This window comes from Emydura macquarii, unplaced genomic scaffold (genome assembly GCF_026122565.2).
Source record: "Emydura macquarii macquarii isolate MOO-44397 ecotype Brisbane River unplaced genomic scaffold, CSIRO-AGI_Emac_v2 contig_383, whole genome shotgun sequence".
Classification (NCBI taxonomy): Eukaryota; Metazoa; Chordata; order Testudines; family Chelidae; genus Emydura; species Emydura macquarii.
Genome location: NW_027130520.1, coordinates 8146919 through 8274530, shown reverse-complemented (window position 1 = coordinate 8274530; position 127612 = coordinate 8146919). Strand labels below are relative to the sequence as shown.

At 42.5% G+C, this 127612-nt stretch overlaps 1 protein-coding gene and 1 long non-coding RNA gene across 4 annotated transcripts; both read left to right on the top strand.

Moving 5' to 3' along the window:
* Positions 1-54941: 54941 nt before the first annotated feature.
* Positions 54942-115490, top strand: AZIN1 (antizyme inhibitor 1). Of its 3 annotated transcripts, none has more exons than XM_067537342.1 (12): positions 54942-55139; positions 62022-62159; positions 83230-83427; positions 86343-86516; positions 86815-86987; positions 93809-93943; positions 97799-97880; positions 99134-99208; positions 100881-101046; positions 102051-102169; positions 113315-113529; positions 114179-115490. In XM_067537342.1, exons 3-12 carry the CDS (start codon positions 83326-83328, stop codon positions 114288-114290), a joined length of 1353 nt encoding a protein of 450 aa, XP_067393443.1. In that variant the 5' UTR covers positions 54942-55139; positions 62022-62159; positions 83230-83325; the 3' UTR covers positions 114291-115490. The 3 variants fall into 3 exon arrangements, with proteins under 3 accessions (XP_067393443.1, XP_067393442.1, XP_067393444.1); XM_067537341.1 differs by having other exon boundaries at positions 54942-55219; XM_067537343.1 differs by lacking the exon at positions 114179-115490 and adding an exon at positions 113049-113227 and having other exon boundaries at positions 54942-55219; positions 113315-113448.
* On the top strand, positions 103709-105256 carry LOC137146177 (uncharacterized). Its single transcript, XR_010917841.1, has 2 exons — positions 103709-104116; positions 105061-105256. It is a non-coding gene; the product is annotated as an uncharacterized lncRNA (long non-coding RNA).
* Positions 115491-127612: the final 12122 nt, after the last annotated feature.

The following is a 127612-nucleotide window of genomic DNA, read 5'->3' as shown; positions in this document are numbered from 1 at the left end:
TTTCAGCGGATGCATCACAGTCTGGGTTGGATGCACTGATTTTATAGAAGCATGAGGATTGCTGGCAACTGGTGGCATATGCATCCAAAACACTGACTGATGCAGAATCTCAATATGCACAGATTGAGAAGGATCTTTTAGGACTCTTTTTTTGCCTGTGAGAGATTCAATCAGTGTATTTATGGACAGACAGTAGAAGTTGAAACAGACCACAAGCCCCTGATTGCATTATTTAGCAAACCACTAAATGACTGTACCTTAAGTATTCAAAGAATGATGATAAAGTTGCAAAAGTATAATTTCCTGGAGACCTACATGCCTGGTTCACAGCGGATGCACTTTTCAGAGCAGTGGTGTCCATGGCACCCGAGAAAACAGTAGAGATAGAGGTGCAAGTCTATGTAGATATGATTGTGAGGTTGATTCCCATTTCTAACAGGAGACTGCAACAAATAAGAGAGGAGACAGAGAAAGATGAATTGTTGAGAATCCTTAAAGAAGTGATAATTAAAGAGTGGCCTGAAGTAATAAGCAGTTGCTGTCTAAGGATAAGAGACTATTGGAACTGCAGGCGTGAACTGACTGTGATAGATTGGGGTGATCTTCAAGGGCGGTAAAGTCGTAATTTCACTGAGCCTCCGAAAAGAAATGCTACAGAAGATCTGCGAGGGCCATTTAGGAATTGAGAAGTGCAAAGAACAAGCTATATTGGCCGCAGATCAATCACAACATCACTAATGTGGTAAGAAACCATTTTTCATGCTTGAAATACAAGCCAGGCCAACAGGCAGAGCCAATGAGACCCCATCCTGTTCCACAAAGGCCTTATGAGAAGGTAGGCACTGATTTGTTTACCTGGCATTCAAAGGATTAGTCACTGATAATAGTCACCAATAATAATCACCGATTATTACTTTCTGTATCCAGAAATGTGCGCACTATGTGGTACTAATAGTAAGTCAGTGATCGCTGGCATAAAAAGAATTTTTTCTAGACGTGGAATTCCAGATGAGGTCTTTAGAGATAACGGGCCACAATTTTCCAGCACAGAGTTTAGGCAATTTGTCTCAGATTGGGATTTTCATCACGAAACCTCCAGTCCAAATTACCTCCAATCAAATGGACTGGTGGAAACATCTATACAGACGGTAAAGACTTTTGACAGTGGGGGAAGTATATATAAAGCATTGCTGGTCTATTGAAGTACACCCCTGGAGAATGGCTTTTCTCCAGCTCAGATGTTAATGGGAAGAAGAATCAGATCTGATTTACCTATTACTGATAACTTGCTGCCATCTCAGAACAATACCACCGACTGGAAGATGAAAGAAAATCAGAAGGAAGCAGAAATATTTTGACAGAAGGGCCCGTGATCTCCCATCTCTTAACCCAGATGATAACATGTGTCTGAGGACTCACACTTCTAATACTTGAGGCCAAAAGGGTACCATTAAAGAACAGCTGCATCCATTTTTTATGTGGTCCAGACAGACCAAGGGGACATATTGTGACGTAATCAATGGGATCTACGAGTTATCACATAGAGTTCCAACACCATGAAAGTTGAGGTAGATTCTAGCATATCTCCTTTGACTGATCTGGTATCATCAACACATGGTGAAGAAACGGGTGGGGAATGAGAGAACTCAGACTCGAATGAAGGGCTGGTACTGAGCAGATCTGATCGGGTGATCAAACATCTGGAAACACTCATAAAGACTTGCTAAGATATGTGAGGAAAGTGGGTAGTAAAGACTCACTTGAGAGTGATATACTAGTAACCTCTCTTCTCGAGGTAGTTGACACGTTGAGTTTATGGAATTGTATAATTCATGTGATATTAGATAATTGTCGTGTATTATTAGATGTTAGTGCATTGTTATGTGTTATTAGATGTTAGTGCCTGCATCATTAGATACTTTTTTATATGTATCTAAGGGTTAACCTGTTTTCCTTGAGCGGGAAGATGTAGAGATATGCTTGTAGGAGATTGTGATTTAGAGACACTTCCTAGCATGGGAGTGTTGTGTGAATTGGGAGATGTGCCCTACATCAGATCTAACATGACTGCTCCCAGCTGCACACCTGAGAGTTGCCTCCATCTGTGTTATTAAAGTTCTATTCCTTATTCATTCAATAGTTTATTCTTTAATGAACCCTCAAAATCATTACAATATATATACTATCTGTATAGCCCTGAGGATATCACATAGGCCACTGCTGTGTGTTGATTGGGCCAAGGGTTGAGAAACATTGCTATAGGTGGTCCTTGCAGAAAGGCTTGGAGTAGATGAGCAGGACACCTCTCCCTACCTTTGGCCTCACATCCCGTATCTGAGGAGGAAGGAGCTCAGGTGCTCAATCTCCAGGGCAGTCAAGTCTGCCCTTTCCTCAACACTAAATTGAGTAACAATCTTCTTAGAGATACAAAACAATAGATTAAAGAAAGAGGCCTGACAAAGGTAAGGTAAAGATCCATGAAAGGTGCTTCTCAAGTCAAATTGGCAGTTCAGGATGGTTCATAACTCCACTATAGCCTGTATCTAAGAAACTAAATAAAATATAGAGACAAAGAGGTCCAATAAAAAATTAGCTCCCCCACCTTGTCTGTCTAATATCCTGAGACCCACATAGCTACAATTGCACTGCATAAAAAAAATATAGCCAGTTGCTGACAAGCCACTGTTCTATGCCCAAGTGTTTGGCTTGAATTTAGATAGCATGGCTTTTAAACTTACAATAGTCTTTGTGTGCAGGATATTTTGTGTTTGGCATTTTAAGACTGTCCCAACCCTTATTTTTTAAGGGATGGAGGAAATTTTGCTTTATAAGAATTATTTTTCAGCCTGTTAAATTTGCCTTCTCAAAGTGTTCAGATACCATAGTGATGAGCATGGCATAGATGTTAGATAGATTTATTGTCCCTTTAATTGTCTGTTGTGCCTATTCCAGAGTCCTTTAAAAAGCTACTGTAGTAGCAAGAAGAGAAAATAGGTAGCCTGAGCTCATGGTTTCTTTATTTTGCTGGCTTAAAGGGGGAGTCTTTTATTCTTTGAGAGTAGTGATAGTTTTAAAAAAAAGAAAGGAAAAAAGTACTCTTCCAAGGTAATCTCCAGATGTGGACACATCCTAAATATGATCTTCTGACTGGAAGAGAACTTAAGGGATAGAGCTGATTGAATTTTGCTGTTGAAACTTCAACAGGAAATGCTTTAAAAGCATAAACATTTTGCGAAAAAAGTCAAACCCCCCCCAAAAAACCCCAAACCCACACCATTTTAGTTAAAGTTTTTCATCAAAATAACCCAACAGTTGTCATTTAAAAAATGTTCAAGTTTTAAAATTTTTGGTAAGGTGAGAAAGCCATTTTATCTCATTGTCCCTCTCCCCCTTTTTTGCCAGTGGAGGAAAACAAGGGAAAAAATGGATATTTTAAAAATTAAAAATATTTTAAAAATTTTTTTGTAGTTTATTGGGAAAAAAATCACAGAAATGTTGAAACAAAATGAATTATCTAAAATAATAGCTATTTTTTCAACCAACTGTAACGGGAAACATAAAAGTAATTCCTCTAACCTGGACAGATTATTACCTCCTTCAGTCAGATCAGCACTTGAGGCTCCAAGCTCAAAACCCCATTGTCTGCCCTTGTAAATTTATGGATTTATGGCTAAATTCTAAAGCATTCTTGAGGAAATGACGCCCAACCAGTGGGCCAAAGACGACTTTTCTACACTTGGAAAATAGATAGTGTTAAATGTCATATACTGTTTTGCTCTTAGTAGACAATGACATTAGTGTTTAAAAAATATGCTATTGTGGTTTTAACTACAGCTGAAACACAGTTTGTCTTTCTACATTAGGTGCTAAGTTATGATTAACATCCTTTTAGTATCATGTTAGAAAATATGTTTTAACATTTTCCTGGTGTAGATATATGGCTCATAACATTGGGAAATTTAATGATAATACACTGATCAAAGCCACTAATACACACTTGTGCCTAAATGAACCCTCCCCATGCTAGTTCTCTGATGACTTGCAATGAATTTCCTTCTCTCCCACTTCATTCAAGTGCTAGTGATGGGCGAAAGAAGATTGCATCTGCCACAGCTGTAGAATAGTAGACTTCAGAGACTAAGAGTTCATTTTTCTGCCCTACCATTGTAACTGCCAAGGCAGAACTAAATGAACTTTTCCAAACTGTGAATCATTCCATTGATCCAGATTGTCTCCACATTACCCCAAAAGCCAGTATTTCATAATGACAGTTCTTCCACAGTCTATTTCACAGAGAAGATGACCTGAATCCACTATGCCGTTTGCAGACAATTGGAACCACACACAGAACCAAAACCCACCCCTCCCCGCTTTTCATTTTTCATCTGGGCACAAGGTAGGGCAGCAACTACAGCTGAAACCTGTATAGTGGCCAAACCAGCTCCTTGCATCTGCAGGATAGGAGAAACATAAATGTGTTGTAAAGCCACCTTTGGTTCCTGCCACCTCAGTTCCAGTGCATGAATGACTGCAGCCCAATGATTCTCAGAGGAAGTCCAGCCCTTGATGTTCACACTCTTAAATACTTAAAAATCTATCATCCTGTGGTTTCTTTTAGGCAAGGTAAAAATATAAAAATCTGTTTTTGATACAGTAAGTTAATTCCTCCAACACCTTAATCATTTTTGTTGCTCTCTGAATCTCCTCCAGTTTATTAAGATATTTCTGGAATTGAGATGCCTAGACCTGTTTGTAATTAATACTCTAGGAATGGTCTCATTGATGCAATTTTACTATGCAGTGGCATCTTATTCCATAGGCAAGGATTTTATGTTTATATAATTATTTTCTATTATATAAAACGCAGTCATGAGTTATATCAAGCCCAAAACCATCCTAAAATTGAATACATTTCTATTTTTTAAAAGCTTGTTTAAGTTAAAAATGTGTGAGTCACTTTTTTATGTCTGAGTTATTAACCCTTGATCAGTTAGGTCTCCAGTAAAAACCCCTAATAAAACTTAGCAGCAGGTATCAGGTGCTGCTATAAACAATCTAAATGTCTAATTTAAAGACATGGCCCAATACATATATCAACACAAACTATCAAATGCAAGCCATTACATGTGTTATTTATGGAACAAGATTAGAGATGCTTGACATGACCCATAGCTCCAAGCTATCAGATGGAAACCCAGCATTCACCTCTATAAATATACCCAATAGTTAGCAAATGATACAATATGGGAAGCACTTAGGGAGGATAACAAGCTTGCCTAACCTGTATGAGACAAGGTATGGTATCCTTTTGAAAAAAAAAGAAAAGCAAGGGATTTTGAGGACTATGATATAAAATGCCTACTAATTAAAGTGCAGTGTCCACTCCTATTATAATAATTAACCTAATCAGACATTATAGGAGCAAAGAGTACAAAAGAGGCATATAGGCAATCAAACAAATAGGGTAGAAGAAAATATAGCACAAGCTAAGAATAATCCTGATACAAGCAACAGCAGAATATATACAGCTTGATGTACCATGCCTTGGGATACTATTCCTCCTCAATCTGTAGCTGTACTCTTGTCCACCTCCTGTCAGTGAAGAAACTCTATGCAAGCTACCAGCAATTATAGAAAGGCAAAGTAGGTGAGGTAATACAGTTTATTGGACCAACTTCTGTTGGTGAGAGATACCAGCTTACGCATACAACCTGTCATCATGAATAGGTCAGATTACGAACAGGAGGCTGCCAGACAACTCTACATCACTACATTCTACAAGACACTACTGTCCGATCCCACTGAGGAATACCAAAAGAAACTACAACATCTACTCCAGAAACTCCCTAAAGAAACACAGGAACAAATCTACACAGACACGCCCCCCCGAGTCCCAACCAGGGTTATTCTATCTGCTACCCAAGATCCACAAACCTGGGAATCCTGGACGCCCCATCATCTCAGGCATTGACACTCTCACAGCAGGACTGTCAGGCTATGTGGACTCTCTCCTCAGTCCCTTTGCCACCAGCACTCCTAGCTATCTTCGTGATACCACTGACTTCCTGAGAAAACTACAATCCATTGGTGATCTCCCAGAAAACACCATCCTAGCCGCTATGGATGTAGAAGCTCTCTACACCAACATTCCACACAAAGATGGACTATAAGCCATCAGGAACATTTTCCCTGATGATGATATGGAACACCGGGTAGCTGAACTTTGTGACTTTGTCCTGACCCACAACTACTTCAGATTTGGAGGCAATCTATACCTTCAAGTCAGTGGCACAGCTATGGGCACCCACATGGCCCCACAGTATGCCAACATTTTTATGGCTGACCTAAAACACCGCTTCCTCAAAACTTGTCCCCAAGCATCTCTTCTTTACCTACACTACGTTGATGACATTTTCATCATCTGGACCCAAGGGAAAGAGTCCCTCGAAGAATTCCACTGGGATTTCAATAATTTCCACCCCACCATCAACCGCAGCCTGGACCAGTCCACACAAGAAATCCACTTCCTGGACACTACAATACAAATAAAGGATGCTCACATTAATACCACCCTATACTGAAAACCAACTGACCACAATACATATCTTCATGCCTCCAGCTTCCACCCTGGACACATTACACGATCCATTGTCTACAGCCAAGCCTTAAGATACAACCGGATTTGCTCTGATCCCTCAGACAGAGAGAAACACCTACAGGATCTCTATAAAACATTCTTAAAACTACAATACCCACATGGAGAGGTGAAGAAACAATTTGACAGAGCCAGATGGGTACCCAGAAGTCACCTGCTACAGGACAGACCCAACAAAGAAAACAACAGAACACCACTGGCCATCACCTACAGCCCCCAACTAAAATCTCTCCAACACATTATTAAGGATCTACAACCTATCCTAGCAGATGATCCCTGACTCGCTCAAGCCGTAGGAGGCAGACCTATCCTTGCTTACAGACAGCCCCCCAACCTGAAGCAAATACTCACCAGCAACCGTACACCATACAACAAGAACACTAACCTCAGGAACCTATCCCTGCAACAAACCCCATTGCCAGCTCTGCCTGCACATCGACTCTAGTGACACCATCACAGGACCTAATCACATCAGCCACACCATAAGGAGCTCATTCACCTGCACATCTGCTAATGTAATATATGCCATCATGTGCCAGCAATGCCCCTCTGCCATGTACATTGGCCAAATCGTACTGTCACTACGCAAAAGAATAAATGGACACAAATCAGACATAAAAAATGGTAACATCCATAAACCAGTCGGAGAGCACTTCAATCTCCCAGGACACTCTGTAGCTGACTTGAAAATTGCCATACTTCTACAAAAAAACTTCAAAAACAGACTTCAGTGAGAAACTGCAGAGCTGGAACTCATATGCAAACTTGACACAATCAAACTGGGTCTGAATAGAGACTTGGAATGGTCATCTCATTACAAGAAGTAATTGTCACTGTTCACACATTCTCACCTTCTAATCAGTGGTTGTGAATAGGCCTCATCTACTCTAACTGAATGGACTTTGCTAACACCTACCCTCCCCATTGTTGTTCCTTACCCTTGGATGTATATATATATACCCCCCATCTGATTTCTGTTTCTTGCATCTGAGGAAGTGGGTTGCAGCCCACGAAAGCTTATGCCTGCAGAAATTAAATTTGTTAGTCTTTAAAGTGCTACAGGACTCTCGTTGTTTAAGCTTACACATAGCTGTTCTTCAAGTCTGGAAAACATACTCAGTGTAACAGCTAAATACAAGGTGGAACAGATTGTTAAGCATTTATATCTGACACTCTGAGTACATTTCCCAGACCTGAAGAAGAGCTCTGTGTAAGTTTGAAAGCTTCTCTCTCTCACCAACAGAGGTTGGTCCAATAAAAGGTATTATTACCTCACTTACCTTGTCTCTCTAATATCCTGGGACCAAGATGGCTACCACACTGCATACACCAATTATAGAAGACATAACATATAGAAAAGAAATTATACAAAGTAAACAATCATAATTATTAAATTCCAGGGCTGCCAAACTGTTTGGTAAATTAATATTATCAGTAAATATTTTTACCTAACATTGCATTGCACTGACCAATGTTGCCTTAGCACAGCCCCCACCTGGCATCACTCTTTTTGAGGACTCAGCTGCCTGAAGGCAACAATATAAATACATAATAAAATTAAATTAAAAAACCAGATTTCTTGTCCAAGGGTTTATAAGTGAATACATAGGAGCCTCATTCTACAACCCATATGTATGGTAAACAGGATTTCAAATTAGCACAGCACTTAAGCCTATAGTCAATTTTAAACATGTGCTTAAGTCCGTTCCTGTTCAGCAGAGCTCTTGAGTACATGCTGAATAGGGACTGACTTGAGCATGTGCTTAGGTATTTTGATGAATTGGGGCCTAGTACCATACTCTGCAGGGATAGAACTATTCATAGGAATTTAGGATTGGAGTGCTCATCAAGTCCAGTCCCCTGCTATTAAAGCCAACCCGATGATATAATCCCATTCATAATGGAATATCAGGCTTCATTTTAAAACTAGTGTGGTTGTTTGCCCCCACTATTCCTATTGGAAGGCTGTTTCAAAACCTCACTCCTCTGCTGGCTAGAAACCTTCTAATATCCAGCCTAAATTTATTTATGGCCAGCTTATACCCATTTGTTCTTGTGTCTACATTGTCCTTTAACTTAAAGAGCTTTTCTTCCTGTGTGGTGTATACCTTCCAGATGTATGTATAGAGTGCGATCATATCCCCTCTCAGCCTTCCTTTTGCCAGGCTAAACAAGTTAAACTCTCATAAAATAGGTTCTCTATTTCTCTGCTCACTTTAGGAGCCTCTCTCTATGCTTGTTCCCAGTTTGGATTCACGTTTTTTGAATGTGGATGACCAGAGTTGTATAAACTATTTCTGTATTTCCCATGCCTTGTACAATGGCATTAATACTTCCCTATCTCTACCGCAAATACCTCATCTGATACATTTGCCTTTTTCATGGCCATCTCACATTACCGGCTCATAGTCATTCTGTGATTGACTAACACACCCAGCTCTCTCCTTCTCCTCTGTGATTTCCAACTAATGAGCCTCCAGTTTGTAGCAGAGGTGGCAGTTTATCATGGAGACAATATTAAAGGCACAACGACCTATCCCAATGCAAAGGAAAGATAGGAAGAATAGTAAGAGATCAATATATTTCCATCAGGAACACTTTAGTTACCTGAAAATCAAAACAGAATCCTACAAAAAAAATGTGGAAGCATGCACAAATTGCTAAGGATATGTACAAGAGAATACCACAACGTCAGACAAAGTCAGAAACGCTAAAGCACAAAAAGTGTTACCCAAGCAAGGTGAATCCATGACCAGGACGTGGGCAGTCATGCCTAGTGGTTGGAGCTAGAGCCAGCATAGGACACCAAGAATCAGAGCCAAAGTCAGGGATCAGAGCTGAAGTCAGGGGCCAAGGGGTCATGGCCAAGCCTTAGAACTAAGATCTCTAGAGCAGAACAAGAACTCTCACAGTCATGAGCAAATGTTTTGAAAAGCACCTAGAGGCTAATTAGTAATAGCCAATGTGGATTTAACCAACCCAATTTCCTTCTTTGACAATTACAGATCAAGGACTCGAAGAAACCAATCATTCTGAATGTGCTAAAAATCCTTATCTTCTTGAATGTAACCAACTTTGATTTAGAACTTGTTAAAGTCTATAAGAGTTTTTTCATAGGAGTTGATATGCTATGGTAGGAATTCAATGTATTTTTGCTAATATTTGCAAAAGAAGCTGGGAATGGGTGACAGGGGATGGTTCACTTGATGATTACCTGCTCTTTTCACTTGGCATTGGCCACTGTCAGAAGACAAGATACTGGACTAGATGGACCATTGGTCTGACCCAGTATGGTCGTTCTTATATTCTTAAAAATCCATGTCTCTCTTTCTCCTGACAAGGTTATTTCCAGATTGCATAGTATGTCTAAACTGTGAATTTCCCAACAAAGTCAGTTTGCCTAATCAGGCCTGCTTTACTTCCCTCCTCAGATGGTATGCAGTGTAATTACCACTGTGTAAGAACCACACAGTTCTATCTAAGCAAGCACATTAATTCTTAAGGTAAAAGCATTATTTGGAAAACAGATTAAAAACAGTAAAATAACCTGCACATAGGCTAATAAGTAAGGATACAATTTGGTCATGGAGGTCATGGATTCCATGACTTTCCAAGACCTCCGTGACTTCTGGGGCAGGGCTGGAGTAGTTGTCAGCCCTGGGCCTGCCACCAAACAGCTGACCGGTGGCCAGCCTGGGGCTGTGGAAAGCTGCCTGGCACAGCAACTGCAAACCCCCACAGGTCTGTTTTCCAACCATCCCCCAAGGTATTTTTAGTAAAAGTCAAGGAGAGGTCACAGCTTCCATGAATTTTTGTTTATTGCCCATGACTGTCCTTGACTTTTACTAAAAATACCCATGACAGAACCTTAACCTTACTAATAAGCTTACCACTGAGGAAACTAGGCTTGTTCAGTCTGCAGAAGACAAGAATGAAGGGGTATTTGATAGCAGCCTTTAACTAACTGAAAGGGGGTTCCAGGGAGGATGGAGCTAGGCTGTTCTCAGTGGTAGCAGATGACAGAACAAGGAGCAAGAGTCTCAAGTTGCAGTGGGGGAGGTCTAGGTTGGATATTAGGAAAAAGTTTTTCATTAGGAGGGTGGTGAGACACTGGAATGGGTTACCTAGGGAGGTGGTGGAATCTCTATCCTTAGAGGTTTATAAGGTGTGGTTTGACAAAGCCCTGGCTGGGATGATTTAGTTGGGGTTGGTCCTGCTTTGAGCAGGGGGTTGGACTAGATGACCTCTTGAGGTCCCTTCCAACCTATATCTTCTATGATTCTGTGATACCCTCTGACTCCAACAAAGGGTCTGGCCTGTGAGCAGTCCTTCAAGCCCCACCCAGGGGTTTTCTGTCATCACATATTCATAACAGCTGTTAGCTCAGCACAAACACCCTCATAAATCTGAGAGTCATGCCTTTATCTAGTTTGGGTCTTTGAAGAGATTGTGCATAGGTAATCAGCCAGATAATGGGTTTCTGCTCAAAGTGGAACACCAAAAGGATGTATCTGGAGGTGGGTCATTTGAATTCCCCTCCTCCCAAGTATCTCCTAAGAAACCTACTCAACTAACAGTTCATTCTTGTATTAGCCCATTGTTTAAAAGAGTTTAAAAGAGCTCATAACACTTCCCAAGATTACATTAGTCATGTCTCCTGGACAAGTTGCATACAATCCTACAATAATATATATACATTTGTATTTTAATACAGTGAGCTCCTAAAATACTTTAACATAATTCAGTAAGGTTTGTCCAGGATATTGCAGGAAATTGCCATCTCAGTCATATATGGTACACTAACTTATTCTGCCAAAGTAAAATACTTTTATAAAGTATTCCACTTCTATATCTATACTTAGACTCTATCATAAAAGCTCTGATATTGTGCAATCTTTCAGCCTTCCCCTGCTTGCCTCTAAGGCAGAGTTCATTGGCAGCCTGATGCTCCCACCTCATTGCCTATTTAATTGTTCATTTTCCTGTCTGGCAAAGAACTCAGACACATTAAAAATTAATTCAGACACATAAAAAATATTCTCTGAGGGATCATGGAAAGTTGTTTCCCTCTTCTTAGGTGTGTGTGGTATGCAGGCAATGAAAGATAAGTTGAAAAAAAGTTATTACAAATCTAGGCAAGACCGTCATCCTTTCAATAGAGTAGGACCAGCAAACTAATACTTATCAAATTAAAACCAGCCCAAACCTTTGCCCAAAACCCAACCAAATCTATAATGAGGTTTAATGACATAGAGAGAGCTTTTTTCCTCATCTTTTTTTGTCTTTGTCTCAACTTCCTGGTTCTAGCCTCTAGACAAGCTATTCTTATGGTGATCTGATAGTGGAAAGTACCGAGCATCTTCAACTTCAAAGTCAATGGGAATTAGAGGGAGTCAGTACATCTCAAGATCAGGTCCGATATTTGTAGCTCTCCTAAAAGTGGAAGTATCAGAAATCTTGGGACTTTCACAGCTCAGTTTTCTAAATTCCAAAGATTCATATTAGTCTCCAAACTGTTTGGAGCTCTTCTACAGCATACTGTTGTTGGTTTATCCCTCACTAGTGGGGGTTAAATTCTGTTTGTTTGACTCACCAAAAGAGAAATGGAAAGCTGTATCTCTAGCTCTGGCTGAGGGAAAGCCCCAGGTGAAGGCAGCAAAAGTCATTGGATATATTTACTCTACAGCTGCTGCAGCTATGCTACTGTAATGTAGACACTTGCTACAATGATGGAAGGGTTTTTTTCATAGCTGTAGTAAATCCACCCCCTTGAGAGGTGGTAGCTAGATCAACAGAGGAATCCTGCCGACCTAGCTGTGACTACTCTTGGGGCTAGGTCGATTTAACTATGTCGCACAGGGCATGACATTTTTCTCAGCCCTGAGTGATGTAGCTAAGTCAACCTCCATTTTAGGTGTCTACCAGGCCATTGTATGACATATTAACGGGGTCTAGCGAGCATACAGGAGAAACTCTTGTTTACCCAACGCTCAAATGAACAATACAGTGGACTCTGATCTCTCTGTCTAGTTACTTTTATACTCATCAACATAGTATCTGAGCACTTAAATATAAAGGCTCTTCTGGCATTTGGTAGGGTAAATAAACCAATTCCTGGAACTTCACTGCAGTATAATGCTAGGATTCCCATGTGGATTTTAAAATGAGCTCTAGTTGGGTCCTCATCCTGCACTGAGCTGTGTTTGGACAGGGAATCAGGTTTTTATTTTGGAAGAGTAGATGAAATCACAAGAAGAAGAAGAAGAAGAAGTCACGAGTGCCTTTGATAAGTTCAAAGACATTTGAGGTAAAATCCTCGCCCCACTGAAATCAATGGCAATTCTCTGGGCCAGGATTTTACCCTTGGTTTATAGACTTCTAAGTTTTTGCTACTTGCAGTCTGTGTACGTGCAGTAGCTGATTTTCTACTATGCTTCTAATATAAAGGTGCACTACAGGTATACAAATAGTCATACCTTCAGCATGTATGTAGCTGGAGCTGCAAACAATAATGTAAACAATGGTGTAATCCTAGGGCCTGCCTCTCCACTGCCATGCACCTCATATAGCTGTATTCACTTGTGAAAAGTGGATCTAAAATACTACCAAATCAGAATTCTCCGCTCACCCACATCAGTAGTAACACATTCACTTTTTACATGTGCAAATGTACAAAGGGTGAGATACAAAGTGGTCCCAGCCCAAGGTCTTTTCTCTACCAGAAAGAGGTGAGGTCATATCGTCACAGCAGAGACCCCAAGTTTATTTTAGACATTTACTATTTGGATGAGGAAGTAAAGGATCAGCTGCCAGTAGCATCCTGAATTACAGTGGCAAAGCCACACCACTGTAATTAAGGCGGTGTTATCATAACATCCGTTTAAAGGTCAAGCTTTCTAAGTCCTCTAACATGGACATGCTTAATTAGATTCCTTTGAAATTTGGTGTGCCTCAGGAAGGTGCAAGGAGGGTTAGTGACCCACATTGGGAGTCCTTTGAGCTAGAGGTTCTGGAGATATAAGCCCTGGAGAAAAACAGCAATTGAAAAAAAATCTACTCATTTCTAGATGGTTTTACAGCTATCTAGGTGCTTCTTTGTAATGAAGAGACTAGATTCCTTGAGTGCAGGAAACTGGACTAGAAGACCTTTCAAGGTCCCTTCCAGTCCTACACTTCTATGATTCTATACCAGTAAACATGGCTGGTAAGAAAGTGAGTCAGAACTAACTGACTTTCAAGCTCTCCCTGCAAACCACCCGTTGTTCTCAGACCCACTGACCTAACAGATATGACAAGACAGTATTGTCTTGGCACTTAATGCCTTTCATCTGGGGATCTGAAAGGGCTTGACACACAACTAAGCCTTGACGCAACCCTGTTCAGCAGGAACAGTGAGTTTTATAACCATATTACAGATGGGTAAACGAAGGCCTTGTTTACACTGCAGAAATTGCATCCATTTAACTAAATCAGTTTGAAATTTACGGGCCTAATTTTTTAAAGTTATGGAGCACCCACTGATTTCAGTTGAGACTAAGAGTGTTTAGCTCTTCTGAAAAGCTAGCCTAAGGATTTTGCCCAAGGGTACATGGTATAGTGAGCTAGTGACGGAGGGAATAGAACCCAGGAGTTTTGGCTCTCTGTCCCTTGTTAGAACCACTAGTCATGCCCATCAAGCTGGGAATGAGCAATAATATATATTTACTTTTAACCTTTTGTGTGTGTGTGTGTATATGTATATATATATATATATATATATATCCCATTTTGGATGCTAATTATTCTAGATACTTTTAAATTACTATTGCTTGCTGAATACTCTGGGTGGTATAAATATAGGTATTGCTGTGGTTACAAGTACTGTCCTATACAAGCTACCGTGGAAATATGGTTACCTTTTTGGATTTTTCCATACCTTTTGCTGCTGCAGTCACAGGATACTGTGATCATTTACTAAGTCTGATACTTTGTAATTGCTGGCAGCCATGTAACACTCAGGATTTCTGGTGATGTCACAATGACTAGTCTGATGATGACATCTAATTCAGGGCCAGATAATGACTGCACTCTGTATGGGGTAGGAAAGGGGGGGAACGAATTGTCGTATACAAAAAGGGAACCCAGTGCATCATCCTAAGGGAAGACTTATGCACCCTAGAGGAATTATGAGGCTCAGTTTGAGGTAGAATGTCTCCTGGACCTTCTTCTGGAGCAATCCAGTCCTGTCTGGCCCCAGCTCTGGTCTGTCTATAATTTACACAGCATGGACCTCTATAAAAGCATAAATGGTGTCATGAGTGTACTGCATATATAGGTCTGCTTTCATGTGTGGGCTTGTTTTTTTCATAAATAAAATATTTGCTATTATTGCAGTGAAGTAATTCTAAAGACCCAGGTAAAGACTACATGACTTTGATGGGAAAGCAAAGACCAGGCTCTCATTATTCAGACCAGACCCTGAGAGATGGGCCTTTCTGCTGTTCAGTTTTTTAATTGTAATACTAACAGTTCTCACATGCAATTACAGCTGCAGCAGTGTCATCCCCAAGCAATCAAAAACAGTAAGTCAGCCCCTCCACAAAAAATCATATGATGATGTGATGGGGTGTATAAACACCTCACTAACCAGGAAGTGGCAGAGGAACAGTTATGGGCTAAGGAGACCCTGCCCCTTACCCCTTTCTGAGCATGCTCAGACTGGTGGGGTTTAAAAGGCAGCCAGGTAGCTCAGTCTAGACCTGATCAGTCTGAGAGGAGGATATATCCAGGGGGCTCTGGGGAGGAGCAGAGCGGAGCCTGCCTACCTGCACCTAGCAAGCAGGAGAGACCCAGCAGCATGGCTGAGGGCTGGGAACCCTGAAAGTGACATTTCCCAGAACCAGGTGGTGGCTAAATGGGACATGGACTGGAGCAGGAAGTGGCCCAGGGAAGCTAACCGGAAGCTGAACACCCAATAGAGCCAGGTGAGCAGCTGAGACAGCCAACAGAGCCTTGGGTTAGAACATGTGGAGTAGGGTGGGCCTGGGTTCCCCTACTCCCACTTGAGTGGTGACAGTTAGGCGGGCCTGCTGCTAATGGAACTGATGCCGCTAGGCGAAGCCGCTGCCATCTTGGACTATAATCATTAGGCAGGGGACCCCTGCACCACCACCCCAATCACAGATGGGTTTAAAAAACATGATTGGGTTTTTTTTGTTTGTTTGTTTGTTTGTTTATTTTTTAATATGCAGTTCTTTTCATTTACTTTCTACTTTTCTAGCTTTTTGGGTTCATGCTTTCAAGTTTTTCTCCACAGTCAGGAGGTCTAGAAACACTTTCATTTAAAGAAAGCAGAGATTCCCATTTTAAAAAAAAGAACGAACAAACAAAAACCAACGAGAGTTCTGTAGCACTTTAAAGACTAACAAATTTAATTTCTGCAGGCATAAGCTTTCGTGGGCTGTAACCCACTTCGTCAGATGTAAGGAATAGAAATCTGTGTGTGTGTGTGTGTGTGTACGTGTACGTACACACGTCTAATGTTAAGGAACAACAATGGGGAAGTTAGGTATAAGTTTCTATTCAGACCCAATTTGATTGTGTCAAGTTTGCAGATGAGTTCCAGCTCTGCAGTTTCTCGCTGAAGTCTATTTTTGACTTCTTTTTGTAGAAGTATGGCAATTTTCAAGTCAGCTACAGAGTGTCCTGGGAGATTGAAGTGCTCTCCAACTGGTTTATGGATGTCACCATTTTTTATGTCTGATTTGTGTCCATTTATTCTTTTGCGTAGTGACAGTCCAGTTTGGCCAATGTACATGGCAGAGGGGCATTGCTGGCATATGATGGCATATATTACATTAGTAGACGTGCAAGTGAATGAGCTCCTTATGGTGTGGCTGATGTGGTTAGGACCTGTGATGGTGTCACTAGAGCTGATGTGTGGGCAGAGCTGGCAATGGGGTTTGTTGCAGGGATAGGTTCTTGAGGTTAGTGTTCTTGTTGTATGGTTGCTGGTGAGTATTTGCTTCAGGTTGGGGGGCTGTCTGTAAGCAAGGATAGGTCTGCCTCCTACGGCTTGAGCGAGTCAGGGATCATCTGCTAGGATAGGTTGTAGATCCTTAATGGTGTGTTTGGAGAGCTTTTTGGCTGGGGGCTGTAGGTGATGGCCAGTGGTGTTCTGTTTTCTTTGTTGGGTCTGTCCTGTAGCAGGTGACTTCTGGGTACCCATCTGGCTCTGTCAATTTGTTTCTTCACCTCTCCAGGTGGGTATTGTAGTTTTAAGAATGTTTTATAGAGATCCTGTAGGTGTTTCTCTCTGTCTGAGGGATCAGAGCAAATCCGGTTGTATCTTAAGGCTTGGCTGTAGACAATGGATCGTGTAATGTGTCCAGGGTGGAAGCTGGAGGCATGAAGATATGTATTGCAGTCAGCTGATTTTCGGTGTAGAGTGGTATTAATGTGAGCATCCTTTATTTGTATTGTAGTGTCCAGGAAGTGGATTTCTTGTGTGGACTGGTCCAGGCTGCGGTTGATGGTGGGGTGGAAATTACTTAAATTCAGGTGGAATTCTTCAGGGGACTCTTTCCTTTGGGTCCAGATGATGAAAATGTCATCAACGTAGTATAAGTAAAGGAGAGATGCTTGGGGACAAGTTTTGAGGAAGCGGTGTTCTAGATCAGCCATAAAAATGTTGGCATACTGTGGGGCCATGTGGGTGCCCATAGCTGTGCCACTGACCTGAAGGTATAGATTCTCATGTAATCAGTTTAGTACAGGAACTACAACTTTAAGCATAATCTCAAATATCACAAGACTCACAATACAATTGTGAGAATTGGCAGTTATGGACACTCCAAATACTATTGGAGTGTCTTTTTTAAATAACAAAATATTCACTAATTGTCATTATTTTAGTGGTAACTGACCCTACAGATACTTTGATGGGAACTTTTTAAAGAGTTTAGGGTGTGATCCCACATACATACATTTAAGTCTCAGTGGATTATTGAATCAAGCTGTTAATGCTTCATTTAAAAGACAGAGAGTTACTAGCAGGATGTTCTATATTACCATGTAAGCAAGGTCTGAGTGGCAATTCCATGTAAGCAAGGTCTGAGTGGCAATTCTTCCTACTCAGTCAGCTGAAGGGGGGGGAGATGGGCTTTGTATTTGCATAAGTACAATTAAGTATTTAGCATAATGTCACTGTATATGGATAAGTACACTTAGGTGCTGAGCATAATGGGAAATGGTTAGCAGGGCTGGTTTTGGGCTACAAACCACTTTTGTATTAACTGCTGGGGTAATAAAATGTTGTCCTTCAATTTTATGAACAGATGTCAGCAGAACTGTGCTTAGCCTGTTATGATAAAATATTTCACCCTAAACTAAACAGAGCCCCACAAGGGTGGCGGACAGATGTTTCAGCATTGTAAAAGGGGGAGGGGGTGAGGACTCTCTTATTGGGATTGCAAAGGGCCACCTCCAGGCATGGAGTGACTATCTCCTCCCATTGTTAAAAGATAGAATTAATGACTCCTCTTGGGTTCACCTCAACCAGGTACACTGAGATGAAACTGCACTGTGCCCTGTTCCTACTAGTGGTGGGATTCACAAGGAGTACTTAGGTACATAACTGATATTTTATGCACCTAGAATCCAATATTTAGGTGCCACTGGCATTTACAAAATCTTTGCTCAGCTGCTTCTTAGCTGTGTAGGCCCTGTTGACTAATATACACTGGCTAACATACAGTTGTATTATGCTATTACTACCCACAGTATATATTTTAAGCATTATGTATACATATTATGCGTTCGTATAGCAGTTACATAACCCAGATTGGCCTATACCTTCCTTATAATACTGTATGCTTATGCTAAATATCTCATAACATCTTGCATTAGCTGAAGTAAACCTTGGTTTGAGTAGATAGGAAAACTGGCAGTATCAGGACATAGGATTATTTCTTCATGGTAACAGGAAAGAAGTTGCCCACACAAACATAGGAGGTGCCTTCATGCCACTTAGTACCTGGAATGCATGTGCTCAAAACAAAGATAATGGTGCATCATAACCTGGAATGCCTGGGCTCAGAACGGAAGATAAAGAACCATGGAACCAGAAACAAAGTAAAAAGCTGATTAATTAAATCTAGTTTCAAATGGTGTATATGGTACCTTTTTCTGTGAACAAGTAGGGTATAAAAGGATGACTTTAGAAGTGTAAGTTTGGGGAGCACACCTTCTGTATAAGGTGAAGGTACAGGACTGCTCTTTGAAGATTTGTATTGCATAGAACTTTTTTCCTGTACCATATTAACAAACCTGACTGACATTGGTTATTTGGTCTCAAGTATATTTTGTAACAACGTAAGGAACCAAAGTGTGCTCAAGCAATTGACTACATAGTTTATCAACAACCCGTAAAGTCCTTTGGCATCTAAGTTTCCACTGTTAAAACCCCCAACGCATGTAAATTTTGGTGACTGGGCCAGCAAAGGCCTGATACTGCCCAGCAGCTCAGACCCTAAGGCCATGTCTACACTAGAAAGCTTACAATGGCACAGCACTACTGATGCAGCTGCACCATTGTAAGGTCTCTCATGTAGCCATTCTATGCCAACAGGAGAGAGTTCTCCTGTTGACATAATTAAACCACCCCCAACAAGCGGCAGAACTATGTTGGAGGAAGAAGCTCTCCTGCCAACATAGCGCTGTCCACTCCAACGCTTCTGTCGGTGTAACTTGTCGCTAGGGGTGTGTTTTTTCACACACCTGAGTGACATAAATTATACCAACAAAAGTGCTAGTGTAGACATACCTTAACTCAAACGTAAGCCCCCGCAGGAATCACAACTAGGCATTCCCAATCTATCTTGACTTCAGGGCTCAACCCAAGAGGCCTGTTCAGAGCATGCTTAAACACACGCACAAAAAGAGCAATGGTGGTGTGGGTGCCCCTTAGATAACCTTTAGAGCACTCACCCAGAATGTGGGAGACCTAGATTCAAATCCCTCCTCTGCCTGATGTGAAGCAAGCATTTGAACATGGTTTCCCATTTCAAGGTGAATGCCCTCACCACTGGGACATGGACATTCTGAGACAGGTCTCTTTGTCTCTCCTTCTGGAGCTGTTCCACTATGTATACTTAAATATACTGGGCCAGAGAGAGAGAAATTTAGCATCACCTCCTAATCTCTATTAGTTAGATATTGGATTAAAGCCTGAACCATGATGTCTTAAACCTCTTTCAAAGATTGTTAGCATTAACTATTAGAGCTCTGGATATTTTTGTTAAATGTTCAATCCCTTTTTGAATCTTGCTAAATTTTTGGCCTCAGTAACATCCTGTGGCAATGAATTCCACAGCTCAATTATGCATTGTGAGAGAGGATATTTAATTTTATCAGTTTTGAATTTACCACATCTTAATTCCAGTGAGTGACCCCTTGTTCATGTGTTTTGAGTCAGGGAGAACAGAAGTTCTCCCTCTGCCTTCTCTATAGCAACATTTTATATCTTTTTATTTTGTCCCCTCTTCATCTCCTTTCTAAAGTAAACAATCCCAATCTTTTCAATCCCAGGTCATGTGAAAGTTTTTCTGTGCCCCTGGTCACTTTTATCACCCTTCTTTGAAGCCCCTCTAACTGTGCAGTTGCACAGGTATTAAACAGTGGAAGTGTTACAGTAAAAGATGTGGGAATGGCTGAGGATAGTGCCCAAAGAAAAGCAGAGGAGGATATGAAGGGTTGATAGTTGGCTGGAAAGCTTTAGACAGTATAGAAGAAGTAGGTTTTAAGTCCTTTTTTTAAAAGGAAAAGGGAACAGATGAGATGTGCTAGCTGTTTCAAATAGCTTAGGCAGCAGCAAAAAAGAGCAATTTAAAAAGAGGCCAGAATAAACTAATTAGGGGGAGTTAGTGGGGCTATTGAGAGAGAAGTGATATAGGCAGGAGGTGACCTGACCAGGAAGGGTTTTGAAGATGTGACTTATTCTGTAGGAGAGGGGTGATGTAATTGTATTTGTGTGGCAGTGTGCTGTAGCATTCTGAAGAAGTTGTAAACAGGGGAGTTTGAGTGGGGACTTGGGGGGAGAGTGTATGGTGTTCTGATTTTATTTTGGTGTTGGGTTTCTGGTTGATTTCTTTTTGTTTGGGTTTTTTTTTTTTGGTTTCTTTTCTTTTGACAGGAGTTTAGGTGGGAAGGCTATGACAGATACTGAGGCAGCAGTAGTAGAGATCTGATAAATGGAAGAGACAATGAAGGTGATTGGATATGGAAGCTGTGGGATTTACATGATCCTAGAACATGTACTAAAAAGAGCTTAGTCTGTATGAAGTGCCACCTGTTAGAGGTGATGGAAGAGAAGATCTGAGGCTTGGAGATGCAGGTGGAAATTATGGTTGAGTTTCAAAAGGGTTTCAATTAGATGATAGAGCAAAGGCAAGAGGAGGCTGAAGGGAAAAGTCAAGACTTGCGGATCCAAGCTGGACTGGAGAACTGTGAGGGGAGCCTGTGGGGTGAGGAAAGTGGCCAGTGGAAGCATGTGACTATGAGAACCAGGCAGAGGAAAAGATCAGCTAGCACAGGAGAAATAGAGCTCAGGAACAGGTTTGCGGAGTTGGAAAATGAAGAAGGGGCACAGCAGGCTGTAACTGAAGGAGGGAGAGCAAGGAAGAAGAGAAGAGCGGCTAGTGCTGTAAGAAGAGAAGAAGGGATACCCAGAGTTCAGAGCCCCAAGAGAATGACCTTGCAGAAGGTTGCAAGGGAGAATAAAAGATAAGTATTCTTTCAGCCAGAAAGAATAGGAGGAAGGCCGGAGAATCACATCATCACCAGGAAATGGAAGGTCTATGTGACTGGGGATTCCCTACTCAGAAGAACAGACAGGCCTGTCATCAGAGCTGATCTGGAGAACACAAGGGTGGGCTGTCTGCCAGGAACTAAGATGCAGGATGTGGACCTGACGCTGAAGAGGATCCTAATAGGAGCATGAAGGAATCCACTGATTATCCTTCATTTCAGAACAAATGACACAGCTAGATTCTCACTGGAACATATCAAGGTAGACCGTGTCAGGCAGTGACAGTTAAGATGTTTGTACACCAATGCAAGGAGCCTGGGTAACAAAATGGAGGAACTAGAACTACGAGTGCAGGAAGTGAAACCAGATTTACAGGGATAACAGAAACATGGTGGAATAGTAGTCATGACCGGAGTACAGGTATTGAAGGGTATGTGCTGTTCAGAGAAGACAGGAAAAAAAGTAAAGCTGGTGGAGTAGAATTGTATATTAATGATGAGGTAGACTGTAAAGAAATTAGAAATGATGGAATGGATATGATTGAGTCTGTTTGGGCCAAAGCCCAAAATCACTTTAGGGAAGAATACTACTAGATGATCCCATGATATAGTTCTTAAGGTGTGATACAGACCGCTAGGATCCAATCTGGATATGGATAGAGACCTCTTTAATGTGTTTAAAGAAATAAATACAAATGGGAATTGTGTGATTATGAGAGTCTTTAACTTCCCAAATATAGATTGGAGGCCAAGTGCTTCTAATAATAGTAACGCCCAGATTTTCCTGGGTGTGATAGCTGACAAATTTCTTCACCAAATAGTTGCTGAACCAACAAGAGATTATGTCATTTTAGATTTGATATTGGTCAGTAGAGAGGACCTCATAGAAAAACTGGTTGTAGAGGACAACCTTGGTTCAAGTGATCATCTGCTAATTCAGATTAAACTAAATGGAAGGATAAACAAAAATAGATATGCAGCAAGAGTCCTTGATTTCCAAAGAGATAATTTTTTTAAGTTAAGGGAATTAGTTAGGGAAGTGAACTGGACTGAAGAATTCAAGGATCTGAATGTGGAGGAGGCTTGGAATTACTTTAAGTCAAAGTTGCAGAAGTTATCTGTCGTCTGCATCCCAAGCAAAATGGAAAAATTCATAGGTAAGAGTTACAGACCAAGCTGGATGAGCAAGCATTTTAAACAGATGATTTTAGAGAAAGCAGAAGGCCTACAAGGAATGGGAAATGGGAGGGATCAGCAAGGAAAGCTACCTCTCAGTGACTACTAGGAATGAGGATATGGAGGTAGAAATCACCACATCTGAAGTGGACAAAACAGCTCAATGGGACTAAATTGGGGGCCCTGGATAATCTCCATCCAAAAATATTAAAGGAACTGGCACATGAAATTGCAAGTCCAATAGCAAGGTTTTTTAATGAATATGTAAACTCAGGGGTTGTACCCTATGACTGGAGAATTGCTAATATAGTTCCTATTTTTAAAAAAGGGGAAAAATGATGGAAGTTGGCTTTTGGTTTCTTTTTTTTAACTTGTAAGTTGAGCACAGATGATGTGGAAGTCATGAAGTGGCAGAAATGGAACCCCCATTGGCACTTTTTGCTGTATAATCACATGCTGAGACCGTTGAATAGGGTAGGTGTAGAATTTTAGACTGTTTCACTTTTTGTCTGACAAGCAGAAGTTCCTCTCATACAATAATACTTGTCTACATGGGGGAAATTGGGAAATTGACAAGAATAGCTATTACAGAAAGCCATTGCACCACAACAGCTATTCTGGAATAGCTCACTGTGTGTACCTATGTGGACACTTTATTCTAGAGTAAAAGTCACTTTATTACAGAATAACTACTGTGTTCACAAAGCACACTAATTATCCAGGAATAAAGTGACTTTTATTCCAGAGCAAACTGTCCAGGTAGGGAGTTATTCTCGAATAGCTAGAGCAGAATAGTTTATTCTACAATAGCTATTCTGATCAATTCCCCCATGTAGATAAGACCACAGAGCAAAAGGTCTCCACAGACTGTTTGCCACTGGGCTGGCTGCAGTGAGTTTCTGAGTGAGAGCCGAAAACATGTTCTTTCCAGGTTGGCGTTAAAGAAGCAGTTTGGCTAGCAATATGGTATACCTAACTGCATTTGGCCAGAATCCTGAAGTCAGCAAAGCTTACACACATGTAGCCTGACGTTTTTGTTGTTTTATCCATCTTTCCTTAAGGCAACAATAGGATCTATGTGCATATAGCAAATAAAAATAGTCAAAGTAAAAGTATTCTAGATCTGTTCCCTCTCGCTGCTTTCTTACTAAAGAATTATCCCTCTTGAAAGTCCAAATAATGCTTGACAGCTCAAAAGCTGGAACAGTCTGAAAAAAGTAGAAAAAACAATATAGTCTTAGTTGTTGGAAAGGCAATTAATCATTCAACATTAAAAAGATATTAGGGGGAGTGAGAGGGAGGAGAGAAAACCACTGAAAATTCCACTCTTACAGTCTTGCAAGTGGTTAGAGAAAGTTAATGCTGAAATCACAGCAGTGGATTTAGCTCCCTTTTCAACTGTAGCCAAAGGAGGTTTCAAATGACTTATGCAGACTAAGGTTTCAAAGTAGCACATGCCTAGAAGGACATTCTATTCTACCTAGCTAATTCTTAAAATACGATCTGCAGCCAGTGGATGATTAGAGGGAGTCTGACATATGTACTGTGCTTTACTCAGTGGGTTGACCTAATTGTTAACACACAAATGCACACACAACAAGATGGTTAAATAACTGAAGATTTTTCTAAACACAGATACTAAAAAGAAAACTGAGAAAGTTTTCGACACTTTGCAAAGCTTATAGGGATTCACTGGTTTGTTTGTTTTTTTTGGTTTGCTTTTTCATGTTCTCCCTTGCCCTGGTTAAAATGAGAAGTTGTAGTAAATTCCAATCCCTGCACTGGCAATTGAAAACTAACTGCTTTGTAAAGATCTCGTGTTATGCGATGCATAGGGTGATTGCCAAGAAGTGGCCCTGGGGGTTCCATGCTGCCTCTCAGCGACTTCCACATAGCATGTGCTCAGCTTACAAGAAAAAGATTGGCCAAGATTTCCAGAGTTGAGTAGTGATTTTGAGTGCCTCTAATTTTTGGGTGCCCAACTGGAGAAGAAAGCTGAGCTGTTTAATGCCTATTGAGAGTCAGTCTTCACTAAAAGGTTAGCAGTGATCAGATACTCAACACAATATTAACAACGAGGAGGAGGGAATACAAGCCAGAATAGGGAAAGAAGAGGTTAAGAAATATTTAGATAAGTTAGCTATATTCAAGTTGGCAGGGCCTGATGAAATTCACCCTAGGATACTTAAGGAACTAGCTGAAGGAATTTTGGAACCCTTAACGATCATCTTTGAGAACTTCTGGAGGACAGATGATGTCCCAGAGGACTGGAGAAAAGCAAACATAGTACCTATCTTTACAAAGGGGAACAAAGAGGACCTGAAAAATTATAGAACAGTCAACCTAATTTTGATACCTGGAAAAATACTAGAACAAATTATTGAACAATCAGTTTGTAAGCACCTATAGGTTAATATGGTTATAAGAAAAAGCCAGCTTGGATATGTTCAGAATAAATCATACCAAACCAACCTAACTGCCTTCTTTGATATGGTTACTGGCCTAGTGGATGGGGGAAGTAGTAGATGTGATTTATCTGGATTTTTATTAAGGCTTTTGACACAGTCCCACATGACAGTCTCATAACTAAACTAGGGAAGTGTGGGCTAGATTAAATTACCATAAAGTGGGTGCAAAAATGGTTGCAAGACCATATTCAGAGAGTTGTTGTCAATGATTTGCTGTCAAACTAGGAGGATGTATCTAGTGGCCCTGCAGCAGCGTGTCCTGGGTCTGGTACTCTTCAACACTTTCATTAATGACTTGGATAATGGAATGGAGAGGATGCTTATAAAATTTGCAGATGACACCAAGCTGGAAGGGGTTACAAGCATTTTGGAGGACAGGATTAAAATTCAAAATAACCTTGACAAATTGGAGAATTGATCTGAAATCAACAAAATGAAATTCAATAAAGACAAATGCAAAGTACTTCACTTAGGAAGGAAAAATCAAATGTATAAATCCAAACTGGGAAATAACTGGGAGTTATAGTGGATCACAAATTGAATATGAGCCAACAATATGATGCGGTTGTGAAGAAGGCTAATATTGGGATGTATTAACACGTGTGACATACATGAGACACGGGAGGTGATTGGCTTACTCTAGTAGCAATGTGTTTTAGAAGTACTTCATGAATGAAACACAAGTATATTGTGAAAACATTTGAGGTACATGTTAAAATATTTTTTAAAATTCGTAGCATACAGTATTTTGTATTTGCAATATTAATTCAAAGAGATTAATTCAGTTTTTTACACTACAATGCTATTTAGCACAAACTTTAAGTAGGAAGTATTTATGCTGTACCTGCAGAAATATATAGTCCACACAGGTGTAGACTGGGGCCTTTGGGGGGCACTTTAGCTCCTCCCAAAATGTATGGATTGTATTAATTGAGGAAACACAGAGTTCAGAATGAAGCTCAACTTTTTTAAAAGTGGGTCAATTTATTGGTACAAATGGTACAATGGTACAAAACTATTCATTGAAGGCATTACTTTTTTAAACACAAGGAAAAAAGAACAACTTACAGATCTGAAAACGTTCTAAACCATGATCTTCACTCTGGGTTTCCTACAACGAATTCTTCTGCATGAGCAGTAAGCTGAGAGTCATGTAAAATCATACACCAGCTGAGCCATGATTGTTCCATTGTGGACTGAAGCCATGTTTTAATACAATGTAGAGCACCAAAATTACTCTCATTTACAGCATTGGTTGCTGCACCAACAAGAATTTTATCTACTTCACCACTTTGGAAAACAGCTGATGTTCAGCCTGTCTGAATGAACTGAGATATTTCAGTACTGACTTCAGTGATCTTTCTGTAAACTGAGTTGGTTTGCAACAGATGAAGCTGAGTAATCAGTCAATCATAGCTGAATTTAGAACCATATACTTGAAGCACATCTTGAACTTGTGTTTGTTAGGTTTGGACTTATTATGAGTTTCGTGATTTTGAATAATTTTGTAGCCTGTAAAAATTTCATTGAATACTGGACATTCTAAAACCAATTTCATAGTAGAGGTATTTACAAAATTCTTGTGCTGAATATGAGTAGCTGGGTTTACCTGTCCCTATTAGCATTTTCTTGGGAATTTCTCACTTCCTTGGAAGCTCAGGCCTGTCAACTATTTCCAATTCTAAACTTTTCTGGTGAATTTGTTCTCAGTATAAGCTGTAGCTTTCAGCTGATTGGATGGACTGAAGTGAATTAAATGAGTTATGTTAGACTGAAGAATTTGGAACAGATTGTTCCATGCTTAGCATGCTTAGCACTTTTTGAACTAGTTCAGTACCAAAGAGGAAGTGAAACTTTTCCGTTTGAGCTGCTACACCACTAATTTGAGTTCTCATTTCAGAATCTTTCACTGCATCTTTCACAATCTCCCATACACAGTTCCAGGTAGTTCTTTAAAATTGAAGCCAATGCTTCTGTGTTGAGAATACATCTTGGACAGAGGAAACAGATGCCTGATGATGAATTTAACACTACATGTGTTATATCCTGAAATATAGCATCTGATTTGGATGATTTTTTAAAATTAATGTTGTGGGGTTTTCTGTAAACAGTTTCAAGAATATCTCTTAGGATAGTGTTGATTTGAATAGTGTCTTGGCATGTCAAGTTATGTCACTTATTGCCCTCAGCAATAAGTATATGTAGCTCATGTTTCCTCCTGTTGCAGTCTGGTTGCTATTCCAATACTGTGCCTGCCTTATTAATTAGTGGCGCCATCATTGTGATATGCTAGGTTTTTAGTACTTTCAGAAGAAAGACGAAAGCAGGAAGATCCTACTGAAAATACTAAGTTATATATGTTATCTTGCTAGAAAAGGACTTACACTGCAAGGCCAGTAGGCTGAAAATATGCCTGTCACAGGGTGCTCTACTCACCACTGGGGCGCCTCCTTTGTCCGCATTGAGGGATTAGCTCTGCCAGTGTGATGCCCATTCTTGTGGTTGCTCATTCCATCTCCTTCTCAGTCTCGCTCTCCCAGGACTTGACTGCTTCTGCATCATGGCTTGGCCCTCTGGCTAGGTCACTGTTGTTTTTCCCCTTCTGGGGTGGAGGATGTGTATCAAAGTCTGAGGACCCACTGACCTAGGCAGTCTTCCCATTCACTGCCCATTCCTCAGTGGCTGGCAGGGGAACCCAGCCCACCCACTACACTAGGTTCCAGTGGGACCCTACAAGAAGCAGTCAAGGTCTGCACATCCTAAACCTTACTGTTGTATCCCTGTGTTACTTCCTACCTTGTCTTCTCTCATCCTGAGTGACTTCAGCCTCACTCTCTGTACCTCCCTTCTATTCTCAACAAGTGGGCTTTATACAGGCCCCTCCTGTTCCTCTCCAGCTTAATCTCTACTTGTCCTCCTTGCTTCCTGGCTCCTCCTCTATATGCAGCCTAGGTGGTTCATTGGTCCACCTAGTCACCTTAAGCCATTCAGGTCTTGTGTGGGGTGGACACCATCACAAAGCCCTTAAGTGCAGAGGTTGACCGCAACTTTATTCAACTGGTTTTTCTGCAAGCACTCTATCACTTTGTTTTGAAATTTTAATTTGCAATGGATGGTATTTGCATCCTTTAGTTGGATTTATTCTGCGAGGCTTATAATGGAAGCTTTGGCAGGAGAGCATTTGGCAGCAGAAAAGGAGTACAGCTTAAAAAGTGGACTGAAGATGCAAGATAGTGTTCCAATTCAGCATGGTTGAATCATGAAGAAATAGCCTTTATTTCTGTTGTAATTATATTGTCCTGGTTTCTGAGATGTTAAAAGAGAATATGGGACTTTTGAACTAGGCTGGCTTCTCGCAGAGGGAGAAGTGGAGAATCAGGACATTCTCTCCTAGTCTAGTCTATTCACAAACTCTATAAAACTTCCTAGGCACCTTGAACAAAGATAAGAGCAAAATTTCAAAAAGCCATTTGTACAGTCACAACTTTATCAACAGCAGTACTTATGTCTCAGCATTACTTTCTAGTAAGTACTCTTCTGTTTCCCACACACATACCAGTGCTGATTCTCCACTACACTGCAGCTTGTGTGGCCATTTACAGTTGTGTAAAGTAAGTGTAAAATGCTGTCATTCTTCTGTGGTACTACTTTGTACACACACTTTGCACAAGTGTAAATGATTGAACAACACACCAGGCAGTGGAGAATCAGGTCCTAGATATTACTGTAAACATTCCACAGCAACAGCACCCACTGCAGACTTCCTGATCCAAAACTGGTGCCCAACTGACCAGTAACTATCCTAGGTAGCCAGCTTCCACAGGGCAATCATCACTCTCTTTCATGCTGATTGGAGCTCTATCATGGGCTGTTGCTGAAGTATTGGTCTTTGTTGACCATGGAAGTACAGAAAAACTTTCCGTCCTTATTGTGAAGTTATACAGCCAATGCTGCTCATCCCAGATCTTGAATACTTCAGTCCTGCTAATCTGTGGTCAAGTTCTGGACCCAAAAGTGGTGTGCCACACATCTTCCTGCTGCACTAAGCCAGCTGCTATGAGGCTGAGGGCCATGACCATTGTAGCAATAACTCTGTGAAATTCTGGTCTTGATCTCTGGATCCTCATAGGGACTGCCAGAATAGCCTACATCACCTCATGACTGTTTTTCAAAAAGTTCTAGCTAGTAGTTCTCATACCATAACTGTATGTTACAACAGAAACAAAGTTTAAATATCTTCCTTCTTATCTAGCTAGAAAGAAAAGGAGGCAAGTCACAGCCTCTCTGGCCTTATTCACAACCCCTAGGTTGAGAACCAATGTGTAAGCAGAAACTGTTCTTGATATACAAGACTTAAGAGTTCATCCTGGCCTTCACTTTGAGTTAATAACGAGGAAATGGTGCCAATACTTGGTGGCTTATATTGAGCTTTCCAGAGGATATGGGGGGAAGGGGTTGACCTCTTCTCCCACAATTCCCCTAGACTCCCAGAAGGCCTCAAAATCAGCTTCTGCTTCAGAGAGATGTGCTAGGAACTCTGGGAAAGCTACCCACAGGGCATTGCAGCTGCAATGGTATAGAAGAGCATTAGTGTGAAAGTGAGTGTGACACTTTGAGGTTCAACCCAGACCAGTAAGGGCTTGTGTCACTGCCTGCCCTGCAACTCTGGGTGCCTTAAATGCTATGCTGTGGTGGCTCACAGCCCTGACGCCAACAGCCAGCATCCAAGCATGCAAATCATACCCTGGCTTCCACCGGCCAGTTACATTTTGCAGGATGACCCCAACACTACCCGCATTCCTGAATTTCTGCAAAACCATCTGCCCTGTAGTGTCCAACACTCTCCCTGAACACTTACAGAAATTAAGTCCATTGGTTCTTTAAAGAGACAATACACTGCAGCTCATTAAATTAACTGGGGTTTGACAAACACCCTTATTTCAATTAGTGCACTGAATTGGTTTTAGTAAAAGTAAAACAAGTTTACTTAACAAAAGAATATAGGATTAAGTGATATCAAGTATAAGGAATAAAGATAGGAAGGGTTACAAGCAAACAAATGTAAAAATACACTTCTAAGACTAAAACTTCGTTTCAGCAAGTTACAATCTCTGCCTAAACAGGTTTCTCACCTAAACTCAGTTCCCAGATCCTTCAACTCCTTGGCTCCAATGTTCTGTGATTTCAAGAGCTCTGGCCTCTTTAATTCCCCAAAGGATGGATACTAAAATTGCTGTCTGTTTCTGCTTATAAGAGGCAGGAAGGCTTCCTGCTGTTCTTCCATTCTTGTTGACTTCCCTTCCTCCTGCTGATTCATATGTAACTGGGCTACAATTGTTTTGATTCCATAATACTTAATTTACATTGGAGACAGGTAGGTAGTTACCTTCCCTCCTGCCTGGGAGAAAACCTGTTTCTCCCTGTGTTTGGTCACAGACTTTAAAGTATAATATCAATGAGTATCCATAATTCCTCATATTGTGTTAATATATACATTTTATCATGATGTTAATCACCAGTGTGTCACAAGCATTCATTTAAAGCCCTTACTCGATACACTTTGCATACAATATTACTGTATTATAAATCAGTTGATTCAATTGCTTAACATTTCAGGTTCAGATCCCCTGTCTTTATAGCCCAGTAAGCCTTTGAAATGTATTCTCAGGTAGTTTCTTTTCTCCTACTGGGAAGAGATGACATGCGGCCTAGTGAAGACTTCATGCTGGTTCCTCCCCACTGGTGATAGTTGCGTGGTTACCTCCTCCCCTTCTTAGCTTAATGGCTTTGTTTATTTTTTATGTAATGCATTTCCAATGTCTCTTGATTTATCTTCAAGCAGGTGGAACCACATTCCTTTGTCAAGGGTTGGGTACCTTATGTGCTGCTAGGCACACATTTTAAGAACATCATTTCAGCACATATTTATAACTCTTTGTACACTACACACATACATCATACAAGAATATGAGTGATCAGTGAGATAAGTTTTCCAGTGATATATACCCAAAAGGTGGCACATAATATATTATGACAACAGTGCGTTAGGTGTAGTGAGTACTTGTCAGGCTTGACAAGAGTGGGTGACACAGATTGGTGAACCACTAAATGGGCTTCTGTGTCACAGTGGAATACAACTAAACTGAAACTGCATGGATAGTGCGGACATAATGAACACTAGGTACTTACACTGGTGCTATCACACTGGTTCAGTTACCTATGGTCTAGTTCTTGAGGGTGGACAAAAAAAGACAAGGTGAGCCAATGGTCATTGTGATGTTTTGGGGATCACCCAGACTGGTAAGGGGTTCTGTCACTGTCTGCCCTGTAACCTCGGGTGACTTAATTCTGTACTGCTATGGTTCAGAGCCTTGATACCAGTAGCCAGCCTACAGGCATAAAGGTCTCACGCTGGCTTCCCCAGCCTAGTTATGCCTTGCAGGGTGATACCAACAGCACTTCCAGGGCCGAGTCCCTCCAAATCCATCCTCCCTGAGTTCTTAACTATCTGACACTTGGACTTTTCCCTTCTAGTTCATCACCCCTGAAAGAGGGAAACCAGCCTCCCTGTTATCAGCTCACTTTGGTGTGCACACACTCCACATAGTTTGCACAACTGAGAGCTGCTGGGGTAAAAATAAAAAAAAGTTTATTTTAATAGAAAAATCCAGCACTTAATTTGTAATGAAGGAGGTGCCAGGGCTCAAGACTTTTTTTTTTTTTTTTTTTTTTTTTTTTTTAACATACAGAACTGATGCAGCAAGCCCAGAGGTGCCGGGGCTCAGCCCTGGCAAGCCCCAGCACAAATTAAGCACTGGAAAAATCAGATTCAAAGATGAAATAGTAAGGAAGCGCAAACACATACAAGTTACACAGCAAACAAACATAAAGATGCAACTTCAGGTTTTACACTTCTATATGACACAAATCCCCTTTTCTAATACAAGTTACTTATTGCCCCTTAACAGGTTTCCACTGTGCTCCCTACCCCTTGGTGGGACCCTGCATTCACAGACAGTCCCCTTGTCTTTGAAGCTGTCCCTCATTTCTGGATGTCTTTCATTTCAAGCCCCTTCCCTACTGGTGGTAGATATGCCAATGGCCTGTGAAGGGATGTTAGATGGGGTAGGTTCTGAGTTATTACAGAGAATTCTTTCTTGGTTGTCTGGCTGGTGAGTCTTGCCCACATGCTCAGGGTTTAACTAATCACCGTATTTGGGGTCAGGAAGGAATTTTCCCCCAGGGCAATTTGGCAAAGGCTTGGGGGCTTTTTTGCCTTCCTCTGTAGCATGGGGCATGGATCACTTGCTGGTGGATTCTCTGTACCTTGAAGTCTTTAAACCATGATTTGAGGATTTTAATAACTCAGTCATAGTTTAGAGCTTTATTACAGGACTGGGTGGGTGAGGTTCTGTGGGGGAAATTCCCTCTTGACTTGGTAGTCAGGATGTTTCAGTGTCTTCCCATTAACTGAATGGTCTACCATTTGTCCTTTCCTGGGTTGTACCATATATAGTTACTTGCATCTATTTTTTTTGTAAACATCTGGCTTGGGAGGAGCCTTCCTTGCTGTGAAGTGTATTTGAAATTGTAATACAGATCATGAGCATAGTACTCTATATAAATACATAGTCATAACCACAGTCTGTATACATATCTCATAATGATCATCAAGTTCAGAACATTAAAAGCTCTCATAAAAGATCTTACTCTATATTTTATACATAACACTGTATACAACCAGTTGGTTCAATTGCTTACTCTTTGGAGTTCAGAACCCCAATTGGGGTGTCTGCACCCTGACTGTCAGTCAGCTCCTCCATCCAAGTGTCTTAAATGGGTCATTAATCGCATCCATTCATGTATTATGGAGTTATTTAGCTAAGTCCCACATGTTTAACTCTTACCAAGAGTTTCATATCAAATGTTCATTTCAATAGTGCACTTCTTCATCACCTTAGTCATAACAGTATCAGCCCCTTTTTCTGAGAATCCTGAACATAAGTGCAGTTTCAAAGCATGCGCTGCTAGTATAAAGATGGAAAAATAATTTGATCATTTAAAAAACCTATATAAAATATAAATAAATAAATCATTCTAAAAAACAAAAATATAACAAAAATAAGGGGAGAATAGAAAAAAGAAACAACCAAAAAAGTAAAGAAATGGGAAGGGAGGGAAAGGAAAGGAGGGCAGGAAGGGGAAAGGAGAGTGATATCCCAGTTTCCATCCACTAGGAATTAATCAAAAGCTTCTAAAATGTCAGACCAAAATTTCTTAAATTTGTCTGAGGGCCCTCTTCTCTAAAACGTTACCCACTCTGTAGTTGCCAGGTCAACCAAGTTACTGTGCCAAGCTTCTATCCCTGGAGGCAGTCTGCTTCTCCACTTAAGCAATATTACTCATTTGGCTACAAGCATGGCTCTAGTGAATCGGTTTTTCTGTGAATTGAAGAGTTTCCAAGATGATGGGAAATATCCCAAAACGCAGTTCTGGGAAGTAATTTTTAAGGAGATAGCAATTATCATTTTAATCTTATGATCTTCTTCTAGCTAAAGGGATTGTATCCTGGGACCGTCCCAAACATGTGAGCCAATATGGCTCCAGGAGACCCACATCTCCAGCAACAGTTTGTTTTGGCAAGGCCCCTGTGCTGTAACCTATGAGAGGACCAATGTGAACAAAGTATAATTTTCTGCTGGATCAGTTTTAATTATAGATCAGTAGTAGAGTTTTTAAAGTTTTGCAAATCACTTCCCCCTTGGCTGGGGCTCAAGGATATACACACATCTTTGTTCCAGACCTGGCCCAGGCAAACTAATTTAGGGTGGGTCTTTTGGACCAAAAGTTTTTAACAGGCTGAAGCTGGTCAGGTGACCCTATGGAGTACTCTCCACATCAACAATTCTGGAGTCTCTGCTGATCCCAGCACATCAGGACCAAATATGTCCTTCAAGAGATGCTTACGCTGTAGCATGCAGTTGGATCAGGTAGGCTGTATTGTTGTTGGAGTGCTTGGAATAGCAGAAATTGATCCTCTGAGATCAACAGAGAGCAGTATGATCATTGTTGATCTTCCAAGGTAACATTTTCCAATATTTCTACATGAGTTTCAGAAATATTTTCATTGTGAGTGATGGCAAGGTGACATTTAATTTGGAGGAGAACCAAAACATAGTTCTTCTAGTGAGAAGTTAAACTGAGCATTGACTGCATTGTATCACTCTGAATCATCACATCACTGTTAGATGAGTTAGAACCCTTTGTCACCTCATCCCAGTGGTATCTCTGCACCTTTTCCCTTGTACCTAGAACACATCTCTGATCCAGGGCATCACACCTTCAGATCCCTCCTAAAAAATCAGGACCTGATTTTTGCTTACATTCAGGCACCTTTTTCACCACTCTGGCAGTATAAAGGGGCCTTAAAAGTGGGTCAAAATACCATCTCCATTTTAGGAGAGCTGGGTTTTCCTAGGACTATTGAACACTATTTACATCCACTTCTAGACTTCTTAACAATGCGAGAGTGGTGTAAAAGAATCCTTAGTTCCTTCAGCTCACCTCCCAACATTAGCCATCTCCACATACTCTCATAGCCCAAAATTATCATCAAATCATTGTCATTACATATTAAAACTATATCTATATACATAAATTCTGCCACCAACACAACACATAGTCAATCTAACCAGCATTAATAAAATTAGAGGAATTTATGCTACATCACTTTCTCCTATATCCTTCCTGATGTTCTTGCCTAATGTAGGGTATGTCCACACTGCAGAGTGAAGTCAACTTACTTAAAGTCGACTTTCACCTGCCAATTTTTAGAAGTTGCTAGAGCGTGTCCACACCACACTCTTTGCACCAGGTTCATGCATCCACACTTGCCATGCTTGTGTCGACATTCAAAGAAGTGTACTGTGAGTTGCTATCCCACAGTGCAACTAGCCATGGTGGCTGTTGGGATGAGTTTCATCATCCCATGATGCAATGCTCCTTTCCCCTCCCTTCTTCCCCCAAACAAACAGGAAACCGATTTTCACGCCATTTGTTTATGCCATGTGTTCGCCATTGCTGTGGAGACATGGAGCCAGCTCAACTCTGCACTATTATTGTGAGCGTCATAAATACCTCACGACTTATTGAGTATTTTCGAAGAAGAGCGAGAAGCCGAAGCACAGGCAACTACGATGCCACTGAGGCTGCCCTGCTACAAGCCATAGAGCAGAACAACGCCCAATTGCTGCAGGCCATAATGCATCATTTGCAGTCCTTGGAGCACCGGTTCTGGTCCTGGGAAACAAGCACAGACTGGTGGGACTGCATCATTATGCAGCTGTGGGATGATGACCAGTGGCTGCAAAACTTTCATATGCGAAAGGCCACTTTCCTTGAACTTTGCTTGGAGCTGGCTCCATCCCTGAAGCATGTGAATACTCGCTTGAGACAAGCTCTGACGGTGGATAAGAGAGTCGTCATCGCTCCGTGGAAGCTGGCAATCCCCAACTGTTACCGCTCGGTTGGGAATCAATTCGGAGTTGGTAAATCTACAGTGGACACTGCCATGATTCAAGTGTGCAGGGCCATCAATAGACTTCTGCTATGAAGGCTAGTGACTTTGGGAAATGTGCAGGACATAGTGGACGGTTTTGCAGCGATGGGGTTCCCAAACTGCGGGGGGGCCCTTGATGGGACACATCCCTATCTTACCGCCTGCCCACCTAGCAACCGAGTACATAAACCACAAGGGGTACTTTTCCATGGTCCTGCAGGGCCTTGTGGATCACAGGGGTCATTACATCTGTGTGGGGTGGTCTGGGAAGTTGCATGACACATGCCTATTTTGGAATCCGGGGCTGTTCTCTAACATGCAGGCGGGCACTTTCTTTCCTGACCAAAAAATTCATATCGGGGGTGTAGATCCTGTGGGATCCTGCTTACCCCTTGCTCCCTCGGCTAATGAAGCCGTACACTGGGCACCTTGACAGTGACAAGGAGTATTTTAATAACAGGTTAAGCACTTGCAGAATAGTTGTTGAATGTGCATTTGGGCGTTTAAAGGCCAGATGGAGTAGTCTGCTCACTAGGCTGGACATGAGTGAAAAGAACCTCCCATCAATGATATCTGCGTCCTGTATTCTTCATAATGTGTGTGTGAAGCGAAGGGGGAGAGGTTCCCCCAGGGTTGGGCTGTGGATGCAGAAAGACTGGCTGCCAATTATGAGCAGCCCAATGCCAGCAATATTCTGAGAGCTAACAGCGAGCGCTTTGCATTAAGAAAGCATTGAAAACCAGGTTCTGCAATGAGATGCAGGACTGATTTCTGTTCCTGTCTGTTATTTGCCTTTGCTCAACATCCCTCCCATCAATGATATCAGTACTTTCCAAATCCCTCCCAAACAAGATATGATTTAATAAAGAAACACATTGAAATGATGCAAACTTTTATTTATGAATATTCAAGTGTGTGTGGGGAGGGAGTGTTCATTCACAGTCTCAAGGGGTAGCGTGGTTTCTTGCAGGCCAGCTGTCAGCAGGGCCGTTGCTGCTTTCTGCTCGCCTCCACCGGGGTGGAGTGCATGACATACTGCAGCCTGGACAGTCTCCTCCGAGACCTCTTGGAGGTGGGGGAGGCGCAGGGCAGCACAGCCATAGGCAGAGGAGCATTATGGAGGGGCTGCAGTGGGACTCTGTCCGGCCACCGCTCCTCCTGAAGTTCCATAAGCCGCCGGAGCATGTCTGCCTGGTCACGCATGAGTCGCAGCATCTCCTGCATGGTACTGCGATCATGTTCCTGCATTTCTCTGAGACTCCCCCTGTCCATGTCCATATTCTGGGACAAGGTCAGCCACCATGCTCTGAGCTCTGTCTCTGCTGCCACAGAGTCGTTCATGAGCTCACCAAACATGTCGTCTTTTTTGTTTGTTTGTTTGGTTTTTGGTTTTTTTTCCTCTTTCTAATCTGCGATAGTCTTTCTGCAGCATTTCTAGAGGGTTGGGCCAAGGCCGAGGTGTCTACAGAACAAAAAGAAATGCACAAGGTTGTCACTGTTCGCTGATCCAAGAAAATGAAACAACTGCAACAATGTATAAAATACTCCCCTTGAGTGCACAAGGCAAACCCAGACCCTCATTCCATTCCTAACAACCCAGAAGGGTCGGCTCGCTGTGCTGTTACAGAGATGGTAAGCCAGGGCCACTTCTCTCTGCTGTAGAGAGAATTAATGATCTTTTAAAAAGCTCTTCAAATGCCCTGTATTAAAGGGGTACCTGGGCAACATGGTTTAATTTGGATGAACGTTTTGTCACGAGGTGGCCACAGGGGCTCTGAGGACAGCGCAGGGTGGTTAATAGTCTCTTCTGAAACCAAATCAAAATAATTTAAGTGACTTGGTAGGACACTAAAATGGTGAATACAGAGAGGTACAGGGTATCTGCTGCACAGCTCGGGTATTTTAAACATGCGCCGTCTTCCCTAGGTGACCATGAGCGATATCAGTCTCCTGAGGGTAACACATGAGGAAAGGGAAGATTTGCTGCACGCAGTGGGGTACCAGCCTGGCCCTTATGCTGCTATGCTGTGTTCTGCCATGAGGCCGGCTCCCTTGATTGCAGCGTGATGTGGCAAAGTATCCTACCAGGTAGGAAGGAACAAGGCTGCCCTCCCCTGAAACCTCATGCAAAGAATAACAGATTACCTACATGAAAGTTTCCTTGAGATATCAGCTGATGATTCTCAGAGCATATCTCTGCACATAAATAATCTGTTCCGGGGGTAACCCCCCCAGTAAAGTCCAATAAACGTTTGAAATCCCCTTCCTGACCCCCCCCCCCTTTTTAAAAGGCCAGAACTGCTAAGAAGAAAAAAACCTCACCAGATGTGCCTTCCCTGGGATCATTAGTGCTGTCCTGTGTGCTGCTGGACTGCTTTGGGGTCAGGAATAGGTCTTGACTGTCTGAGAGAATGGACACCCCACTCTCCTGCACCCTGCTCTCCCCAGCCTCCTCCTCCTTCTCGTCCACAAAGTACTCATCATTGTCCATGGACTGTGATCTAGCGGAGGTAGCGATGCTGTGGGGCGGCACCGTGGTGGGGTTGCCACCGAAAATTGCATGCAGCTCCTCGTAGAAGCGGCATGTTTCTGGTGAGGAGCCAGAATGGCTGTTAGCTTCCCTGGCTTTCTGATATGACTGCTGCAGCTCCTTGATCTTCACCTGGCACTGCTGCACGTCCCTGTTGTGTCCCTTCTCCAGCATGACCTGGGATATCTTCCTGTAAATGTCCAAATTCCTCTTGCTGGCTCTGAGCTGAGCCATAATGGACTCATTACCCCACAGACTGATGCAATTTAAGACCTCTGCTCGATTCCATGCTGGAGTGTGTTTGGGCCTTGTAGTAGCCATGAGGAGTTCAGCGACACAGCTCTCTCCACACTGGCTGCACGGGAAATGAAAATTCAAATTTTCCTGGGGCATGAAGGGAGGGACCATTTCCAGGTAGCGTGAGCACATAACAGCAGAGTGCGAATGTTCAGAGTGGCCACAGTGGGGCATTGTGGAATACCTCCTGGAGGCCATTAATGTCGAATTACGTTACGCTCTGTCTATACTGAAGCAAAATTGACCCAATAAAATCAATTTAGGCGCTATGCCACTTGTGGAGGTGGTTTTATTATGTTGACTTTTGCCACGGTTTAAGTCAATGGAACTGCCGTACCAGTGTAGACGCAGGCTTTCGGAGATTGACGTAAGTGATGTTACATCGACCTCTGTCGCCAGTGTAGACCAGGCCTTAGACTGTTTGTTCCTCATCACAAAAATGTTTTCCACATTATGTCTGGTAAGAGTAATGGTGTTATAGAAATAATAAAAATAACAGAGTAATTTGAAACATTAACACTGTGTATGACATCCCTGTGTATGTCAGGAACCCCTGTCAAAGCAAAAAATGTGCATGTGGGATGTGCATGTGCATGCAGCTCTAGAGCCCGGAGTAGTTGGATAAACTCCTCAGCCATAGCAATAGAGCCAGGTTGCACATTTAGAGCAACATCTCATGCAGAGGGCGGGGTCTTTTGGAGCTACAGGGACTGTACTCTCCAAGTGGTACCTCATTAATCTATACCAGTGTTTCTCAATTGGTGTTCCGCGGAACCCCAGGGTTCCGCAGGAACTCTGTTAGGGTTCCACGAGCAGCTGTTCTCCACACCGCCGAGAGCAGCTGTTCTCCACGCCGCCGAAAAAGGGAAGATGTCCCGGATTTTTCGGCGGGAAGGGTATGGAGTGTAAGTGTAATTTAATTGAGAACCACTGACCTAGTTGTTTGTATATAATTTGCTTATTTCAACATTTTTTTTGGCCCCATATGTAAAAATACTGTTAAGAGTTTGGGGGGTTCCGCAATTATTTATCGAGTTCAAAAGGGTTCCGTGGCCAAATTTAATTGAGAAACACTGATCTATACATTTACTGGATATTACAGACAGTACAGGGTTTCCCCATTAAACCTTTCAGTTATTTCTCTATACTGCTTGATGTTCTTGACTTCTACACATTTCATCATGGCTGCTATAACCTAAGTTAGTTTTTCATGAGATACTGTGGCTTTTTTCATTTTGTGCTCAGCTTTAGCAGGGTGGATTTGATTCATACAGTAGAGAACTCCCATATATGCTGTGTGAAAGATCATCACTATGATGCTCAGTGCTCTGCAAAAAATGCCATGACATCAGTGTTTCAATTCAAATACATTGTATTTAAAAGTGTAAGTACATAAATGAATTGAATGTAAATCGAGATCATTACTAAGAAACAGCTCAATAAAGATTTCTAACACATTTGTCATAAATAAATGTAAAAGTCAAACATTTTTAAACTTGTTTGTGTATGAGATTACTTGGGCATCTGATCAATTTGACAGGGATGTTTTAGGTTTTTTTAAACAAAATCTACCACAAAATACAGCTTTGTAATCCAACTTGAAACAATTATACAGTTATCTTAGTTTACAAGACATTAAATTTGTTAAAGACAGAAAAATAACTAGTATCTTTGTACAATGAATGGTCCTGTTGTGGGAAATAAATTAGCATGTCATACAAGTAAATAGAACTAATCATGTTTCATTTACCCTTGGCCATGTCTAACCCCAGGTGGCATTTAAAAAAAAAGTAACGAAAATTCAATAGAAGTCACTGAAGCTAATAAATAAAGGATTTTGTGCACACAGGGTGGCATCTCAGAAACTGATGCCATCTAGGAATGATTACATGCCATTTTAAGAGTATTGGGTTTTCCTAAAGATACTGAATGCTTTCCACAGCAAAATCTGTTACACTTTGAAGTCTTCACACAGGCCTGACACTGCTCCCACTTGAGCAAATGGCAAAACTCCCACTGACTCAGTGGAGCTTGACTGAGCCCAGAGCAATGTGTCTAATCAGTAGGATGGGGTGGGAGATCCAGGGTAAAGGAGAGGGAGAGTGTAGTGGGGCAAACTGCAGATTCATCCCACCTTGCACCTTCCGCTCCAGTGATGGATGGCTCCTTGACAGTAACTTGCCTTCCCTATCTGCTCCAGTGATGAAGCTGGACATGGTATCAGCTCCTGTACGGAGCAGCAGCTTCAGACTGCAGCTCATTCAATCTTCTCCTCCCCTCTGGCACTCAGCTCAGCTACAAGAAAATGTACCCATAGACCCAGCAATGGGTTCCCACCCTGAGTGGTATGTAACCTGCTGCAGAGTGTGGGAATGAAGAGGAGTAGGTAATAATTAAAAAGTACAAAGAAAAAATATACAGTGAGGAAGAAAAAAGAATGAAGAGAGAAAGTGGATATAAAAAAGGAGAAATGTTGGCAACTTTGCCAGGGCAGCATGAGGGGGATATAGGGAAACAGCAGGGGCTATCTACTAAACAAGATGGTGGGTGAAATTTCCAAAAACACCTAAGTGACCAGGTGGCGTGGGGATTTTATACAATTAAAACACTGCAGTGGCACAGCTTTGCCCATCAGTGTAGGTAATTCACCTCCTTGACAGATGGTAGCTAGGTTGATGGAAGAATTCTTCCACTGACCTAGCACTTTCTATACAGGGACTTAGGTTGGTTTAACTACACCGCTCAGGGATGTGGATGTTTCACACCCATGACCAACATAGTAAAACCAACCTAATTTTCTAGTGCAGAGCAGACCTCAGTCCCATTAATGTCAATGGGCTGTAAATGCCTCGGTCACTTAGGCACTGTTGAAAATTTTACCTGTGATCTTGACTTAAAAAGGCTGAGAACCACCATGCTATAATTTGTCTTGCACCCCTTCTTCCATATCAGAACTTCAAATGGAAGGTTACCTGGTGCCTTGGAATCTTTATTTAATTGCAAGAACAAGTATTCTGGACAAAAGCCACTGCCTTCCCAGTGTTGATAATGGGAAGAATGCATATGCCTCTGCCCCTTGTCTAGACTATCACTAGCCAAGAGCACAACCCTGTCCTACAGCCTATGTTATGCAGGAGGTCAGACTAGATGATCAGTTGTCCCACTTGACCTTAGAATTTATTAATAGAACCTGTTGTGAGAGATTACGGGATTCCCAGCAGTCTTCAGACCACAGTCACCATCTGGTAACCCAGCTCACTGTAGGCACAGTCCACAAAGCTCCCAGTTGGAGGAGACATCCAGCTTCTACGATTGACTCAGATTCACTGTTTGAGACAGAAGGAGGTACAGGAAGTTATTTGCGCAACTAAGTGAATCTGTGGCTGGCTGCTACATCAGACCCTGCCTTCTCACCTGAGCCCTGCCTTCTTGTCCTGTCCTGTTCCTGCCCTCCTGGCTTGTTCCAGATCCCTGCTTCTATCCCTGACCCTGGGCTACTAACTCCAACATTAACCCTTGATTTGCCTGCCAACTGTCTCAATCTCTGCTCAGCAGTTTCTGGCTGCTGCTTTGACCACTAGGCATTACCACCTTTCGGTCCACAACACATGCCCTTAACTTAGGTAGCTATGCAAGGCTGACAGTAGCTGAACAATGCTGGCTATGTGCACAGGCCATCTTGGAATTGCAGGGCAGACTGTATAGGGGGGATCTTTTGCAACACTCTTATTGGCACTCTTTACTGCTCCTCGAGCAAGAACATGCTGCACCTCAGCTAGTGCTTGCTGCTGACAGATACACTTTGGCTGTCAGCAAATTGTCAGCTCACTGGACTCAAAGAATAAAGTAAAATAGGAATTTCCTTAGACGCTCATCTCTGAGGACCACTGACACAATTCATCTATGAAAATAAAATGTGAACCACAGATCACAGAACTAAGGGCCTGATCCTGGCAAGTGCTGAGTGCATAGGATGGGAGGATGCACATCCCCCTGAATAGGCACTCTAGCCAAAATTTTCAAACTTAGGTGACTAAAGTTAGGCATCTAAGCCTATTTTTAGGCACCTAAAAATAAGTGGCCTGTGGTTTGATATTCAAAGGCGCTGAAACTAAGCAGCTTCCATTGGAAGCTGCAAGCACTCAGCACGTTTGAACATAAGTCCATTTACATGCCTAAATAAGGGCTTAGATGTCTGTCTTTAGGCACCCAGGTTTGAAAATTTTGGCATCAGACAAGGTCAGGCTCTGACTTGATATGCAATTCAGCTAGCTCTAATATCCTAGACAGTAATTGTACAGTTATCTCAGTAAAATGCAGACCTACAGAATTTCCACAATTATCTATGATGTTGTATATGACATAGGTCCCAGTCCTGTAAACCCTTATATATATGCTTAACATTACTCAAGTGAATATTACTTACTATCAGGTCCAACTGCTGGCCTGTCATTGTTTTTATAGACTCATAGACTATAAGGTCAGAAGGGACCATTATGATCATCTAGTCTGACCTCCTGCACAATGCAGGCCACAGAACATCACCCACCCACTCCTGTAACAGACCCCTAACCTAAGACTGAGTTACTGAAGTCCTCAAATAATGATTTAAAGACTTCAAGGTGGAGAGAATCCACCAGCAAATGACCCGTGCCCCATGCTACAGAGGAAGGCAAAAAAACCCCAGGGCCTATGCCAATCTGCCATGGGGAAAATTCCTTCCCACCCCAAATATGGCGATCAGTTAAACCTGAGCATGTGGGCAAGACTCACTAGCGAGACACTCAGAAAGAATTCTCTGTAGAACCCACCCCATCTAACATCCTTTCATAGGCCATTGGGCATATTTATCGCTAGTAATTAAAATCGGTCAACTGACAAAGTAGGCTGTCCCATCATACCAACCCCTCCATACATTTATCAAGCTCAGTCTTGAAGCCAACTAGGTTTTTTGCCCCCACTGCTCCCCTTGGAAGGCTGTTCCAGAATTTCACTCCCCTGATGATTAGAAAACTTCATCTAATTTCAAGTCTAAACCTCCTGATGGCCAGTTTATATCCATTTGTTCTTGTGTCCACATTGGTGCTGAACTTAAATAACTCCTCTCCCTCCCTGATATTTATCCTTCTGATGTATTTATAGAGAGCAATCATATTTCCCCTCAGCCTTCTTTTGGTTAGGCTAAACAAGCCAAGCTCTTTGAGTCTCCTCTCATAGGGCAGGTTTTCCATTCCTCAGATAATCTTAATAGCCCTTCTCTGCACCTGTTCCAGTTTGAATTAATCTTTCTTAAACATGGGAGACCAGAACTGCACACGGTATTCCAAATGAAGTCTGACCAACGCCTTGTATAATGGTACTAACATCTCCCTATCTTTACTGGAAATACCTCACCTGATGCATCCTAGGACTGCATTAGCTTTTTTCACGGACACATCATATTGGCGGCTCATAGTCATCCTGTGATCAACCAATACGCCTAGGTCCTTCTCTTCCTCTGTCACTTCCAACTGATGCCTCCCCAGCTTATAGCAAAAGTTCTTGTTATTAGTCCCTAAGTGTATGACCTTGCACTTTCCATTATTAAATTTCATCCTATTTCTATTACTCCAGTTTATAAAGTCATCCATATCTTGTGTGATATCCCAGTCTTTCTCTGTATTAGCAATACCTCCCAACTTTGTATCGTCCGTAAACTTTATTAGCACATTCCCACTTTTTGTGCCAAGATCAGTAATAAAAAAGTTAAATAAGATTGGTCCCAATACCAATCCCTGAGGAACTCCACTAGTAACCTTCCTCCAGCCTGACAGTTCACCTTTCAGTATGACCCGTTGTAGTCTCTCCTTTAACCAGTTCCTTATCCACTTTCCAATTTTCATATTAATCCCCATCTTTTCCAATTTAACTAATAATTCTCCATGTGGAACCATATAAAATGCCTTACTGAAATCTAGGTAAATTAGATCCACTGCATTCCCTTTGTCTAAAAAAATCTGTTATCTTCTCAAAAAAGGAGATCAGGTTGGTCTGGCATGACCTACCTTTTGTAAAGTCATGTTGTATTTTGTCCCAATTACTGTTAACCTTGATGTCCTTAACTACTTTCTCTTTCAATTTTTTTCCCAAGACTTTGCATACTACTGAGGTCAAAATAACAGGCCTGTAGTTACCCAGATCACTTTTTTCCCTTTCTTAAAAATAGGAACTATATTAGCAATTCTCCAGTCATACGGTACAACCCCTGAGTTTACAGATTCATTAAAAATCCTTGCTAATGGGCTTGCAATTTCACGTAGCAGTTCCTTTAATATTCTTGGATGGAGATTATTTGGGCCCTCCAATTTAGTCCCATTAAACAGTTCGAGTTTGGCTTCTACCTCGGTTGTGGTAGTTTCTACCTCCAATGTCCTCAAACCCATTAGCCCCCCTGCCAGTATCCCTAAGCTCTTCATTAGCATCATTAAAAACTGAGGCAAAGTATTTGTTTAGATATTGGACCATGCCTAGATTATCCTTAACCTCCACCCCATCCTCAGTGCTTAGAGGTTCCACTTCTTTCTTTGTTTTCTTCCTGTTTATATGGCTAAAGAACCTTTTACTATTGGTTTTAATTCTCTTTGCAAAGTCTGACTCAGCTTTTGGCATTTCTCACTTTGTCTCTACATGTTGTGACCTCCAAGAGATATCTTTCCTTGCTGATTCCTCCCATCTTCCACTCCTTGTAGGCTTTCTACTTTCTCTTAATCACCTGTCTGAGATGCTTGCTCATCCATCTGGTCTACAACACTTGCCTAATAATTTTATCCTCTTCCTTGGGATGCAGGCTTCAGATAGCTTCTGCAACTTTGACTTGAAGTAATTCCAAGGCTCCTCCGCCTTTAGATCCATGAGTTCTTCAGTCCAGTCCACTTCCCTAACAAATTCCCTTAATTTTTTTAAGTTAGCCCTTTTGAAATCAAAGACCCTAGTCACAGATCTATTTTTGTTTATCCTTACATTTAGTTTGAACTGAATTAGCTCATGGTCGCTTGACCAAAGGTTGTCCCCAACAACCAGTTCTTCTATGATGTCCTCGCTACCCATCAATAACAAATCTAAAATGGCATCCCCTCTTGTTGGTTCAGCAACTATTTGATGAAGGAATCTATCAGCTATCACATCCAGGAAAAATTGAGCCCTACTATTATTTGTAGGATTAATCTTCCAGTCTATATCTGGGAAATTAAAATCTCCCATAATCACACAGTTCCCACTAGTATTTACTTCATTAAAAACATTAAGGAGGTCTCTATCACTATCCAAATCAGATCCCAGTAGTCTGTAGCACACTCCAAGCACTATCCCAGGGGAAGCTCCAGCAGTTTTCTTCCCCAATGTGATTTTTGCCTAGACAGTATCTGTCTTATCCATTGCATCACTTCTAATTTCTTTACAGTCTACTTCATCATTGCACAATGCTACTCCACCGCCTTTGTCTTTATTTCTGTCTTTCCTAAACAGCACATACCTATGAATACCTGTACTCCAGTCATGACTACTATTCCACCATGTTTCTGTTATCCTATAATATCTGGTTTCACTTCCTGCACCAGTAGCTCTTTTTATATTTTATTTGTGAAAAATTGTTAGAAAATCCATAACGGTTATATAATGTTTCTTGGGTTTTTTTTTTTTTTTTTTCAGATGGTCTGTCATCAGTGGTTTCAGGAGAAAAATACATACAGTGAAGAAATTTCAAACAAAGAAAAAACATTTTAAAATATATTACATATATGTGAATCTAATTATTATGCATATGGTTTTTACTAGTGTTGTGCCAAGTCCCGCTCACCTAACATTAGTGAGTCCTCTCACGCAAGTAGGGCAAATAAGTCTTGTTGTCTTAAACAAGTTCAACTATTTTTACAAATGTTGTGCAATATATTTTTTAAAATGTAAACAGTTTGGTGTTTCTTGTCTATCTGAAGAGTCCTGCCGCTTTTATTCTTGTGGGAACAGACCTCAGCCTTGATTTATGGTTCTCTCATCCCAAGAATGCATGAGGCAATGCTGTCGATCAAACAAAATGCAGATGCATGTCTACTAGCATCTAAGAATGTATTGAAGTGGAATCACAAGACAGAGCACTTTCTTTATCCTCCTTTATCTCTCACTTTCCAGTAACAAGAGGGAGATCACTGCTACCTATCAGCGGTGGAAAGATAACATGAGAAAAATTGACAAGTGTAAGGTGCCCCTTCAAGATTCAGTTGGAAAACTTCCTCTTTTAAGATGGTGAACTAATTAACCTGATGCCATATTAAATGCCCTCTCTGCTGGAGGAAGCTCAACTGAAACCATCATGGACTCTGGAAGATTCTGTGAGTGTAGACAACACAGGAAGTACGTGTCTGTGTGTGCGTGGGAGGGGAGGAGAGTGAAGGTAACAGATGAGGATTACTAGGCAGCAAAGCAGCTTGAAAACACTTTTAATCAATGCCTGGAACTAGTCCCAAGTAGTCATAGGACCAAATTCCAGTTGGACTTTCTACAGAAAAACTACAGAACTATTAAAGAAAATCTGGGCTATGTAACAAAAATATAATAATTGTAACTGATTATTTATGAAAAGATTGTTGATATTACCAAGATACTTTGTAATAAAATACTACTGTTATTTTTCAGTAAACACTATACCAGTAAATAATTTGCATGTGCTGTCTTTTTAATTTTTAAAAACGTTTATAATTAGCCCTCATTTAGCTCTTAAAAATGAACCAATTTATCTAATTTTAGTGTTTTTTGAACAGTGAATTTAGGGCTTATTAGTGGTGCTCAGCTGACTGCTCTGGAAAATGATCTCTTCAGGGTAGCCATAAAAGGGCTCCACACATCACTATAACATTATTCCTAAAATCTGATCTGGGGGTACTATTTGTAGTGGGAAAGGATTAACTCCACAGCAGCTAATTCCTAGCCTCTTGGATGATGTTCCTGATTTTGGTGATTTGTGTTTCTTGCCCATCAGGAACTGGAATGAGACCATCAATTATTTCCCACAGGCCACTGAACATCCATCAGATGGTAATGGCTTTTGGTCATTTCTGACCTGGGTTGAATTTATGCCTGTGACTTAGCAGTAAGAAGCTTTGTGGTCTATTACAGAAACCGTAAGCCCCCCAGTTCTCTAGGGTTAATATCAGTGTTGTTTAGTGTGTAACTTGACTCTCTTCAAACAAAATATTGTATATTTGAATACACCCATCAAAATCCTTACTCTGCGGGCCAGAACCTCATTTCAGTCCATGTGTCTCTACTCCAGCTTCTATTATGATGTAACTGACAGATATTGCAACTGCATGCAGTATTTTTGGAGGAGCATATTGTATTAAGGATTAAGGTTAGGAATTGTTTAGGTATCACTGTGGGACAGAGAGCATATGGGAGAAAAGAAGAAGAGTTGCTTTTAACTCCTCCAGGGACTAAAAACAGTGCAGGATGAATAAGGTAAATCACTCAGGTGCCTCCTCTGGAGAAGCTTGCATATATTGATTCAAATTGGGTTTTCCAGACATCAACAACAACAACAAAAAAGGCTTTTGGCATAAAAAGGCTGCTTTTAAACTGACTTGGGGCCTTCTTTCTGATACAGCAAATGGATAAGATCTTCTGTGCAAGGGGGGCCCCCAATCCTTGCAGAAGGATTGAATATACTTTGGCCTACAAGGGCCCCAGAAAAGACATCCCTTAGGGAAGGATCTATTAATGAAGATTCTCTATATCCTAGTAAGGAGCAGTAAGGATGGAAGAGTATAAAATAAGGGTAGGATCTGATGAGAAACAATCAAATGAAAAAGAGTCCCATTCAATTACATCACATAATGGTAGACACCTAAAAAGTGACAATTTTTTTAAGTGCTTATCTATAAATGCTAAAAGTCTAAATACTAAAATGGGTGAACTTGAGTTCCTCGTATTAAATGGGGATATTGATATAACAGGCATCACAGAAACTTGGGGGAATGAGGACAACCAATGGAACACAGTAATAACAGGGTACAAAATATATTGGAAGGACAGAACAGGTCATACTGATGGGGGAGTGGCACTATATGTGAAAGAAAACATAAAGTCAAATGAAATAAAAATCTTAAATGAACCAAACTGTGCCATAGAATTGCTATAGATAGTAACTCCATGCTTGAATAATAAGAATATAGCAGTAGCAATATACTACCGATGACCTAACCAGGATAGTGATAGTGACTGTGAAATGCTCAGGGAGATTAGAGAGGCTATAAAAATAAAAAACTCAATAATAATGGAGGATTTCAACTATCCTCATATTGATTGAGTATATGTCACCTCAGAATGGAATGCAGAGATAAAGTTTCTTGACACCATAAATGACTACTTCTTGGAGCAGCTAGTCCTGGAACCCACAAGAGGAGAGGCAATTCTTGATTTAGTCCTAAGTGGAGCACAGGATCCAGTCCAAGAGGTGAATTTAGCTGAACCGCTTGGTAATAGTGACCATATCATAATAAAATTTAACATCCTTGTAGGGGAAGGGGGGACACCAAAGCAGCCCACCATGGTAACATTTAATTTCAAAAAGAGGAACAACACAAAATTGAAGAAGTTAGTTAAACAGAAATTAAAAGGTACAATGCCAAAAGTGAAATCCCTGCAAGCTGCATGGAAACTTTTTAAAGACGCCATAATAGAGGTTCAATTTAAATGTATACCCCAAATCAAAAAACATAGTAAAAGGACCAAAAAGGTATCATCGTGGCTAAGCAACAAAGTAAAAGAAGCAGTTAGAGGCAAAAAGGCATCCTTTAAAACATGGAAGTTAAATCCTATTGAGGAAAATAGAAAGGAGCATAAACTTTGGCAAGTGAAAAGTAAAAATATAATCAGGAAGACCAAAAATGAATTTGAAGAACAGCTAGCCAAAGACTCAAAAAGTAACAGCAACAAATTTTGTAAGTACATCAGAAGCAGGAAGCCTGATAAACAACCAGTGGGGCCACTGTATGATCGAGATGCTAAAGGAGCACTCAAGGAAGATAAGACTATGTGGAGAAACTAAATTAATTCTTTGCATCGATCTTTGTGGCTGAGGGTGCGAGGGAGATTCCCAAACCTGAGCCATTCTTTTTAGATGACAAATCTGAGGAACTCTCCCAGATTAAGGTGTCATTAGAGGAGGTTTTGGAACAAAATGATAAATTAAACAGTAATAAGTCACCAGGACCAAATGGCATCCACCCAAGTGTTCTGAAGGAACTCAAATGTGATATTGCTGAACTACTAACTGTGATATGTAATGTATCATTTAAACCAGCTTCTGTACCAGATGACTAGAGGATAGCTAATGTGATGCCAATTTTTAAAAAGGCTCCAGAGGCAATCCTGGCAATTACAGGCTGGTAAGCCTAACTTCAGAACCAGGTAAACTGGTTGAAACTATAGTAAAGAACATAATTATTGGACACATGGATGAATACGATTTGTTGGGGAAGAGTCAGCATGGTTTTTGTAAAGGAAAATCATGCCTCACCAATCTACTGGTGAGGGGTCAACAAGGGGTCAACAAGCATGTGGACAAGGGTGACCCAATGGATATACTGTACTTAGATTTTCAGAAAGTCTTTGACAAGACCCCTCACCAAAGGCTCTTAAGCAAAGTAAGCAGTCATGGGATAAAAGGGAAGGTCCTCTCATTGATCAGTTACTGGTTAAAAGATAGGAAACAAAGGATAGGAATAAATGGTCAGTTTTCAGAATGGAGAGAGGTAAATAGTGATGTCCCTCCAGGTTCTGTACTGGGACTAGTATTGTTCAACATATTCATAGATGATCTGGAAAAAGGGGTAAACAGAGAGGTGGCAAAATTTGCAGATGATATAAAACTACTCAAGACAGTTAAGTCCAAAGCAGAATGTGAAGAGTTACAAAGGGGTCTCACTCAACTGGGTGACTGGGCAACAAAATGGCAGATGAAATTCAATGTTGGTAAATGCAAAGTAATGCACATTGGAAAACATAATCCCAAATATACATAGAAAATGATGGGATCTAAATTAGCTGTTACCACTCAAGAAAGAGACCTTGGAGTCATTGTGTATAATTCTTTGAAAACATCCACTCAATGTGCAGCGGCAGTGAAAAAAGCTAACAGAATGTTAAGAAGCATTAGGAAAGGGAGAAATAATAAGACAGAAAATATCGTATTTTCTCTTTATAAATCCATGGTACTCCCACATCTTGATTACTGCATGCAGATCTGGTCGCCCCATTTCACAAAAGATATATTGGAATTGGAAAAGTTATAGAAAAGGGCAACAAAAATTATTAGGGGTATGGAAAAGCTTCCATATGAGGAGAGATTAATAAGACTTTAACTTTTTAGCTTGGAAAAGAGATGACTAACGGGGGATATCATAGAGGTATATAAAATCATGACTGGTGTGGAGAAAGTAAATAAAGAAGTGTTATTTACTCTTTCTGATAACACAAGAACTAGTGGTCAGTAAATGAAATTAATGTTTAAAATGAATAAAAGAAAGTATGTCTTCACACAACGCAGTGTCAACCTGTGTAACTCCTTGCCAGAGGATGTTGTGAAGGCCAAGACTATAATGGGGTTAAAAAAAGAACTAGATAAGTTCATGGAGGATAGGTCCATCAATGGCTATTAGCCAAGATAGGCAGGGATTGCTGTTTGCCAGAGGCTGGGAATGGCTGACAGGATTTAAGGATTACCTGTTCTACTCATTTCCTCTGAAGCACCAGGGATTGGCCACTGTCAGAATAGATGGATAGATGGGATAGATGGACTATTAGTCTGACCCAGTATGGCCGTTCTTATGTTCACAAGACTTATGGGTGATTCCTGATGTGTTTAGTGTGTGTTTAAATCTGTTTGTGGTTTTTATTATGTTTTATCTGTAATGCTTTTACCTTGAATAAATGGCTAGAAAAACCATCATACCCCTCCCCCCGTGTCAAGCATTCCCCCCATTTTGATCTTCATATTTCTTAATTTCCCAACATCAGATATGTAGTGGAGACCTCCAAAATGGTTAGCAAAAGGCCAACATTCATAGCAGCCATTTTTCACCATGAGTACATACCATGGAATGGTTATGCCATTGGAAATGATAGACATTTTGCTATTTTCTTTCACAAATAAATGTACAATATCTGAAAATTTCATAGAAATCATAGAAATGTAGGGACTGTAGAAGCCTCAGAAAGTCAGCAAGTCTAGCCCCCGGCACTGAGGCAGGACCGAGTAAACCTAGACCATCACTGGCAGATGTTTGTTCAATCTATTCTTAAAAACCTCCAATTATGGGGTTTCCACAACCACCCTTGGAAGCCTATTCCAGATCTTAACTACCCTTATAGTTAGAAAGTTCTTCCTAATATCTAACCTAAATCTCCCTTCCTGAAGATTAAGCCCATTATGTCTTATCCTACCTTCAGCAGACACAAGGAGAACAATTGATCACTGTCCTCTTTATAAAAGCCCTTAACGTATCTGAAGACTGTTATCAGATCCTCCCCTCAGTCTTTTTTCTCAAGATTATACATGACCAGTTTTCTTAACCTTTCCTCATAGGTCAAGTTTTCTAAATCTTTTATCATTTTTGTTGCTTTCCTCTGGACTGTCTCTAATTTGTCCACATCTTTCCTAAAGTGTGGCGCCTAGAATTGGACCCACTACTCCAGCTGAGGCCTCTCCAGTGCTGAGAAGACCAGGACAATTGCCTCCTGTGTCTAAACATACAACAGACCTTTTAATATTAGCCTTTTACACAACTGCATCACTTTGCTAACTCATATTCAATTTGTGATCCATTATAATCCCCAGATCCTTTTCAAGAGTACTACCACTTAGCCAGTTATTCCCCATTTTGCAGTTGTGCATTTGATTTTTCTTCCCTAAGTGAAGTACTTCGTATTTGTCTCTACTGAATTTCATTTTGTTGATTTCAGACCAATTGTCAAGGTCATTTTGAATTCTAATCCTGTCCTCCAAAGTGCTTGCCACCCATCCCACCCAGGTGTCCTCTGTAAATTCTATAAGCATCTTCTCCACTCCATTATCCAAGTCATTAATGAAAACATTGAATAGCCTGGATCCAGGACTAACCCCAGCAGTACTCCTCTAGGTACACCCTCCCAATCTGACAGCAAACCATTGATAGCTGCTCTTTGAGTACAGTATTTCAACCAGTTGTGCACCTACCTTATAGTAACTTCATCTAGACCACATTTTAGTAGTTTGCTTATGTGTCATTGTGGTTAAACTGCTGGATCAGGACAGTGGAGCTGGGTTCAATTCCCAGCACTGCCCCAGACATCTTTTGTAACTTTGGGCAGGTTAGCTAAGCTCTCTGTGTCTGAGGCTATGTGTATACTGCCGGTGGCACCGGCGGCAGTGCGGGATTGATTTTGCGGGTTTGATTGAGCGGCAGTGAAGATTCTCTCAATCGAACCTGGAAGTCGACCTGTTAACCCACCCTGGCAAGCTTAGCACTGCGTCAACGGGACGGCATTTCCCATCAGCACAGCGCAGTGGAGACGCCATGGTAAGGAGATGTTAGGAAGTTACTCTGTGTAGCTTGTGTATCACCAGTCAACTGCTGCCAATGTACACCAGGCCTCAGTTGTAAAACTAGGATAATACTTCCTTTCCTCACAGGGTTTTATGAGGACAAATTGTTTGTGACGTGCAAAGACACTAGTGTTGGGGACCATAAATGTCTAGATAAACTCTATGGAATATAGGGGACTATTTTTTAGTCCACGTATTTGCTTATGAAGAAGTCCTGAGGGCCTGAGAAATCTATAAAAAGCCTGAGGTTTGTCAGGTATGTGAACATGATTAAAGTCTCCTTCAGTAAGAGTTAACAACAGCTTATTAATGCTTAGTGAATCAGTCCGTTAATAGGCTGTTATTAACTCACTAAATGAGGCTCCTAATGGTCTTTAAAGGCATGGTTTTTCATATGACATCTGCTTTCAAATGGATAGGGCCAGACATTTTTGTGGGGGCCTCCAATCAAAAGCAGGGCTCCAAGCTGCCATAAGGCTGCCCACCTGTTCTGTATTTTGGGGGATGCCTTTTATTTGATGTCTAATGGCCCATGACCCATTTTTAACATGAAACTATCAAGAAGCATTGAACTGGATAAAATGTATGTTTTCAAGCAATAATTATGCTAGATCAGACCCTTTGACACAAATGAATTATTTTGTACCGTGTATTCTTTTGTTCCATGAATAAAAACATTGTGGCCTAATGTCCACTAACAATAACTTTTGCCTTACATTTTTCATAGAGCAGTCATTTATTTTCATAAAAAGCCCAGGTACCACCCTACTCTGTGTAAAGAATCAGCCTTCAAGCTTTCTCCCCCAGTGCTCCTATTGCAAAGTAGAGGTAAATAGGATGCTTTAGCAATATGTTGTTTCTCCCATTTTCAGTGCCTTTGCTGAAGTTGGGTTGGAGGTTGGGAAGATATCCTGATAAGTTGTTTCCTCACTCTAGGTCCCCCTTAGAGGGCTGGTGTGGGGTGAGTGGAAAGATCCAGTGCCCTGTTGTTTTCTTCTCCTTGATCCCCCGGCAGGCTGGGGGTTGGTGGGAAGATGTCCCAGTGAGTTGTTTCCACCTCTGCCCTCTCACAGGGTGGGTATGGGGTGGTAGGGGAAGCCAGCCTGTTCTTTTCTCCCTAGGGGACACGTTGCTGGTCCAGAGGGCCAGCCTGTGATTTGCCGAGCCGCTGTGACACCCCAAGCAGATACTGGCTTTGTTAGTGCCTCTAGGCAGCCCAAGCAGGAGACCCCAAATAACCACCCCGAGCCCGTGTCATGGCCAAGCTTTCAGGGTCGTCCCTAAAACGTGTTCTGCTACGGCCCCATCTTTTTCTTAACACGCCCCTCTCCCCTCACATGCGGTCCCCAGCCGCCTCCGCACCTCTGAGCCTGGGGCCGCCCCTGCTGCCCAAGGACCCGGCTCACGTTACTGCAGAGCCCTCAGGGAGGGCCGCGGCTGCAGGGACCCAGCCGAGCTGCGGCTCCAGCGCCTCCGGGGCTGGGCTACGTGTTTCCCACCCGTTGGCTGGGCGCGCTCGCTGCCTCGCCCAGCGGCACTGGGCAAAGGGGACAGGAGGCCGGCCAGCAGGCAAAGGGCAGGGGCAGGGGCAGGGGCAGGGGCCGGCTCCGCCAGCTCTCCCAGCGCATGCACCCCAGCCTGCCTCAGCGTGCCACCCGTGCGCGTCGCTTCTTCGCTCTGCTGCAATGCTGGGGAGGTCGGAGGGCAAGCGGACCGCGTTGGCGGGCGGGCGGGCGGGCGCGTCGCCGGCTGTAGGCGCCACCCTCTCCCCATGCTTGTGACGCGTGGCGCCGCCCCGCCCGCTCCCCCTATAAGTGCCGAGCGGCGGCGCCCCCTCCTCTTCTTTCCTGCCCGCTCGGTGTCGCTGTGTGTGTGTCCTTCTGGCCGCCGCCGCCGCCCCGCTCTGCCCGGCTCGCTCCCCTCTCGCTCCCGGCCTGCCCGTCTGTCTCTCCGCGCCCGTGCCCCGCCGTCCCAGCGCTGCCCTGCGCTCCCCCCACCGGCCGCCCCCGCAGCCTATGGCCCTGGAGGGCGCCGCTGCCGCCGCCTGTATTTCTGCTGTAGGTTCCCACATCCCTCTTTAAAAATTCCGCCTAAAAAGCGAAGACGATTTACCAAATCTTTCGGGCCGTTGTCCCACGTGAGTACCCGGGCTGGGGGCAGGGCGGAGGGAGACCCCACCACCCCCGGGACGGGACACTGCGCGTGGGGTGGGGGCACGGCCGTGGCGTGGGCAGGCCTCCCCCCGGCGCTGTGTGCGCATTGCCGTGCCGGGCAGGGTGAGGGCACCCGTAACGCTGGTACACCCCTTATCAGCGTGGCCACTGGGGGGAAGAGCCCCAAGCCCCTGGGGGCTGGGGCGAGGCAGAGACTCTGGGACCCCCTGCGCCTCTAACGCTGGCAGCTGCGATGCAGGCGCCTTCCCCCTCTCAAGGGCTGGGCTGGCGGGGGGGAGGCGCGGCGACAGCCGGGCTCGGCGCGGGGCTTTGGTCCCAGCTCTCCAGGCTGGGGAGGGGAAAGTTCCTAGGGTCTGGGCTGCGAGGGCTTCGCAGACTCCAGCCCCCTAGAAGCAGCGGAGGATGTTTGTCCCCTTCCCCACATGAGGGGGCAGGGGGATCCAAGCACCGCTTCCATCCTCAGGAAGGATCCGCAGACCTTCACCCTCCCCGAGTAGCGGCAGAGGGAGGCGTGAGCTGCAGGTCCTTGGCAGCAGTGCAGGGCTGGGGGGAGCAAGGGAGCCGCAGGCAGCAGCACCCCCTTCCCGGCAGTGATAGACGGGAAGAAGGGGATGAGTCACAGACAAGCCCCCTCTCCCCTCCGTATACACTGCTGCGGATCTCTGCCGCTGGATGCGGCGCTGGCGTGTCCTCACTGAGCGCGGGGGGGGGGGGGGCAGAAGTGAGGTGCTGTTGCACATTTAGCAAGGGAATGTGTGTGTGGCGGGGGCTCAGCAGCTGCTCCTTGAACATGGCGGACAGCCGGGTGTGTATATGTGAGAGAGAGAGACAGAGCGGGTCTGGGGTTTGCTGCTGACTGATGTATCAGTTCAGTGGGGCGAGGGGAGATTAGCCACAGACCCAAATGTGACTATGTAAGGCGGGTGGGGGGGCTCAGCAGCTGCTCTAACATGGCGGATTCCTGTGGAGGGGGTTGAGTGGTTGTGTCTCTCTGAAGTGGGTCAGTCAGTTAGCAGTGATAGCAGACTCCTCCTCCCGCTGCTTCTGCATTGCTCGATGCCCTTTTTATGGTGGGTGGGGGAGTCTCTTGAGCTGGCTGGTTAATAACAGTGAGAGGAGATTCCCCTCGACTCCAGGAACAGTCCTTGTAGCAGGAGCTGTTTTCACCATCACTTCCCCTTGTCACCGCTGCCCTGACTCAGGAGTGTTTCCTTTCCATGTGGGTCTTCACTGATTCTCTTTCTCTAGTAAACTGACTCCCAGAAGGCCATTTTGGGGGACCTGGGGAAATAGCTTTGTAACAGGGATTGTGGGTCAGTAAAGAAGGCAGGCCTAGCTAGACGGGAGAGAAGGGCCAGGGAGCAGAAGAGGGTGTTTGTAGTATGGCAGAGACGTCTCCTCTCTTGTTTCTCAGAGGCCATGTTGTGTGTCTGTGTAACTGACTCTCCATCCGGGTTCTGTTGTTGTGGTGTCACACATCTCTTTTCCTATCCCCATTACTTGAGCCATGTGGGTGCTGGCAGTTGGTAACCCCCAGTGAGATCTTTATGCTGTGTCTTTGTTGCTGGGGTTCATGATGGGGGCATGGGTGAAGATCAGGTGGCAGCAGCAGGAGTAGTATGGGGTTGATATTGCACAAGTGGCCTACTCTAGCCCTCTCCCTGGGGACCTTAATGTCTTGGGAAGGTATGGGCACAATGACTTAAGGCTGATGTACCAGCTGTTCCCCTACTCCCCTGTCCTGTTTAGTAGTCACCCTCATCCTCAGACACAATCTCTCCTTCCCTTGTTACATTAAGGACACACATTCTCCCCTCCCCTCTGCCAGTCTGTCAGGCTAACAGTAATGGGGTTGTTGTTGCCCACCAGTTCTTCGGGAAGTCTCTTGGTTAAGTCCCAGTTTCGCTGTTTTGGCTGCCTTGGGAGTCCTTTTGGTCTGATTGGTTATGTCCTCCTTAGTCATGGTGGTGGTCTGGAAAGTGTATGAAAGAGGATTGAGTCACTGTTCAGCTGTTGATAGAATGTGTACAAAGGGGGTCTGGCTGTCAGTGGTGTCAGCTGGAGTGTGTTTGTGTCATGGTCTCACCACCTGCTTCGTTAGAAAGGGATGCTGGCAGATAGAGGAGCCAGATGCATGGCTCTGAAGTTGGGGGTGAGCATGCAAAGGAGGTGGTGAGGCAGCTGTAGTGCTTTTTATACATGCAGAGGTGACCTGATGGGTACTCCAGTGTGTTTGCAAGTGTGCATGCACATGTGTATGAGGCAACAGGGTTGGGAAGACTGGTGTTCTCGCTAGCTGTCACTGTGCCATCCATACAAAACATAAGCTTGGTTGACTCAGGAGTTAGAACAAATAGGTAACTGCAGTAAGGGTGGATCCAAATTGCGGGTAATGAGAAAGGAAAACAAGACTTAAAAACCTCTTTCAAGCCTTTTTGATATGTATCTTCTGCTGTGCAACATCCTGCACAACCCAGAAGTGACAGCACATGGAAGCAAATGTACTGTTACAGCGATTCCAGGCTTGCTGCGTTTCAGACCCTGTGCGCAGCGGTGGCTGAGCACGACTTGGCTGGCTGGGTAGCCCCAGTGGAATACAGCTGCGTTGTGTCGGTAGCTGTGGGCAAGCGGCTGTATAACAATTGTGAAATGGATTAGCTCTGGCTTTCCTTTCTCGGGGCCCTTACTCGGAGCCGGGACTGATTTTCACACTGCATGCTCATATGTGAGTGAGCAGTGTTGCCCCAAATCGTCTCTCCCCCCCACCCCCCGTTTGTAAGGGTTGCCCGCTCTGGAGATCATGCCCTTGCTTGCTGTTCTTCCCTTGGTGAATGTGAAAGACAGCAACGTTTTTTCAGCAGGTTGGTTTTGTCGTGAATAATGGTGGTGGAAAGGAAGGAGGGGTTTGTTTGTTCCAGTCTGGACTGGTCCAGTCTAGTTCTTTCCTTCCTGTCACCATGTGAACAATGCTGCTGCCGTCGCCGCTGCTTGCGACACTGCATCCCCCCCCACCCCATGTGTCTCAGGCTGCAGCGAGTGGACGCCCCCTCCCTGCTCCCTTTGCCTCGTATACATTGAACAGCGATTCTCTCCGAAGCAGCGCTCCAGCAGGCGCAGACTTCTGCCCGCCTTCTCTCCCCATCCCCCAGCGGGAGGCAGGCAGCACTGAACTCAAGCCCGGAGGAGGGGATCGTGGCAAATTCTGACAGAATTTGGTAGTAACATAGTAATGTAAAATGTTTCTCCTTGGGGGCCTTCTATATTAGATAAACTGAGCTACAGTGTGAAGCTGCACCTCTGGCCGCCCCAGCCTGCGCTGTAAAATTAAAAGACTGGTATCTTGGCTAGTTTTCAGTCTCGAGCATTTTCCTTAGTGGGCTCGATGCTGTTGTGCATATTGCATTTAATAAACATATCATTCTTACCATGGAGAGGATTTAGATTGTCACCTTCTGGGGAAAAATTAGGGACAGTTAGTCATGTGAATATTGAATGAAAATAATGTAATGAGTTAATTTGCATAAACCATACACTTCAGTTTAAAAGTAATTGTAGATTTAGTACTGGTGAAGGGTCAGATGGATAGCTCTGGCAACAGAAGCCCTCATTTGCAGGGTAGCAAGGAGGGCAAGCTTCCCGCACATATTGTCCTACCAGCCTACTTCAAAACTAATCTTGAAGAGATCTAGGGACAACAGGGATAGTTCAGTGTCCATGGCCCATGCACTTCCTGATGCCTCTGCTAAGTGTGCTGAATCATGTAAACCCGTGAGAGTTATACCATTCTGTATTTTAGGGTTTGGGCCTCAATATGTTTGTTCAGTGTCTTGTGCTTTTCTTGTTTGGAAGTTGATATGGACAGTGGATGATATTATAAGTGTTATAAGGCAAAGTACAACTACTAGACTTTTTTTTTTTTTTTTTTAATTTCCTCGTCTGAAAACTTGCTCTTCTGGTAAAGAATAATTTTTATTTCCACCTTTGAGACTTTCAATCAAAACATGAGGCAGTTCCTTTAAAATCTGCACTGTCCAGATGAATTAGGGACATGTGGCAACCCTGTTTTACATTTTAGCATTGTCTTACTTCGATCTGGAAAACTGAACATTTTCATTTAGTTAAATTCTTTACATTTTAGAATAAAATTCTTTCAAAAGTCAGACTTCATTCATGCTGTTCTATCCTATATGAATATTTGATAGTTAAATACACACACGAGGCAAATGAAATTGTACTTTCTATAGATTAGACTAGATCACTGAAGAAGCAAAAAAAATCCTGATTGTGTAAGACTTAAAGTGTTAAGTGTTAATTAAAATTCCAGTGAATTCAGCTAAAACACAACACAGCATAATTAATTATCACGAGGGAGAATTGTCAGTCTTCATTCCTGCTCCAAGGAAACTGGCTCTCCTGCTCTCCTTGCTGCATGTAGGGAAATTTATTTTAACTGTACTGCAGATTGTTTGCTTGTAGCGTGGCCTTTTATGTACTGCAGGAAAGGTCATTTTTTCCGCTTGCAACACCTGTTTTTAAGAGACTTGGCTTGCTGTAAAAGTGTTCTCAGTTTGAAAGCAGCATACAGATGTGTTCACTTTTTTTGTACAGCATCAGAAAATAGTGTAGATATTTAAACATTTTGCTTTTGTGAAATTAGCACTTGATTTTAAAACAAATATGTCTTATGCCAATAGTCTAACTAATTTTTATTGGCTTAACTTTTTAAATTAAAGAATTGTAATGGAAAAATTGAAGTTAACTGAACACACTAACTTTCAGTCAGCTAGAAGTAATGAATCCCAATTTATTTTTAACAAGTGTAGTTCAGTTTTAATATTTATAACTATTAATACATGTTCTATAATGTGTACTGTAAAAGTAATGACATTTTATTAATGAGATTGCACTGCAGCATTTCTGTTATGTCTTTGCTGAGACGGAAGGAAAGATGATATGTTTGGAGTACAAATTATGGAGTGTGAACTAGCATAATTCTTCTGTATTTGTTCACTTATCCTTGCCAATGCATATATAAACAGTTTGCTTGACTACTATAATTTAAAAGACCATTAGGTGATAAAGGATCTGTAACAGGCTAGTTTAGATTGCTATTAGAGAGCCATTTTTGGTAGCCCCTATGTATTCAACTTTTTAAGCCAATGTAAATTTATTTTTATTAAATATTAATACTCTGTTTTATACCATGGATTACCACATTTTTCAGCCTCAGCATATCCATGTTTCCAGATGACCAGTGTGCTTACATTCGTTATTTCAGTTACTTTAAAGTGTGACAGTTCACTCTTACATTTGTACCTGTGAAGAATTCAGTTTGTGACAGCAGGGCTGGTTTAAATTCCACTGTGACTTATTACAACATTTTTTGAAATGACTGTTGTAATTAAACTCATGTATAGATCCCATATTTTAACATCTAAGGGATTGTCTACACAGGGACAGCCAAGAAAATTAATGCAAATTAATTAAAGGTGTACATTTGAACTGTATTAGTTAAGATGCATTAAATTCCTGTGTGGATGCTGTTACTCAGAATTAAAGTGGCCTTTCACTTCCAAAGTGAATTAAACTAAATCAAACTAGGGACATTTTAATTCAGAATGAATGTGTTCACGCAGAGTTTAATGCAGTTTAACTAAAACACTTTGAATTCACATCTTTAATTAATTTGGATTAATTTTCTTGGCTATCCCTGTGTAGACAAGACTTTATCTTGACTTTTGGATCTGTATTTTACATCCTTGTCCTTCAAGGGCCAATTAAAATGCCAGTTTATTGATGCACAGACTCTGCCCTCCCTATAGCTCAAGGCCCCTGTCTCTGCCCCCAGAATACATCCCCAACCATTCCCTGTTCGGTGGGGGGGAAGGAGGGAGGAAGTGGGAGCACTGTAGAAGGGCCTGGAAGATATGTATCCACTTCTGGGTGGGATCTGCTTGGAGCTACGTAGGAATTGGGGGAGTATGTATTCCACTCTGAGGGATCTTGTGGTACAGTCAGCATCTCTACTTGGATTAATTAAATGTGGTCCATGAACCTTGGGAAGTTCTTCAGAGGAACTTCAGGCCCATGGACTATGGGAAACTCTTCAAAGAAGATCTGTTGTTACAAACTTGTAGTTCACCATAGGTGGGCCATCATAACAGTGATGCTTTTTGCATCACTTTTGACTCTAATCTCCTCTGACTGTTAAATTCCACGTGTACCACTTTACGCCCATTACAGTCCCATACCCTCTTATGTTATTCCCACATCCCCATACACCATCTTAATTCTCTTCGTGTACTTTCCACCATCTCCCACATCCCCCGGACTGCTGCGTTTTGTCCTCGTAGCCACTGCTTATAGCCCAATTTTTCTCATCCCACATAATTCTGACCTCCTGTGCTCCTTTACAGCATCTCTGGAGGGAAGGGGCTCTTCTGAGGATTGTGGGAGATGCCTGTAGTGAAAACAGTAGGGGAGAGGAGATTCTAGGGAAGCATAAATGTCAAGAGTTCACAAGTGGATAACATACATCTATTGATAGTTAAACATGTCACTGACTATAACTTGACTTGCTTATGCTCATCTCTGTGTGCACTCACCTTTGAAAAACATGGTCTATAAATTATTGTAGATTATTATAATAAGAAAAATCAGTCTTATCTTAAAATTGCAGTTAAGAACACACAAGTTCCATATTTGAAAATAAAGTTTTGTGTTTGCTCCTAAATTATTAATTTTATCTATGTATTTTTCCTCCAGGGCAAACTCTCTGATCAGGTTTACAACTATCCAGAAGGTCTAGGAGAAGTGCTTTATAGAGAACAGTTCGACTTCAACGCCGAGCCACCTTGGGAACCTAGCTGATGATAGTAGGGTTCCATCTCCTAACTTGTCCATGTAAGTCTTTTTTACAGCTATGTAGAGGAGGGGTGTAAACAAGGAAACAAGTTGGAGAAATGTGTAGGACACATCTGTTCTCTTTTATAGCTCAGGATACCTTGATATATATTTAATTTACTTTGTTAAAAGAGTTTTAATAGGTGGGCACATGAATGGAATCTTGGGCTCTGAATCAGGAAAGCATTTAAACTTGTGCTGAAGTCTCTCCCTATTCAGGAAGGGCATGTAAGCATGGGTTTAAGTCCCATTGAAATCAGATGCTTAAATACTTCCCTGAATCACAGATACACATTACAAATTTTAAAATAAAACACTATGTTCACTTCCAGTCTGTTCACCAATTGTGATTCTACTGTGCTAAGTTGGAGATCATAGCTATTTAGAATAGAGAATCATAATGTTTGGCACAGTGCTGTATGTTTTCAATGTTTTATAAATCTGCTATTGTAAACAGTCAGTATGAATACTGCCCTTCAAGGGTGTGCCTCCCCAAGTGCCTGTCTGTATTATTTGCTAATGACCTTGCTAACTTCCACAAATAGTTATAATTCATTTAGAGTAGAATCTTGAATTCTATGCTGGGCAGACATTATGTACAAATTATAAACTGACTTAAAATTGGAGTGATAGGCTATGAAAGAAAGTAAACATTTTGCTATCTGATAATGAATGTCCATACCAGATCTTCCAATTCCATTAGACTTCAGATTAAATAATGAGAAGTACATTAGTGACTAAATGTTCAGGTTTTAATTACTGTAATTTTCTTAAAGGTTGAAAAACCTAATTTCTTGGAAATCCAAAACTCACACCAGTCACTTTTTAATCAATTTGGTTTTTTTCCCAATGAACTCCTTTAACTTACAAGATCTTGCTCTGTATTTTGCACTTGTATAGTCCCCTTTTGTGTAATACTGTAAAACAATTGCTTAAGATGACTTTCATGAGTCTTATTGTTTGCATGAGTGTAACCCTAAAAGTTAAACTGGTTTGATATTCTATACATGGTAGCTTTTATTTTTCCCCCCTCAGTTTGGCTCAAAGTAATATGCTATGTTGGTTCATCTGCTAATTGCTGTATAACTCTTGTATAAAACTTCAGGATGCGATTTCCAAAAGCACCCAAGTGATGTAGGAACACTCAAGTGCTTTTGAAATCTCTCCTCAGAGTTAAATAAGATACCTTAAAAATACCAGTCACTTTGGTATCTAATATAGATGGAGTCCTACATTTGAAAACACTTAGGTGAGAGAGGTTAGAGAAAAATCTTGACTGATCATGACTTGTAACTTCATTTTGTCAGGATTATTCTCCTTCAAGATTACAAGAAAATTATTTGAGTTAATCTAAATATTCCTACTTTTATGCTCACCTTCTGAGAGAAAGCTTCTCAAATTGAAAACTGCCTGAAAATCTCTTGCTTGCTCTTTTGCAGATAACACCTACGATTACTGTAACGAAAGATGTTTCTTTTCAGTTTTCAGTTCACTTTGTGAGTTTGACTGCATTTGTATATGATTACTTCCCCTTGTCACATAGGTCTTTCACAGCAACAGGGGGTAAAGGAAATACATTTAAAATTATAGGAAAAAGTCACTGCAGCATCAGAAGAATTGTACCCTGAGCTTCACCCCTCCTGACACGCTCTTAGCTACCTCCTGCCCTGCACCCTGAGTGGTTTTCAAACTTTTTTAACTGAGCTCCTTCCTTTGAGTTACAATTTTTGGTTGTGCTTAAATTAGCTGATTAATGTGCACCTTGGGAGTTTGTTCCACTTATAAAATGGTTAAGCATTGAAGCATAATTATTAATCTGTTTCATACAGACTCTCATAAAAATCTGCATATGTCTGAGGATGTGTTTATAGTCCCATTAAACTTACTTCCCTCCCATTTTTCTTCCTTCTCTTCCGGCTGATAGTGGCAAAGGAGGAACTGCTTGAGCTGTTTCCCTTTGAAACCTGTGATCCCATTCTCTTGTTTAGCTCTGTCTTGCTCTTTCAAGCCCTGCTCCTGCCGAACAGCATATCTAGGCTAGCAAATGTGGTTTGGGCTACTTTAGAAATTCTGCTTTGTTTGCTGCCAGATCCAGCTGAATGGAGAGATGAAGAAGGGAATTAGTGGGCAGTGGGGAAGCCATTTAACTTTTAGCCAGCCTCCCCTGTATCAGGTGGAAGAAATAATGGTTCAAAGCAGTCTGAATTTTAAAGCTCTTGCCTTCTCTGTCCCCATGGACCACAGTTTATAAGATCATTTAAAATTAAGGATTATTCAATTTAAATCTTAAATTTTCATATGAATAATTTTTAAAAGTGCTTGGCTTTTACAGTAATCTTGTTGGTGAAGAAGCTTTATAGTCCTGACGTGACTTCATGGGAGAAAATTACATGTGTTCAAAGTTTCTTCTGCCACTCAGACTGCAGCTTTCATCCAAACCATTTTATAATCTTTTAAAAATGCAACCTTAGAATCTGAGTCTGTGCACTATTTTACAACTCCTATTTCACTAAAGCCTTTCAATGGATATTTCTTAGATTAAATAGTGCATGTGAACAACTGAGTGCACTTGATTAAATTTATAAGGTCTATCTCATGTACTTATATGGCCCCCCATTACTATTATATATAAGCACCTCACAATAGACCTGCCACTTCCTGGTGTGGATGCAATTCTCAACCTTCCCCCTTCTGTTTTTTCTGGCTGTAAGTCTCGTCTTCTGTTCTCACTTGCAATCTTCTGTGAGTCATCATCTATCCGCCTGGGGACTCTGAACTCTGGGTATCTCTATTGCCTGTTCCCCTCTTGTAGGACTAGCTGCTCTGCTCTTCCTCTTTGCTCTCTAATTGCCTGTTGCTGCCTGCCTCTCCCCTTCATTTTCCAACTCAGCAAACCATTCTTGGCTCTATTTCTCCTGCGTTAGCCAGTCTTTTCCTCTGCCTTGTTCTTGTAGTCACATGCTTTCACTTGCCACTCTCCCCATCCAGCAGTCTATCCTCAGTTCTGTGGTTCAGTATGCATCTGCAAGTCTTGAGTTTTCCCTTCAGCCTTATCTCTCTCCACCATCACCATAGTTTCTAGCTGCAGCTCCAACCCTTGGATCTTCTCTTCCATCAGACGATTCAGGTGCTACTTCATACAAACAAAGCATCTTTCAGATACCCTCCCTCAGCTTCCACATCCAGTCATCTTCATTGTCTCTTCCATTCTTTGGGTTGCTACCTCTGCTGCTTCTGTAGCTGTCATAGCCTTCCCTCCTAAGCCCCTATCAAGAGGGAGAAGAAAAAATAACCCTCCCCCAAACTCCCACTCAAGCTCCCATATTTTCAGGTCCTTTTGCTGGCTCCTGTGGCATTGACTGGCCACAGCTGGCTATCTTTGTAGGCCTGCTGATTCGGGAAACTCCACCCCCTAATCAAGGTTCAGATGTGACCAAAGGTTCTGCTTCTCTCGCAATGCCCCCTACCAGACTTTGGAAACTGCTTGCTAGTTTGTTTTCTAACATACATGCTCCGGAACTCTCAGTGCTCCCTAAGGAACAGGGCTTGCCTCCCTTCTCCTCCAACAATATCCACTCAGACTCGTCTGTTCTCAGCTCCGTTTGCTGGTTCCTGTGCTACAACTCCTGTAGCATCTTTAGTGAACCCAGATGAGCTAGCAAACTTGAGGGAAGCTGAAAGGAAGTTTTTAAAAGGTTATTTAAAACTCAAATATCTTGTGCTTAAATTAAATCTTCCTTTGTAAGAGGAAATCTTCCCTAGCCCCACCAGCCTTCGTGTGGGAAAGGGTTATTTCTGAGTTTCTTCTCTTCTCCCTTTCCCTACTTTCTTCCTTCATGCTCAAAAATTACTCTGCTGGTGTTGTACCATAGAATCCCAAGAGTGAAAATGCACCCAAGCATGGCTAGTTTAACACTGTTTGTTTGTGGATTGCTTTTGTGAGAGTAATAGAGTGAAACTGATACAAGCCAGACGTTTTGCGGCTGCTGGGGAATTGGGTGTTTTCTGGAGCATGAGTACTACCACTGTGGTCCTCTGTGGGTTTATGCTATGGGGCAACTTGGAAAATGCAAGAATTCCACCTACAGTCTAAGCCTTGTCTACATGGGGATGTTAAATCAGAGTATCTGTAGTTTGCCTTAAATTGCTTTGTATCCACACAACCTGTTTTTAAACCAAATTTGGTTTATTAGGTTGCAGTAAGTTCTTCTCCTTGAAACAGGTGTAACTTCACCATAAGCTTGTTTGCTTGAAGGTCTTGTGGACGCAGTCCTAACTGTTTCACTTCTGTTACTCATCCAATTGCTATCCCAGAGTGCATTGCTTTACACGTGGATTGAGATGTCTTTTATTTGTATGTGTGTGCTTTCCACTGCTTTGTCATCTTGACTGGATATCACCTGTTTAAATGCTGGTGGACAGCCAGGAGTACCCTCCCCCCCTTTTTTTTTTTTTTAATACCAGCTAGTAGTGAGTTCACATACTCATTATAGTAGCTATGCTGCCACCAGGCTTCCATGTGGACCTATTCAGAGTTCCTGGATTTGACTGCCCTTGGAGAGCTTCATGTTCAGTTCCTGCTGGAGAAGAGTCACCAGAATGAAGTCATGTACACGATGCTGTTAGAGCAAATGAAGACTCCTGGTAGTGATCCAAGTGACAGGTCAAAGCAAAGGTGAAGTACTGGAAGACAAGGAACAAGACCAGAACCTTGGATAGTACTCCCAGTGCCTGCCTATACTATGAAGAACTGGACTGCATTTTTTTGCAAGTGATGTTACCACCAAACCAGAGAATATGGTGGGCTATTCCACAAATAGCCCAAGACAACAGAGCAAGCACCCAAACACCCCCCAGAAGTTTCTTTAACTCCACATATGCCATAGAGTCCGACCAGAAAGAGACTTAACAGGGCAGCCAAAAACTGCATGTGCTGGCAGAGTTGGATATTCACAAGAACCTCATGTGTATAGCAGCCTGAAGCTGCTGCAGAGGAGAGCTCTACCAGGAAGTATGGCCTGAATTACAATAAACATCATAGGGGTTGTTAACCAGTACTTGGAAAGAGTAGTTTATCTGTGGCCATGCTGGGCAGAGCTAGGAACCTCTCTCCACCTGCTCAGTATTTAACATCCTCCAATGTGCATTGGGACCAAACACTTTTTATTTCCTTAGTATATCAAATCCCGTGACCATTGGCCTACACTGGGTGTCCAGTAGCCCTTCCCAAGCTGCTTTCTCTCTCCCTCCCCATCCACCCACCACACCTTCCCCCCTCAAGATGTTAGCACCCTAGGGGTTAAAAAAAAATCAAACACTTTGCAGGGCAAGCATGTTTGTTGTAGTAGTAGACACAGAAAAAGAAAATGTAGATTGGTTCACAGCTTTATAATGCACTCAGCTGAGATTTCATGAAGTAAATGACCCAAATCAGGCTATAGAGGCATTTCAAAATGCATAGAGACTTTAAGGCATTTGGTTTTAGAATAATTACTGTAGAATTCTATTAATTTTGTATATTTGATGCTACTTTGTCGGTGCCATAAAAGAACTGAAGCCAAAGGTAGTGCTCTTTTGGCATGAACATGCCAAGCTAAAGCAGACTTCCTGGGCCTACACATATAGCTAATGTTTGTTTCCCTTCTTCTGTGGGAGCGGCTCTCCTGTCAGTTAGCCACACTATATTGATTCCCAGTTTGCCCTATGGTCATTTTGAAGATGACCCTTCAGTGGCTCCTGGGGACTTCTCAGGGTAACCTCCTCCAGCATGAGGACAGCTTGCAGAAGTGCATGTGCAGTCACTATCCTGTCCCCTACTCACCTCTGACACCACCTCATCTCCCAGACCCACCTTACAGCCCAGCAGCCATCCCAACACCAGCTTTTGAACAGAATGCCTTTCCTATGGGGAAATAACTTGCAAAACTCAAAGGGCAATTCAGAGAGGGGAGAGAAGGCCCTTCCCAAATTGTGGGAAAAGAAACATGGTGGGGAGTGGAGGTGGAGACTAGGTGTGGAATAAGTACTTGTGCTTTTTTCTTTAATATTGAATTCATTCCACCAGAGCACCCGGCAGACAGAGTTGTGTAGGGATGATTTCCTGGAGCATTCTCTGAAGATCAAAGTGGAGCATATGCCCCTGGAAAGGGACATGATACAGAGGCAAACAATTGCCAGAGTCCCTTTTCTTACAGAGGTGAAGTACTACACCCCAGTCTTCCACTGGTCCTGTAAAATGGAGAACACCTTACGGGGCTAACTTTTCACTTACAGGAGACTTGCACACTCTTTATACCTACTGGCAAATCCTAGTGAGTGCACTCCTTAGGTTGGCTGTGCCTCAGTTTCATTGGTCTTTCCACTGCATTCTTGGTTAATTATTTTGGGTTTTGTTAAAGAAGCAATCTATGAGTGATGGCTTTGTTAATTCAGCACATTCATTTTGGTACAGTTTGGCTGAAAAATTTCATTGAGGCATGGCTCAATCCATAAATGGCTCAGTATCTCTTCCCTATCAACACTTAATAAAATGAAACACACCTTGGTGTGTTTCTTGGTTACAGTGCACTTCTCCCCCCCTCCTCAATTTCTGACCGTGAAGTAGGAGCACACTGTGTACCTCACCCTGTTTCCTTGACCACTTGGGGCATGTTCAGCAGCACCCTTTCTGGCTGTTTAGAAAGTAGCTCCACATCCTGCTCCCACGCATCCTCCAGGCTCTCCTTTGCTCTCACAGATGCACAAAATACAGCAGGTGCTTATGATGTGAGGCACTTAATGATAAACATCCAGCCTTTTTCTAGGGCACAACCCACCTATCCTTCAGCCTGCCAGACATACATGCCACTGTCATTCTGTACCTACTCGTGTTGGAGTCAACTGCTCCTTTTTCTTGTCCAAGTGTCCAGTAAAAGGCTTTGAGCCACAGAAACCGAGGATAAGCTTGGTCTTCCAGAATGCCAGGAGGAACCATAACTCCACGAATGGCTGTAGTGGTCGTGGAGCAAACATTCCATCGTTTATTCCTGCAAGCAGGCCAGAATTTCTAAATTTCCTGGAATTGTGGAGCTCCAACCCACTCCTCATGAATACTGGTGAATCTTCCATGGCATCAACCGGGCCCTGCAGCAGCATGGAGAAAAGCCCCTTCTATTGATGATCTTTGTGCTGGCGTGAGATGGGCAAAGAATAGACAGATGAGTCCCATTGATAGACCCTATGCAGTTCAGGAACCCCATCTATGCAGAGTTATCAAACTCCTATGCCTAGCCACGATTCATTACATGGCAAAGATGCATCTTCACAACATTGGAAACCTCCATGAGAACAGCCCCAACAGTTGATCTGCCAACACCAAACTGGTTAGCTACTGACTGTTAGTAATCAGGGGTTGTTAGTTTCCAGAAAGTGATGGCCGCATGTTTCTCCATGGTAAGGGGAACTCCTACAGTGGTGTGCTGCTGCTGCAGCAGCTCGAGCGCAAGCAAGCTGTGTAGAGAGTTTTAGGAAAGTGATCTTTCTCACTGAGACGTTCTGCATCTACTGCTGGTCACCTCAGTCCTGCATCAGTATCCCATCTCCGTTCTGCCAGTATCCCATCCCACCAGTGGCTGTGAGTTGGCTGAAACCAGAAGCAGTACTCCGCTGAGTAAAGCTGCTCCAGACAAATGCTGTATATAAGTAAGTGCTTGATTTCATCCTCCTGCTTCTCCGTTAGCTGTATTGCCACACCATCAAAAGCCTTGTGAAACTGCAGAGCCGAATCCATCTGCCTGCACAGCTCCAAATGCACGTGTATCATCCTGCTTGTATTAATGAATGTCATGATCATGGCACAGGGGTTCCTCTGTTCTGCCTGACGGATTGGAAAATGGCAGTGGCAAAATTAATGGATGCTGGGGAGGACTCATGAGAATCTGTTAGTTTGAATCCCAGTTCCAGGATTCCTATAATTTTCAATAGGCATCCCACAATGCACTGCAAGAAGAATCAGAGCAGAGAGCTAAGAGGTAGAATGTTGCATTAGGAGATATCTGCCCAGAATACTTATGGGTTAATATGAACAATGCAGAGCTATGTGGATGCAATGATTAACAATGCAAATATCTTAAATCAGCATAATACAGTGGTGTAGATACACTTCAGTTCAGTAGTTAAATTGCTGCACTTTGCACAAATAAACTAGACTGATGTAACATCACATATAGATCTGGCCTAAGTGGAGTGTGCCCCCCTCACATGTTCCCATGGCCTGGTTAATGGGGACCTTTGGTAAACTGAACTAAGAGCCTTTTGTACAGGGCAGATGCACAGAGTGGTGGAGTAGTGGTGGTTTCTATACTTCTCAGTGTTTAGAGTTTCTTGTATAACCTTGTTGTGTGGGTGTTACTTCGTAAAACAAGGGTCCAAGGGCACTTCCTGAGTCAAGAGAGCAGCTCCTTCGATATATTCAGTCATAGCTGCTGGCTTTAGTGACACAATAGAGGAGAAAGGACCTGGGTGTATTGATTGATCATAGGATGACTACGAGCTGCCAATGTGATGTGGCCGTGAAAAAGCTAATGCGATGCCTGGATGCATCAGACAAGGTATTTCCAGTAGAGATAAGGAGGCGTTAGTACCTTTATACAAGGCACTGGTGAGACCTCATCTGGAATACTGTGTGCAGTTCTGGTCCCCTATGTTTATGAAAGATGAATTCAAACTGGAACAGGTGCAGAGAAGGGCTACTAGGATGATCTGTGGAATGGAAAACCTGTGTTATGAGAGGAAACTCAAAGAGCTTGGCTTGTTTAGCCTAACCAAAAGAAGGTTGAGGGGAGATATGACTGCTCTCTCTAACTACATCATAGGGATAAATACAAGGGAAGGAGAGGAATTATTTAAGTTCAGCGCTAATGTGGACACAAGAACTAATGGACATAAACTGGCCATCAGAAAGTTTAGACTTGAAATTGGATGCAGGTTTCGAACCATCAGAGGAGTGAAGTTCTGCAATAGCTTTCCAAGGGGAGCAGTGGGGGCAAGAAACCTAGCTGGCTTCAGAATTGAGCTTGATAAATTTATGGAGGGAATGGTATGATGGGACAGCCTAGTTTGGCAATTGTCTGACCTCTGACCATTGGTGGTAGATATGCCAATGGCCTGTGAAGGGATGTTCTGAGTTATTACAGAGAATTCTTTCTTGGATGTCTGGCTGGTGAGTCTTGCGCACATGCTCAGGGTTTAAATGATCACCATATATGAGGTTGGGAAGGAATTTTCCCCCAGGGCAGATTGGCAAAGGCTCTGGGGTTTTTTCGCCTTCCTCTCTAGCATGGGGCATGGCTCACTTGCTGATGGATTCTCTGTACCTTAAAGTCTTTAAACCATGATTTGGGGACTTTAATAACTCAGTCATAGGTCAGGGGTCTATTACAGGAGTGGATGGGTGAGGTTCTGTGGCCTGCATTGTGCAGGAGGTCAGAGTAGATGATCATATTGGTCCCTTCAGGCCTTAAATTCTGTGAGTCTATTGCTTTTTACTTGTTAGCTTTGCAGAACTAAAGCAGCTAAGGATGTGAGATGAATTCTCTTCTTCTTAGTGCATCAACAGAATTATTGTTCTGAAATTTAGCAACCTGCTACACCTCTGTAATTACACTGAAGACAATGGAGTTGAAAGGTGTTACTGAAAACCCAGCTTAGCCTGCAGAGTGCCTGTTACTGATTAGATCGTGTGAGAAAACTTTAATCAGAATGTTTTTCTGACAAAAATATGTCCTTTTTGCCAAACTGAAATTTTCTGTGGGAAGTTTCCAAAATTTTTTGTTTTTTCTGTCAATAAAATCAAAATGACAATTCTTTGGCTTTAAGTCTGGAAGGCTTTAGTCAATTTCACTCTCTCTTGCTTGTGGTGTAGAGTTCCACTCAAGCATTCATTCAGCAATTGTATGTGGCAGACCTCAGCCATTCCAGTGTGTTGTCGGTCAGGAGGTTGAGGGAGACCCATCCTTCTTTGAGGCAGTGGGTGGGGCTTTCCTCCACCAGATGGTCCGCTGTTTGTATTTCTCCACACTCTCAGGCTGCAGTAGCACAAAGGTTCCATGGTGCATGCAGAAGTTAAAGTGCCCGACACCAGTCCTTATGCGATTTAACCGGGTCCACTCATTTCTTTGCAGGCTGCAGCCTACGGGTGAGGTGGAGATGGGAGGCAGTTGTTGCTGTTTGCCAGGGCGTTGTTCATTCCTCCACTGGCTCATGACTCACTCACTCCAGCTTTGGCCATTATCAGCCTGTAGGGAGGCCTGAGCCGCTCTTATGAAAGGCCTGCGACTCCTGAGGCGTTGAGCTGGCAACGGCTGGAGGATCCTTTCATGAAAAGGGTGGAGTAGGCTGTTAGTAGCTTTGAATGCTGCCTGCCTGGTTGCGGCCAGCCGTCTCAGGTGGTGGGGTGGAACACCAGACAGAATGGGCAGTTCGTAAGATGGTATGAATCATAGGCATCTGATGATAATGTGAAGGGCAGCATTGAGATGTGTGTCCAGCTTAGGTGTATGTGTACTCCGGCCCCAAGCAGACACGCTGTATTCTGCTGGAGCGTAAACAAGCGCCTAAGCACATGAGTGAAATTGATAAAAGCTTTCCAGGTGAGCTGCCAAGGCTGAGCACTCTGACTTTGCCTCTCAACCTCTCCCATTGCCACCCAGCTATGTGGCCACAGTGGCAGAGACTGGCTTTTTGCTTCTCTGGCCCTGGAGCTAGAAAGGAGGCTCTGTGCCTTGGTGCTCTGCCGCTCAGGCAACCCAGCTATAAGCTCTTTTCAATTTCATTTGTAAGTAAGTTGAAGACAGGAAGCTGGAAAATTCCATTTTGGTTCTCCCAACATGGATTTTTTTTTTTTCTTGAAACATCTTCCTGTGAAAATTTTTTGCATTTTTGACCTCTGTTGTGGCTCAGGATGTCTTCTCCTCCCCACCCCCAACAAAATGTGCTGTTTGGTGTGTGTGGTGTGATGTGGTATTTTTGTTTGTTTTGGGGTTTGTTTGGGGTTTTTTCCCCCGGAAAGGGATTTCTGTTTTCCAGCTAGCTCTAAGGGTGATATGCATCAAGGAAAGAATTCACCTTAACTTTTAGAGCCTAGGCTGCATATCCAGTACTGGCAGTTTAAAAGAAATACATTTGTAAACTAAGGCATTCATTATGGACACTCAGATATAATAAACATAAATATTAGTTTTTAATTTTTTTAAAGTAAAACTGAATTGTAACGTTTTTGGCTTTCAGAGGTTTGTATTTTAACTGCAGTATTTAAGTATTTTATATTAATATAGTTGTTAGTATGTGTCAATAGCTGAAATTTTTTAGTCTGGGAATCTACTGTTAAACCATGAAGCGCCTAGGGATGTAAAATGTACATCAAAAGTAGCAATTACATGGCTATGTGGATGTCTTTCACACCACTCAGTTGATGGTAGTTGCCTTAAAAGATATTGCCTGGAGTGTGATGAAGAGTGACGCTTGTGGGGTGAGGAGGGTAGAGTTGCTGTGAATGCATTCCATTTGTGTGACTTACGGCAATTCACATTCCAAGTGAAATTTTCAATTCATATATCGGAGTGGTGGTTTCTGCCTAAGTTGTTTATAGACTGAGGCGCAGGAAAAGATTAAAAATTAAGTGCTAAACCTCTGTTTCCTTTTTGTTTGTCATTTTGGCCCTCTCCAGATGTCTTGTCATCTTTGATTCCCTTTCACTGTGTTTAGGGGCAGAAAGGAGAGGAGAAGGGGATTTGAGGAAGACTCTCCATTGAGCTTAGTTTGTAGTGTTTAAACATCGCCATCACCTTGATTAAATTTTAAAATCCCAGCCTGTATTGTCAAAGTATGAAGCAGTTGGCCTAGCTCTGCTCACTGAATTCAGTGGTTGACTTCAGTGGGAGCAGAATTAGACCAAGCCTGAGAGATTTAGAAAACTCATACGAACAATAACTTTTGACAAAATCCCAAATTTTCTAAAAGGTAATGAAGGGATAAATCATAAGCTGAATATTTGAGTGTTGAATGTGTGTGTACCACTGAGGCTGCTGAAACTCAAAAGCGGAAGCAACTCTATGTCCCCTCTAACCATCCTCCACATCAGGATCCATAGTGCAGAGAAGCCTCTTGACTACCTGCCTGCTGTGTGGGGAGCCGTTCCAAAGCAGAGTATGCGCCACATAAGGAGTGAGTAGCTCCCCTTTCCAAACAAAACTACATCTGTTCTGCTGTCTGAGGAGCCTCTGCATCTGTGAAGGGGCAGGAATGGATTTGTTTAATGATTTAATTTTTTCTTAAATGCACTTTAAAGATATAAATGCCAATTGTATATAAAAGATGTTAATTAACCACTCATTCTTAAAAATCCCTTTATTTTTGCCTCCAGATGTCACAGTAAATAGTGAGTTTTCATTTTCAGAATTCAGTTGTCTTACTCAAGCATAACTCAAAGCAGAGATGATACTCTATAATCTTCAGCAGATCAGACATGTTCTTAATTGATAGAAACAAATACATAGTGCATCTTATAAAACTTGGCTTCAGTTGTTTTGAAAGTAGCCCATTTTGTAATCCTAGAAAGATAATTTAGAAAAACTCTGGATAATTTGAGCAATTAAAAATGAATGTACTAAATTTGAAAATGAATGGAAGCCCTTTTACTCTTATTTGTGCTGACCTTCATTAGTTGTCTGAATATGCAGCTTTCCAGGGATTCTCATTTCTTTTGCAAGAAGGACTGCAAATGATTCAGTTACTGTAGAAAATCTTTTTGTAAATATTTTTTATTAAGCAAAAGGGCATAGTTCTGATCTGTAAAAACAACTGGCAAGTTATAGACATACAGTACGTCTAATATAGTGAGTTAATACTAATTTAAAGCAAAGCTAGTGTTTAAGTATGGAACGGAACCTATTTTCCATCATTTTAACTACTATCGTAGCTTTTCCTGCATTTTGTCCATCAGTCCCTGAATAGATTCCAGAACTATACCAAAGTTAATCAAATGAAGATTTCAGCTAGAGCCTTCCCAGTCTTGTTTGGTTGTTACTTCTGCCTATGGTCTGAAAATGGTCCACTGACACCTATTTTGGATTCCAGATAGCTGTCAAGTCAAGGATATTGCTGGAGTATTTAAAATGTTATTGCATTGTGCCTAGTAGCCATGTAAACAGCACTGGGGAATTCCATTTTGTTGTCGTCGATTCCAAATCAAATGTGCTCAGTTTACAAATAAATTTTTAATTGCCAAACATACAAACTCAACCTGGGATCTGATATTGGACATGTCTTTTTTCCTGGTTCACATCACCAGTAGTGAAGTTTCTATAGCTAGACCTTAGCTGTTAATTTTGTTGATGCTCACTTCCCTGTAGTTGTTTGAGCCCTGCAGGGCTCACAGAAGTAGAAGTCTCAAATAAGCTATACGTACAAAGGCAGGTATGCCAAATGAGAAAGTGAGTTCTTTCAAAGACACTTTTCTGACATAACTAAGCTTTAAAGTGGGTCCAAATAGAAAGCATGTAAATGAAGCCCCAGAAATTTGTTTCCACACACCAGATTAAAATGCTAAGGAGTAGAATTGCATCTTAATTGGCCTTTAAAATGGTCTGAGACACAAGCAGTGTTGTTTTCCGTAAACTTACTAAACAGGATTAACTAAGTCAGTTTTATGTGTCACTTACGAGTACCCTTTTTGGAGAAAGGGTGAAGGGACTAATACAGTGGTCCTCAAACCATCTGAAGGCAAAGTTATCTTACTAACTTTTGGTAACTCAGACCCAGACATGTTTTGGGTTTTTATTTAAACCCTTTGGAAGAAATAAAGCTTTTGGTGCTTTACTTAGGAACCCAAATGTAGGAAAATACTGACCTATACCTTTGAAACTATGGGTTATTTTCATTGGTTATTGCAGCTTCTGTACGCTTGTTCCCATGAGCTATTATTAAAATCTACAAAGCTTTTATTTCAAAGCAAAGTAGCATGTATTTCTATTAAGATCTCATCTTTTTCCTAATCAATGTGAAATCTTCATCCAGAGATCTTGGGAATATCTACAATGTTCACCTAAAAAGATTACGTAGCTAGCCAGTTTTTGTAAGCCTCCAGTCTAGAGTCACCAACCTAGCGGGTGGTAGAAAAATGGAAAGCTAATAGTTAATCTTTAAAATCTCAAAGGGTTCTAACAGAACTTGTTTTAAACAGGATTAAACTAGGATTAAACCTATTAAGAGTGATAGATAGAGCCTAGCAGATCCACAGATATCTGCAGACAATTTTTGCGGATAGTGGATCGGATGTAGATCTCAAAGGCAGGGAAGCTGTTTACTGCTCATAGCCTTTGAGGCTGCTTCCCTGCCTTCAAGATCAGGGGTGGGTGCGGGCCACCGATCAACAGGGCCCCAAGGACTGGCTGCTGATCAGCTGGGGGTGCTCTGGGGGAATGGAGAGCGAGTGCTGGGGCCCAGAAGTGGCCCCCCCTTAGCAGGGGTGGCAGTGAGCAAGAGTGTGGTCCCAGGACCACAGGAGGCTGAGAAGAGCGCCGGTTCCCCAGTGGAGAACATGCCTCACACTCCCCTCATCTGTCTCCTTCACTTCTCAACGCCCTGGCAGCCCAGACCCCCTTCCCCTCCACTCCCCCCAGGCATCCTGATCAGCTCTTCTGCAGGCTCCGGGGCTGGCTGCTGATCAGCTGTTGAGCTGCTCTATGGCGGAGGGGAGAGGGGAGAGTGGATTGCTAAACAGCTGATTTGTGGCCTGGCGTTCTGGATGTGGGTAGATGTAAAGCAGGGAGTGCGGATTGCAGGTCTCATAGAAGTTGATTCCCGCGTATGCGGATCCACGTTTTTGTATCTGCGCAGGGCTCTAGTGATCAAATGATCCAGTCAGCCATTGGTAGTTCTCAGCCATATGCACATTTTTACTTGAAATTACTTGGCTGTATCTCACATACCTCCATACCAATACGCTGCATATATTTAATAAAAAATGATTGAGGGTATGTCTACACTGCGGAGTGAAGTTGATTTATTTTAAATTGACTTTCATATGCTGAATTCTAGAATTGGCAAGAGCTTTGTGACCACACCACGCTCATTGCGTCGGGGAATTGCATCCCCACTAAGCGTGCTAGGGTCGACAATCAAAGCAGTGCACGGTGGGTAGCTATCCCACAGTGCAACTAGCCAAAGAGGCTTTTGGGAAGGTTGTCGTCCTCCCGTGATGCAATGTATTCCCTCCCACCCTTCTTGTCTCAGTCCAAACAAACAGACAATCGCCTTTTCGCACCATTTTTTTCAAACCCTTCACTCTCTGCTGCATACATGCCATTGCCTGAGAGGAATGGAGCCTCCTGAGCTCTGCACTATTATTGTGAGCATCACCAACACTTCATGACTTATTCTTTAGTATTTTCAGGGGTGAGACAGGAGCCTTAGTGCTGCAAATTGTGATTTTACAGAGGCCACCTTGCTACAAGCCATAGAATGAAAAAATTCCTGTTTGCGGCAGGCTATCACACACCATTTGCAGGTGGTGGAGCGCTGCTTCTGATCCCGGGAAACAAGCAGTGACTGGTGGGATCGCATCGTTATGAAGATGTGGGATGATGAGCAGTGGCTACAGAACTTTCGAATGCAAAAGGCCACTTTCTTTGAACTTTGAGGAGAGCTCTCCCCAGCCCTGAAACGCATGAACAGAGATGGTCTCAAGCGAGTAAAGAAGAGCGTGGCCAACGCTCTGTGAAAGCTAGCAACACCAGACAGCTAATGGTCAGTTGGAAATCAAGTGGGAGTCAGTAAATCCATGGTGGGAGCAGCTGTGATATAAGTGTGCCAGGCCATTAATAGACTTCTGCTCCACAATGGGGTTCCCAAACTCGGGGGAGGCCATAGATGGCACACACATCCATATCTTAGCCCCGGACCACCTTGTCACAGAGTACATAAATTGAAAGAGGTATTTCTCAATGGTGTTGCAGGCCTTTGTGGATCACAGGGGATGCCTCACCGACATCAATGTGGGGAGGTCTGGAAAGGTGCATGACACGTGCATCTATAGGAACTCAGATCTGTTAAAAAAGATGCAGATGGGCACTTTCTTCCCTGACCAAAAAGTAAATATTGGCGATGTTGAAATGCCAATAGTGATCCCCAGGGGGATCCCGTCTACCCCTTGCTCCTCTCGCTAATGAAGCCCTACACTGGGCACCTGGACAGCAAGAAGTAGAATTTTAATAATAGGCTCAGCAAATGCAGAATGGTGGTGGAATGTGCATTTGGATGTTTAAAGGCGCGCTGGTGCAGTCTGCTCACTAGGTTAGACCTCAATGAAAAAAAATCCCAATAGTTATCTCTGACTTCTGTGTGCTCCATAATGACTGTGAGACAAAGCGGGAGAAGTTCCCATTGGATTGGGTTATGAAGGCAGATAGGCTGGCTGCAAATTTTGAGAAGCCAGATGCCACTGCAACGCTGAGAACCAATCATTGTGCGCTGCGCTTCAGGGAAGCATTGAAAAACTGCTTTTTCAACAAGACACAACAGTAATGTGCATCGCTTATCTGTGCTGTGCTTTCCCTTCACATCCCCTACCCATCCCCCACCGATCCAGTCCCTCGCCTTCACCCTCACCCACCATTCCCAACAGTAATGAATTGTAAAGCAGTAATTGGTGATCCTTTACAGAGAGTGGGAAAAGGAAGATAATTGAACATTCCGCATGCATGGTGTGGGGCCTGAGGGGATACAGAGCCCACTTTGGCTGTGAACAGACAAAAGAATCACACATTTCCACTCCTTAACGGGGCCATCAATTCTTTCTGCTCCCCTCAACTGGCAAGGAGTGCAGCACGTACTGCACCCTGCTCAACCTCCTCCTAGGCTGCTTGGGGGTGGAGGCTAGGAAAGAGTGCTTTAGCTCAAAGTTTTGCAGGGGCTAGAGGGAGTCTGTCTTGCTGCTGAGCTTCCTGAAGCTCAACCAGATGCCTCAACATGTCTGACTGATTACACATTATACGCAGCATCTCATCTTGTGTTGAACGCTCATACTCCTGTGCTGCCTTTCTGTTGTCCATGTCCATGTTCAGCCTGTCAGATAATGAAATCCTCCATGCTCTTAGCTCTGTGTCAGCAGCTCCAGAGATATTCATTATCTTGTTAAACGTCATCCCGAGGTGTGGTTTTTTTTTTTTTTTTTTTTTTTTTCCACTACCTTATCTGCGACAGGCACTTTCCAGGACTATGAGATGGTGTGTGGAAGGCCACGTTCACTGTAAGGGAAGCAAAGCACAAGGTACCCATTGTTAACTCACCCCATGAATGAAAAGCAATGTTAAAATTTATAAATAACTCCCCTTAGCCTTCCCAGGGGAAGGCTAGAACTGCATACCATTGCCTAACTGTTGCAGGGGTCGGAGTGTGGTTCCAGCCATGGTAAGTAAAGGGCGAGTGTATCTATGTTAGGGAAATCCCTGGGTCCCATGCTGCACAAGTCCATGCACCCTAGAGCAGCATAGATGTTGGGCTCCCTTTGATCAGGCTTTTAAGAGGCAGTAGAAAGGGTGAGGGGTGGGTATGGGTTAATTGTCTCTGGAGAAAAAAATGGGAACCCGTTTGTGGATGTCCAAACCCCATAGCAACAACGTCCTGCTTAGGGACTTTCGGTGTGCTGAACGAAGAAACCAGCCCTGGCTGTGGAATAACACACACTTTAAAAAGCTTTCTTGGGCATGTACTGTAAATGTGTGCCATCTTCCCTAGGTAACTATGAATGATATCAGCCTGCTGAGGGTCACCTAGGTGGAAAGGGAGGATTTTCTGCAAGCATCTGGCTATATACCTGGCCCTCATACTGCTATGCTGTGTTCCGTGATGATGGCTGCACAATTAATAACAGAGTGGTGTGGGAAAGTGTCCTATTGTGGTGGAAGAAATAAGGCTGCCCTCCCAAGAAACCTTCTGCAAAAGATTGCAGAGTCGCTATATGAAAGCTTCCTGGAGAGATGCCTGGAGGATTCTCAGAGCATCCCTGTGCACATAAATAATCTTTTTCAGGGTGAACCCAATGTTTAAACACACCAAGTACGAGGAAGAACAGCCCCACCACCCCCACCCACACCCACCATTTTTTCCTGCTGGTACAAGATTCTGGACTGGGGATATAACCAAAGATGTGCAATTTTCAGTACATACTTACCAGATGTGCCTTCCCCGGCATTCTAGTCAGTCATGGTTTCCTGCATCTGGGTGGGCTGCTCCTGTGTTGCAAACAGCTCCTGGCTTTCAGGGAGAAGGGATACCCCACTCCCTTGTGTTGATACTGGACGCTTAGTGATCAGTGTGAACACAAGGTATGCCTGATTTGCAGATCAGTCAGGTTTAATGTGCAAGGTTTTCTACAGATATACTAGTTGAAAACAAAGTCTAAAATTAACTACAATATATCATACCCACTAAGCCTGGAGAGCTAAGCAGTTACTCAGAAGGCTGTATACAGGAACAGTTTTCTTCAGCAGCCTCTCCAGGAAGTTAGTGGATCCTCTGGTCCAACCAGCAGCACCTCCCACGGAGTCAGGTATTGATGGCGCACACCCCTTTGTCTAACGGGTAGCTTCTTATACCCTTCCATAAATAGCTTTCAGCTAATTACCTCTCTACTCATTATCATATATGCTAATTACCTACATTGGGTTTTCACCCTTGACTACATTCCATTCTCACCATGGTAATTGGGGTCATCAAAACAACATCTGGTGATAGGAGGAGCGGTGTAAAAATGTGCCCCATGGCAGTGAAAAGTGTACCCCCAGACGTTCAAGGATAACTTCTTGTTCCCATCTCCGTTATCTATGTGCAGCTGCAAGTATACAGTATCTGTATTTTGTCTTATATGCCATGCTATGCAGAAACTGAGACATCTGCAAGGTTACTCAGTAATCCTATTATCTCTGCCAACCGGAAGATGTTATGCTACAGGGTCAGAATAGCCAAGCAAACAACTGAAGCTGTCCTAGGCCTGTAGGACAGTGGTCAGGCAACTTAAATTGCACTGGGTCTCCAATAGCCTGCCCCCTGTTCTCATCTTCCTGGTCCACAGACTTGTCCTCAGTCATCCTGGCCTTGGATTCCCCCCGAGGTATCAACACTGTGTGGTGGCATAGTGGTGGGGTCTCCGCCAAGAATTGCATGCAGCTCCTCGTAAAAGTGGCATGTTTTTGGTGAGGAGCCAGAATGATTGTTAGCTTCCCTAGTTTTCTGATAAGCCTGCCTCAGCTTTTTTATCTTAATGCAGCACTGCTGCGTGTCCCTGTTATGCCCCTTCTCCAATATGCCATGAGATATCTTACCATAGATATCCATATTTCTTTTGCTTGCTCGGAGCTGAGCCAGAACAGACTCTTCGCCCCACAGATCGATGAGATCCAAGTCCTTAGGTCGACTCCAGGCTGGAGTGCATTTGGGGTGTGCAGTCACCACGGTCAGTTGTGCTGGCAGGCTCTCTCCACCATGACCAAACAGGAAAATGGAATTCAAAATTTCCCCGGGCTTCACGGGAGGAGCTATTTCCTGTTTATGTGGCCACAGTGCAGCAGACTGCAAATGTGCAGAGCGGTCAGGACAGAGCATTATGGGATACCTCCTGGAGGCCAATGATGTCGATTTACGTTGTGCTCTGCCTACACTGATGCTCATTTGACCCACAGAATTCGACTTCAGCGCTACGCCACTCTCACATGTGGTTTTATTAAGTCGAATTTTACTGCGATTAAGGTCGGCGGAACTGACATGCCAATGAAGACCATACTTTATGTGGTCGACAGAAGCTGCATTCCATCAACCTCCATTAACTAACGCCTGGTACACACTGATAATCAGGACCCTTTTTGTTAAATTGAATTGATGCACCATGTTCAGAAAAATCTGTTAACTGGCTGTACAGACTTTACTACAGAATTTGGTCCAATAAAAGTATTTACTCACCCAACTTGTCTGTAATATCCTGGGACCAGCACAGCTACAACACTGCAGACAAACTTCCACCCACATACATTTTGGGTTTAGGATTCATCTGAGTGTTTTTAATAATTTGTACAATCCAGAGGAGTGCATTGTGAATCCCTTTCATCAAACACAAATAAATGTGTGTCCAGTCTGTGACCCTTGCCAGAATAGGACTTTCATGTGAACTATTTCATCCATTTGAGTAGAGCAGTGATCTTCACTATTTTTCAAGCGGGGCCACTTTGGCAAAAAATCTTCAATGTAAGAGCCACATCAACTATTAAATTAACTCATTAACCTTATGGCCTTATCGTGGCCGCTACTTTCTCCAGCCGACTCATTTTCTGTAGTTGTAGATCTGCTTTTGTTCGTTTCATTAATATCCACAGTTACATTCTTATCTGCTTTTTCTCCTGTTTCCCTTTCCAATTTTCTCTTCAACGGAATTAAGAATCTATTCATTCTTTCCAGTAACTCACTGGGGCCAAAAAATAATATACGACACAAATGGTTGAATATTCAGGGTTCTACATTGGTTGCTATGGTAATATTATGGTTATTATATATATATACTTGGTGCACATCGTACCATGGAGTCAATATGACGTGTAAAGAAAGCGGAATTTGATAGGCTTGGTAAAAATTCTAATGTTAAATCGGAATATAAGCAATTAGTCAGGGAGCCTCACTCAGAGTCGATGGGAGCCACCACTGGCCTTGCAATGAAGAACACTGGAGTAGAGGAAATAGTGCCTTTCTAGTAGAAAATATAGATGCTGACTCATCTCAAAGTTTCGCATCAGTTTAAGGCAGTTTCTCTTAGAAGCAGTAAAAATTTTGTCTCTCTTTGTGCAGGACTCACGTACTCTTCATTCCTGGTAAGTGAAGGGAACAGAGGAGAAAGCTTCATTTAACAAATGTCTTTATCATTTGCAGCACACCAAAAATAGAAGGGCCTCTATAAATTTAAATAGAATCGTTGAGGGGTGATGTGTGCTGTTTATCAACTGGTTTATTTTACCCTTTTTTTTTTTTTTCCCCCCCTTCTGTTGTGCAGTTTGTTGCATAATTTAAGGACCCGGATCTAAGGCTTGGCGGCCTGTCCCTTGTGTTTCTTGGTTTATGACTGTCGGCTTTGCGGAATACGGCTGAGATGAAAGGATTTCTTGAGGATGCAAACTACTCCATTGGCCTGCTGGATGAAGGAGCAACTCTTGGAGATGTTATTAACAACTATGTTTATGAACATACACTTGTAAGTATTTGATTCCCAAGCCTTTCTAGTTTATTTTAGCTAAATTAGTTTTCATGTTTAAATTGTCAGTACTTAAATTCTTCAATCTCTAGTCTTACATTGTCAGACTATCAAGTGTATTGTAGGAAAGTTGGCAGTGTAGGATAACTAGATGTCCTGATTTCATAGGGACAGTCCCAATACTTGTGGCTTTGTCTTATATAGGTGCCTATTACCTCTTTCCACCCCTACCCCTCGCCCCCATGCTGATTTTTCACACTTGCAATCTGGTCACCCTATGGCGGTTATGCTTGCCTAACATTTTTAATTATAAACCCGTTTCCAATTGCTTATAACCTTGCTGAATTTTAACCATTTGGGCTGAAATTTTCCATGTTTGCTCTTTGCCTGAGGCTGAATTTTACTGGTGAAGTTTGAGCAAAAATTTATCAGCCACTTACAAGAATGAGGTTGTGGGGGAAATAGTTTTGCCAATGTTAAATAAATAAAATTATTCAGCTTTTGCTATGAAGAGCTTTAGGATCTATGGGATTTGGAGCAGGGACCTGAAGTTTGGCTGGTAGATAGTGCTGGGGTGAGAGAAATGACTTTTACTGTTCTCATCAAAATTTGCCCAAATTAGGCTGATTTTAATTATTTGAACATGCTCAGAGCTTGTTTGGGGTTTCCTGTTAAAATGTCAATATTCTGTCTGCACTGAGTATGCTCTAGCCTCACAGAGCTCTCCTCCCCATATACCAAGTGCATTGTGTATGTTCTCAATTTCCAATGAGCCTCCTACATGCTAGGAAGAGATCTAGAGCTCAGGATGGGGTGCAGTGAGGGAATGTGGACATAGCAGCTACTCTTTCAGCCTAGAGGAAGGTGTGCTGCACTGGGAGCCAGGAGGAGATGGTGAGTTCTACTGTTGTCTATTCTTCTGACTGGTTTTAATAATTCTTTGTTGTCATAGACTTTGTTATTGAGCAAGGTCACACACATCTGTGCTTAGGCAAACAGCATAAAGGGGTAATGGAAAGATTGCACAAGGCCATCTGTGGCAGAGCTCAGAATAAAACCCTGGTTGTAATATGCAATACCTAAGAGTTAACCAGGTTGTACAGGTGACCTGGCATTTTCCTAACTTTTAAATGCTTGACTTTGCAACATTAATATACTTTTAATATAGGTTTTTGTATAGAATTTTAATTACAATCTCAATACCTCAGAAAGATGGGGAAAGAACCTCAAAGTGTTGCATCACTGCAATTTCACATGAAACTGCTCTTATATTTTGAAATATAGCACCAAATATGACATTCCATATCTTTAAAATACAAAGTTGGGCTGAGATCATGGAAACTTTCATTCTTTAAGGAGATAAATAACAGTCAACATGGATTTGTCAAGAACAAATCATGTCAGACCAACCTAATATCATTCTCTGACAGGGTAACAAACCTTGTGGAGGGGCGGAGGGAAGCAGTAGATGTCATATATCTCAACTTTAATAAGGCTTTTGATACTGTCTCACATGATCTTCTCATAAGCAAACTAACGAAATATAGCCTAGATGAACCTACTATAAGGTGGATGCACAACTGGTTGGAAAACCATACTTGGAGAGTAATTCTCAATGGTTCATAGTCAAGCTAGAAGGGCATATCAAGTGAGATCCTACGGGGATCTGTCCTGGGTTCAGTTCTAGTCAATATCTTCATAAATGATTTGGATATTGGCATAGAAAGTACACTTATAAAGTTTGTGGACGATACCAAACTGGGAGGGGGGTTACAAGCACTTTGGAAGATAGAGTTAGAATTCAAAATAATCTTGACAAATTGAAGAAATGGTTTGAAAGAAATAGAATGAAATTCAGTAAGGAGAAATTCAAAGTACTACACTTAGGAAGGAATGATCAATTGCACAAATAAAAAATGGGAAATGACTGCTGAGGAAAGAGTACTGCAGAAAAAGATCTGGGGCGTTATAGTGGATCACAAACTAAATATGAGTCAATAGTGTAATAGTGTTGCCAAAAGAAGTAACCGTCACTCTGGGACGTAGTAGTAGGAGTGTCGTAAGCAAAAATGATTAAAGGTCTAAAAAACTTGACCTGCGAGGAAAGGTTGGAAAAAATTGGGTTTGTTTAATCAAGGGAAGACTGAGGGGGGATATAACAGCCTTCAGGTAAATAAAAGGTTGTTATAAAGATTAGTGTGATAAATTGTACTTCTTATTGACTGAAAACAGGGCAAGAAGCAATGGTCTTAAATTGTAACAAGGGAGATATAGATTAGACATTAGGAAAAACTTCCTAACTGTAAGAGTAGTTAAGCACTGGAACAAATTACCTAGCAAGGTTATGGAATCTCTCACTGGAAATTAAGACCAGGATAGACAAACACCTCTCAGTGATGGTCTAGATAAATACTTAATCCTACCTCAGTACAGGGGACTGGACTAGATGATCCCTATCTATGTCCCTTCCAATCTTACAGTTCTATGATGCTGTGTCTCTCCATCGCCCCCTCTCCCTCCCAGGCTCCAGAAAGTTAAGGACTTCTTTAAAAAAAAAATGCTTGTAATGGAAATGTTTTGCAACCTTAAATATAGTTCTAGCAAAAACTATAATAATTGGCAGTTAGGGTAGCACCTTTCATCCAAGGAATCTCAAAGTATTATGTAAACAATTTTAACTTCTTTGAAGGAGTAGATATTGCCTTCATTTTAAATTGTGGCACAGAAGTCAAATGAATTGTCCAAGGTCATACATTAAACTGATGGCAGAATAGAAACTATATAATCTGATTCCCAGTCATTCTTTGACCTGATAAACATGAGATATTTGTGCTTCAGAGGATATTTATGCTTTGACTTCCGGTCCATGGTTATAGATATTTGATTTTTATTTTTCTACTGTCCTTTGTTTATAGGCTGGAAAAAATGCATTTTTTGTTGGTGACCTTGGACAGCTTCTGAAGAAACACATCCAATGGCAGAATGTGATGGCACCAATAAAACCATTTTATACTGTAAAATGCAATTCCACTCCAGGTGTACTTGAGATTCTGGCAGCTCTTGGAACTGGGTTTGCATGTTCTAGTAAAGTGAGTGTTTATTCTGTATATCCTGTTTGCCTGTCAAATTACCCTCTCTCTACACTGTGGTCTTCAGCTTTTGGTGTTAGTTACCATGCGGACGCATTCTTTGCCTTAAACTGTAAACCCTTCATTGTGATTCAGTATACCAATTCCACTTTTTACTCTTGAAGCAGCTTATAATATACAGTTTAGCTAGAGGAAGACCTTATTTGGGCTATATATCTGCATATAAGTTCAAGATAAATTCAGTACTGATACTCATTTGACTTGTGTCTAGCACTTTTAATATTGTCTTGTTTTTCAGTCTGAAATGGCACTGGTACAAGATTTGGGCATTGCTCCTGAAAATATTATATATACAAATCCTTGCAAGCAAGCTTCTCAGATAAAATATGCAGCGAAGACTGGGGTAAACATCATGACTTGTGACAATGAAAGTGAACTAAAGAAGATTGCACGTAACCATCCAAGTGCTAAGTAAGTGTTGCATTGAAAAGTGAGAGAAATCTTTGTTTATCTTATTTCTGTGGGAATTTAACTTTGGCTGTGGTATGTTTACCTGGAAGCAAGAGAAGTATGTGGGGATTTTTTAATGCAGTTTACTTGCATGTGTTTTGTCCAACCTTGGCTCTGGGCAGCAGTGTTTCTCTAAAGATACCGTTTTGTTGCAGGATTTTCTCTTCTGGGTCTCAGCTTTCTAGTATAACATTCCCCAAACTCAGTAAAATCCGGAGAGAACTTTGGCTTTGGAGTCCAACTTTCACTTCAGTGTTTTGGCAGTTTAATTTCAATACTTTGGTGCCTCAACTGAGGACTCAGCCTCCCTTCATCTGCAAGTAGTCTTGCGTTGCATGGCTTCAGTGTTTCATTTCAGGCTGTCATCCATTTATTTGAGTCCTAATGGCTTCAACCAAAGTCTTTGTGGCAAAAATTGTCAACAAATAAGCACATACATTGCATCTTCTTCCTAGGAGTTGGGTGTGCAGTGCTGTGGTGTCAGATATACCTGCAGATGTCACCAGCAAATTAAGAATAGTGAGAATTGTGTCCAACCATGGCTCAGAGTGCTTCAAAAGAGAAATCACTCAAGCATAAACCTGAGTCTGCTTCAGATGCTGAGTGCTGGAGTTCTGTGAGTGCCACCAACATTGGTACAGATTCCACTTCCCTCTAGATCCAGTGCAAGGTAGCTTCCTCAAACCATCTTGCATCATTCCCTCCATAGCTGGGGGCTCGACCATTGTCCAAGCCACCCAAGAGACTCCATCCAGTAGGGTTGTCGTGCCATTGCACCCTCTTTGGGTCCAGCTGGTAAAGAAGCGACAGGCTGCCCAGACTGTTGTCCCTGTCAGATAGTCGAAGTGTATTTCAGCCAAGTTTCCCTCTCTGTGCCCTGCCCAATCCCCACATGAACTTGTGGTTGAGGTAGCCATGGCTGGAGCATACCCCACTCCCGAGCAGATGTCCCTAACTGGACTAACACTTAACACCAACTTTCTATCACAAGCAATGGCTGCCATGGCTGTTGTGATCCTGAGCATCAGTGCTAAGATTATCTTGGACAAAGGCTTACTAGTTCACAGTGCAACTTTTTGCATTATGAAATATCAGGTCTTCATGCTCAAAGGACAGACTTCCTTTTTGAAAAAAAGGCCTCTGCCCTGTTTGAGTCAGTTTTCTAGGACAAACATCAGGTACCTTTAAAGTAAATAAATAATCTTAGTGTAGGCAGGCATGGACCTGGTCTGGCATCTAGTGCAGGCAGTCTTTGACGTGGGGTGATAGTAGCTAGGGTGCATATGTGATCATTCAATCAGAGTCAAAATGGCTTGTGCTGTCTTCCTCATGGATGTTTCCAGAGGTATACAAGACTGCTGCATGATGCTTGTTCCATGCATTTACAAAGCAGTTGCTTAGATTCAGCTGCCAGGAACAAATGCCATTTTGGAGTCTAAGTCCTATAGAACCTGATAAATAGGGGAGTCCGGATTCTCTTACCACATAGTTTTATTTCTTTCTGGATTTCATTTATTTGAGTTGGCTAAACTTTTGAAGTCCTTGTGTTTTGGACATATCCTACAGTCTATTGGAGTGACCAGCCTGGTTTTCCTTTCAGGAGGTATCTTATACCTTCTTTGTGTACTTAAAAAAAAATTTCATATTATTGGCTTTCATATGGCTTGCTCTTGCTGCCTGTTCCAATCACGTGACTCTAGTTACTTGCAATCCTGGAGAGAATCCTGCATAGAAAATGGTAATTGTTCTGCTTCTTCGAGTGCTTGGTCATGTCAATTCAAATCGCCAAGACAAAAGAGGGCCTCAGACCCATTTTAGACCTGCGTGATTTGAACTAGTACTTCAAAAGGCTCAAGTTCCGCATGGTCTCCCTACCCTCCATTATCCCGTCCCTGGATCCAGGAGATAGGTATGCCACCCTTGATCTGAAGTACGCATATTTTCATATTGCAATGTTTCCCGGGCACAGACAGTTTCTCTGATTTTGTAGTGGGTTGTTCCCATTTCCAATTTACGGCCCTCCCATTTTGGTCTGTCTTCCGCACCACGGGTATTTACAAAGTGAATGGCGGTCGTAGCTGTACATCTCAGATGACAGGGCTTGCAAATTTACCCATATCTGGACGACTGGCTGATCAAGAGGAGGTCCCAGTCTCGACCTGGTGCGAGCTGCCTGTCATTGCCTAGGCCTGCTAGTGAATGATCAAAAATCCACACTTGTGCCAGTGCAGAGAATAGAATTCATTGGGGCCGTTCTCGACTCCATACAAGCCAGAGTTTTTCTGCCTCAGCCTCGGTTCAAAGCAATGTCGAGCCTTATCATGTGCCTTTGCACCATTCCCCTGACAATGGCCCGGACTTGTTTGCAGCTGATGGGCCACATGGCAGCCTGCACATACATGGTACGCCACGTGCGTCTAAGGCTCAGACCGCTCCAGTCATGGCTGGCCTCGGTATACACCCTGAGGAGACACTCCTTGGACAGAGTGGTCACCATACTCTCACAAGTCTTTTTGCTCCCTAAGTTGGTGGTTATATCCCCGATCAGTCATGCAAGGGATGCCCTTCAAAGAACTGGTTCCCTTGGTCACCCTGATATTGGACGCTTCGGACCTGTGGTGGGGGGCACATATCAGCTCCAATCACAGTACCCCAGGGACCTGGTCAGAGAGGGACTGAGGGTTGCACATAAACATCAGGGAGCTCAGAGTGATACGGTTGGCATACGCGGTGTTCCTCCCCCTATTGATGTGCCAGGTAGTCCAGGTTTTGACAGACAACACGGCTGTGATGTATTATATCAATAAGTAGGGTGGGGCTTGCTCCCCATCCCTGTGCCAGGAGGTAATGCGTTTGTGGGACTTTGTGATAAGACACAGTATATACCTGGTGACTTCCCACCTCCCCTGTATCAAGAACACCACAGAAGACTGCCTCAGCAAGTCCTTCTTACCTCACCACAAATGGTCACTCCACCCGAAGATGGTCAACATGCTCTTCCAAAAGTGGGGGTTCCCCAAGTGGATCTCTTTGCTTCTGAACTGAACAAGAAGTGCCATCAGTTCTGCTCCATTCGCAGAATCGACAAAGGGGCGCTGTCCGATGCCTTTCTTCTTCTGTGGTGAGGGGCCCTTATTTATGTCTTTCTGCTCATACTGCTGATTCACAAAGTCCTGTTAAAGATCAAGAGGGACAAGGCAGATGTCATCCTGATAATGTCTGCCTGGCCGCGGCAGCATTGGTTCACAACGCTGTTGGAGCTTTCGATTTCCCCCCACCCCCCTCCAAGACATGCTATGTTAGCACAATCTCCTCTCTCAGGACTGGGGGTGGTTGTTGCATCCGAACCTGGAGTCTCTGCACCTGACATCATGTCGGCTGAGTGGCTAAACATGGAGGAACAAGCCTGTTCTTCTCAGGTGCAACAAATTCTAATGGGTAGCAGGAAACCCTTCACTAGAACATCGTACCTGACCAAGTGGAAGCGGTTTACCTGCTGGGCATCATCCCATGGAGTCGCGGCCCAGCAGGTTTTGATACAAACTGTTTTGGACTACCTGTTACACCTTAAGCTGCAAGGCCTAGCTATCACCTCACTGAGGGTGCATCTGGTGGCTATTTCCACCTTTCATCCCCCAATTCAAGGAAAATCGTTTTTTTCCCATGACATGGCAATTAGGTTCCTGAAGGGCATAGAGAGGCTTTACCCTCAGGTTAGGTATCCATTACCTTCTTGGGACCTAAACCTGGTTCTCTCCAGACTCACGGGAGCCCCATTTGAGCTCTTGGCGACCTGCCCCTTGTTGCTGTCCTGGAAGGCGGCCTTCCTGGTAGCAGTCACTTTGGCTAGACGGGTATCTGAGATTATGGCACTTGTCTCAGAGCCACCTTATATAGTCTTCTATAAGGATAAGATCCAGCTGTGGCCTTGCCAGGCCTTCTTGCCCAAGGTAGTGTCCCAGTTTCATTTTAATCAAGATATTTTCCTGCCTCTTTTCTTTCTGAAGCCCCATGCATTGGAAGAGGAATGACGATGGCACACACTCGATGTACAAAGGACCCTAGCATTTTTCATAGAGCGGATGAATTCATTCATAAGTCCACGCAGCTTTTCATGGCAGTAGCCGATAGGCTGAAAGGCTCACCTGTTTCGGCTCAGCAGACCTCCTCGTTGATAACCTCCTGCATTAGGTTCTGCTACGAGCAGGTGAAGGTCCCTCTTCTGGGGACTGTCACAGCCCATTCTACCAGAGTGCAGGCCTCGTCGGCGGTGTTTCTGGCACAGGTGCACATTCAGGACATAAGCAAATCTGCTACCATCGGTCATCGGTGCACACTTTCACCTCCCACTACATCATGGTCCAGCAGGCATGGGACGACACCAGCTTTGGCAAGGCAGTGCTGCAAACGGCTCATCAATAAACTCTGAACCCACCTCCAACGTATTGCTTGTGAGTCACCTAGAATGGAATCGACATGAGCAAGCACTCAACGAAGAAAAGACAGTTACTTACCTTGTAATTGTTGTTTTTAGAGATGTGTTGCTCATGTCCATTCCATGACCTGCCCCCCTGTACCCACTGTCGGAGTTGCTAGCAAGAAGGAACTGAGGGGGCGTAGGGCCAGCAGCGCCTCATATACTGCAGAGCCAGCCCATCATGTACTGCTAAGGGGAAAACAATTCCCATAACTGTGCATGGAGGTGTGCGCACACCTAGAATGGAATAGACATGAGTAACAGGTCTCGAAGAACAACAGTTACAAGGTAAGTAACCATCTTTTCTCTGAAGATTATCTTCTCCATCTCTCTCTTGGAGTTTGGAGAGAAACCTTTTGAAATGTTTGGTTTCTTAGAATTTGACGCTTTTGCTATTCAGCCTTCTGAAGCATTCTTTTTTCTAACCATTTTGTTTTGTGAATGGCTAATTTTTCTTTGTGGAGCCTTTGCTTTTTGCTAAAATCTGGAATTGACTGAAAGAATCCAAAGGCAATAATTACCTTCAGGGTATCATATGACACTCTGCCCTCACCTTCCCCCTCCCCCCCAGGAAAGAATAGCTCATGCTCCACTATCATTGCCTGTAAGAGCAAAAAAGCACTAAGATCTTGGACTTCCACCAGCCTCACTTTAGCCAGCTGAGACCCAGGAATGAGAATCCTGCAAGGTATTTTCAGAAGAGCAGAATTAGAAGGTAAGGTAGTTTTCCCTTTTATCTTGTAGAGTTGTTTTCAATAGAAGATCTTTACCGATACTTTATAATGCTGTCATGAAAACTTGTCAGTTCAGTATGGCATATGTAGTCCTAGTTAAAAGGTATTTCCAGAATAACCTTAGTGCTACTTAAGTTGTGGGGTGCAGAAAAAGATGTTTTTGGAATTCTTCACATATGATGAATTCAAAGGATTTGATTTTGTCAGGTATGACCAAGTCCAATATATAGGTTTGCCCAAACTAAAATTGTTTAATTTTGATAAATGATTTTAAAAAATTCCTCTCAAGTGTTTGTGCCAGTGAACAAGAACCAGAAAATGAAACTGACCTGTCTGCTTTAATTTTCCAAAATGAGTGAAATGCCAGCAGTAATAAATGGCTAAAATGATCAAGCAATGATGCTGAAAGGGTACACATGGGAGAAATGGAAGTTAGATTTTTCCCCTTCATGCATACCCCTTTAAATTGTCTTCTGTAAATGTTCACAATTTGAGGGTTCCACTAGATTTTTGGCAACTGGTAGATTATCACATCATTGGTGGTAGCCAACAGTGTGCTCATCCTTGCTTCGCAAGGAGACTGTGACCCTTCCTTTCAGATGCAGAACTTGCCAGTTATCCAGGCCTTTTTCATCTCTAGATTGGATTGCTGCAGTTCACTCTGCAAGGGGTGCTTGGACTTCACCAGCCAACCTCCAGTTAGTGCAAAATGCAGCTTTTTATGTTTGATGTTGTTTCTCACGTGGGGTTGAAAAAGGAGTCATTGACCCTTTAGATGATATTGAATGAGTTTGTATTAATGTAATCTTGTGTTTGTACATTCTGGCTTTGATAGGCATGTCTTTTCAAATTACCATTCCACATCAATTAAAGCATAAAAAGACTGATTAAATATCAACTAATGAGACCCAGCTAACCAAGCCACAAGAACTTAGCTTCTGGCCAAAGCCTGAGTTAATAGGTCTTCTATATGTGAGAAGTCTGACTCATTGGAGGATGAGAAATGGCATTCCTGCCACGTCCTTCCCCCCAGGCAACCAGGAAGTAAGGGGGGAGGGAATGGAACACCCCTTGCACCCACTGCAGCTGCCAGTGGAGTAGGAGGGATGGAAGGGGGTCTCCACATTTATCAGACCAACCAGACAAGGTTGATGTAAGAAGATAATCAGAGCAGTCTCCAGAGGGAATCCCAGTCACTCTTCCTCCTGGCAGCCAGGAGGAAAGGACTGGGGAGAACAATTCCATTGTCACTAAAGAGCAGCTTATGAGTAAGCACTCTATGAGAAGGTAACACTTTCTTTATTACAGCACCCAACAGACTCTTGCTGCTACAACAGAGTCTTAGTTGCTGCATTTCCAAATCCCTTTTCCTTGTTGGCTCCATGTTTTAGCTCCTAATTGCTAGTTTTTTCTCTGTACAGGATTGTTTTTATTAGGTTCACTTGACTCATCCATCGATGGAGCTGGAGTACTGACAACATAATCAACATACTTCTGACAGTCTTCAGGCTTCACATGTGCTGATGATGATGTAAACCAACTGTGCCCCAATCATCTTCCCCTTCTCTTAGGCTCTTACTACACATTGCCACAGAAGACATTAGTGGAGATGAGGAGATGAACATGAAATTTGGCACCATGCTGAAGAGCTGTAGGCACCTCATGGAATGTGCTAAGGAGCTTGAAGTCCAAATAGTTGGTGTTAAGTGAGTAGCTTTTTCATTTTGTCACTCCATTTGTAACATTAAATTCTCAAACTTAGATTTAAATCACATGACTTTTTATTGTGTCATTTTATTCTACTTATTCTTATTCTTATTTTTATTCACTTTATTCTTTCCTTATAGGGAACAATAAAAATTCAAGTTGCGTCATCTAAGAATTATTGGTGGCACTTGGTGCATTCAAATCAGTACAAAACAGAGAAGTAATTGCATTTGAGCTACATAAAGTGTCACTGATGTTAAGGCAACGCATAGTGGAAATGTGAAATCCCTTTTGCTATGGTCAGAAAAATTGCCAGGGCTTTTCATCCATTGACTTCCCTACTCATGCTCTTATGATTTCCAGTCATTGGCTTTTATCTATCGAACTCTGCATACAGAAATAAACAGTTGAACTGATAAAAGGCAGTAGTACTGTGTGGGGAAAATCAGTACAGATATTGGGTGAGATAATGCTGTAAGATTTAACTATGAAAAATTTTGTAGTCATGTCCATACTAATCACTTCAAAATTAAGTTCTTGTAATTTTAGTTTTTGACCTGTAGATGGCAGATCTTCTCGAAATGTTTTTAGTTTTTCTAAACTGAGTGACATGTCATACTTAATTCTAGATTAAGCTGGGTACACAACGATGAAAAATTCTCTTAATCACACTGATAAAAAATAGATGCACAAATTGTCTGTGTGCTTTCAACTGCTGCAAAAACTTGTGGAACGTTAATGAACTTGTGTTTGATAGATCAAGGAACCGACCAAAATAAGAGGTATATTCCTTTATCAGTCACCAAGGAGGATAAAAAAACTGATTTTTTTTAACTAAACAATTTAGATTTTAAAAAAATTAAATACATATTTCTTTTTAAAAAATAAACCTATTAAAATTGAAGTTGGCAACATATATTAAAGTCTAAACTTACTATCATATCATCTCTTAAATTATTTTAATTAAATTAAAAAGTAATATTCAAGCAGTACATGTTTGCTGCCAAAGTTTTAAAGAAAGACAAACCACTTAACATGTGGAAGTCATTGCCTTAAGCACCTGGAACCAGAGTGTGTTAAAGTGCTAAACCAGCTTTTGACAACAGTAGTGTCTTGTTCAATTGCAGAAAGAATATTTTCTTCATTTCAGTTTAGTCAATTAGTTCATTTTAATGACTAGCTCATTCAAAGTTGAGAAACCAGTTGGGAGCTGAAAAAGCAGAGAAGTTTGTTCTGCTCTTCCAATATACAAATAATGAGGTATCTGAGGATGAGATGAACTAGTTCTAAATCTTGAAGGACATGATGACCAGAAACAATCAGTTCATTTCACTACTAGAACTGCTTCCTTTGTATATCAATCACTTTCAAGGGCAAAATGCATTTTGTTAAATTTTTGATCCAGCACATTTGTTTTTTTATTAAACTAATTTTAAGAGTTGTGCATTATAATTAAATTCCAATTTCTATCGAAATGCAACTTGACAAACATTATAAGTAAAAATATTAATTATCTAGTAAATCATCTAGAATTGCATCATTCACCATTTTCTAACATAATAAAACGTAAAAATCTGAATAAATGTATGATAAGCTATATAATTGCTTGAATAAATGCTTATAGATAGATAATGTATCCTCCTGGTTAGCAAAAAGAAGTACCAAATTACACCAACCCATGAGAATCACCCTTTCTTTTGAAAAGTAACTAAAATATACAAGTGCAGAACAGGATTAAAACTGATTTAAATGGATCGCTCCTGTCTTGTCACAGTGAAGATTTATACTCTGGATGAGGTATCAGTAATCTGATCTGTCTAGCTTTTGTCACTTCAGTAACAGTAATATTGTGGCTGAGTTTACTTAGCGCCTAAGGATGAGAAGAGAATAAAAATTCTCAGCATTCAGGGTTAAATCAATGTGTCTAAATCTTTTCTAACCTAATTATAGAAATGAAAATCAATGTGCCAGCCACGTGGGTCACAAGGCTCAAAAAAGAGGCAGAAAATATAGCTGACTCTGAATTTGTGCCTGACTTTGTCACATTCTTCATTATCTCAAGGCTTCATCCTTTTTTTCAGATGTTTGGCTAGATAATCATGGAAAAGGACATTTAGTCCATCTGTGTGGCAATGCAAGATTATCTCTAAAATACTTTCTACATTTTAGTTCAAACTTACATTCTACTCTTCCTCCTTCCTGTCACTTGGTTGTGCTGAGCCTTCTCTTCTAGTTACATGTCCTCTGTTTTGCAGTTTGTATCATTTTTCATTTGTAAAACTGAGCTTTATAGAGAATACTGAGTGAATACATGTGCATGCTTCTTTGAACTGTAACATGTTAGAGGCTGAATGTCTCAAGGGGATCAGTAATGGGCTACGGAGCCTTTCATCTCTAGATTGCTGCTTTGGTTCCTATCCAAGTTAGTCATGATCAGAAGTGACCACCCTAATGGCTTTTATGAGCTATCCTTTACCTGATCCAGAGTTTCAGAAGCACCAAAGTTTTATATAGGGTTCTGAAACATAAAAGATATAAAATTAACTGTAGTCTTCATCTGATTCCCTTGGACAAGGGTCACCCTCTTAATTGTCACCATGTTAGCAGCCTGAGCAGAATGACAAGACTGTGTAACCATGGAAGCTGAATTCTCTCTCCATTGTCATCTCTTTTGTCATCTCTCCATTATCAAGATGGATACTTTTTACAAAGGAAACTATACTTTCACTGTTGCATGTATACTTTTTATGTTCTGTACATAAATAGGACATCATGATTGTTCTGGGCTGTCAGAACAACAAAGTTCATGAGCACCAAGTCACTTTTAAAAAGCCCTATGTCAGTGAATGGGCACAAGGAACAATTTTTGTGCATAAACATGGTGTCAGAATATTTTAAGTTTCAGTGGTGAAAATTTGTTTGTCTTCTCCTATCATAGCAAGATAGTGATCTTAGATTTTGAGACCAGACTGGCGGCTTAAATGGTACTTTATTCCTTCATGTTTGTAGTTTTAGATATGAGAAAATGACTGGTTGTCTGATCTGTTCTTAGCCTCTTATTTCCTAGCTAATGTTTTCTGTTTACCTGTTTTGAATTACCCCATTTCATCTGTGCCATCAAGGTGTCTAGTCCACAATCTGTCCCACAATGGAAATGATCAGAAAAAGATAATTGGGAATAACAGTTGTTCCCAATTCTTATAACATTATTGTTTTAATGTGTCCCTCTGGTCATTTGTACAATTCTATAAACCTGCATTACAAAAGTTTTAATTTTCCAAAGCCTAAAATTCTGTTAAAAAATCAAAACTAATATGGACACTGTGTGTAGGGAGTTGCTAGGGCTGTGTTTTTAAGAGTATTTTCTGTAATTGGATCTCAGATGCTAGCTCATAACTGAGACTATTTTTCTTTAGAAACCTATTTCTATAGATTCTCCATTAGGCAACTTTAACTGTCATATCTTGAGAACACTGACATCGAAATTTACCATTTTTAAAAGATTAGAATGAAGCCATTGTGAAACATTCTTAAATTGTGCTGTATACATTTGTCTTGTGTGTGCAAAAGTAATGGGATAGAAGGAAAGCAAAGCTGTTTTGAGGTCTCTTCCCCATAGCATAAATTTCTCTTAAACTAATAACACTTTAATCACTTGTGCATGGAAATATGTGCATTTCTACTACTATAAATACAGTATACCATCAGAACAATACTTCTCTGGTCAAATTCCCTTGAGTGATCTACTATACGTACCTGCTGGTCTAGATATATCAATGGTCTGTTTGTTAATGCAGGTTGTAGGTTTCTGTGTATTTATTATATTTTTTTTTTTTTTTTTTTTTTTTTTTTAGATTTCATGTTTCAAGCTCTTGCAAGGAACCTCAAGTGTACATTCATGCTATATCTGATGCTCGGTGTGTGTTTGACATGGCTGTAAGTATTTGTACCTGCATATGATTTAATAAAGGAGTCATCCTACTATATTCACACTAATGGAGATAAGAAAAATTGTTTCCTAAAATGTGTATTGCTATTCTGATGAGGGTAGGAAAGATGATTGTTGTAAAGTCCTTCAAATAAGGAATGATTACACAACTAAATAGTAAATTATAGACCTTGCTTATTATTTAATGTGAGTCAAATAAAATCTTTTGATGTTTTAAAATTTTCATCTTCATTACAGACCAACTCCTTTTTTTTAAAAAAGTTCCAGATCTCAACTCTGGCAGAATATATTTGTAGCTTTCTAAGTTAAGAATGCTTCTTGAAAGTAAATTAAAATGCTTGTTTGTTTGCCAAGACCAGAGAACAGGTTCTGTTTCCTCTGCATGAGATGAAATCACTATCACCTGAACAGTGCCTGTAGCTGCCTTCCTTGTTTCATTTTAGATAATGATGTCATTGGGTTTTGTGGTGGGGAGGAACAGAACTTTGTATGATCCTCTTGGCAAGGAGGAACTGACTTGACACTTCTTAAATTAATTTGTTTTAGGCTCTGTGTTATACTTCTTATTTAAGGAAACAGATTTTTGTATTGAAATTATTTCTGTTCACTTTAAGTGAGAAAGAAGAGCTTATATTTGTTTTTGTTTTCAGAAAAATCCAAAATAATTACCTTACTCTGATTATTTCAAAGTTATTGATGTGATTAATTACACGAAGAATACAAAGTTGAAGTTCCCACAGGAGTCTTAACTCTGCCCCTTTGTGCATATGCATTACAAGAGGGGCTTTCATTACATTATCTCACCATGCAGACTTTTATATTATCCATACTTATATATGTATCTAAGGTTATAAAAATGTAATTATTTTCCATTATAATTATTGTAGTATAATATAGAACAGTGTGTTGCGCTGTCTGGTTTTGTGGGAGAAGACTCTTCTACTGTATACTCAACAGGGGTAGAGTTAAGGTTGCGGTGGGAATTTTACTTTAGAATTGCTTAATTTATGTAATTGGTCCCTTAATTAATATTGCCATAATGTTTAATGTAGAATAACATTAGATATAACCACAGTGAGTAATTCACTGGAATACCTTTTACTGTGTTTAAGATGTCACAATTTCACATTTAAAAGCATGAGCATTCAATATAGAATGAGATTGGAGAGAGGAGCACCAATAAACTTCAATAGTTTCTATTGTCTGCATACTTAAAATCCTGTCTATACTTCTTTTTTAGGAAGAATTTGGCTTCAAGATGAACGTGTTGGACATTGGTGGGGGCTTCTCAGGTTCAGAACTTGAGCTGGAAGAGGTATGCAACTCAGTGGAAGTTAAAATTAGCTTGTCTTTCATTTGTCGACTTGGAGTATTGACATGTTCGTTTCCAACTAATATTGATAGTTGAAACTCTGACAGTAGATTTTAAACCATGGAGATGGATTGGACAATTGCACTATAGATTCATTTTCAATAAGGGATTATTGTTGAAAGTATTTAGCAGACAGTTATAGAAGTTCATAAAGTCCTGCTGGTCTCACAATTCTGATTCAACTAATTTTACATAAATTGTTCATAAAATTGTCCCTCAGGTGCTATGGACATACAAATGGGAGAAACAGTAACTATTCCAAATTGCCAGCAAACCAAGGCCTCAGTTATCCTTGTAACTTTTTAAATACTTTTTTTTTTGGGGGGTATGCTTTTTGCCATGAAGATTTTGGCCCTTTCTTCTGGAGGTGGTTCTTTTTACCATATTCATAGTGGATAAATACTGCAGCAGCAGGAGTTTTGGTTTAGAACTGAAAACACAATGCCTCAGTTGGACATTTGCTTTAATGAGCATTAAGAGTTTTACTCTAAGAAGAGCTCTACGCTGAAAAGTTGCATTGGCGTAACTGCATTTCTTAGGGGTGTCAAAAATCCACACCACTGCGAGACATAGTTAAGCTGACCTAACACACACCCCCCAACCCCCGCCGGGTGTAGACAGCATTACTTTAATAGAGGAATTTTCTGTTGACTTAGCTCAGTCTCTGAGGGAGGTGGGAGAACTCCTCCTCTCACTGTAGTGTCTGAAGCAGTACAGCCACTCCAGCATTTTAAGTGTAGACATAGCCTCATTTGATCATAGTTTGCTGTCATGACCTGGTTTCTAGTGAATAACAGCAATTTAGACTGAATCTATTTGTTTCAGCATCCCAGTGCTTTAGGAGTTTACTTTTAGGAATACACAGAATAATCAAACAGCTAGAATTATTAACAGAACTTTGGAAATTTCCTACTTAGTCCATGTTTGTCTTACTAAGTAGTTGTGGACAAGTCATGTAAGGCTATGGTTCTAATACTGAAGTTAAAGATCAGATTAATGTTGGATAAATTAAATGAATATCGTTCGTTTCTTTATTTGCCAAGATGCAAAAGTGTTGGGGGTAGTGGAGCAAATTACTCCTTGTTTTTTTTGTTTTTTGTTTTGTTTTTATTTAAAAAAAAAAACAAAAAAAACCCCAGACCTGATGCACTTCATGGATTCATAAATAATTTGACAACATCTGTTGTACTACAATCACTTTGAAATGACTTGAATGGATGATTCAGTCATTGGAATGACTTGGACTTTACTGGACACTGGGGATAATGATACCTAACTCCTTTGTAAAGCACTTTGATATCTGCTGATGAAAAGCACTGTGTAAGACCTAGGAATTATTATTAGGTGCCTAGGTATAGCATCACTATCCTAAAAGTAACATCCATTTTATTTTTGTAAATCTTGGCCGTAGTTTCTGAGACTTGATTCAGCAAAGACCCAATATAGTAAAAATCAGCTTGTGGCCAACTCACCATGCTGTAAATTGTTGGTTGGGAATTTGTGAGAGAGGACTTCTGTGTCCCATTTATCAACCCAGCACCTTTCATAAGAACTATAAACTTTAAAATAATTCAGATGAGCTATACAAACATTAGTTGTAACTTCAATTTCCTAGGTTAATCATGTCATCAATCCATTGCTGGATGTCTACTTTCCTGAAGAATCCGGTGTTAATGTGATTGCAGAGCCTGGATGTTATTATGTTTCATCTGCATTTACTCTAGCAGTTAACATCATTGCAAAGAAAGCTGTTGAATATGATAAATTTCTTCCCTCTGGACGTAAGCAACATATTTGTTTTGTATGTGTGTGAATCAGTACAAATAAGTGTCCATTTTTGTAAGTATAGCTCCATTTCATGTGTAGATCATGGGTTATATGCTTTTTTAATATTTTTTAAATTCAATAATGGCTCGTGCTTGAGTCAACTCTGTTTCTTTAAGGTTCTGCTCATATGTTCCTCTTAGTCTTGGCAGAATTAAGTGTTGATTTTTTTAAAATAATTTTGATGGATAATACTGATGTTTGTTTTTAAGCATTTTTCTTTCATTTTTATCTTTTAAGTTTTCACATTTGCAGGAAATTACACTGGGGGGTGGGTATCAGACAATAATTGTTTTGTAGATGTTGTTTAAAAAAATCCAAGCTTTTTATAACTGGTAAAACACAAATTATCAACATCACATGTCAAAATATAAAAAATGAATATTCTTTAATCAAACTTTAATACATTCTCAAGGAGCATTTGTCTCTCTTTGCCTATCTGTACATTTTGTTATCACTGGTGGAAATACTTTTTCGTCAGTTTGTGTGTGTACGATGACATAGATACTTAGCGATAATCTAATCCTTCCAAGCCTGGTTAATCTGCACCTCCATTCATTTTCTGCTTTTTGTATTTGTTTGGCATTGCTTGTTTCCTCACCAGTAAACAGATCTGGCTCATCTATGATCTTCAGGAACCCTATCAGTATATAATTAAAACTGCTTTGGGGCAAATGGAAGAAAATGCAATGGAGCTACTATTGTCCCTCTCTTCTAAAGTGGAATTTTTGGATGTTTTTAGTAAGGACTAGAATATTAAATATGCAAAATGTTAAGTTTCCTTAAGCATAGCCTTTAGCAGTAGGCTTGAATTGGTATTCTAGTCCCATAATGACGCTCTCCTTCCCCATCATTCCTATTCCAGTGCATGTTTCACATACTCTTGGAGGGAAAATTAACTGTTACAGAGAATTACAAATGGAATGTTTATTATAAAACTATGTAACCATTTTTCTTCCAGTGGAGCAGATCAGGAGTGAGGATGAGCCAGTCTTTATGTATTACATGAACGATGGTGTTTATGGTTCTTTTGCAAGTAAATTGTCTGAGAAATTGAATACCATCCCAGAGGTTCACAAGGTGAGTCTATATCATATTCTTACACTATTTACAAAGGATTATTCTTTTGCAGAGAAACTCTACAGATCCATTACAATGGGTCTTACTCCTGTTTGCAGCTTCTCTGACAGGTCTGGTTGCTTCCCCCCTCAGGCTGGTGAGAGTGGCCATACCCCTGAAGACCCAGCCACTGTTAGCCAGTTTGAACTGCCTCCAGCAGCTACAGGAAGGCTTTTACCAGATCTCCTGCTTAAAGCAACAAGAAAACAAAACCACCAGAAAGGTTTCTAAGCATTACTGGGCTTTTATTTAGCCTGGGGGTGGGGGCCTGGGTGCTCTGCAGCAGGATTGCTGAAATTCTCCCCTCCTTCTCCTCTCCTCCTCCTCCCCCCCAACATTTGATACCAGGGTTGCTGGCTGCAGAAGCTTCCAGTGTAACATGTCTGGACATGCTTCGCTGGTGGAACTCCTCCCAGGCATTTAGAGGAATAGATAAGTTGGAAGCAAAGGGTACAAAAAAGACTGGGCTAACTAGACCCTGCTTAGGCCATGGTCGGCTATGCCAGAACTGCCTGGCCAGCTAAACTCAGCTTGTGCTGCAAGTCAGCCATGCACTACCTGCGTGACTAATGGGACCCTGCCCATTGCATGTCAGCCATGTCCCATACTGCCAGCCCTGGAGGGCTGAGGAGGAGAGCAACCCAGATGCAAAGAAACAAGCAGGCAGTAAAGTGCTTCTTGGCCCACTACTTGTTTCTGATTTACTCTACCCTCTTTAACAAGGTGGCAGTCATCCCTTACGAAAGCCTGCTTTACTTATTCTTATGCCTTTTGACTCTTCTGTGGCACTGCCTAGCTCCCTAAGGGATCCATTGAGACAAAGGGCTATACACCATGCAGCTGTTGTGTAGCACTGCCTGGCTCACTATGGGTACCTACACTAAAAAAAACAACCTCCACCCAGCAGCAAGTCTGAGCTTGAGTCTACAGCCCTAGGCTTATGGGGCTTATGCCACAGCGCTAAAAATAGCTGTGTAGATGTTCCCACTTGAAACTCACCCACCACCCTCAGAACGTCCACACATCTATTATTAGTGCTGTGGTGCAAGCCCCAGTCTGTAGACCTGGGGTCAGACTAATGGCTATGGGTGTTTGGCTCACTGGATCCCTAAGGCTATGTCTACACTGTTAAAACAAACCAAAGGGCAACTGTTGTGCAGCACTGCAGGGCCCACTCTGGAATTTAGTGAGACGAGCTGGGCTACGTGATGGTTTTCCCTGCTTCTTCCACAAACAGATTTAAGGAGCTTCTATAAAACTGAAGGAATTGACTTAGGGATCATCTCAAAAGATCATGTTATTTCTGACGCACAGCAAGTGTAGTTCTTCCTCCTGCTTTCCTCTTTGTTGATATTCTGTTACTACAGGTTATCAAGGCCACTCTCTTTTTTCCTACCTATCAGGAGGTGGACAACATTCAGCAGCTGGACACTGAGAGGTTGATTTCTCTTGTGTCTCTCCTCCTCCTCTCCCCCCCCCCCCCCCCCGCAAAAAAAAAAAAAAAAATCTGAGCAACTGGGAAGGATGGACACAGAAAGCACACTACAGATTCTGACCACAGGAGTCACTCCACTGAGAAAATTTCTAAGTTTTGATTTTCCTAGTCCATGTACCTCTTTCTCCTCCTTTTACTTTCTTCCACTTCTAGTTCACCACAATACAAATCTTCCTGGGGTAAAGGCTCTGCAGGGGACAAGAATGGAGCCAGGAAACACAGAAAGCCGCCTCCTGTTCGCTTTCCTGAGATCAAGGGTGGATTTTTCAATCTTCAGGCTAGAGCTCTCACAGGAAGAACTCAGAATCAGTGGGTTTTCTTTTTTAGGTGTAATTGGAAACCGTTCTCGGGACTATTGGGCAGACTCTAGATGCCTCCAGATAAAACCCCTGCAAAAAGAAATGGGAGGAAGTGTGAGTGAAAAAGAGAATTAGTTCATCCACAAGTAAATTTGTGATTTGTAGTCCCAAAGTTAGTTGATGTAGTCCTCACATTAAAGAAATGAACACTCTTTATTTAAAAAAAAAAAAAAGTTTTTTTAAAAAACAACCCCAAAGCCACCTCAGCAGTCTTATGCCTCCACATCTTGGACTAGAACCAGACATATGTGGTCAGACTACCTATTGCCCATTGTGTCATTAAGATCAGAAGATCCTTCAGGACTGGCAGCCTCTTTGAGAAAGATTTCCTTAGCAGGAGATAGCCCTCCCACATCAACACAGCCTGAGATTTACAGTAAGAGCAATGAGCTAAACTGTCACAACACCAGCTCTGCCTGAGGCTATGGAAGCCCAATCCCCTGGCAAAGTAGGTACTGGTTATTGCTAAGTAGCACAGAGGGCAGGCACTTCAATGATATAAATGAAGCTGCCATGGAGACCTGCTTATATAAAATAATTTTAGGACATAGTAATCCTCATCTAAGGAGCCCTGGTAACTCAAAAAGAGAAACAGATTCTACTGTGGGTATTGGCACTCCTTGATCCAGCTAAGACTTACAGAAGGGATGCCCAGCTAGCTGATTGATACACAAAATGGCACAAGAGATAGAGATGATAAATACTGTAAGAAAACTCTCTGCCTTTTTCAAGCAAGCATGAGTACAAGGTGATCCTTGATGATGTAGCTTCCAAATAGAGGGCATATGGCAAGAAATTTGAAGTGTTGGATCTGTGCTACATCAGAAGAATGAATCTTAGATAGATATCTAGATCCAGTCTTGTTTACATCCCTTTTTTTCCATAACTGACTGAAGCACCAGAATATAAAGACTGCAGTATATCATCTCTTTTAGAATGGGGTAATTGGTCTTCTAGAGAACAAGAAGGCTTAGACTTCTATTCCATCTTCTTCTTAGGGACCAAGTTCCAAAAAGAGCGGAACGCTCAACTAGAAGTTCTTGAATCAATTTTCTCCAAAACCATGGAGACCCTAAGTTCCACCAGTGCACCAAGTTTTCATCATTAATTGATTTGAAGAATACCTACCTTCATGTTATTATGCAGCTCTCCCATAGGAGATATCAGCCTCACGTGCAACAGACGTTACCCATATACCTCTTTATGCTTTGGCCTACCTACCTTTCTGAGGCGATCTTCCAAAGTTCTAGTTAACATTTTCTCCTCAAGCAGAAAAGGGTTCTCTCTTCAAGTGATTGCTCATATCCATTCCATTATAGGTGTGTGCGCGCCCCATGCACAGATTCCCGGAACTTTTTTCCCCCTAGTGAGCCCCATAGGGTCGGCTCAGGTGCCCCCTGGAGTACCGCGCTCATGCCGCGGTACATAGGGCACCGCCGACCCTACGGACCCTCAGTTCCTTCTTTCCACCTGTGACAGTTGCTGGAACGTTTGCCTCTTGCTGTGGCAAGTAGCACCCCTTTAGCATTTAGCAGTTTATTGTTCGAGTTAAGTAGTATGTTAGTGATTAGTAATTAGATAGTTGCCCTTAGGGGCTTGCGGTTGAGCCATGCCCGGCTCCACCGGCTTCAAAGCCTGCATGTCATGCGCTAAGGCTTTCCCTGTGAGTGACCCTCATGATTGCTGCCTCCGATGCCTCGGAGAGCAGCATAGAAAGGACAAATGTAAAATCTGTAAGGCCTTCAGCCGGGAGTCCCATTCTTTCTGGGTCCGGGGCTCGAAGGCAATACTGATGGAGTCCGCGCTCTGCCCGGACTCCGAACCATCCCAATCTCCGGCGGCACCGAGCGTCTTCTCGGTGCGGAGTGCTCCACCGGCACCAGCACCGAAGTCCTCGGTGCCGAAGAAGAAGAAGTGGCCCGTGGCCGCCCACATGGACTCCCCCCTGCAACTGGTACAGCAGGGGGTCACCTAGGAGATGCCCCAGCCACGTGCCGTGGAGAGTATTCCGGCACCGGCATCTCCTTGCAGAGAGCCTCCCCCGACTCCTGGGGGTGGGAGAGCGCCTCTGCAAGGGCCATCGGCACCGGAGGCATTCGCAGCGGCACGCGCCCTCATGGGCATGCCCACACCTCCGTCCCCCCCTTGGCCGAGGGTGCAAGGGCAGGTGTCTCGGGGTAAACCCGCGCTGGGGTGCCCCTGGTGGGTGGAGGAGACAGGAGTCGAGGTCTCCCCCCAGACGGTCAAGGAGGGTTGAGAATGCGGACTCCCCTCCTAGCTCCGACTCGGTCGTCGAGCACCTTGACACCGTGGCACTGAGGGCGGTCGAGAGGTACACGTGCGGGGCGACGCCGCTCCAGTTCCACCTCGCGCAGAGGTCGCATCTCTAGCTCTCGTACCCCGGTACAAAGCCCAACCCGGCACCGATCTCCAACCCCGGTGCACTGTCCAATGCGGGGACGGCACCGGGCAAGGTCCCCTGCAGGCAGTCCATGCCGCCGTCAGGTACCGACCACTGCGCTGACCGCCTCGGCACTGACTGCTTCAGCACCGCAGAGCTGGTCACGCTCGCGGTCAGCACCGCTGCCTGTCCCAAGGAGGGAAGTGGCACCGCAAGAGCTCAAGGAGGAGGAGACGAACATCATCCAGCTCTTCCAACAGCTTGTCCCCCAGACGGCACCGCAGACGTCAGCACCGGCAGTCGCCCTCATCTTCATCATCATGGGGCCAGTCACCACCCAAGAGCCGCAAACGAAGATCCAGCGGCTCTGGGTCCCGGGGCAGCCACCCTGAGGCGACTCAGCAGACGTCCATGCCTGCTCCGGCATGGGCTCAAGGCTCCTGGCAGTGGCCATACTGGGGACCTGGGGTACCCAGGTGGGTCAAGGTACCACCTCTGTCCAGTCCTTCATGGCCCAACCAGTGCCCCCACCCCCAGTCAACAGGACCAGGGCCACCCCTCGGATGAGGGTTCGGACCGAGAGGAAGGTCCTTCCACAGGGCCCGTTCCGCAGTCGTCGTCCTTGGACGATGCGGCGGCCAGGGACCACAGGGCTCCCCTTTACGACTTTAAGGCTCACCAGGACCTTCTTAGAAGGGTGGCGAGCAATCTTAATCTGGAGCTCAAAGAAATGTCGGAGGAGGAGAACCCCCTATTCGGGGTGTCGGGTTCGGCAGGGCCATCAAGAGTTTCCCTACCAGTACACGACAGGGTCATGAAGTTGGCTAAGGCCCTGTGGCAGACCCCATCCTCGGTGGCCCCCACCTCCAAGGGCGCCGAGCGGAAATACTATGTCCCCAAGGAGGGTTTTGACTCTTTATATACCCACCCTGCCCCAGGGACTTGGGTGGTTGACATCGCTAACCAGTGGGATCGGTAGGGCGGCCAGGGCAACATTCCTAAAGACAAGGAGAGTAAAAAATTGGACCTCTTTGGCCGCAAGATGTACTTGACTGCGGCCCTGCAGCTGAGGATCGCAAACCACCAGGCGCTCCTCGGGAGGTATAACCTCAACTTGTGGTCCTCACTGCAGAGGTTTGCTCCGGTGTTGCCCCCTGACCAAGCGGCGGATTTCGCCACTGTCACCCAGGAGGGTGCTGCGGTGGCGGCAACAGCCTTACAGTCTGCCAGTGATGCAGCGGACTCTGCCAGCAGGGCCATGGCTTTGGCCATAGTCATGCGACGCTGCTCCTGGTTCCAGGCATTGGGGTTATCCCAAGAGGTCCAGCAAGCCATTCAGGACTTACCGTTGGGTGGCGCTGGCCTCTTTTCTGATAAAACGGACGATAGGGTCCACGCTCTCAAGGACTCCCGGGCTACACTGAGGTCCCTAGGGCTTTATACCCCGCAGGCCTCGAGGCGTCAGTCTCGGCCTCAGACCCAGAGGCAACCTCAGCCTCCTCCCAGGTTGCCCCGCAGACCTGCCCAACCTAGAAGAGGTCGGGACCGGTACCGGGCACCCTATCGCTGCAACCGCCAAGGGTCATCATCAGGATCCCAACAAGGCCCAGGCAAGGGCCAGAGTAATAATAAACATCAGTTTTGATGGGGCGCACTGCCTCACACAGGAGGTCAACTCCCTCCTCCTACTTGGGGCTGTGGAAGAGGTTCCTCCACAGGAAAAGGGAAAGGGTTTTTACTCACGGTACTTCCTAATCCCCAAGGCCAAAGGGGGCCTGAGGCCGATACTAGACCTCCGTCATCTGAACAAATTTATCAGACGCCTCAGGTTCCGCATGGTTTCCCTAGCCTCCATCATTCCTACCCTAGATCCAGGGGACTGGTATGCTGCCCTCGATTTAAAGGATGCATGTTTTCATATTTCAATCCTCCCCAAGCACAGAAGGTTTCTCAGGTTCATGGTAGCTGGCTGCCACTACCAGTTCTCGGCCCTGCCTTTTGGCCTCTCGTCAGCCCCCAGGATTTTTACAAAGTGTATGGCAGTGGTGGCGGCCCACCTGTGCTGCAAAGGGGTCCAGATCTTCCCATTCGTGGACTACTGGCTGATCTGGGGCAGGTCTAGGGCCCATGTGAGGAACAGCCTGGCACTCACCTGTGTGACGTGCACCAGACTGGGGCTGCTCATCAACGAGCAGAAGTCCACGCTTACCCCGGTGCAGCGCATAGACTTCATAGGGGCCACCCTGGATGTCACCCAGGCCAGAGCCTTCCTCCCATGGCCTCGATTTGAGACCATAGCCGCCATAATCGCCAGTCTACACAGGTCCCCCATGACAACAGCCAGGCACTGCCTCCAGCTGTTGGGACATATGGCGGCATGTACGTATATGGTGAGGCTGGCTCGCCTCAAGCTCAGGCCTCTCCAAGGGTGGTTGGCCTCGGTATATGTACCAGCGAGGCATTCGCTGAACAGGGTGGTGGTCACTGTTCCCACCCCGGTACTGTCCTCCCTAGATTGGTGGAGGGACCCAGGGGAAGTTCTGAGGGTAACGCTGATTACCAACGCCTCAGATGTGGGATGGGGGGGCCCACATCACCAGCGACATGAGCACCCAGGGGCTCTGGTCGACAGACGAGAGGTGTCTTCATATCAACGTCAGGGAGCTCAGAGCAGTCCACTTGGCCTGCAAGGTCTCCCTCAGATTTCTGAGGGGCAGAATGGTTCAGGTCCTCAAGGACAATACAGCAGCCATGTTCTACATGAACAGGCGGGGGGGCACGCTCCTCAGCTTTGTGCCAGGAGGCCATCCATCTTTGGGACTTTGTAGTGAGGCACGATTTTCATATATCAACCTCTCACCTCCTGGGGGGTCAGGAACGACAAGGTCGATCGCCTCAGCAGCTCGTTCTTAGCCTGCCAAGACTGATCAGTACACCCGGAGGTGGTGACCTCCGTTTTCCAAAAGTCGGGGGTTCCCCAACTGGACCTGTTCATGTCATCCTGGAACAGGAAGTGCCCGAGGTTCTGCTTGCTCCAGGGTCACGAGCCGGGCTCCCTCTGACGCGTTCCTTCTAGACTGGACGGGGACCCTCATGTATGCGTTTTCCCCCCATTCCGCTCCTGCCCCAAGTCCTCTTGAAAATCAAGAGGGACAGAGCGGACATCATACTGATTGCACCTGCTTGGCCGAGGCAGCACTGGTACAGCATGCTGCTCGACCTGTCTTATCGACACGCCACTCCTGCTCCCGAGGCGCTAAGACCTGCTCTCACAGGACCAGGGTCGCCTGCTGCACCCAGACCTGGACTCCCTCCACCTGACGGCCTGGAGACTCTGTGGCTGACGGAGGGCGAGAGAGACTGCTCTGTACAGTCCAGCAGGTTCTGCTGGGCAGCAGGAAACCTTCCACTCAGGTGGTGTACTGGGCCAAGTGGAAACGGTTTACCTGTTGGGCGGAGTCCCGGGGCATCCCACTGAGCGGTTCACCCATACAGGCAATTTTGGAGTACTTGCTCCATCTAAAGCTCCAGGGTCTAGCACTGGCCTCCCTGAAGGTGCACCTGGCAGCTATTTCCGCCTTCCATCAACCAATGGAAGGACGATCCCTGTTCTCCCACCCCATGTCAGTCAGGTTCCTCAAAGGGGTGGAGAGGCTATACCCGCAGGTCCATGACCCGGTGCCTCCCTGGGATTTGAACTTGGTCCTCACCATGTTGACAGGACCCCCCCTTTGAGCCCTTGGCTACATGCCTGCTGCTCGTCCTCTCGTGGAAGGTAGCCTTCCTGGTGGCCATTACATCGGCTAGAGGGTCTCCGAGTTAAAAGCTTTGACCTCGGAGCCCCCCTACACGGTCTTCTACAAAGATAAGGTCCAGCTGAGACCCCACCCGGCTTTCCGCCGAAGGTGGTGTCGGTTTCATTATAACCAGGATATCTTCCTCGCCGTGTTTTTTCCCAAACCACACGGTTTGGAGGAGGAGCGAAGGTGGCACTCCCTGGATGTCAGATGAGCCCTGGCCTACTACATCAAGCGGACCAGGCCGTTCCGGAAGTCAACACAGCTGTTCGTGGCAGTGGCGGACCGGATGAAAGGCTCACCTGTCTCCACCCAGTGCATCTCCACCTGGATCACTGCCTGTATCAGGACCTGCTACGAGCAGGCGAAGAGGAGCTGTGACAGCGCACTCAACCAGAGCCCAGGCCTCATCCGCAGCCTTCCTGGAGAGGGTGCCCCTGCAGGACATCTGCAAAACAGCAACCTGGTTGTCGGTCCACACCTTCACGTCCCACTACGCCATCGTACAACAGGCGAGAGAGGACGCGGGCTTCGGCAGAGCTGTGCTGGCAAGGGTAGCTCAACGCTGGCTCCTACCCACCTCCAAGGTATGGCTATTTAATCACCTATAATGGAATGGATATGAGCAATCACTCGAAGAGAGAAAACAGGGTTACTTACCAGTAACTGTTGTTCTTCGAGATGTGTTGCTCATATCCATTTCAAACCTACCCTCCGTCCCCACTGTCGGAGTCGGCAGAGAGAAGGGACTGAGGGCCCGCAGGGTCAGCGGCGCCCTATGTACCGTGGCATGAGCGCGGTACTCCAGGGGGCGCCTGAGCCGACCCTACGGGGCTCGCTAAGGGGAAAAAGGTTCCAGGAATCTGTGCACGGGGCGTGCACACACCTATAATGGAATGGATATGAGCAACACATCTCAAAGAACAACTGTTACTGGTAAGTAACCCTGTTTTGTATATGCATGACCTGCTCATCAGAGCACTGTTCCTGGAAAATGCTTACACAACAGCCACCGTACAGTCCAGCTTCTTTCCTGAAACAACATGGTTTTTGTCAACATCACCAATATTTAAATGATGTCACACTGGAGATATTACTTCTTGAAATAGTTAGAGCTATCAATCTCCACTCCAAGCCAGTGGTCAGAAGGCACAATGTCCTTCATTTTCCAGTCACATCTATCAGGGCTCTGTCTTGGATAAGAACAAAGATAAGAACAAACAACAACATACTGTTAGGAGACTCCACGTGATTTTTCTCCATAAATTTCTTGAGCATGTAGGAACCATAATTCCTGTCCTTTTTGTGCCATTGCCAGGGGATACTTGGAAGAGAGGGCATGTTGCAAAGAGAGGATTGCTAGAGAAAAATCTATACCAGTTTCAAGAGCAGGAAACCTCATTCAGGGAACAGTTTCATCCAAAGATAATGGAAGAACAGATTTGCAACACACTATCAACTGGATCAAGATCAGAATAATTAGGCCTTAAGAGCAGTCCTGATCAGCCAAGATGTAGCGGTGATACACATCTTACAACACTTCAGCAATAGTTTTTAACAAGGAAGGAGTACCAGATCCTCAACCTGGCTGAGCATCTAATCTTCTCTCTTCCTGGCCACATATTTTAAAGAGAGTGAAAAATCTTTTGTATATTCAAGCACTACATACAGAAGAAATAAATATAGCAGCTGGTTAAGAAAATACAGGAAAAATCCAGGAGAGTGGAAACTATATCATAAGGTCTTTGATTGAAGAGTCAGCCCTGTATCGCCTGTCTATCAATGTTCCTATAGGCATCCAGAACCCAGCAAAGACAAATCTAGTTTGATGAAGAAATTAATAGGCTGCAACCATGATTCTGTACCTTTCTTCCATGGCCAAAAGCATGGACTTTTTTCTGATCACAACATTCTCCGGGACAAACAAACAAGGCAGAAGTGAGCCAGGGTGGCCCCGACACTTAAGGGAAATCCTGGGTCTCCTACAATTCAGGTGGCAACCAACACTTACCTACGTCTCCGCTACAAGAAGAATCTGCTCCCAAGGACAAAATTCTGCACCCAAGCCCAGAAAAATCAAATCTCATTACACTATGTGAGAAGTGTCAATAAAAATAGGATATTCAAATGTGTTAACACTTCTGTTTGTAAAATACTTTCTCAGACTAAAGAAGGACATCTTCAAGGGCCCGGTCTATGTGGTTAATGTTAAGTTACTGGCCTGCTTGGAACAGGCAAAACATGCCTACATCAGCGCCCCCCCCCCAAAAAAAAAAAAAAAAATTTGTGCTCATTCATACGGGGCCACTCATATCCAACATACAAAGAGATGTAGAATGGACACCTGGTCATTTTTTTCACACCTTAATTTTACAAATTAAATGTGCAGGCCTCAATCTTTCCCATTGGATGGAGGGATATGCATACCGTACTCACCTAATAATATATTTTTAAAAAAGCAAGACCTATCTCCCCATTCCTCCTTTGTTTCCCCTTCCTGGAAATGCATTGCTTTTGGACACCCCATTGTAATGAATCTGTGGGCTTTCCCTGTGAAAAAGAATTTAAAAAAAATTACCTTATCTTTTTTCCCAAAAATTTCCTTTCCTCCAGCAGTAAAGTCCACAGTTCCAACCCAGTACAAGGATTATGGTCTGAGGGGGGCTTAAGCCATCACACACTCCTGCTTTTTCTTTGGGGGCACTATATATTTCCTTGGGTTGGAATTTTAAGTTGTTCTGCAGCAAGAAATATTTATATGAATTCTTTTGTCTATTAATCTTTAAAGGACTTAGCACTACAAAGCAGCTTTGGAAGTATCTTGAACTGGCTAGCTGGCTGGGTCTTTAGGGATATGGCCACTCCCAGCCTGCCCGATCGACAAGTCTGTTTCCTGTCCCCAAGATGCTACAAACAGGCGCAAGAGCCATTGTAGTAGAGATGTGGATTTCCTGCTAGAAGAATAAAGTAATATAAATGTTCCTATTCTAATGTGTATGTAAAACATTTTTGCTTTAAACTAAAGCATGACTTGACTGGATTGTGTTTATATAGAAATACAAGGAAGATGAGCCTCTGTTTGTCAGCAGCCTTTGGGGTCCATCTTGTGATGAGCTTGATCAAATTGTGGAAAACTGTCTTCTTCCTGAGTTGAGTGTTGGAGACTGGTTGATCTTTGATAATATGGGTTCTGGTACCTTGGGTCAACAGTCTGCCTTTAATGATTTTCAGAGGCCACCGATTTACTACATGATGTCTTTCAATGACTGGTAAGACGATGTTCTCAATATTTGCAGTGGCGTTTGCACTCAGGTTTTTTTCCTGGAAAACATTTAAACATAATCCTACAATTGGTGCACGGTGATCGATATAGAAAGATTCTGAAGATTAATTTTTAAAAAGCCAACTTAGACAACTAGTTTTTCTTTTTTAAAATGTTACCACCGTTTCTCAAACAGGACTACATTAACAAGAACTAGGTATCACGTATTTCATACCAGCAGCATCCACACAGGGCCGTTAGAGCACAACCGTTTGGTGTGCTCTGCAGTTCACAACTCCATTTGCCATCGTGTCGCAGTGTAGACAAGTCCTTCTTTTAAGACAATGGTAGAATGCATACAGTTGTAGATATTGCTTTGCTGACTGATCAGTCTATGAGCAGCTGTCCTCTGTGTTAAAGGAACTATTGTGATAAGCACAGCCTATAAAACATGTATTCACTAGGAAATACTTGAATGCAAGTATTAGAGGTGGAGAAGGTGAACTTAATTTTATAACCCTGCCAAATAATTTCTTTGTTAGACTGAATACTGAATTTAATGCTGGTTTCCACCATTAAGCTGCCATAAGAAGTTTAAAATAAAACTCTCAGGTCTATTTTTCCTCAATATCTCTCTGTTATACTTTCCGCTGCAGGTATGAGATGCAAGATGCCGGAATTACTTCAGACACATTGATGAAGAACTTCTTCTTTGTGCCTTCTTGCATTCAGCTGAGCCCAGAAGACCGCTTTTCCACTGCAGCTTAAACAGGCAGTAACGTTTCATTTAGACTTGCAGTTGCAAGCCTGTAGTTTGTCTGGTCAACATTCCACTGTGGAATTAAAATGGAACAATCTCAAATTCAACTCATTCTCTTCAAAACTTGAAAAAATTAGTAAGTTAATTGGGACCAGGCAAAACCAGCTACAACTACAATTCAATGGGGTGGGAGGGTTTAGATAATGGTGTCCAGATTTAAACTTACCAGTTTGTTCAACCCCTGAGCGTTTAAATAAAATATGCAACAAAATGGATGACTTAGTTGAGATGGAAACCCATCACTTGGGTTCTCAGTTAAACAGTTTACATACAAGTACACAGTTTTTATACTAAGGATTCCTGTTAGAAAGTCTTGTAAAGTTATTGTCTTTCACCCAGATATATCAAATGTCAGTGGGAGACTAGTGTGACTTCATTAGATGTGTTCAGTGTATTTAGAGTGTGTAAATTTGTGCTTTGAACTGTAGTTTAATAAATGTAAAATTGCATCATAGTATTTGTTGTATTTGACCCTTGACGTAACCAGTGTATGATTGCAATAAAACTTTGTGTAGATTTTTTTTTCAGGCTCTCTTTGTGAGAGGGGCTAGATAGCAGTGAAATGGATGTGTAGATGATTGTTTTGAATTTTTTTTTCTTCCAGCCTATTTCAGGTTTAGGTTGGCAGAGCATTAAATCATGAATAATTAATTTACTTAAATTAAGTTCGGTGAACCAGTGTGAAGTGAAGTTCAGATAAGTTCCTGGAAAGCTGAAATGCAGTTTGTGGTGTTGCTTAAAACATAATATGATTTAATATTTGTGACACCAAAAATATCAAACCTGCAAGGCAACAGTAGCGAATAGCAGTACATAGGAGAGGTAGCTGTAGCTAGAATGCATGTAGTACCCATGTAGAAATATGAATTACAGCTGTACTGGATGTTAAATAGACGTGCCAGTTCCCTATTTTTGAACCAGCTTTATAGAAAAACTTCAACTAGTTCTGTACAGCACTAAGTCTTTGTAATAGAAGGGCTACATGTCTTCAGAAACCTTGATGCTCTTTTGCACTGTACTTTATTTAAATACACAATAACAGCAAAGCACACAAACTATATGCCAACTACACCAACTAATCTTAATAACTGAAGTTGTTCAGTGGAATTACTTGTTCTGTTATTAAAGCCTCTTGATTCTTTTCTCCAGTCCTTCCCTTGTGTTCTCATTTTAACTTATTCTTTCTTATTAATGTGAAACTGTTAGGAGTCAGGATTTTGAAATACTCATGGCTACTATATTCATTTCTGGATCTCTGAATCAAAAGGATTAATTATAAAATGGAGATTGTTTTTAGTTCCTTAACTAGGGATATGAAGTTTCTGCCTCACATGTGCAAATGCATTTAACATTAGTGCCAACTGGCAGGAAATCCGAATGTGCAGTTCAGTAAGGCTAAGAATACATAAGATTTTATATCTTTAAAAGGTGAAAAGAATGTGAGTTATCATGGAATGATCCTTTCACCTTGGACTTTCAGCACCAAAAGCTTGCCTTTTCAGTTTTATACTTGTAATTACATTCACACTAGGGGATTGTGCCATGCTGCTTCTCAGTTTTTACACTTACAGCCATAAAAGAATGGTGTAGGCCGGCCAACCCTAATGGAAGCACTAAGGTCCAAATCCTCAGAAGTATTTAGGTATCTAACTACAAATGAAATCAGTGCTTGTTAGGTGCTTAAAAACCTTTGCAGCTCTGGGCTTAACTGTCTTGTGCTTTGAGTTAATGAATTGTTCCTATCTTTTGAAGGGATAGATTGAAGATGATCATGTTATAAGAATTATTTATGGGGGTTAATACATAGGGAGTTAGTTTCTTATGGAAAATCTAGCCTTCAGAACAAATTTCTCTAGGTTTCAAAGAGTCCATGTACTCTTTTGTCCTCCAATGGCAGCTTTGTCTGAAACCCTAAAACCAAGCAGATTGCACAGACTTGAAATACAAAACACTAACTAGGGTTATCTGAGATCATGTTGCAGGATTCTGCTGTAGAGTCTTATTTTATGTTAAATTTACAGCTCAGTTGCAAATAATTCCTTTGTAAATGATATGGTCGTCACTCCAGACACGTCTATTGTATTTGAAGGCAGTTTGCCATAAAAATGAAGTTTGGACATGGTATGTATTTCAATTTGATGCTAAAAATTGTTACTATCATTTCTGTTTGCAATACTGTAATCTCAATTCAGAATTTAACTGAAAATATAAACCTGAATGATTTCTATATAGTAATTGAACTGTAATATAGCTTTGTCATGCTGAATACACATCTACAGCTTCTTTCTCAGTGGCTCAGGAAACATACGAATAGACAGTGGGGATTTTAAACCATTAATTTCCTAGATGTTAATAGCCAAGCAGTGTTTCCAGTACATTGGAAAAATCTTGTATATCCCAAACTGGCTCACTGTTACACTGTGCTTATGTTCACAAAACTTAATATATCTGCTCAATTACTACATTAGTACATTTGACAATTTTTATGTATGTTTTGGCATTTTCCGAGCATTTATCACCACAGTTTGAGGCAATGGTCCATCTCACGTTGTTATAGTCAAGCTACTCAAACTCTGCCAATTCTGTCAGTAGGGAAAGACACGCTGCATCTGCTTCAGCTCTATCCAGCAGCCAGTCACATAATGCGATTTGGTGGATCCTTCACTGCTACCAAATCAACCTATATATAAAACTTACCTTGAGCTAAGGGTTGTCACCTAGTTAAGATCAGTTCTGTATCAGAGGTGGCTATATTACATTCTTTTATGCCAGTGGTTCTCAACCAAGGGTACGTGTATCCGTGGGGGTACACAGAGGTCTTGCAAGGGGTATATCAATCAATTCATTGCTTAGTTTTACAATAGGCTATATAAAAAGCACTAGCAAAGTCACTACAAACTAAAATTTCATTCAGACAATGATTTGTTTATAGTGCTCTATATACTACATACTGAAATGTAAGTACAATATTTATATTCCAATTGATTTATTTTATAATTATATGGGAAAAATGAGAAAGTAAGCAATTTTTCAGTAATAGTGTAGGGTGACACGTTTGTATTTTTATGTCTGATTTTGTAAGCAAGTAGCTTAACTGAGGTGAAACTTGGGTCTACACAAGACAAATCAGACTCTTGAAAGAGGTACAATAGTTTGGAAAGGTTGAGAGCCTATGCCACATCTCATTACTTTTAAATAAAGCATGCCCGCCAACAGAGGGAATACCAAAGAAAAACGGAATACTTTTAACGGACTATATGCAAGAGAATTGAATCAGGCTTGAGAAAACAGGAATGACTGAAAAACCATTTCATTGTTAAATCCAGTGTTTTTCCTAAACATACAACTGTCCCTACTTCCCTCAGAAGATACCTGCCAATTAAATCTTTAGAATCTTAATCTTGTATCTTGGTTTGCTATTGACGCTCTGTAATTAGGCACAGGCACTATAGACACCTGCCTAGGAACCAGCTCCTAGAGTCATGTGATCAGGTCACAATCTCAGCTTTCATCTAAAAAATATTGAAAATGTAAACTGAGCATAGATGTAGTGATGTCTGCCTGAGTTTGTAGGGAGTCTGGAACAGCAGTGCTGAGACATGAGGTGCCTTGGTTATTAAGCCCAAAATCCACGGCTGCTTTAGCAGGCCCCGTCAACAGCACCCTAACAAATACCTTGCTGTGTGGCAGGAGGTGAGTATAATGGGCCCAACTCCCCCTTTCCCCAACCCCCGAATTCTTAGGATAAATACTAGTGAGGCCATAGTACTTATCCTAGAAGATATTGCCACCCCTGCTAGGGAGATGGGACTATGGCGAACATTAGAAATAGTACCAAGAAGTGGTAGACCCTTGCCCTCTGTTGCTCATGGAGTGAATAATGGTACCAGCTGCTGCCTCTCTGGGAAGAAAGGCAGGTCCACACTCACTTCAGGTGCTGAGCAGGATGGAGGGCATGCTGTGGTGGGCCATGGGCCTTGATTGCTTTAATCCATTCCTGCCTGTGGCAAATGACCAAAGCCTTAAGTATTCAGCCCTTCTGTTCACATACTGAAAGAACAGCCTAAACTCATTCCTCTAGAAGGCTTTAAATCCTCTCCTATACTACATGAAGCAAACTAGAATCTGCATACTGAGAGTTTCCATGGTAAAATGCAAATAGCCATAAAACCCACACATTTTATTAAAACCCTTCTTAAGAAGACGGGAGCTACACATGGTGGTCCTGAAGGCACACCTTTAACTACTGCTGTGTTGCCTGGAGAAAAGTGATTACAGATCGGCTTTTTATTTTTAAGTAAGTTTTTTAGCTCTCTTGGTTGCAGAGAAAAGCATGAGAACGTGAACCGGAGTGCATGCTGCAGACTCGGAACCAGAAGGCAAGTAACCCCCCCTGAATTTTTAAATTAGGATTTTTTAAACTTTTTTTTTTAACCTGACTCATGATTTTTGGAATGGTTGGGATTGGCAATACTGCTACCTATTAAGGGAATTGGTGTTAGCATACTGTGTGGCTTTACTAGAATCGACCTTGTATAATACAATAGCATTGGGCCCTCTAGTGGAAGAATGGCTGGCATGACAATGTACCTGTGGCAAGAGGGCTTATCTACTCTGAAGAGGAGGAGGGCTTGGGATTGTAGCAAATCTAGCTATTGTGGAAGTGGTCAGAACCTGTGTATAATATAAAACCCAATATTAAAACATTTTGTAACCTTCAAGTCACCTTTTCACATTGTTTAATCTCTTTTTGTGTCTTTATAGATTTGAATCTGAGTTAGGTGTTTTTATAGGATTATCCAGCTACTTGTCATAGACCAAACCAATTGTGCTTGATAGTATGAGCTAACTGACAGAATGGAAATTTGCTATAAAAGAGCAGTAACAGATTAATTTTCTGTTCTGTCCAACCAGATTTCTGTTTTCCAAATTAAGAGTATCCCTTTACAAATGTGGTTATTTTTCTCTGAAACCAGTTCGTTATTCCTTGATTGCTGCTGAATGTGTCAGTCTCTACTAATATTCTTTGGATTGCTGTACTGCAGCCGTTCCAAAGTCTGGAAATTGACCCTTTTTATTATTAAAGTCTACATTGTCAAATGGCTGAGGTGGTTCTGTTTTCTTAGCCTTGAAATTTAGAATGAGAAGACATTCTTTAACCATAGAATCAAAGAAGATTGGGGTTGGAAAGGACCTCAAGAGGTCAATCTAGTCAACCCCCTGCTGAAAGCAGGACCAGTTCCAACTAAATCATCTCAACCAGGGCTTTAAGCTGGGCCTTAAAAACCTCGTAAGGATGCAGATTCCACCACCTCCCTAGGTAACCTATTCCAGTGCTTCACCACCCTCCTAGTGAAAAAAATGTTCCTAATATCCAACCTCAACCTCCCCAATGCAACTTAAGACCATTGCTCCTTGTTATGTCATCTGCCACCACTGAGAACAGCCTAGTTCCATCTTATTTGGAACCCCCCTTCAGGTAGTTGAAGGCTGCTATCAAATCCCCCCCTCACTTTTCTCTTCTGCAGACTAAACAAACCTAGTTCCCTCAGCCTCTCTTCATAAGGCATGTGCCCCAGCCCCCTAATCATTTTTGTTGCCCTCCCCTGGCCTCTCTCCAATTTGTCCACATCTTTCCTGTCGCAGGGGGCCTAAAACTGGACACAGTACTCCAGATGTGGTCTCTCCAGTGCCGAATAATCACTTCCCTTGATCTGCTGGCAATGCTCTTACTAATGCAGAGCAATATGCCGTTAGCCTTCTTGGCAACAAGGGCACACTGACTTATATCCAACTTCTTGTCCACTGTAACCCCCAGGTCCTTTTCTGCAGAACTGTTGTTTAGCCAATTGGTCCCTAGTCTGTAACAGTAAATGGGATTCTTCTGTCCGAAGTGCAGGACTCTGCCCTGATCCTTGCTGAACCTCATCAGATTTCTTTTGGCCCAAATCCTCCAATTTGTCTAGGTCACTCTGTATCCTATCCCTACCCTACAGAGTATCTACCATTCCCCCCATCTTAGTGTCATCCACAAACTTGCTGAGGGTGTAATCCATCACAGCCTCCAGATCATTAATGAAGATTCTGAACAAAGCCAGCTCCAGCACTGACCCCTGGGGCACTCCGCTTGTTACATCCTCCTTCCCTTTCTTAAAGATAGGTGCTATATTTGCCTTTTTCCAATCGTCCGGGACCTACCCTGATCGCCACAAGTTTTCAAAGGTAATGGCCAATGGCTCTGCAATCACATCAGCCAACTCCCTCAGCACCCTCGGATGCATTGCATCTGGCCCCAGGACCTTGTGTATGTCCAGCTTTTCTAAATAGTCCTGAACCTGTTTTCACCACTGAGAGCTGCTCACCTCTTCCCCATCCTGTGCTGCCCAGTGCAGTAGTCTTGAAGCTGACCTTGTTTGTGAAGACAGAGGCAAAAGAAGCATTGAGTACATCAGCTTTTTCCACATCTGTCACTAGGTTGCCTCCCCCATTCAGTAAGAGGCCCACACTTTCCCTGACCTTGTTGGTAACATACCTGTAGAAACCCTTCTTGTTACCCTTCATGTCCCTTGCTAGCTGCAACTCCAATTGTGCTTTGGCCTTCCTGATTTCATCCCTGCATGCTTGAGCAATATTTTTATTCTCCTTAGAGATCTGTCCAAGCTCCAATTCTTGTAAGTTTCCTTTTTGTATTAAGCTCACTGAAGATTTCTCTGTTAAGCCAAGCTGGTCCCCTGCCATATTTGCTATTTTTGTTTGTTTGGTTTGTTCCTGCGCCCTCAATAAGGTTTCTTTAAAATACAGCCAGCATTCCTGGACTGAAGATCAGTTCCCTGGCAAAGTCTGTTTTTCTGAAGTCCAGCATCTGTATTCCGCAGGATCCTGGATTCGACCATTTCCCAATTCTTCCCTGTTTGTGACAAGTCCTCTATCACTCCATCCTTAGCATGTCCTATTGGCTATCTTAGGTAGCTCTCCACTCGGTGTGCTGGCTTTTGTGGATCCCATTCTTATACACCTCTCCTTTTCCCATGCAGTGTATAGGGAACCTGGGCACCTGACTTGAAGCTGTGGATTACACTAGGCGGCAAGATGCCTAAACATTAGGCCTTGAAACACTGAACCTAAGTCCCCTTTGTAGATCTAGATCCACACATCCAGGATGTCACCAAATCCTGACATTTCTTCCTCCACAACTCTTCTCCAGCACAGTCTTGAAGATCTCCCCACAATTTTCCTTCTGCTTTACAACTCAACCCATATTATAGACACCATCACTAGATGGAGAGAGCTAGACCAGATAGCCACTTCCAAGCCTGACAGTAGTAGCCTTTAGTTGGCTAGTGGCCTGGCTGTTGACTGGCAGAGTTTCCCAATCCTGAACAAGTCATCTCTGTAGCATTCCCATACACTGCTGATGGATCTTGATTTTTTTTGTTTGAAAACTGACATCTGCCTGTAACAAACATCCCCAAGAGAGTGGAGCAGGGGGTGGGGAGGGCAGAGGAGATACAGGAATGAGGGTAAAAAGAGGTAGACATCAAAGAAAATGAGGGCAAGGATTAGGAGCTAATACATCTCCTTTTCCAATTTGCCTTGAATCTGATGTTCATAAAGCCTTCTAAATCACACTCATTTTCCATAGTGACTGTCATTCGTAGGAGACAGAGCTGAAATAAACTGTCATCTCAGGGTCATTTGTTCTGCAACAGATGCCAGGGTAATACGCAAGGCCCTGTCTATTCACAGATGTTCTATGGCTTTTAACTATGTTGATACAAGCCCTATGGTGGACACAGTTATACTGTGTAACTGCTTAGACCAGTACAGCTATTCCTCTAGGAGAAGCGGAATACTGGTTACTGGTATAAGGCACCATTATACTTGTGGTATAATTGTGCCTACACTAGAGTTTGTACCGGTATAATTACTTCAGTTTTTTATAAAAACCCTTAAAACCCAAAAATAAATTACACCCTCTCAGAAATCATTATACTGGTACAAAAAGTGTGTGTTGCTGTGACAAAGTAGGAATTTTCTGTAGCATTTTAATGACTCCTAGGCATGCCTCAGTTTCCCTCTTTCCCTTTCCCTTCCCCTTTCCTGATCTGTGCTGTCCAGCCCACTGCACCCATCTCCACGATCTCATTCCCTAGCTCAAGACGGCATCCAACAGCATGGCATAGCTTTAGCCTCTATCTCAGCCCCCACTTCTGCAGCAGACTCGAGTAATGGAAATATTCTTTTGTGCAAAATGCATAAGCTTATTGAGACTATGATTACAGGAAAAGAAGTTTGGTTAGTTTCTTCTGTTTATATGAGGCAGACATGGACAGTGCATGCCCATAAAGTTATAAAGACTGCAGCTCCTTGCTGAGGTATAAAAGCTCCGTAACACATCACAGTACAAAAGTTTTACAGTAGGGATAGGGTTAGGGAAACTCCTAGTGGCATTTCACAGGCTTACATAGAGAGGGAACAGTGAATGCTTCAGATGATCATTGCAGAACTCTATTTTTCTCTGTACTTCCACCATGGCTGCAGGGCTGATAAAGCAAAATCTAAGATTGAGAAATTGCTCAGTTTTGTCTAAATATTTTGAAGACCATCTCATGGTCATTTCCACTGGTATGGCTTACAACTCCCTTTCAATCCTGTATCAATTCTGGAAGGGACCATCTTAGTGAACAACTTCTCCACATACCTCACTGGTCAGCCCTTTGCCTTTTTGAATAAGGCCATTCTCTGCCTCCTACTCCCTGCCTCAGTGTAATGTCATCCAGAGTCAGGACAGCCTAAAGGGGATGCTGAAGGGATTACTATTCAACTTGCCCGTGGATGCAACCCCACTGACAGCATATAAGCACCTCCAAGACACTCCGAAACTGCAAAGCCAGACCAGAAAGATACTTCCCACCCACCTCCAGACTGGGAACATAATTCCCAACCCATCCTGCCCCCACCTCCACCCTCTAAGGCACAACAGCAAAGACAAACAGCACATCCTGCACAGACAAAAGTCCCAAAGTACAAACCACTCACCAGCTCTGGCTCCCCCAAGACTGGGAAGACTCTCATGGAGGTAAAATTAGAAATGCATATTAAAAATGCTATCACAGCTTCCCTAGAATATGAACAATCATCACTTGTGAATGTTTTCCTCTCTTTTAAATACTGCCACAGCACCTGCACTGGCCATACCCTGAAGGACAGGGCATTTACCAATGGCTGAGTGGCTGGCTTACTCAAGGGGGAAAAAAAACTCATGATGAAATCTTCATGGACAGCACTGCAGAGTCCAAACAAGAAAAAACCCACCACCACTCACTCCTCCTCCTCCTCCCCAAAAAAAGAAAATGTAGCTGGGGTGGAGTTAGTTGAGGGTGGAGAAGGAAACAGACAGGGAATTCTCCAGAGAGATTGCAGGAGTGGCAAATGACATTGTGGGATTCACAGTGTTGCAGTAGCCAGGAAGAGTGTTGCTATGGCCAAAGACAGCATCAAAGACGACGGAGATGCAGAGGCAATTCCTGAAAACAATACAAAGCCAAAATGCTCTGCTACAGTGTATGTTGCTGTTAGGGCAACAGGCACTGCACTGTTGTAAACCAGGACCCAGTCGTGTTCTGCAGCCCCTGGACAATACAGGATCGTGGGAGCACCAGCAACTCCTCCCTGCTTTACCCTCACAGCAGTGCTCCCAGAGGCCATTCCCTTCATAGATCCAAGCTCAGGGCACCGAGAACACTGGTACCTGTGGACCCAGCTCTTTAGAGACCTCTACTGCCCCGGTAACATCAAACCTCAACACCAGAAGGCCCATGAACAAAAAGAGGCAGAGACTCAACATAAAGCTTGCCTAGGACTTCCAGCCATGCACTGTGCTGTTGCACATCAATGTTTTGTTTGACTATCATTTTAATTAGTTTCTTTGTCATTGTTAGACAATAGATTATTGTTTAATGTTTCATAATTGAAAACCATTCTTTCATTATGGTTTCATTGAAAGGTTCATTTTTGCTTGTTACGTAATGATCAACAACAAAAACATTGAAAAATTCAAACATTCATGAGTCAACAAGGCATTTAATACAGAAATGTATTAAGTTTTATATAATTCATATGATTTACAAAAGTACTAGGCAAATCTATGAGGTAAAGTAAGGACTGCCACCACGTTGCATTTCCACTGCCCATAAACAACTGTGAACTGCTCACAATCCATCCCTGGAGCAGTCCCCACAGGTTAACAGATGGATGTACAGCTGCACGGTTTCAGCCTTGAGACTCAAAGTAGGAGCAACAGGCATCCTTGACAATATTGTCCCATCTGTTTCCATTTTCTATTGGACACCTTGCTGGCTGCTCAAACTGCTGAGCAAATGTCTGCATCTCAGGGCATGACTGGAGCTTTCCTGTTTCCTCCTGAACCCTGGCAGTTGTGTTGGCCCTGTAGTCTCAGAGGTGTGCTGGGGGAATGGCCTGGCACATAGTCAGTTTTCTGTTTTACCCCTTGCTCGCTTTATACAACAGTCTGTGAAATTGTGTAATAAGGTATGTAAGAAATCAATCGCTAACAACCCCGTGACCACTGGTAAAAACTGATTTCTTTTATTTGTTTGCCTTTACTAACCATTTCATGATCCAGTTTATAGACTTTTGTATAATTTTCATGTAGATTAACCAGATTCCCATTCAAACCATCGGCCCTCACCCAGATACTACAACTTTGCCATTTCCTCTTTTCAGTTTGCTAAATGGACAAGTGATCCCAAATCTTTATTTGTGTGAATTAATAACCAATATGCTCGCTCTGTTGCTTTCTCTCAGAGGCATTAGCCATTTTGATCTTAGTTCATTGCAAAATGGGCTCCTTAATATATAGTGGTACATATCCTCAACTTTGTGTCCCAGATGGGCTTAATCTCAAATCATACTCTGTAGTTTAGGGTCTGCAATTATTTTGTTCAAAAGAGAAAAATTGATAATTCTGCATCTTGCATTAACACTTGAAGGATGAATGTAATTTGTGAGATTCTGCTGATGAACCAGTAACTTTATGGACAAATGCCTTAAAAGAGTATCGATGATCTTAAATTAGATCATTAGAAAGTAAGGAGCTGCAAACTGAAGTTTACATGTAAAAATGAAAAACCTGAACGTATGAAAATGGCTCGTGAAAGTGACCCTAACAACTGTGAATCATCTCTTACCAGCTTGTGCACTGGCATGCCAGCTAGATTAATTCTGCTAAGACTCCTTGAAGCTATTAAGGCTGGGGCTGCAGTCATCTTGGGCCAGATCCTGGGGTGCTGCATGGCCACTTTGCACCACATTGCTGTCAGGATCTGTTCCTATTTCACAAGTGATCCTATTTATTTCAGTGGGATTGCTCATGGAGTAAGGTACTGTGCAATGGAAGTTTGGGGACAAAATGTGGTTCTACATCAAAGATTCCAAGGCCAGAAGGAACCACTGTGATCATCTAGTCTGACCTCCTTTAGAACACAGGCCACAGAACTTCCTCACAATAATTCCCACAGCGTATCTTAGAAAAACATCCAGTCTTGATTGAAGAATTGTCAGTGATAGAGAATGCAATAGAACCCTTGGTAAATTTTTCCAATGGTTAATTACCCTCACTGTTAAACATTTACACCTTATTTCTATACTGAGTTTTTCAAGCTTCAGCTTCCAGCCATTCAATTACATTCTACCTTTCTCTGACAGACTGAAGAACCCATTATCAAAATATCTGTTCCCCATGCAGATGCTTTTAGACATGTGATCAGGTCACCCCTTAACCTTTTTGTTAAACAAAGTAGATTGAATTTCTTCACTCTACCACTATAAGGCAGGTTTTCTAATCCTTTAATCATTCTCATTGGAGATGGTTCAGAGAAGAGCAAAGTAACATGATTCTTGAAGTGTGGACACCAGAACTAGACACAGTATTCCATCAGTGATTTCATCACAGTGAAATACAGAGGTAAAATAATCTCACAACTCCTACCTGAGATTCCTTTGTTATGCATCCAATGAGCACATTAGCCTTTTTGACTACCATCAGACAGAGCTCATGTTCAGCTGATTATCCTCCACGATGCCAAAATCTTTGTCAGAGTTCCCCCCCCATCCTGTACGTATGGCCTATATTTACATTTAGCTTGCACCCAGATTACCAAGAGATTCATATCACTCTGTATTAGTGATCTGTCCTCTTCATTATTTACATCTCCCCAATGTTTGGGTTATCTGTAAACTTTATCATTATATTTTCTTTCAGGTCAAGTGTAGGGCCAAGAACCGATCCATGTGGAATCCCACTGGAAACACACTCACTTGATGATGATTCCCCATCTACAGTTACAGAATTCTTTGTGGGGGGTCAACAAGCATGTGGACAAGGGTGATCCAGTGGATATACTGTACGTAGATTTTCAGAAAGTCTTTGACAAGGTCTCTCACCAAAGGCTCTTAAGCAAAGTAAGCGGTCATGGGATAAGAAGGAAGGTCCTGGATCAGCAACTGGTTAAAAGATAGGAAAAAAAGGTAGGAATAAATGGTCAGTTTTCAGAATGGAGAGAGGTAAATAGAGGTGTCCCCCAGGGGTCTGTACTGGGACCAGTATTATTCAACATATTGATAAATGATGTGGAAAATGGGGTAAATGGTGAGGTGGCAAAATTTGCAGATGATAACTATCTTGAGTAGTTTTGTAAGTCCAAAGCAGACTGTGATGAGTTACAAAGGGATCTTACAAAATTGGGTGACTGGGCAACAAAATGGCAGATGAAATTCAGTGTTGATAAATGCAAAGTAATGCATGTTGGAAAACATAATCCCAACTATATATATAAAATTATGGGGTCAAAATTAGCTGTTACCACTCAAGAAAGAGACCTAGAGTCATTGAGGATAGGTCTCTGAAAACATCCACTCAATGTGCAGCAACAGTCAAAAAAGCTAACAGAATGTTGGGAATCATTAGGAAAAGGAGGGCTAATAAGACAGAAAATATCATATTGCCTCTATAAATCCATGATATGTCCACATATTGAATACTGCGTGCAGATCTATTCGCCCCATCTCAAAAAAGATATACTAGAATTGGAAAAGATACAGAAAAGGGCAACTCAAATGACTAGAGGTATGGAAAAGCTTCCATATGAGGAGAGATAATAAGACTGGGACTCTTCAGCTTGGAAAAGAGACAACTAAGGGAGAACATGACAGGGGTCTATAAAGTCATGCTGTGAAGAAAATAAATAAG

Coding starts and splice junctions, on each gene's coding strand:
- AZIN1 (XM_067537342.1), top strand. CDS start 83,326: ATGAAAGGATTTCTTGAGGATGCAAACTACTCCATTGGCCTGCTGGAT. Junction 83,428..86,342: donor ATGTTTATGAACATACACTT/GTAAGTATTTGA, acceptor CTTTGTTTATAG/GCTGGAAAAAATGCATTTTT. Junction 101,047..102,050: donor TAAATTTCTTCCCTCTGGAC/GTAAGCAACATA, acceptor TTTTTCTTCCAG/TGGAGCAGATCAGGAGTGAG.